This window comes from Polyodon spathula, chromosome 6 (assembly GCF_017654505.1).
Source record: "Polyodon spathula isolate WHYD16114869_AA chromosome 6, ASM1765450v1, whole genome shotgun sequence".
Taxonomy (NCBI): Eukaryota; Metazoa; Chordata; class Actinopteri; order Acipenseriformes; family Polyodontidae; genus Polyodon; species Polyodon spathula.
Window position 1 is genome coordinate 59,942,529 of NC_054539.1, and position 144,179 is coordinate 60,086,707.

At 37.8% G+C, this 144,179-nt stretch overlaps 3 protein-coding genes across 9 annotated transcripts in view; 2 read left to right on the forward strand and 1 right to left on the reverse strand.

Moving 5' to 3' along the window:
• The first annotated feature begins 1,172 nt into the window (after positions 1-1,172).
• Positions 1,173-21,168, forward strand: LOC121317408 (melanocortin-2 receptor accessory protein 2-like). The gene is made up of 4 exons (XM_041253309.1): positions 1,173-1,387; positions 1,636-1,793; positions 14,211-14,310; positions 20,138-21,168. The coding sequence occupies exons 2-4, from the start codon at positions 1,667-1,669 to the stop codon at positions 20,556-20,558; spliced, it is 648 nt and encodes a 215-aa protein (XP_041109243.1). The 5' UTR covers positions 1,173-1,387; positions 1,636-1,666; the 3' UTR covers positions 20,559-21,168.
• A 5,152-nt stretch (positions 21,169-26,320) lies between these two features.
• On the reverse strand, positions 26,321-89,505 carry cep162 (centrosomal protein 162). 6 transcript variants are annotated; one of them, XM_041253303.1, is made up of 27 exons: positions 89,422-89,505; positions 87,979-88,085; positions 87,267-87,420; positions 67,708-67,860; positions 63,918-64,101; positions 63,449-63,525; positions 60,698-60,810; positions 54,639-54,669; positions 52,250-52,318; positions 51,592-51,783; positions 49,866-49,938; positions 49,337-49,616; positions 48,351-48,633; positions 43,313-43,476; positions 42,186-42,455; positions 40,655-40,792; positions 39,721-39,833; positions 39,444-39,549; positions 37,818-37,944; positions 36,986-37,149; positions 35,904-36,008; positions 33,673-33,900; positions 28,974-29,650; positions 28,644-28,785; positions 28,099-28,197; positions 27,082-27,216; positions 26,321-26,714 (listed from the first exon to the last, which is right to left on the reverse strand). In XM_041253303.1, exons 2-27 carry the CDS (start codon positions 88,036-88,038, stop codon positions 26,526-26,528), a joined length of 4,326 nt encoding a protein of 1,441 aa, XP_041109237.1. In that variant the 5' UTR covers positions 88,039-88,085; positions 89,422-89,505; the 3' UTR covers positions 26,321-26,525. The 6 variants fall into 6 exon arrangements, with proteins under 6 accessions (XP_041109237.1, XP_041109240.1, XP_041109242.1 ...); XM_041253306.1 differs by having other exon boundaries at positions 49,343-49,616; positions 89,268-89,501; XM_041253308.1 differs by having other exon boundaries at positions 48,402-48,633; positions 89,268-89,501.
• Positions 89,506-98,695: 9,190 nt separating this feature from the next.
• The window catches only part of LOC121317409, a 72,215-nt gene continuing 26,731 nt past the window's right edge, over positions 98,696-144,179 (forward strand). The window contains exons 1-4 of one of the 2 annotated variants that reach the window (XM_041253310.1): positions 98,696-99,303; positions 121,235-121,349; positions 129,320-131,031; positions 141,430-144,179. The exon at positions 141,430-144,179 is cut by the window's right edge and continues 1,832 nt beyond it. In XM_041253310.1, the coding sequence (XP_041109244.1) occupies positions 99,044-99,303; positions 121,235-121,349; positions 129,320-131,031; positions 141,430-144,179 (4,837 nt within the window). In that variant the 5' untranslated portion in view covers positions 98,696-99,043. Of the gene's footprint in view, positions 99,304-121,234; positions 121,350-126,984; positions 127,025-129,319; positions 131,032-141,429 lie in introns of those variants that run through there. The other variant, XM_041253311.1, reaches the window with a different exon arrangement.

The following is a 144,179-nucleotide window of genomic DNA, read 5'->3' on the forward strand; positions in this document are numbered from 1 at the left end:
AGTTACTGTCATTTAAACTTTTTGATACTATGATGAATTTCCGTTTAATTCATGTATATATATCAATTATAGTCATATATATATATATATATATATATATATATATATATATATATATATATATATTTTTTTTTTTTTTTTTTTTTTAAAGCACACAGGACAACAGGACTAGAGGCAAAGCACTACCCCTCTTAAATATGGCCGCCTCTGGCCCTCATTGGACACTCTTACACACTCTCATTTGCATATTTGTTATTTTCCTAACCAATCCCATACAGCACACACATGTCACCACTAGCTCACTGACAGACAGGTATGGAGAGGGGCAAGAGGGAAGAGAAAGATAGAGAACAGAACACACACCCACATACACAAGCAGGCACACATTCAAACACTAGCTATTTACAGAATGTACATTCTCCAACCCATTTTCTCTTCCTCACCCAAACGACATGTGATACTACTTACTCTTTAAATACTAAACATCTGCTCCAGTTCAAAGTTTATAAAAACAAACTAGTAATGGTATAGGACCAGCAAGTATGTGTGCATATAAACTCTTAAATTATTATACTGGTGAACGTTTGTTTGGAGACCCAGAGCCAAGAGCTGAAAATAGTTTTAATGTATCTTTAAAAATGCTGCTTTTGTATTATGTGTAGGCTATACTGTTAAAATATTTTATTTAAATGGTCAGACTGGCAGTTGTATGTGTGACACGCTGTACAAATGTATTATGGGTTTTTTTTTTTTTTTTTTTTTTTTTTTTTCTGCTATGTGCTGTACAGTGCTTTGCGGTACTTTTGCATAAAAAGCGCTATATACATGGAATAAATAAATACATAAATAAATACATAAACAACTAAATAAATCAGTAAATAAATAAATAACGTGTTATCTTTAAAAAAAAAAAAAAACTAGCGTAGCGCATTTTAACAATGGTCTAAAACACTAGTCTTTTTATTTGTGTTACTTTCTCAAGTGGTATATTTAAAACCCCAGAGTGGAGACAACTTTACCACATCCTGCCTTAGTTACTATCGCATAGCAGTCGTTAGTACCTATGATGAAATGTACCAGGGACGTAATACACACTTCAGGCTGGAAATGAATACAGAGGCTGATAGACTACAGCATGCTTACTGTTGTGCAGGGAACAGAAGAGAAGCGACCAGAAGAGCTAGCATACAGTACTTTGCCAACGATCTCTTATCTGTTTCGTTTCTAATCCAGGCTCGAATGTATTGTGGAGTAAATTATATTATTTTATTTTATTTATTTTATATACGGGTGTATACTTACATGTGTGACCGTTAGCTGGGTTAAAAGTCTAGTGGGTTTGTGAGCTTGTGTTATACAGAAGAAGACTTTACTTGTAAAATAAGAGGTAAGGGCCACAAAGTTCCCAAGTAACAACATATATTTAGGTGGTTTTCCTTTGTGGAATTGGGGTTATTTAGGCTAACATAGGATTGGCTTTAGTCTGTAGGTAATTATGTATGCATGCGAACATTTCAGGGATAATCTATCCAATTGAGTCGCATGTTTTATGGCATGTCAAAAGACAGGGCTTTTTGTTTGTCTTTTAGTTACAGTAGGCTTTTAGTATGATGGAGTAATTTCTATTTTTTTTAGCTTTCCTGCGAGCTGCTAACAGAAACTGGAGATGTCTGAGAACAGCTCAATTTCCAATAAAATTTATCGACAAACAGTTTCACATCCGGATTACGTTTGGGAATATGAATATTACGACTATGAACCTGTTTCATTTGAAGGACTGAAAGCCCACAAATGTAAGTCATGATTTTTTTAATATGTTTAAATTGAATGAAAAATGAAATTTAAAATACTAATATCCGCAACTGTTGTTTTTTTGTTTTTTTTGTTTGTGTTTTTTTTTCCTCATTGGTTCTTGAGCCCCAGAGCACTCACGGAATCGCCGCCTGTTCACCCATTATAAGTGATTAAAACCTTGTTTTCAAACAAACGAATTATCGCTCACCAGTACCGTATTGGCATAAGCAAAGTGTGTTTTAAGAAAAGTAATTTCAGCTTCCAATCACTTAAAATATACTGACGATAATGTAAGCAACATCAAGCTACAGACAGCAGTCCCAAACTTTAAACGTGTTACTGTTGTTTATAGTTAAGAACTCTTTGTTATGAATTGTGTTATTATGTTTTAAGCAACATCTCATGATAGTGTTCATCATGGTAATTGTTTGTTTATTAGTTTTAAAATGTTTAGTAAAACGTGGCCTAATTTGATCTCGTTACAACAAGACCAATTGCTAATCACAGCATCACGTTTTTTTTTTGTTTTTTTTTTCATTTTGTGATGGGGGTATAAATCTCTACATTTTTGTGAAATGACTTTACACTTCAAATGCAACGTGTTTCAGTAAGTTCACCCAACGCACAGGGAGAACACAAACTTTAGTTCACCTACCATAAACCTGGTTCCCTGAAAGAGAAGATGGCCACCAAACACTATTATGGGATACACTCCTGCCTATTGGTAGGTGTCACTGAGCTCTTTATGTCAAAGCTGCCGATAGGCCCCCTTCCCCCAGTGACGTCCTCGGTCCCGCCTCCCGAGGGTACTTAACCATCATGCAGGGGAGGAACCACCCTCTTTTGCGATGAAACCGTGATGTCGACCGAAGAGACCCCGAGGTTGATGGGCATTGTCTCTTTCAGGGAACCAGGTTTACAGTAGGTAAACTAGCGTTCACTTTCAATTCGAAGATGGCCACCAAACATAGTTATGGGAAACGTGTACCTGAGCTGTCGCGAGGTAGAAAAGAACGGCAGCGTATGAGGGACGCTAAGTCCTGCCTGACCAAGGTCAGCGGCGTGAGCATGCAACCTCGAGGACCCTACTGCCCACAGAGGGCAACGAGGGATCTACCACATTCAGGCGGTAGAACCTGGCAAAGGTATGAGGGGTAGCACAGCTAGCCGCATCACAAATTTCAGCCATGGAGGCACCTCGGAAGAGGGCCAATGACGTAGCCACACCTCTCATGGAATGTGCGGTTATCCGCCCAGGTGGGGGTAAGCCAGCACTATTATACGCAGTCGAGACTGTGTCCGCAATCCAATGCAACAGCTGTTGCTTGGAGAGGGGCTGTCTCAGGGTCGGTGTTCCATGGCAGATGAAGAGCTGGTCAGACTGATGCAGCGCTCTTGTCCTATCCACATAACATCTCAATGCCCAACCTGGGCAGAGAAGGTTCAGCATTCTATCCTCGTCCGTTGCAAACAGAGGAAGATGGAAGGACTCCAGTTCCATGGACTGATTCATGTGGAAGGCTGTAACCACCTTGGGGAGAAAAACATGGTTTGCAAATGCAGTGACACTGCTACCATCAACCCAAAAATACACATACAGGAGCTATGCACAGATAGCGCCTGCAGCTCACTAACCCGCTTTGCAGAGGTGATAGCCAAGAGAAAGGCTGTCTTCATGGAGTATATAGGCTCAAACGGGGCCTGCGTGAGAGCCTCCAGTACAATCTCAAGGCTCCATTCGGGGAGAGTGGCCCTCCTAGGAGGTCGCAATCGCCGAGCGCCTCGGAGAAATTGGGTAGCCAAAAAATGTGAACACGGGGGCACAGAGTCAACAGGGGCTTGACATACAGAAATAGCTGCTAGGTAAACCTTCGGTGTGGAAGGTGATCTACCAGCCTCAAGGAGATCTTGCAGAAACTGCAAGATGGCGGGCATGGGACAGGAGATTGGATCATGACCGTTAGAAAAGCATCAATCTTGAAACCGTTTCCACTTATACAGTGACTAGGGGAATGCGCCCTAGCATTCTGCAGCGTACCAACGACCGCGTCTGATAGCTCAAAGGCTGACCAGTGGTCCCTTTCAGGGGCCAGACCCATAGCTGGAGCCTGCCCGGCTCCGGGTGCCAAAGTGTGCCTCTCACTGACTGAGAAGATCCCGGCGAAGCAGGATTTCCCAGGGCAGGCCGTTCAATAGCTGGCACAGGGATGAAAACCAGATTCTCCTGGGCCACCTGGGTTGCCACGGGGAGAACTGACGCTTTCTCCGACCGGACCTTCTCGAGGAAGGCCGGGAGCAATGGCAAAGGCGGGAATGCGTAAAGAAGCACTCGGGGCCATACGTGGGTTAGGGTGTCGACGCCGAGTGGACCGTTGCAGCGGTGGAGGCTGTACCATAGGGGGCAGTGTGTCATCTCCGCCGAGGCGAAGAGATCGACCTGCGCCTTCCCGAAACGTTCCCAAATGAGCTCCACCACCTGAGGGTGGAGCCGCCACTCCAAGGGGTGCGGGCCCTCCCTCGAGAGGAGGTCCGCCACTCGATTCTCCACGCCTGGGACATGCGTCTCCCGAAGGGACAGCAAGTTCTGTTGGGCCCAAATCAGCAGCCTGAAGGCTATTTGGTGCAACCCCGGGGGACCGAAGTCCACCCTGGTGGTTGACATACGTCACCACTGATGTATTGTGTGTGCGGATCAGCGCTAGGCGCTAGCCTATTTTAACTCAACAACGAGGGAAGCCTCGGTGAGGAGTATATGGCCGCCCAGGCGAAAGCAGCGCTCTACACGAGTACGGGGACGTGTTCAGCTACAATCAAAACAAGGCCCAACTGCGACCCGCAGGTGGCTGGTGGGCAAACATGCCAACGGGAACAAGGCAAGCCCGATCCTGTGGAGTAATAGTGCTCTTCGAAGTAAGAAGGGGTGAAAACACACACAATTCTTAACAATAATACTTACCATTGCTAAGACAGATGGACAGACAGAAAGAAGCAGCGGAACGCACAGGTGATGAAAGTCAGAAACAGAATAAAAATGCAACAATTTTTTTAAAACTACTGGTTCCAGGAAAGCAGCGATGCCAGCTTTCAGCACATGGGAACTAGCAGTAGCTTACGCTGCACTTTTTATAAGAAGACAGGGCTCAATGCAACACAGAGGTCTTACCCTACCAATGTGAGAAGTGAAAGAGGGTGGTTCTTCCCCTGCGTGACGGTTAAGTACCCTCAGGAGGTGGGACCGAAGACGTCACTGGGGGAAGGGGGCCTATTGGCAGCTTTGACATAGGAGTTCAGTGACACCTACCAATAGGCAGGAGTGTATCCCATAACGAAGTTTGGTGGCCATCTTTGAATTGAAAGGGAACGTAAACGTCATATTAAGTGGGGTTGGCATTGCAGGGGAGATAAAGGGGGGTTTCAGTTGCCAGTGGCTGTTTTGTAAGCATTATGAATGCTTATTCACCACTGCTACACCCCATTAATAAAACTGACTTTTCCAGCAAGACTTTTTTTGGCACCGCTCTCATCTCTGCTCCAACTACTACTCTCCCACACCCTACATGCGCCCCCTCTTTTATACTCCCGCCCCCTGCCAGTGTCCACCAACCATGGACAGGAAATAGCTAACCCCCAGCCATGTCCAGGATTGGTGGACCCAAACAGGCGGACATCAGGGCCTCCCAGAGGGCATCAAAGGCAATTGCTTCTCCGTCTAAGCTAAGGGTTCCCCCAACCACAGGAGCTGGTGTAGCAGAGCAGCGATGATGCACTGGTAAGAGGTGGCGAGGCCCAGCTTCACTTGTCTCCATACTTTCTCTGCAGCCTCCTGGCGTGCCAGTGGCAGGCACCAGGGACGCAACTGGATAGGTGTGGCCGCCTCTGTGTCGATGCAGTTTTGCACCAGGTGTGTCCGTCCAGCTCCCTCCTCCGTGGTGGTGAAGCTGTTTTTTCTACTCTAGCAGCAGATCCCACAGCTGGTCCTGCTGTTCTAGGCCAAGGCACTCACAGCTGCAGTACCAGACAGTGGTCACTGCTGCATCCCCTCGCTGGTTTGGCTGCTGGCTGACTGTAGGACTGGCTCGGGCTGGGCTGGTGGGGGTTCACTGGTAGGGGTGGGGTACCTTTTTCATTTTGCGTGAGGGGGCTGCGTTTCCTTGGGACAGCTGTATGGGGAGAGGGCCAAGTTCCCCTCGGACGGCTGTGTAGGCAGCGGCCTCTGTGCTGGGGGGCACTGATCCCAGGAGAGGGCGGATGTGTTCCCCCAGCTGGCAACAGCAGTGACAGCAGTGCTGGCAGGCTGTTGTGGCGCGGCCAGCTGCTTCTACTGTACTGTTGGGTTCCCCTGCCTGGTGGCGCAACTGGGTTGGTACAGGCGTTGGGGGCTCGGTGGGGGCCCATACCGTTTCCCGTAGGCTGATGTGGCTTGTTTCCATGTGTTGGAGCAGAGGTGGCTAGGTACTGCCGTTGCAAATGGCCTGGTAGATCACAGTTCCAACACTGATGTGCACGGTGCTGAGGTGTGTAGTGGGCCTGTGTTGGCAGGGAGCCAGGCAGGGAGAGGTTGGCTGGCCTTGCTCTCCACCTCACATGGCTGGACAAGGCACTTTGGGTTGGTGTCGTGCGGTCCCCGCCTTGGCCGTGACTTCTTCTCTTAACTCTTGGGCAAAACAGAGCACGGCTTGCAGGGTTATGGGCCGTTGTAGCTTCATGTGTTTCCGCATCTCTCTGGGGCCCAGCAATTCTACAAATTGTAGGCATGCTTGCTTTTCCTGTTCAGCAGGGGTGGAGGATGTGTAGGTCTGCCGTCTCTCCCTCCTGCGCTCTGAAGCCAAGCTGTCCAGACATTCTCCCTTCCGGCGCAGGCATCACCACAATTGCTGCTTCTGGCCCTCGGGATCTAATAAATTACCAAATTGGTAGTTGGAGGGAAGGTTCAGGAGGACAAGCTGCACATCACCCCGCAGTGCAGTCCAGCTGACCTTCTCACTGTCAGTCCAGCAATGCAGCTGTGCTAGTGTTGTGAGCTGCATGACAAAGGCCTTCCAGCTGCCCAAATCCCGGTATTTTCACGTCACTAGGCCATGCCTTTATTCCTGTCCTCCCTACACCCTCTTTACCTCCCCCTGGCTTTTTTACCCTCCGGCGATCAGCACGGGGCCCATCTCGGAGATTAACTACAGGTCCCTTCATAAAACAGCTTGTTAACAAGGCTGACAACACCACATAGTTCTGACATTGTTCTTGAGTAATTAAACGGAGGCAAGGCCTCTCCAGTTAAGCTGGAAACAAGATGTACTGCTTTCTCTAGTTCAGTCCATCCTTCAAGCAGTGCTATCAGTTCGAACTGCCTTAACAAATCTTGCCAATCGGTCTTACCATTATACTGGAGTGGGGGGTGTAGGACCTATTTTTGTTGTTTTTGTTTTTTTCACTGCTGCCGGCACCCTTTTCTGACATCACTTCCGCTGTTCTGGTTCCGCCGTCGCACTGTCCCGTGGTCTTCACCCTGACCTCCTTGTTGCCGCTGTCATTGTGGATGGCACACTGCCCTTCAGTGTGTGGGGCAGTGTACTTGCCTTTGCTCGCTGACGTCAATGCCTCTGGTCTCACTTTGTCCTCAGGACTTCTGTTTTGCCATCGCCTCATGCTGTCCCCAGTCCTCGTGGTGACCATATCCAGACCACTCATGACCCTCAGCTCAGTGACTAGCTCCTCCAGCAACTCGTCCCCTCTCAGCAGCGGTGGAACTGCCATCACTGTCCGCTCCTACTTCACTTTCTGAGGCATACGCTCCGTGATGCCGGTTCTGCCACCAATGTAGCGTTGCGGGAAAATAAAAGCAGGCTCAAACACAGGCAGTTTACTTGCCTCAAAACTACAGTTTATTAACACAGACCAGAATTGTATCCCCTTTTATATTCCCACCCCCTGCCAGCATCCACCAACTCTGGTCATGTAGTAGCTAATCCCAGCCCTGGCTAATGTCTCGGGGCTGGACACATGTCCAGGATTGGTGGACCCAGACAGGCAGACATCTGAACATATACCCTCCTCTGCTAGCTAGTAGTGTGTAACTGCGGAATAAGAGAAAACACTTGTACACAATAAAACAGTCAAACAAACAAATCTCAGACACTGTAATTCTCTACTGTTCCACAGTGTCGTAAGCTCCCGCTTCACCCCAAAAGTCGTCTCAGCTGCTAAAACCACCCCACTTTATAGCCCATTTGTATAAACTTGCAACAATTTAAACAATGCAACCAATCGTAACCCCTTCTAACACCATCCCAAGTCTCGTGCTGTACCAGCTGTTCCTCACATGTACCAAGCAGGCTGCAAAAATGGTGTCCCAAACATAATATTGAAGCAAAACAAACAATAACACAGAATAGTTTCATAGCATGTGACACAATAATTTTATACTCAGTTTAATATAGCATTTAAAAAGACCTCTTCAATAGTTCAATGATATAAACGTACATCCGGTAGTTCTAATGTTAAATGAACGGAGACTCATTTGCATGTTAGCTCCAGATTTAGGTTTAGATGTACTAGTTGCGGTTCAACCTTAGATGAACATGTAATTGTGGGCAGTTTTGCATAAATTCATAAAAAGCGGGTTACATCAGTAAGGTGTATGTGGAAGATTAGGTATTGTCACTCATTCACTGGAGCATTAGGCAATGATGAAGGAGAGAGGCACATAAGTTGACTTGACAAGGCTGCATTTCAGGCACCCAAACAGCCAGTAAATAAATTCTAAGCTGTGGTTCCTACAGAGGAAATTATACCTGCTGTCATTGTATGTACTGTGTATACTATAATGCACTGTGAGTGTAAATGAACTTGCAGCTTGTTGTGCTGGTTTCCGAGTAGGGTCAGTGAGCGCCCCAAGTAAGTTGAGAACCACAGAGTGTGACCATTGCCAATGCCTGAGGTGGCAGCATAGCAAGAAGGGGGCTGTGTGATCCTGGTAAAAAAAACAGACATGTAACCAGGAGTTTCCCTGTTCAAATCCTGGCTCAGCTACTGACTGATTGTGTGACCCTGAGCAAGTCGCTTAACCTCCTTGTGCTCCGTCTTTCAGGTGAGATGATGTTGTAAGCGACTCTACAGATGATCATGGTTTGACATTAACCATGGCCTGGAAGCACAGAGCAGGTAGAGATCGCAGTTTGGCCGGTAGTTATGAAGCACCACAGGCCCAACTGGGCCTGTAACGTTTTTAAAAGGTATATAGAAAAGTACACATGGCTTTCGTTTCATGAATGCAGGAAAGTGGGTCAATGTGCCAAAGAGCTGAAAAAAAAGTATTTAAAAAACATATTTTTCAAAACATATCCAACCCCCACCACACACACACAACCCGATAACAGTGTATTGAACTCGTCTGAACTTTCCCGCCACAAGTTGTATTTTTTGTACAATCGGCATCTGAGACTATGTACTGAAGCGTTGTTGCTATACCTTGTTACTTCGACATGGCAGTTTTTTACAATTTTTTTTTTTTTTTTTTTTTAACAACTAAGCAATTAACTGCACCAATAAGCCAAAAGTAAAGTGGAAAGTGGACCAGGTCCGATATTACAATGTTCGCTTTCCAGTCCGATGTTGGACCATGTCTGACATCATCAAAAAGACATCAAGCACAGATTTCTAGTAATTTTTCTTCTGGAAAAAGCAGAGAAAACCTTTCAATAGCCGAGTGTGACCAATAGGAGCAGAATGAAGCCGAAAAAAGGCAGTATCTGATAGCCCCATGCACCACAGAGACAACATGGACACAAACAATGGAGATAGCTGCTTCTGTATCGAGCTGTCAGAATATCACAGACATTTACAGAGCTTTTTGAAATGTTATAGTAATAAAATAATGACTTGGATCGCATTATTGAGGAGTTTGGTAAAATGAGTGATGAGGAGAGGATTTATTGGTATGCAAGTCTATAAAGAGGTATGTGAAAAATACAGCGAACAAGGGGTGGGGCTGGCTGGAGATGCAGTACTGGGTGTCTTTTTTTGATTCAGTGCCTTTTAAACCTGTTAAAAATAAACAGCTTGTGTGAAAATAAGTTGGACCTGACACGCCTGACAAGTGCTAAATAAATGGACTGCTAATGGTTAAATGAATAATGATAAAGAAAGAAATTATGGGGAAAAAAAATAAGATGAAAATGTAGAAAGTGGAAGAAAGACGTAATTTGGCTTCATGATGACAGTGAAACAGATGTCAGTCACCCAGACTTGCAGATACAACAGCAGCTTTTTGTTGGCAATTCAACATTTAGTTTTCCTCATATCCAGTCTCACAGTAATAGTTTGCAGGATAGCAGGTGTTTGTCTGCTGCTGTGACTGCAGTGTGAAAAGATGCACCGATGGATACCCAGGAGCGCACGTGGAAGCTGGACAGCGGGATCGAATTGTCTAACGTTTTGATTTGGGATACAATGTGTTCAGGTCAGAAATGCCATTCATAATCTTTGGACTCGTTGGTATCAGCAGTAAGATTGGTGCTGACTTGGGAGAAGCTACAAGCGGCAACGGTCTGAAAACAATTATTTTTATTATGATTATTGTTTGAATAGTGTTGATTTTTAGCATTAGGTTATTGGGTTATACTTTTAGCATTGCTGTTACCATGGTAACAGCTCAGTTGCGTGTTTGATGTAAAAAAGCAAATATCATTTGTATGCATACATTTTCAAATCTTGAGTGCAGTGTTTTCATTTTCTGACAAGCACTCCAATGTGTGCATGTTAAATGGCTGAAATAATACAACAGCATATATAAAGGCTTTGCTTAGCCGCTTTTTTTTATTTGAGATGTGGGTCTTTGGTTACCGTACGCATTACTAAACATACAGAAATTAAAAGAATATGCATGTGAGCTAAAGGGTTTTTTTTTTTGTGGGGGAGGGTGTTCCCCCTTTCTGTTTTGACCATTGATATGTTGCTGCAGGGGGAACTTGTAAAGTACTTTTTTTTCTGAGTGAATCACTCCTTTAGAACCTTCAGTGATATCCTGTAGTATCTAAAAAGAAAATAACCATTGACATTAGTGCTGCCTCCGTAAAAATATCTCAATGCTGTAATCTTTCTGCTAGCAGTGTACTACAGGCGCTTAGTTAGGGTAGTTTGCCATATTACTTGCCATATTCAAATGCCATATGCCATATTCAAAACACCATGTTTTATAGTGTGCAACATGTATGTAAAGTGAATCAGTAAAGACTATGACTTGTGTAAACCTTTGTATATTGTATAGTATTGCGCGTGGGTAAGCTGCACAGTAGTTTGCATGGGAAGCAATACAATAGGTATGACGTTTTCTTCCAACCTGTGTCTCTGTAACCTCAATCCCCATGTAACAGCTGCAACACTGCGATGCCAAAAACTACTGGCTGATGGAGATATTTTGTTGACACATTTGTCTTTTTGATTTGAAGAGACATTAGAACTTGAATGTGAACAGCATGTAGCCAGCAATGAATAATGCACACAGCAAGCTAAAAGCACATCCTGCAGAAGTGTGTGCTCCATGTCCACATGTTTATCATTTGGAATGAAAATATCACTGATATACTCATTACTGATGCATAGCGCCACACACACAAAGCTGTGTCTGCATTACAAACATACATCCTATCTGCATGTAAGAGTGAATACAAATATGCTTCAGCTCCAGGTTAGCTATTTCCAATGACATCAAATTAGTCATGCTGATTAATTAATTGACTATTGACTTTTATTGGTATAATATGGAAATTTTCGGCAATTAACATCTCTACCCACTTTGTGCTCAATTAGGCCGGAGCAGTGCAGGTCTATGAGCGATGGGCTCAGCTTGACTCTTGGCAAACCCTTGAAAGGCAAAAGTGCAAATATAGAAATGTAGATTTATTACTCACTGGTGATATTTACTCAAAGTAACAAACCTATTAAGAAAAAAAGACAACAGGGAAACATCTGCTTAAAGTAATTGCAGTACAGTTTAGTTGCATACTTTGCTTGATTAGTTGCTTAAGTCACTCATATGTACGTTAAGAACATACTGCTCCTCCAGATAATTTATTTCATGAAAAAACATTTGCTAAGGTGGTTAACATGAATTCAAGTATAAATTAGTTTGTATCAAGAAAACAGGTCTGCTTAATAATAAATGTAAAATCCCACAATTAGAAACAGTCCAAGTGAGAAGCTACCAGAAAGCCAAATTAAACTATTTTATGCACAAAAATGAATGCAATTTAAATAAATTACTTGTGGGTTTAAATCCATATAATATGATTAGCAATTAAGTAATAACTACATGAATAAATATAAGCAATATTCTACTGATCTGGCACCATTCAGACAACAACTGCCAACTCATGTACACAAGCCCTTACATCAAACTTATCCAGCTCAAGAAAAAAAAGAAACCAAACTAAAATGGGTTTATCATACACTTATCATATTAAAATGTAGAACCTAACCTTACCCTGATTAAAGCTAAGTAGCAGCCCTTCAGTAGTCTAGTAAGATGGTACTTTGCCAACTTGAATAATAGCAGCTGGTAGAAGGGCTAGACATCAGTGGCAGCAGTTTATCTGGCTGTCTAGTGTGCTTGTGCTACTTTTTAATGGTGCTGTGAAAAAGATCAGCTGCTGGATTGGCAGGTACACCAGGAAGGAGGTGGTTTGATGTACCAAGTTCCATACTACTGCTAAATACAAGAAAAACAAGCTGTAACTTCAGCTTTATGTGTCATCTCTAGTATAAGATCTAGTAATAATAATTATATTTTGCTTTGCTAATGCAAATGTACTACTATGTACTATGGCTACTGCAGTTGTTATTTTTAAAATTACCGTAATTAAATATTTTGTGACATACATAAAATGATTAGCTTAATTGATTCCTGAATTCGCAATTCTCTTATATTCAATAATTATATTCAAAGTTTAATTAAGTAAATATTGCAAAAAGCTAATCAATAATACAGGTATTTGTCTTATATAATATATACACACACACACACACACACACACACAGAGAGAAGTTACAGTAGTAACAGTGAAATTCAAATAAATGATACACAATTTAAAATTTCTAAAAACTGATGTCTAACACCAATAAATCCTCATTTTATAATTGCATCTGCTGTGTGAAGCTGTAATCTACTTTCTGCGCAGGTGGCAGCTCTGCTACTTGATTCAGAAAAGTGCATTTTAATTACTGATTACATCAATAAAAAGGGATTGTGTTTCTTGTAAAGACACCCCGGGCAAGATTTAAAATATTTTAAACATTGCCAAAAGCAGCTCAGTCCGACACCTCTGAATTGACTTTTAATAAAGCCACTTCTAGTCTGTATTTTATTCATACATACATCATGGGTCATTTATGAACTGGTCAGTACATTTCCCTGGGAGCCTTTGCCAGGAGAGTGTATCCAGATCATATTCCCTCTGTAGGATGTAGAGCTTAGATATACAGCCGAGGGTAGAAAATAAAATGCATGGTATGTGGAAATATGGATGAGTTAATTGTTTATGTACTTTGGGACATAACCAAACCACTAAGAGGAAACCTGTTAAGATAACAGGGATAAAGGATACTAATGATAGATTTATCACATTGACAGCATAACAACAGCTGTATTGGATCTAATTATAGAAAAACACGGTTTGGGCTAGTAATCAATTTATACACATAATGTATATCGGATTGGGCAGTTAAGTTGGTTACATAGAGGTATAGAAATGCAAGATATCCATCATGAGCGATTCAGGGAATGTAACTTGGAAAGAGGACCTTCAGCCCTGCCTTGAGAGAACGCTCCCGATGTACTGCTAGATCTGATCAGTCTAACACTGTTCTCTTATAACTAGCCTGACTAATATTTTTTGAATAAAGAAATGTTTGCAGTAACTGTCTATTTTCTATAATCGTAAGGTGATGGAACGAGTGTTATTAAACAGACTGTAACTCGATTTGATTTGCCTAAAGGAATTGTTATTGTTATTATTATACATAAAGGTATTTAATAATTCAGCTCACTTCCTACACCTGCAACTGCTGGTTTTCTGGTCCCACAATGCACCACTTATTTCAATCAGAGCACCAGCATTGTTGCAGGAGGGAGCTTGACTGGTTACACTGTGATGTTTACAAGACACATTCTCTTTCTCCTGCTGAACGTTATAGAGTAAAAGCTGAAAAAAAAAGTATTTAAAAAAAAGTAGTCGATTTAGCTATGATGAATAAAAATATTAAAACAATTGTGAAAAAAATGATGATATGGACAACACAGGATACAGCAAAGGTAAAGTGTGTGTTTCTTGTAATCACTGCAGGGGGTTCTGGAACACTTTAATACAGCAGGTAGAATAATAAATAACAAATGACCAGCAGATATCACTGTTTGTATTTTTCAGATTCCATTGTGATTGGATTCTGGGTTGGCCTGGCAGTCTTTGTTATTTTTATGTTTTTTGTATTGACCTTGCTGACGAAGACAGGCGCTCCACATCAAGAGTAAGTCCTTATTCTGTGTTTTAAACTTTTCAGACAATGTTTTACTAATATGAAAAAAAATGCCTCCACTTATTTGTATTGGGAAAGGAAATGATCTTTTGTTGATTTTTCAAAGAAATTGAGTTCTCTTTTACTTCCTATAGAATTTTAGGGTTACAAAAATCACGGATACTTTTGGTAAAAAAAACCCAAAAAACCCAAACAAGTAAAGGTATTTTTAAGGTCCTTATTCAAACAAATGGGACCATTTTACCCGTCAGTCCACCCGTCAGTCTGTCTGTCACACTTTACATGGAGAATCAAGGCTCCTGGATTGATTTTCTGCCAATATTCATCCAAATGTGTATTTTTTTATACACTCCTAGCCTCCTGTAGATGTTACGGATTGATATAACCATCTGATATAAGTAGGGGTTCACATAACTGGTACGCATGCAAACCATTAAAAGAAATGCAGACTTCCATTTTGTTCTTTAAGACACAAAGGTGTACCGTCAGTACATTTTTAACAGGAAAGAATTTTTCATAAAGGCAGCGAGGGTGCTCACGCTTGCAAGGTGAGCCATACCTGCCCAACCTCTGGATTTTTACCAGAGACTCAGGTTCTCTGGGCTCTGTCAACGATCTCGGAGAGGGAGGTGGAGCTAGACAGCGACTTGGTTGATGACCCCTAATTTTGGTGCACGCCAAACCATTTCTGCTGGTACTCTCAAAAGTTACGTGAATCCCTGGATAAAAGCCACCTGATTCAAACTAAATGGTACAAAATAATTCCAGGTGGTTGTATCGCATCGATATCAGGTATGCTATATATTAAAATTTAACACTTCAGATGTTTTGTTTGTGAAGAGTTGGATCAAATATTACCCAGATATTGCCTAACATGGCTTGTGAACCGTTTGTACAGCTATCATCTGAGAACAAATTCTACTCAAAATGCTTTTGGAAGCCAGATTCAAGTCTTGCTTACACAAGAGAAGTAAATACTGTCTGGGATATGAATGTAAATGTTATTGGCTGTGTCTTGATATGACCTGCTCTTCTCGTTATCCTCCACACAGCATCTATCAGAGCAACAGACAAATCCCAACGGCCACGTTTTTCTTGAAGTTACCTGACCGTTGCCTGTCAATACATTGGTGATCATGATTGCTGTAAAGAATAGAGGGAGTTAGAGAGGCCAATTGAAGGGTGGGAGTTCATAGACGCCTGATAATCTGTTGTTTCAGGTTGTTGAATCGTGCTTATTTAACTTTCACATAATAATTGCAACAAATAATTTGAGATGTTGGCATATAATGTAAACAGTTTGGAGTTAACCCACAGCACTTCGAGTTATTAATGTTCTAACTAGAGGGTCTGTTCTCTAGTAAAGAGTGAATTACATTGGTCATTTTTTGTATAATCGCTATAATCGCTTTTTTGCAAAAAATTAAACAAACAAAATACAAACTCTTTACACAAAATGGGCGAGGGGGGACCTTACAAGAAGTGTAAATTAATGGATAGAGGGTGTGGAAAAAGTCCCTGTCCTTGGGCCAGCATCACCTTGCACCCAGGCCGTTGTTCTGGTGGTACCAGAGCTACAGCAAAGCCTTTCTATAAGCAGTTAAAGCCATCAGCAAGATACTGCTATTGATTTAGACAAATGGAGCGGCACTCCATTATTTAAAAGAAACAAACTAGAGGTTGGTAGTAGTTCATAATAAACATTTTAGAACAATTAAAAAATAAATAAATAAATAAAAATCCCTGGAGAGATGAATTCTTGTGCTAATTTCATCAAGATGACAAGCGATGCAGGAAGGATCAGAGATTGTTTTCATCGGAAACCATGTTCATCTCTCTAATTAATGTCATAATGTTGTTACATGGAAAGATATGACAAAATGTTCTTTCTGTAATGAACAGCATGGGGCTATCAATAACTGCCTGATGCAATAAGATACTAAAGTAACGCTTTATTAGACAATAATGTTGCTTACGTCCACATCGTTAGTAGCCCCAGTATGTATTTGACATCAACATCAGAGCAAATTATAAATACTATAGGTGTTAAGAATTTGAATGGACATTATGTAAGCAATATAACAACAGCTGTTGGCACTTAGAAGTATTAGAACCAAATACTTTTGTATCTTAGTGCGCTCGTACTGTAACAAAGTCTCTCTAGGAGAGGACTGTTCTGATCAATATTTACAGACGTTAATTCACTTGCTTTCGTAATGTACACTTTTGCATATGACAAAAATAATAAACCATAACCTAACTCCCATTTGAGTCATTTACTAACCAAAGTGGGACAGCTATACCAACACCAAAACAAAGGAAACATAAAAATTTTAAAAAACCGCAATTAGTTTATATCGATTCACATACAACTGTTTTGCCAATTCCAGTCCCCTTTTGGTTGCATTCCACACACTTTTACTATTTTGCCACAATCAGCAGCAGGTGTGTTCTGTGTCTGTTTTAAACCGTATCCTGGCGGCCCCTACTGTACATTAAAAGTATTACCTCTTCAGAATGAGATAAGGAACAAAGCCTTCTCTATTCTGTACACAGAGATTATCTACAGCTGTGGTATAATAACTTACTCTCCATTCGTTTTTGGGCCGTGGTCCACATTGTGATGCAATATAAAGGCTGGCATGTCTATTAAGGAACTCAGGGCTCAAACTCAGGGCTCAAAGGACAATGGTCTATAACTGCATGTGTGTGTTCTTCTTGTTATTCAAGCACTTTGTCCTCCACCCGTCTTTGCTGGCAACCACCTGTCTAATAAATCTCTTATGAAAAATGAGTCCAAACACTTGATCTTCACTGCAGTCATCATTCCTGAAAGCTAGATTCAAAGCATGTCTGTGAGTGTAAAGAGAAGACAGACTGGGAAGGATTTATAAAAGCTTTTTTTTTTCCTCCAGTGTGCAATTTGCAGTTTTTGGAGAAAAAAAATAAATATGTAAAAGACTAGTAGGAATCCAGGGGACTTCAGTATTGTTAAACTAACCTTTATTTGTTGTCTTTGTCATTCCCATGTCCACCCACTGATCCATCAGCCTTTTTACTTGCATTTGGAATGCAAAGAAAAGACCAGCTGGCAGGCAAGTACATGTAAACCATGAAAGTTCAGAATGACAAAAGAGGCACATCTTTGGGATTGATCAATAATATAAACAAAAAGACTGTATATATGTAATGTGCCCCTTTCGGTGAGAGGACATTAAAAGCTCTACCACACATGCAGGGAAGCCTGCCTCTTGTATAGTGGTTAAGCTCTAGCTTGCGTTGCGCAAAGTCCTCGCATTCTGCCTCCACTCTGTTAAAGGAGGGAGTGTTATATGACGCACTGCTGTCACGGATTCTAACCCCTGTCACTGAGGTGAGCTCAAAAGCTCTATAACCGTACCTGCAGACCTGACACCTGCAGTACCATGCTTCACATTCTGGCTAAATGAAGAAACTGACTACTGGCTGTGTTGTTGTACAGCTGTGAGAAATGGACCTTGTGGTTAGGATATAAAAGTAAACCATGAAGTGGGTTCTGAGATCAGCAACGTCAGACATAAAGGCTAGAATATTGATCCAGCTATTTTTAATGACTCTGTTATTGATTAAGTTAACAACAAGGGAAACGAGAAGTATGTATGCTCCTAAAGGTGCAAGACTGCTCTAACTGTTTAGAACCCTCATAATACCAAAGTAAAACGCCATTAAAAAGCAGATTGTGTTTTCAGTGGGGGGGAAGTCTCACATCCCTGACACCTGCAGTACCATGCTTCACATTCTGGCTAAATGAAGAAACTGACTACTGGCTGTGTTGTTGTACAGCTGTGAGAAATGGACCTTGTGGTTAGGATATAAAAGTAAACCATGAAGTGGGTTCTGAGACCAGCAATGTCAGACATAAAGGCTAGAATATTGATCCAGCTATTTTTAATGACTCTGTTATTGATTAAGTTAACAACAAGGGAAACGAGAAGTATGTATGCTCCTAAAGGTGCAAGACTGCTCTAACTGTTTAGAACCCTCATAATACCAAAGTAAAACGCCATTAAAAAGCAGATTGTGTTTTCAGTGGGGGGGAAGTCTCATTTGGGCTTTTTTTTCCTTTTTTTGATTATGTACAGGTGTACAATGCTTCCAGTTGCTACTGTGAAAAAAGAAATTCAAGTAATAGAATGAATGCCAGACAGCCATTGCCATTTAGTAGCAAAGTGTCAAATGATTCCCTTTTATTTTTAGCTCCATGTTCATCTTTTCCTAAAACCCTGGAGAAAAAGTATTTATTAAAGGTCGTCATTATTGATCCTATCTTTCTGCCTGGTATGCTGTTGGGGAGAAAACCCATTTGTTTTTATAAACCTTTTAATGCCTGCAGTATGTTCTGTCTGCTGATCATTAAGCCTTCATACCATTTCGTATAAACACTTGTTTACTGTTTAAACTCGGATACGGGGGGAAACAAGTAGAGGTGTATGTCACCAAAACAGGGGTCTGTTATGGGAAAAATTACTGCTATCGATACGTAGTCAAGCATTTAAAAAGTACAGAAATAAACATAGATGCAGCTATTATATTAAATAAAGGGTATTTCTTATCTATATATATATATATATATATTATATATATATATAATATATATATATAGATATATATAGATATATATATTATACATACACTTATGTATGTGATACAAGTGTTCACAACCCGCAGTTGAGGGTGATCTCCATACGTTATTTAACATTCATGGTGTGTGACCCTCTGTTCTGATTGGATGAGGCACTGCATTAAATATATTAAATAAATATGTAAATCAAATTGGAAACTCTCAGCAATGAATGTTAGCAATATATTACACAGCTTGGGCAGTCTCTGCTGGGACTCGTGGGGTATCTGAAGAGTAATGATTACTGAAGAGCAGTCAGGGGAACAAAACCAAGCTGATTTCCCTCCCTAACCTACAGGACTGCCAAGGCCAATACAGCACTTACTTTAGGACTGGCAACTCGTCATAGCCAGATCCAAACTTGAAAGTAATGCCTTTACTCTAGCCATTGGGTACCCTACAAGCAGCAGTGTTTTGGATATTTTTTATAATCAAAAACAAGCAATAGAATGTGATAACATTCCTGTAGCACTGCAGGAATGGTAAGTTAAGGTGCCAATAAAGATACTGTATTTTTTTTTCCTTCACTAGCAGTGATGAAGAGAGAAAATAACTGATGAAACACACTGTATGACTGAGATTGAGATTGGAGTTGCAGGTTTCCACAGAGCTTATCTAGGTACATAGCAAAGCTGGAAAATGTACTTAATAAGCAGTGCATGTTTCTCCCCTCAAATAAACAGGAATCAGGTCAGACAGGTGACAAACTAATTTCCTATTCGAGTTTTGTTAAGAAACTATTTAATGTGGTATTCATCATATCTGAAATAATGATAACATAGATATTCAAGATAACTCAGGGATTTGTCCATTTAATATAATCATATTGGATAGAGTGGTGATTTATATTTAATAAATATTTTTAATTTATATAAAATATATATACTATATATATATATATATATATATATATAGATAGAGAGAGAGAGAGAGAGAGAGAGAGAGAGAGAGAGAGAGAGATAGATATATGAAACAAAAGCTGCACCAGCTAAACAATGTTTCAAGGGAGCATACACTTCATTCAAATGAAAGTCAATCCATATGAATTTGAATTCACTGTATCCAATACTTATGTTTTTCGATAGTAAAATAACATTTGCCTTTCTGCCACTTTGTTTAATTTTCTCTCACTTATTCTTTCTCTTCTTTTCAAAAAAGAAACCCTGAGCCTTCTGAAAAGCACAATCGTATCAACAGCTTTGCAGTCGATTTTCATCGCTCCCAGGAGTCAGACAAAGTCCTCTCTTGTCAGGTGGTGGAGGAGTCCTGCTCACTGTTCCACTGTTACATCAATGAGGTGGAGCATTTGGGCAGAGCCAAACTGAACAGCAAGGCTTCAGGCCTGAAACACAGTAACCTTCACATCCGAGAAACGCTGGGTGAAGACGAACTCGATGAAGAAATGAACTCCCTTGCCAAGTTCAACATCCCTAACTTTGTCAGTTCAGAGCAGAGTTCCACACTGGGTGATGATGACTTACTGCTCTGTGAGCAGCCTATCATTCTGAATAATAAAGCTGATGATTCATCCACAATAAATCCTCAGCTAAGAAGCCAGACCCCACATGGATTATTTTAAAGAAAATTATTTTACTGTGTAGGCCATTGACCACAACCCATATGGACAGGTGTAGTGTTTTGTGTGGCTGTGTAATGTGTTGCATGTACAAATATTGCAATATGTGTTTCACACAGCACTGCACTTGCATACATGCATGAAAGTGACACTTTAATATTAGAGTAAGGTCAATGTGACAAATATGCATATTACATACAATGTATGCAACATATATTGGTTTCCACTTGAGCAAACAATGAATTTGAGGTGCTGTGTAAGTGTTGTCTAAAGTATATGCCCTTTATTTCATTTTAACTTCTGTACAATATTTTGGGTGGGGGTTGGCCTTAAAGTTCTTGGGGACTCCCAGCCCAAGTTTATAGCGCTGGCATGTTATCAGGTTAGCTTTTCCATGTGCAAGTCATGCTTTTTTCATTTATGCAACTAATTCCTCTCATCAAAACCTGAATTTGTCCAAATGTCTATCTTTCTAAACCTATTTAACACATTTTATTATGTTGTGCTTTTTGAAGTATTCTTTCTTATTGTGTGCAGTAATACACAACTTTTAAAATAATTGTCTTTTATGCCAATGTTGAAACTGGAAAGAAAAACATTGTATGTTAACCTATATGTGGGGTTCAAGGGGCGGAGCTAGGCACCAACAACCTATCATCTCCTGTCATCAATTAAATCTACCTTATTTAAACATTAGGCACCTCTACCTAGCTGCCTTGTGTTTTTTCGTTTGGTATAAACCTAAGCAATTTCAAGACCCATCAACTTTCGTATACCTCAATAATGGAGTACTTACAGCAGTTGTCATCGGATTCAGAGGATTCCCAGGATTTTCCGCCATTACCAGATCATTCTCCTCCACTATGTTTTTTGAGCATTATAAAGCATTCTCTGCAAAAGCAGCAGTGATATTGGCAACAGATAATTACATCATCAATCAGGCACAACCTGACCCAGATCTATTTAACAGAATTTTTGGTGGTTTAAGAGCTAACGCGTGTGGGGTCTGCGCTTCAACAGCTCACTTAACATCCCTCTGCCCTAAAGCTGCAATTGCATCAACTTCTAAAGCACCCGGTTTCGCCGCTAATTCATACAGATCTTCAGTACCTAAACCTATACATTCTTCAGCTCCCCTCGATCAATTCACAAGGAAAGACAAATACGGGCGCAGTATTAGATTTTCAGGAGGAAGACAAATCTGCAACAATTTCAATACTGGCTTCTGTTCTAATAGGCAATGCAATCGTATCCACATGTGCAGCAATTGCGGAGACGCTCACTCTAATACAATCTGCCCTTTAAAACGCAAGTGACTTTCCCCGATGCTCACAGTCTTTACTCCTGTAAACATCCCAGCATTATCAAGTAAATTACAGAATCATCCCGACAGTAATTTAATTAATTACCTGATCAACGGATTAAAAAAAAAAAAGTTTTTCAACCGGTCTGACTCAAATTCCTTCTTCCTCGTTCAAAAGCAAAAATCTTTATTCAGCGACTCAAGAACCGTCTCAAGAAATTATAAAAGGATTGATAGTCGGTCCATTTTAGCTCCTCCTTTTCCAGTATATAGAATTAATCCTATCGCCATTGCCACGAGGAAAATGTCGGGAAAAAAGCTGCTCATTATTGATTTATCAGCACCACGGGGGTCAAGCACCAGCAGCATTAACTCATTAATTCCCCAAGATCAATTTTCCCAGCATTACATCGCTATTGCAGATGCAATACATTCAATTAAATTAGCAAGTCGTGGTTCCTGGTTAGCAAAAGCAGATATATCAGACGCATTTAAAGTAATGCCAATCCATCTGTCTCTCCGTCACCTGTTTGGTATATGCTGGCATGGGAAGTTTTATTTTTCCACCCAATGGACTTTCAGCTGCCGCAGCAGCCCGAAGATATTTGATACCCTGTCGGAAGCACTATGCTGGATTCTTCTTAATGTCTATCATGTCCCATTCTTGCTCCACTTGCTGGACGATTTTTTAAAGTAATTTCTCCTCCTTCAGATGCACCAGCAGAAGCGATTTCCAATCTTAAAAGCTTATTTTCTGAAGTTGGCGTTCCTCTTTCAGAAGAGAAATCAATCGGTCCCCTTCATTCTTTGGAATTCATTGGAATCATTCTGGATACAGAAACGTTTGAAGCTAGCCTGCCTGAGTCTAAACTTAACCATATTCGTTTGCTCATTGAGGATTTTCAGATCAGTAAAACAATTAAAAAAAAAAAAAAAAAAAAAAAAAACAGGCACTGCTTTCATTGCTGGGTTATTTTAACTTTGCAATACGTATCATTCCACAGGGGAGGACGTTTATATCTCGACTGCTAGCACTGGCATCAACAGCAAAAAATCTGGACTCCTATATAATATCTCCTCAGAAGCTAGGAAAGACATTAAAATGTGGTCTGCGCTTATTCAGCACTGGAACGGTCACTCTGTGTTTTATGATGATTTCATTTCAGCTCCACACTCTATGGCTTTATTTACCCAATAGTAGCAGCTGCCCAGCTATGGGGTCATCTCTGGTCAAAGAAATCAATACTATTTTACTGTGATAATTCAACTACAGTGCATATTATAAATAAATGGTGTTTCTCTTCCCCTCTTATCATGCAATTGCTGCGGCGGCTAGTATGGATTTCAGTCTAATAATTTCTTAATACAAGCTCGCCACCTACCGGACATTAATTAATAATAATTAATTAATAATGCAGCTGATGCTCTTTCTAGTTTACAAATTTCCAAATTCCACAGTTTGCTGCCCACAGCTTTGCAATATCCAGCAGCAATGCCACAGTTCAATCAGCTGATTTTCAACTAAATCCAACTATTAATAAACTTCTTAATTCAGCTCAAGATTAAATGGCATCAGCACTTGTCCCATCTACCAGATCCTCGTGCTCTACAGGTTGGGCATGTTATGTAACTTTTTGTTTACAAAGCAGGATTAATCTTCTCCATTCAACCAGGACTGGATCATGGCGTTCATAGTGCATGCAAAGGTCTCTCTACATCTGGCACTAGCTACAATCAGACTATATTTGTCAGGAATTCAGCATCAATTTCGCTTGATGTCCATCAATTCCCCAACTCTATTATCAATTCCAGCTGTTCGTCTCCTTTTACGAGGAATTTCCAAGTGCTGTCCGGCTCCTTCTTCTGCTCGCCTGCCTATTTCTATAGACTTTCTCAGTAACTTGATTTCAACTCTGCACCATGGCTGTTTTTCTCCATTTGATGATTTAACTATGGAAGTTATATGTCTATCTGCATTTTTGGGGTTTTTGAGATGTTCTGAATATACAGTACCTTCTATTGCCAGCTTTGCTACCCTCGGTATCCGCTGCAGTGACCTCAAGCTCATCCCAGATTCCCATTTCATCTTCTTTGCATTTCAAAAACAGATCAACTGCGGCAAGGACGATGTATTCAGCTTTCTAAGATCAACTCTCCTCTGTGTCCCTTCACTTCCATGTTGAAGTACATTGCAGAACGCAAGGCCATTTCATCCTCCGACCCTTTGTTTATCAATTCAAGCCGGTCCATTGTATCAAGGCATTGGTTTTCAACACACCTTTCCACCGTGGTGTCCAGAGCAGGTCTTCCTTCGCAATTCTACACTCCTCATTCATTTAGAATAGGGGCAGCTACTTCAGTTGCAAAAGCCAACATTAACCAGCATTTAATTAAAAATATGGGGCGCTGGACTTCATCAGTAGTCAAAACTTATATTCGTTCTTCATCATCTGAAATATCCTCCGCACATTAGTCCATTGCTAGTATGTCTGGAGTGGGGACGACCTTTCTGCCTGAGCCACCAAAGATTTCCCCCTAAGAAATAAAATTAAAAGGTTTTTTTTTTTCTTTCCACTGTGCAGAGGGTCTTCACATAGTCATTAGGGTACAGTATACTAACCCCTTTGTCACGTTAAGTGTTTGTTTTCTTTCGTCTAAATGTTTTCTCTTTTCTTCTTATGCATTGGCGGTTCTCTTTTTTCTTCTTCACGTTGCGTCAGCGGGGAGCCAGGGGTCCATCTTTTGGGGGGTTAGTGATTCCACTTTCTGCAACCCTTTGTTAAGCTCCGCTTCATTTACCTCATAGAGGAGGGTTCTCCATGAGTCAGAGGGGACCCCCGGCCAAACCCTTCTATCTGCATGTATGTTTCTTTTGGAATTCTTCTTTCAGGTCTGATGCCTCTATGTGAGGGTCCCCAAGAGGTGGCATCCCTTGTGTTTGTCGGGTCTCCTCAAAGACGATGGCCCCTCTCCTGTTTGTCGGGTCTCCTCAGCAACGGAACCCCCCTTCTATTATGTTGGGCTTTGAAGAGGCGGAACACCATGCATTATATGTTTTAACAAATACTAACTTTATGTTTTCTTTCCGGTTCGCGAGCCTCTTCGTATGTCGGGTAACCTCAGAGACGGTGCCTCTCTTGGTATGTTGGGTCACCTCAAAGACGGTGGCCCCCCTCCTGTTTGTCGGGTCTCCTCAGCGACGGAACCCCCCTACTGTATATGTTGGGTCAGGAAGAGCCGGAACCTCTTTTGTGTTAACAACACCAACTCATGTTTCTCTTTCCGGTTCACGAGCCTCTTCATATGTCGGGTAACCTCAGAGACGGTGGCCCCCCTCCTGTTTATCATGTCTATCGATCAAGTAAATGTTGGGCCTTGAAGAGGCGGAACCACTCTCTCCATGTGTATATGTTTACTAACTCTGTCAACAAACACTATCGGGCCATAGCTCCGCCCCGTGAATAATAAATTAATTAATGTTGTGAAATCTGTTTTTCAAAGCGATACAAAACAGGGATCTGTGTTTTGTTTAATTATGTAATTTAGAACAAATCTCCAAGGCTTGTGTCGGCAGAAGCTGTGTAAAATCTCTCCAACAAAAGGCATAATTGTTCATGTATGATATTCACAATTCAACTGAATACTGTTGTGTAACCAGTATCTCAAAGCATTTGGTCTGTTTAATCTGTAAACCTAAAATGACACACGTATTCATGAAATGTTATATGTTAAAGTAAAAGATACCAAGGAATTTCCTTAACATTAAAAATACGAAGTTGGAATCTAAAATGGTTTCAGAGAAACAAGCTACTTAAGTAGTCTTATAAAAACACGTACTGTAAGCTCCCTTATGAGTATGCGTAATAGCTTCATTGTGCATGTATTCCTGTGTTGTGTTAACCTTTTTGTCAAGGTTTTATAAGTTTGAGAAACATCTCTTTATTTTGGCTTAGAAAAATACATTAGAGATTTTCAGTAAAGGTTTGAAACCTTATAATGTTCCACAGTCTACTCTAGATTACTTTACCTTTTGAGGTCAAGGATACCCATTATATTCCACAAGGGTATTTATTATACTTGACATAGTTTAAATAAGCATAACAAAAAAACTTACTAACACAGATGACAGACATGGACAGAACACTATTGATTCCTAATACTCTTTCACAGGAGCTTAAATAAAGATGACACTTATCAGGCTAGAAATTGCAAAACGTGTGTGAATTGTACAGACAAAGGTAATCAAGCTTTCTGACAAAGTTTTTATTCAAAGCAAAAGCAGGTTTAGTGAAGAGAAACGTAGCATCTTGATTGTCTTCACAATTAATTATTTTGGTTAAGATTTTATTGCATCATTAAATAATATTACATATTTTTTTACATGCCTACAAAAAAAAAGCATTTAACAGTAGAATTATTTACAAACTCTAATAATATAGAACAGTTATTCATGTCCATTATTTTCTACATTTGAAATTAAACATATATATTGTTCCCTTAGGATATCTTTTTTTAAAAAAAAATTTCACATTTTCATAAAGACAAGATAAATATATGGAAAAAACAATCTGTATCAGTTTTCAATACACTTATTAATTACATTACATTGAATGATGATAATTTGTTACTTTTAATAGAGTATTTTGTTATGTTTTCCAAATGCGTTCTCAGAAGTTGGTTCCTACAGCGCTAGGAGCTGGAATGACAACTCCTTGTTTCTGCAGCTCGCGCAGAACATTCAGAATTGAATCTAACTCAACTCTAAAAGTCTCCAATTCCCGAGTCCTTAACTGGGCCAGCCCCTTCCACTTCTCAGCTTCTTGGAGTTTCTCTTCATCAACAATGTGACGTGTCTGCTAAATGATTTGATAAGATTTGGAGAAAAAAAAAAACGAAGCAGCAAATGTAGTTTAGAACAAGATATGTATTTTCAGTAGCTGTTTATTCCCCCCCCCCCCAAATTTCTCATCTAAGCTGTAGATAATGTAAGTCAATTTAAAGGGAGATGTTTATCAGTATAATCTTTTTGAACACCTCATATTCTTCCATTTTAAACACTAAATACTACTAGATTGAGAAATACTGAATACCTTTATTGACAAAAATTTCAATCAGAAGTCTTTCTCAATGTCTTCTTGTGATTTGAATTTATTTAGCTCAATATTCCATGAAATTGTTAACTATGAGTGTGGAGAAACAACTAACAAGCCTGGCAGGTGTTACCTGTTGGAGTTCTTGCTCTCTCTGTGCATGCCTCATCTCGATATTCTTTATTTTCCTATCCAGAGCTAGGAAGTGCTTTAGCTCAGGGGTGTGACTCTCCTTCGCTTCTTTTAGTTCTTCCAACTGTCTTAACATCTAGAAAAATAGGCATTATAAAAGTGTTTTATATCATGTTAAAGGGTTTAATATTACTTTATTGAACAGCATATGCTGTTATTACTCAAAGAATCAAAATGTGCTTAGAATTATTATACCAAAGCTCTTCCAGGCCCGCACAGAACCAGTCCACAGACAATGGTTGGCCCTCCCACAAGATTACTTCCGAAGTTGGGGTATATAGAGCTGCCACTTTAGGATGCCTTCGGGATCCTTTTGTCTTAACTGCCTCTACATGACACCTGGACTCTCTTTTTAGAGACTGCCTTCCCTTTGGCTTTAGATCCGAAGCAGATGAAAAGCTGTTCTGTCAATCTCCAGTTCTTTGTATGATCCACATAAAATGCCAGAGCCCTCACACTTACACGGCACAGACAATGACGCCCCCTGTGCTCACTGTCCAACTGCACTGAGGCTACAACACTCAGGAGCTGAGCCTGAAGCTCTGTGTGTCGGCTCCTCCTCTACCTGCTCTGAGGGAAAAAGGGTAAGATACAGGCGAAGCCACTCGAATTTCCCCATGGGGTCAAAGACACACAAAATCAGACACTTTTCTCTCAGAAAAATTCAAACGAGTGCAACGCAACTTTTCGAGAACTAGAGATAAGGATTCTGAAGGCCAGTCCCAAAACACTGGCGGGGGACAGGGGACGACGCACCATTTGATGGACTGGTTCTGGGCAGGCCCAGAAAAGCTTTAGGATAATAATTCTGTGAAAGGGCATGGTTGTCTGAAGGAGAACTAGTACCTGACTGGACATCCCAATAATTCTGAAGCTAATTAAGAAGCTAACTTATCAGAACATGAATACATTGTAGCCTGCAGTGCTTTTCTGATCAATACAATGCTTTTAGAGGCACCTGAGTTCGCAGTGTTTCTTCACGAACTTGTACAACAGCAAGTGCTTCTTTAGTCCTCTGAAGCTCACTGGCTTGATCACGAAGATGCTTAATCATTATCTATATTAGAAGAACATTTGATAAATATCAGGATGCAAGATCAGTTATCAAGGTGTATTAAGTATATTGCTTACTGAGTTACAGTAACCATATTTGATCTGGTGCCTCCAATGTGTGTAAATATTTATTTGCCAATTGCATTGTAAATGCCATTTTGGGAACAACATATACCACTGAATGATGACGCAGAGTGTATTACATTATTCAAGTAATTTATTTAAAAAAAAAAAAAATTAAATTCTGAAAGCAATTACATCAATTGAGACTTTATAAACAAGGCACCCAGAATTCAAGTAGTTTGGGAAAGATAAATATTGCATACAACTATGAGATGGTAAACTGTCAATACCTTAAAACCTGTGATTTTATGTCTCAGTCTGCCTGAACTGTGCTTTAATAATGGTGTACAACAATACACCTATAAACAGTATGTAAATCATTGTTACCTCTTGTGTAGAGATTTTACTTGTGAGTTCTGCCACTTTTGATGAAGAGTGCTCCAAAGCCTGGCGGGTAAGTATTCGTTCCAGCTTTTTCTGGTGTTCTCCTTTTAAAGCTGAAATATGTTCAGCTGCTTCTTCACGTGCCCTTCAAATTAAGTGATAATAACAATGTTAAATGTAGTTTACTAATTCTCACAAAAATGGTAAGAGCTGTCAAAATGTCTAGCTTGTACAAGTCAAATGTTTATGGTTTTGCAGATAATTTTGATTGCCTATTCCATATTTAACATGACACTGAACATAAGTCTTATTTAGGGTTATCCACTGACTTACCTTCTAGCTTCACATTCTGCCTGTGCAGCTGATGCCTGCAGTTTTAATATTTGCTGGTTCATTTCTAACTTCAGCTGTTCCATGTCTAATTTCAGCTTTTCATTTTCTTGTAGGACTTCAGATATATGAGAACCAGTAAAGGCAAGGGGCTGGTAACATTTCTCATCCAAAGAAGCAGGAAAGGGCTGAATGTCACCTACAACTTTTGTGTCAGGTACAGGAAGAGTGTCTTTTATGCTTCCTTTGGAAGACTTCAGTCTGCTCTCACGTGCTTTCTCAGCTGCAGTTTGGCCAGAAAGCAGAGTCCTTCTTTCCTTTTGAAGTCTGTCAATTGTTTTTAACAGTTCTTGTATCTCTTTATTTTTGGCGGCCAATTCATGATTGAGTTTCTCTATCCTGACTTTGTATTGTGTCCCCTCCACAAACTTTTCAGTTTTTTGGGGACTTTTCCAATATTCTTCTGAAGTTCTCTTTTTTTCTTCTGCAAGCTGTTTTCGAAGTGTGTCAATTTCACTCTTTAGAGTTGTTTCATTGGTTTTGTAAACCTCTTTTAGTAGGGTAATTTCCTCTTCTAATACCTTAGCTTTGGTAGCATACTGGTGAGGTTTATCATGTTCATTCATAAGTTTGGAGGACAACAGCTGCTCCAACTCTGAAATCCTTTGCTCATATTTGATCTGATAAAACAAAACAAAAAACAGAACTAGTAATGCACAAGAATATGAATGGTTACGAAAACGAAATCAAATATTGTGCATCAGATAATACAGTAGGGTGGTGTCACCCTTTTGTATTAAATAATAGTTACATAGACAATGAATGCTCTAATGGTGTTTCATTTGGTATCAGAAGAGCAGACAAGAACCATACAGTGCTGTGAAAAAGTATTTTCTGCATTTTTGACACTGAATGTTATCAGATCTTCAACCAAAATCTTATATTAGATAAAAGGGACACTGAGTGAACAAATAACACAACATTTTGATACTTCATTTATTTATTAAAGACAGTTATGCAACACCCAATGCCCTCGTGTGAAAAAGTAATCGCCCCCTTAGACTCAATAACTGGTTACGCCACCTGTAGCAGCAATAACTGCAACGAAACGCTTCCTGTAGTTATTGATCAGTCTCTTACAGCACCGTGGAGGAATTTTGGCCCACTCCTTCATGCAGAACTGCTTCAACTCAGTGACATTTGTGGGTTTTTGAACATGAACTGCTTGTTTCAGGTTCTACCACAATATCTCAAAGGGGTTTAGGTCTGGTCTGGACTAGGCCATTCCAAAATTAAAAATTTCTTGTTCTTCAACCATTCTGATGTAGCCTTGCTTGTGTGTTTCAGAGGATCATTGTCTTGCTGCATGACCCAGCTGCGCTTCAGCTTCAGCTCACGGACGGGTGGCCTGACATTCTCATGTAGAATTCTCTGATACAGAGCAGAATTCATAGTTTTTTCAATGATGGCAAGTTGTCCAGGTCAGACATACCGGGTCAATTTTGGTCAAAAAGTTCCACTTTTGACTCATATGTCCATAGAACATTGTTCCAGAACTCTTGATCATCCAGGTGCTTTTTGGCAAACTTGAGATGAGCATTCATGTTGTTCTTATTGAACAGTGGTTTCTGCCTTGCTACTCTGCCATGAGTCCCATTTTTCCCCAGTGTCTTTCTGATGGTGGAGTCACGAACACTGACCTTAGCCGAGGCGGTAGAGGCCTGCAGATCCCTGGATGTTGTTCTAGGGTTCTTTGAGACTTTCTGGACGATTTTACACCTTGCTCTTGGAGAGATTTTGGCAGGACGTCCACTCATGGGAAGATTCACTACTGACCCAAACTTTCTCCATTTGGACAATATGGCTCTGACTGTGGTTTAGTGGAGCCCCAGAGCTTTAGAAATGATTTTCTAACCCTTTCCAGACTGATAGGCATCAACAACTTTTTTCCGTAGGTCTTCAGGAATTTCTTTTCACTGTGGCATGATGTGCCTCTAGAACCTGTGTGCTGACAACTTCACTCTGATGGTAAGGGCCAAAGTTAGTCAGATTTATACTGGGCAGGGCTGGCCCAAATCAGGCGTGATTGTTAACCAACGTATTCAAACAGCTGACCCTAACTATCCCTTTAATTGGGTTGAGTTAACTAGGGGGGCAATAACTTTTTTACACCTGAAGATTGCATGTTTGATTATCTTGCACACCAAACAAATGAAAGAAGCACCAAACTTTGGTGTCATTTTTTCTGTCAGACTCCATCTATATACTACTACAACCCACAAAAAGATCTGACCAAATTCAATGTGAAAAATGTGCAAAAATGCAGAAAATCAGACAGGGCAAATACTTTTTAACGGCACTGTATATTCCAAGTGTTTGATGCTCTCACTATGGTGATTTAGTTCCGAACAATTTTACCCCCCTAACCCAATGCTCACTGTGGCATCCCCAGGAAAGATCAGGAACTTCGGACAGCAGAACACAAACCCGCACTCCCCTGACTGTGTGGCTTACCCTGCACACAGGCATTTGTGTCTTTACCAAGTCAATAATCTGTGCTAAAGAATGTTCTTAACATGTTTCTTATTTTATCATCTAGCACTTGAGTTTCAATGAGTTTCCCCCAGTTAGTTAATTGCCTTAATATGAGTATCTCTTGTTTTTTTCTGATCAAGGTTTTCAATATAGAGAACAACCATTACCAATTTTTTGCAAACTGAACTTGCCCTCTTTAAAGGTCCCAAACATCCCTTGAACACTAAGTTCCCAATGTTGACTGACTGGCTGAGCACCCACTCATACATGTCTTTTGTTTCTTTTTACATTAACAGTAAATTTCAACTTAACAAATACACATAAACAATTATGTATGTTCATACAGGTTACAAGCTTATATATTGGTCTTGGTGTGTGCGCAACTGTCTCTGGAAACTAATATTCTTACTGCATTATTGGTCTGTAAAGGGAATGAAAACAAAAGAAAATACTCACAATGGATACATAAAAAAATGCTACTTACATTTTACAAAGAATTAAAAAAGGTACCAAATGTATACAAACCAGTATTGTGGAATAACTAAAATATATACTTATCGAATATTTACAAGGCCATTACAATATAAAGATATTAGATATAGGGTATTTTTCATTTATAATGAAGACAATTACAAAATAAAAATAAACAAACAGCTGAATAACCCACAACAGATAATCATGTCAAGTAAGTCATAGCTTGCCTTAGTAAAATGTGTTGCTTTCCTGATTCGTAAAGCCTTAATTTACAGTACTATGTTCATGCCACACACAAATAAATACTTTAAAGCAAAAACTTCTGCCATTACATTGGAGACACTACATGGCATACATTTTAATAATTTTCTACTTAACAACCAAAAGTTTATTACAATATCACCCTGTGTACCAACTTCCACACTAGCTCAGTTGTATTGTATTGGTTTAACATTAACTCTTTCAGTACTACGTAACATTAGACAACCATAAGATAATTTAAGATAACCATAAGATAACTAATTGATACAGTGAAGATGCCTTTAATCGAATGGGGGGCAGGGGGGGTGTTACTACTGAGGGTACACATTAATTTATTCTGACAAATTTCTATTTCAGTATTTATATTATTAACATTTTGTTAGCGGCAAGTGGTGCAAATGCACCTCACATGTTCAAAATGAACTTCTCAAGCACCTCCTCTCACTATTCAGGAAACAGAAATAATTATTCTTCAAAGTGCACAATCCACCTTGTGACGGTTGCAAAAATATAGATTTTTCAAATACTACAATCACAGCTCCTGCTAACTGGTAAAATAGATTGTTGAGGGGAAAAAGAAGAAGATGTCTTTCATATACTCTATAGGCTATCATGCACAGCTACTGTTTACTCCTGACATGCAGGAGAGCTAGAATAGATAAAGAAAAGCGCTTCTAAAATGATTGATTTCAGACTTTATGATTGTTTTTTTTAAGCCCTTTCCATTATTGAAATATATGATTTTATTTAGTGAGTTGCAAAAGAGACATCTTTCATATACAACATAACCACAATTGTACAGCCCTTTGACTTGCATAATTGATGCCTAAGAGAGACGACGGTCAATTCACAGTAAATATGCCATTCCCCCATCTACAGGACTTTGAAACTTTGATAATTTCAATTGGCATTTCAATTGGCAGTCTTTCTATCTTGTTTTCAAGTATACCAGTTCTCTTTGTGCCCTGAAGAAAAAATGGACAACCAATAACCTAAAAAGGACAGAGATGGCGTCTGTAAATTATTATTATTTGTTTATTTAGCAGACACTTTTATCCATGGCGACTTACAGAGACTTGGGTGTGTGACTATGTATCAGCTGCAGAGTAACTTACAACATCTCACTCGAAAGACGGAGCACAAGGAGGATAAGTGACTTGCTTAGGGTAACATAATTAGTCAGTGAGTGAGCCGGGATTTGAACCAGGGACCTCCTGGTTACAAGTTATTTTCTTTAACCACTGGCCAACATAGCCTCCCATGCTATAACCTAAATACTAAGGAAAGACAGTATTAGACAGTTTTTCTTTTAGAATTTTTAAATGTAATATCATGGCTATGACAAGTTAAAGAAAAAGAAAGCAAGTAATAGAAAAAAAAGAAACTGCACAAATATTCACATTCACATGACCACCCCCAACCTCATTATTACCTTTATTTTCTGATACTGTTGCTCCATAGCTCGAAGACTCTTCTTGGCCTCCTCATCTTTACCTTCAAGATCAGCTTCCAGCCTGGTAATCCTCTTCTCCAGGAAACTCACTGTATCACCTTTGGAAGAAGCATCTCCTTCACCGGATGTGGCTGAAGCAGCAGCAAAGATCAAGGCAGGCAGGGAGTTTGGATGCCTTCTCCGAATAATGTCCTCCATTTCCTTTACCTATTAGAAAGTCAGATTGATGTGTACAAACCAACTAGCATAATCAATTAGGTGAGTGATCATGACTGGATTGTGAGTTCATTTGTTGTAAAAGGCTAAACACTTCAATTGGATGGAAAATAAAAATCCATCTACTTGCAAATGTAACAAGTCTATTTTATTTTAAAATAATAATATATTGTACAGATAATCATTTTATTTCTGTCATTATAAACATATTTGTCAATATTCATGTCTTAATAGGTTCACAAATCGATGGATTGTGCATGTCCAGTAAATAACTAATATCACTTCTGTTCAAATCTAGTAAAAAAAAAAAAAAAAAAAAATAATACATTTTTTTTTTTTAATATATCGTTTAAATAAAAAAAAAAAAAAAAAAAAGGTAAATGGCGAACTAGATTAGCAACACTTAAAATCGAAAAGGGAAAGTTTGTCTTGAAATGCTTCTAAACAGTAACCTTTTTTAAACATCCCAACAAGTACATGCTTGACCACAAAGTAGGCTGTGAAGTAATTAAAAAAATAAAATTGCGATTAAAAAAAATAATCTTAGTTAATCTTGGTTTTAATCGCATATTAAATTGATACAATTACTACATCCATCTAATTTACATTTGTTTTATTACTGATGCTATTATTATTATTATTATCCTTAACTGTAAATAAAAATATTTAAAATATTTATGTATGTATTTGAGACCGAACACGGTACCTAGGTACACTTACGATAACTGCACTCAGACACTCGATCCAATGTTGCCGCGGCTGGGATTGAAGTACAGTGTACAGAAAGGCTCAAGACACAGAAGTGAGACTAACATGCATTAAAATAATTAATCTCCAAAAAAATTAACGCGTTCCTATCTACCTTGTAAAGCGCTTTGTGATGGTGAGCCACTATGAATGGCGCTATATAAAATTGATTGATTGATTGATTTATTGATTGATTGATTTTAACTGCGATTACGTGTCAGCCCCATACATTGCACAAGATGATTGTTTTTAATCCGCTAGTACCTTAGTGACTATGGTGAGTTTGTTTTGTAACTTTACTAGACTGCTGCATTTAAATGTCAGGTTCATGTATTAAGAATGCAGTATTACTTATTTGCGACTTCACAAAAAACCTAAATGATATCTTAAGTTTAAAAGATCAGTAATTTCTGGGTTTCTTTGTAACCAATAGAATATCAGCTTTTTCCACAGTTAGCCAATCAGAAGTGACAGGGGTGGGATGTAAGCACTTTTAAAAATGTTTGTGTGTAGGTGCTCGACTTCCACAATTCAGTTTACAGAAATTTGCATGCTCTCTAGAAATATACCCGCTACAGAATTAACATAGGAAAAACAAATAAATAAAAACTATTTGTCCAACGGCCAAAGTATAACGGCAAAACTTGTTGTCCCGGGTGTCGGGCGATATGAATTGCACACCCCTGTGTGACATCAATACATTATCAATAAACTGCTAATAAATGTCATAACCAAGTTTCATCACAATTTGATATACCTTTCTCTAGAAATGTAAAACTTGGATACCTCCTCTCCATCCCTATTACTTATGGGGGATAAGAAAAAAAAAAAACACTTTGCACCCCAGGGGAGTGTTTAACTTCTCTATTAGTACATTAAAGCAATAAATCAGGATGTACTGATGCTACTCTGAAGTTCTGTCCTCCATTCTTTGTACTTTATTTTGTCTTTTTTTTTTCTTTCATGACATTAAGGAATACATGTACTAACAAAAACTTACAAAACTGATCAGGTTAAGAGCAAGAGCCATGGAAGAATTGCATTATACTGTCAATTAGAATGATATTGTACTGGATTAGCTGGAATTGAATTATTTCAAAGTGTAATTTGTTTGTCATTTTAGAGCAGTAAATTATCTGTAAATTATCCATGGGCAGTGTTTGGAAATAGGGGAGTGTCTTGTCCTTAACATCATGTATTTTTTTTCCTTAAATTTTTGCTTTTTATTGTTATTCATTGTAAAATACCTGTCTCTCAAGGTCCTGAATTCTTTTTGCATCACCTACTCTCTCCTTGAATTTTCTTTGTTGTTGCACATTTCGGTCTCCAACTTCTGTCTTGAGTTTTTCCACCTGTGCAAAATGTTGCAAGTTATATTTGAATTATTATTATTATTATTATTATTATTATTATTATTATTATTATTATGCTGTTTCCACATCTGTACCACTAAAGCAGAAGACACAACAATTTATTATAACAACAACAATTTGGAAACAGTAACCAGATAACAGTAGAAAATGTAGTTTATAGAAGGGGGTCAAAGCTGGTGAACTGTGTGGGTGGTGACTATACAATTCTTTGGTTTGTTAATAATACATTCATTTCAAACTATAAGTTGTCAATTACTGTACAAGGCTGCACAGAACTACCAGCAAACTGTTCTCCCATTTTAGATATATACAACCAATAGTGTATTTTTACAATCACAGGTTTTTAAATATCATGGCTAGACGTATTATAAAAGTCCATCAGAACTGTGTTTATCATGAAAATATGTATGTTGTTATTACTGCTTAGATCATTACTTACCAAGCTTGCTAACTATTCCAGGCAAAGACTCATTGAAGCTGAATTACTGAAGTGGTGAAGTTAAAAATGACCACTTAAGGTGTGCAACTGGAACAGATATTACAGAAAGTTCACTATGTCAATGGTCTGATTATTGTGTGGTGAATCACAACTGTGTTTAGAAAGAAATGGGAATGCTTGCAAGCCTAGAACTTTCTAGAGTGTTATACTAGAACAGTTGCAGTATCATTTTTTTTTTTAATCCACCCATATTGTTCTATTTTGTTTGCTTGTATTTTGTATTTTTGTTTATGACTGATTTGAGTGTTTTTGTCCTGTTAGAATGATTTGTCGTCAACTCCTATCGGGATCCTCTTGAAAATGAGATGTAAATCTTAAGGGTTCTACCCTTGTAGTAGTAATTGTAAAACTACTACTACTAATAAATAAATAAATAAATAAATGAAAACTCATGAATTGAATAGGGTCCAGAAAATGGTGAAAACATTCTGTAACTTTAGCAAGTAAATTATTTTACTTGATCTTTCAGTTTCCGTATCTCAGTGGACGCAGCTCCGAGTCTTTGTGCATCCTTATCCAGAAGGTCCTGGTTTTCAGCATACCACTGCAATCTCTTTTTCAAACCACAGATTTCTTGCTTATATTGGTCTTCCATGATCTTCATCTCAAAGGTTTTATCACCTGTCAATTGCATTCAAAACTTAAATATGAAAAGTTATAAATAAAAAAAAAGTGACCTGTAGCCAAGTAACATTATTAAAGTAGTTTACATAATATTCAAATGTTCAATGTTTTGAAGATGTGACTTTCTTTGACACAAAACAGATGTTTTTTTTTTCATTGTCTTTTTAAGAGAAATGTTTCATGTAGTTTACAAACAAGTATGTAATCTAAAAATCACCCTGCTTACGTAGGTCTGGATATAATATGTTCTCAGAACTTGCTCTACTTCTCTACCGTTAAATATTGAATGCAAATGTATGTATTATTTTAGAAAAAATGCACTTAACAATATTTATCTATCTATCAATCTATATATCATTACTTTTAACACAGACCTCTTGAAGGTTATCATTTACTCAAGGTCTCCCTAATTTATGTATGTCTCCCGAATTTGCCAAAAAAGAATGGAAGAGTTTTAAGTAATCTGTCAGAAAGCCAATTCTGCATCCCTGATTCCAGTAAAGCGCCATTTCACCTGCAAAATGTTACCTCTCATAAGACCTGTTTTTGTAAAATGGATTTATAAATACGGCAATATTTGATTTGTAGGGCAAGTTTTTTTATACTGTAGGTAATTACAAGAAGACGACTAGAAGGTGAAATGAAATAAGACATTGTGATTCTACCTGATGTATGAATGACTCGGGCTTTAGCAAGATCCCTTTCCTTTTTCATATGAACAAGATCCACCTCGAGAGACTGTTTGTCTTGCTTAAGTCTTCTTACTTCTTCCACTAGCTTTGCCTCCTCTTTCTGTGTTAAAAAATAAAACAGCTTTTAGATACAATACACTGTTTTTGTAAACAGACTGAGAGCAATTTAATGTTGTTAATGCACACGAAAATAAAGCACTTAAGCTTCAAGCTTTTATTGCTGAACACTAAGCTCTGGCAATACATTTTTGCAAAGATTTTTGCAAGTAGCCAGTTTGGATTTCTGCAGTTATCTTGACAGAAGTGTTTTCACACCTATTTGTAAGAACAAAACGAAACATCCCCAGTTGCATGTGAATACTGTGTCTCCATGCATGAGGAACAAAAATACATATGGCAGCTTTATTATGGAGGTCCTAGTCACTGGCAAATTTTGGCCAATATATTTATATAACCATATAAAATAACATCTGTTTTTTACATGGTGTGGCAGCATGGCAGAGTGAAACTGTAATGTGTCGGCCAGTGTGAAAGCAGTCACATTATTATTCACAATGCAACAGAAACCAAACCGTTACTTAAGCTACTAAGTTATTAAAAGAAAGTAGGCATAGCAGGAGAAAAATAAATTTAAAAAAAAGAACAGGAGTGAAAATGAAATGGAGAGAAAGCCAGCTGGAGCAGCAGCGCCGGTTGAGGGAGGGAGGGAGGGGCTCTAAAGTGCCTCGTCTACGGATGTGTGCCCATATGAGGACACCCTCTGGTGGGTGGTCTGTAGGCGGTGTGAGGTGAGCACAGTGGAGGAATGGCTCCTCTGGGGAGAAATCCGACCCCAGATGCCTGCCCATGGGTGTTAGTGGAGGTAGGGTTGTGCTGGTGAAGGCAGTACGGTTTGTTTTGTGTTATAAAATGTATGTAAATAAAATGAGCATGAGCGCTTAAACTACAGTGTTTCTGGTCTGAGTTTCCTTGCCAATGCACCCTATCACACATGGCTACTGACATGGGAGGTGGTTCAGTTTTACCGCAGTAAGATTGATTTGCTTTTCTAAAAAAAAAATTATATATATTATATATCCATCCAACCATACTCTGTGTACTATAGTGGCAGTCAGTTTTGCTTTTTTTTGACAATTCATTTTGAAAATTGTTTAATTGCTGGTATGCAAACTGCACAAGATTAATTGTAGATTGAAAGGGTTTTTAATATTAAGCTGTATTTCATCTCAGTGGCTTTCAAAACCTTAATGCATATAAGATTACATGCTGTATGGCTACAGTGATGTGGGTTTTGGTGGAAATGGTGGTAATAAAAAAATAATATTGCAAATTTGTATATTTTGCTGCTGGTGCTTCTGCCTTTTAAAACCTGAAAAATATCCAGCAATAAAAACCAAATCGACATTTTGCAATTACAAAGTGATACTAGCATATAAATTACAGTATTATCATGCAGGGGATAATTATGCATATTTATGCAGTAATGAAACAAGATTAGTGGTTCTGCTTTGACCGATTTTAGACAGATACAAAAAAAAAAAAACATGTACAAACAGAACACTGCATCCACTGCCTTAGCATTTATAACAATCTACTTACCTGAGCAGCTCTCAGCTGTACAAGTAATTCTGTAAAAGACTGGTTTCTGCTCATCTCACTGTCATGACCTACAGTTTGTTGAAGGTTACTCTTGGTCATCTGTTCCCTTATCAAAAATATTAAAAAACGTCAGCGCTTCCCAAAGTAATCTATGCAAACTAGTGTGAAAAACTGCCGTTCAATTATGCTATTTATTCCAGACAGCAGCGTATTAATACTTTTCTGTTAGAATTGTACAGTAACATTTATTGATGTATGTTAATTTTACCCAACTTACTTCAAGAAAGCCAGTTCAGTCATTAAACGGTGATTCTCCTTGAACATCAATTCCTCATTTTGTTTATTTAGAGCCTGGAGTTCCTTTGTCTGTCTGTACAGCTTTTCATTTTCCTTAAATGAAAATAAACAGTATTTACAGAAAATATGCTGCAATACATGGGGGTATGGGTTTAATGTTTGACACTGATAGAAAATTCTAAAATAAGTGTCAACAGTGCCTTACTGAAAGCCTTGGAAACTAACGGTCAGCAAGTCAGTCAGCTATAGCGTACACTACAAAAAAACTGCCGTTAAAATTTGTTTTTTACATTTTGTAAGCTCTGGCCACAAGCTAAATATGTTTTTACACCTGCTGAGTTTTAAAGCCATAATTTCGCCAGCTCTACAACAAATCATTTCAGTAAATTAAAATATATCTTTTAAAGTAACTGCCATGTGTTTCCATTACAAATCACACGGTGTTAGTCTATGGCTTTTGAATGAGTTAAAGTCCTTTGTTTCTATAATATTCCTGCCAATAAAATATTTTAGTACAGTGAAACCTGTACTATCCAGCATGGCTTTGGACCAGAACACTGGGCCAGATTAGACAGTGTGCTGGATTACAGTGTTACTGTAAAAAATGGAATCCTGTACCTAAAAAAGGTAAAATGACAAAACTTTCCAGCAATAGTTTGTTGTGCGGACATTTAGACATTTATTTGCTGTTCAACAATGTCTTGCTTGTATTTGCTTTTTTATACTAGTTTTAAACTTAGAAAATAAAAAGCACATTACCCTGTGGCCAGATTGCAGTCAGATTCACACTGATTTTATGCAGAAGAGATTTAACAATCATGCCACATTCCACAATAGACAGGTAACACATTGTAGAATCTGATCATCACTAATTATGTAGAATGACAGTTTGCAGAGGAGCTGTATTACCATACCTGATGGTAGCCTTGAATGAGTATCTCTTGTTCCTTAACCTCCTTTTCTATAAGCTTCAACTTCTGCTCTGTTATTGGGTCACCTGGGTCACCAAAAACCCATTTATTTTTCTTATTGGCTTCTTCTATGCTGTGGAGCTATGGGTGAAATCCATTGATTTGTTATGAATCTTGTATTAGGCAGGTTCGTATTTCTCTTTCACTGATTAGGAAATCTTTGGTTTTTATTCAGTTTCCAATTAGCAATGAGAGTGTTCATATAATAAAATACAAATAAGTCCAATAAACGGTTCATCCTGTTTTATATTACAAAACCAAGGTCTTGTAATTTTAAAATACATGGCAAGTAATATCACATAATGACAGAGAACTGCCATCGTATGTAATATGGTTATGTATTTGGATCAGTGTGCAACTAAAATGAAAGAAACAGAGCACACTGTTCCATAATAGTGCCTTTTAAAATACATTTTATCCAGTTTTCTGTTGACATACATTTCACCCCATGATTCAGTAAAACCAAAATTTTACAAAATGTTTTCTGCAAATGACTTTGACATGCAACTTCAAAACAATCTTAAAAGCTACAAACATATTACTTAGAATCTGAAGGTTGACTTCATCAATCCCATTTAGATCCCAGTCCCTAAGTGTATTTTTAACATTCTGGCACCCAGGGGCATCCTTGTTTGCTTGATAAAAAGATTGATTCATGCTGATTCAGGATACAGTTCTGGAAGCCCCCTAGCATAACAGCCATAAGGCTAATTTTGACAGAAGCAAGAAGATGAAACTAGATTATTGTGAAGATCACAGATGTGGCTAAAGTGAAAATATTACATGCCTATCTTTTCATGTCTATCTGTTCTATCACATCAACAAAGAGAGGCATCATTAGAAATATTCCATGTTCAACCTGCAAAATTGTAAAGGCAATTAAAAGTTTCTACAATAAGACTTCGAGAATGGAGACCTAATGAACACCCTTAATGAACAGCTGACATGGAGCAGAGTGCCAGAATTGTTCAATGTATTCATTATATTTGTAAAAGGGTTCTTTTTCTCCTGGCCTCCTATATTATATCATTGAAGTAAAGTTTTTAATTGAATCTAGTTTTCCTGCTGCTGATAAAGTAAATTTCTTGAGCGCACAAAAACAAAAAAAATGCATCACTTTACATTATCCTAAACCTGACATGTAACTGGAATACAAATTTCTTTATAACACAGATGTTTATTAAAACAGGATATCAGATTTTTATAACATTTAACACGTTTTTACCATTAGAAGCTGTAAATGTGAAATCTGATTTCTGTTTTTTGTCTGTATTTTCTAACATGACAAGGGAGTGGGAGAGTTAGAAAGAGAGGTCATAACAAGAACCTAAATTCCATTATTGTAATTATAAAATCAGGGACTAACTTAAGCCAAAAAAACCAAAAAAAACATTGACTGTTAAAAACAAACTTTAGGGGAATGACCCTTAAGATTTCTTATCGGTTAGCTCACATGAAACACTCCCTTTTTTACCTTAGTCTGTATAATGTAATTCTCCTGCTTCAGCTCAAACACTTCTTTCTCATGCCTGAGCCTCAGCTCTTCATCTCTGTGCTGAAGCTCCCTCTCCTTTTGCTGTAACTCAGCTTTGAGCTTCTCCACCAGGCTGTGTTCGGTGCTCAATCTTTCATGAGCTTCCTCTGCCCTTTGTAACAGGCTGATCTCTCTTTGGATGTTTCTTGCATGTTTTGGTGAATTGTGATGCATTGGAAGCTCTTCTATTGCATTTCCAGAAGATTCTATCTACAGAAAGACAATAACCACAGTACAAATTAGCATAATCATAAAGGGCGATGTAAATTGACAGCTAAAACAAAATATGGTCAGCCCATCCCTTAACCACTGGGTTTCTACTTTTTGTTTTACAAACTGGCAATGTTTTTCAGAAACATCTTATTCACCTACTGTACGTTTGCAAGTTCCAGAATTGGGGATTGAGTAGGCATATTTGTCGGCATCCATAGTACACCCACAAATAATAGTTATGCTAATAGAAAATTGTGTGGAGAGGGAATACAGCAGTAATTGGTTCACAGCCATGTGCAGCAGTCTCTGTAGTACTGGTAGTGGCATTTTATTGCTGTTGGTGGATTTGCCAGCTCTAAATGGCAGATGTTCAGGTTTTTGGACAGTATGGCCAGTTACAGAAGTTAAAGGAATGGTCCCTTATTCATAACTCAGTTACCTGAATAAGTCTATTTTTGTAGATACCAAAATATTTGACATGCATTTGTTAGTTTGTTGAACATAAAACTGCATTGTATTTAAATACAAATAAATATTCTATAAATAGCTCATGGAGTTAAAGCTTTTTAATAAGGACACGACATCACAAACAGGAAAATCAGTGTGGTAAAGACATAGTCATCAAGCTTTAAACACAAAGAAGGTAAGAAGAGCTTTTTACAAACCCCCACATGTAACAATGGGGAATTACCTGTCATTTTAACGTCAGTATAAAATGTGTGACTTAAACCTCTTCCCAACACTAATAATCCAACAGTAACAGATCAGTAGCGTTTAATCATTTTTACTCCACTTTTCCTTTGTGTCATGAAACCTTAACAAGACAGTTACTACATATTGTTAAGTCTACTTACCATATGATCTTGTATTCGCCCGGGGCCTTTTACACTTATACTCCTGTCGATCTGCTGCTGCAGATAATCAGCAAACGAATGCACTGAAGCAAAAAGTCCATTATCCATCTTTAGCCCACATTTTGTCATTGTGGAATTAAATGTCTGCATCTGCGACATTCCTCCTTTACATGAGAAAAGAAAAAAAAAGAAAAAAAAAAACAATAAGCACACAAAAATTAACGGTCACATTATAAATTTCCAAACCATACTGAAAATTTGTCAGTATTTTTGTTTTGCTCCTCCAAACTTCGAGAAGGTCAAGATAAAATTAGTCATTAATCACAAACTCAAATTCAAATAGGCTCCTAGAAAAAAAAAATAACTTGTTTTCTTGCAGTTTAAATATGGCCAGGTAACCTGTCATGGTGCTGGGTAATTTTATAGGACTTCATAGGACAGAGCGGTAGATGTACTAAAGTCAGGAGTCTTGGGTGAAATGTACTAAACAAGCGCAATGCTCTTAGCGACTTTTTAGGTAATGCGGTTTTCTTTGCGGTTCAACATCAGATGAATATGTAATTACATGCGTTACTGCATAAATTCAGAAAAATGGGGTGGAGATACTGCAAATCAGGGTTCTCAAATATTATAATGAGATGTACAAAATCTGCCAGCAATTGCGACACTTACAAATGCATCAATTTGTTAAAAAATTTTGAAAGCACTTTTAAACAGTCGTAAGTGTTGCTGGCATATTCCAGTCCACTTTTTCTCGTGCGCTGCCAGTTGTGCTCAATGCAGGGGAACACCCAAGTATCTAATTTTTAGTAAAGTCACAGGTGTCAACTTCTAAAAGGAGAAAATATCTAGTTCCAAGTTCTGGCAAGCAAGACCGTTCGTTTACTGGCTGTTCAAGTTAGATAGTAAAACATTTTGCACACTGCATTTAGATATTTAACCCCCCCCCCCCCCCCCCCCCCCCCCAAAAATACTTCAACACTGATTGTTTGATTTTTTTTTTTTTTAATTTGGAATTCTACTTATTCTGGATTAAATACAGTGCATTCCATTTATGAGAATCACATCCGTCCTGGATGACTTGATTCTTATAAGTGGTTGATTCTTAAAAGTGGACCGATATGATTACTGTGGTGCAGAATCAGTATGTTAGTATGAGCATGGAAAGAGCTAGTTCCCTGCAGTGTAATGAGTTGACCATAGATGTCACGATTTCCCACATGTATGCATGCCCACGAAAAATCCACAATTGCTTTTCCTTAACAAATTAACCCTTTGCAGTCCTATGTCGGACCTGGTCCGACATTACAATTTCCCCTTTCCTTTCCAACATCATCAAAAAGACGTAAAGCACAGGTCTCTAGTCGTCTTTTTTTTTTTTTTTCGGAAAAAGCTGAGAAAACCTTTCAATGGCCGAATGAAACCGAAAAAAAGAAAAATATAAAATATTTGAACAAAAATAAACACTTGCTCGCAGAGCAGAAATAAAACAATTAAACAAAATAACTCACGAACACAAAAATAAACGCTAAGGTCAGGCTGAGCAACTGTCTTCACTGATCCTTATTTTCTTTTTTAAATCTCTCTCTCGCCTCTCGCTCTCCCATTCTCCACTTCTGAACACACACCCCCGAACATGGAGAGCTGCAGGCTTTTTATACAGGTGACCATTAATCACTTAATTAATTCGGGAGATGGCCACCTTCTGCACGGGTTTTAATAAGGTGGATGGGGCTTCCCATCCACACTGCAAAACAAAACACACGGCAGTTCGCCGTCATTTATAAACAGACATTTTTAAAACAATAACACAAAAATGCACAGCTGCACCGTCATACAAAACAATAAACAAAACACCGGGCGGATCGCCGTCATCTATAAACAAACATTAAACAATAAACAAATACAAAATAACACAGGGGAGGAGGGGAAGACCCCGTTCTAAAATAAACACTGTGCAGGGCTGCTCGCCCTGTTAAGTAGCCCCTGCACCACAGAGATAACATGGATACAAACAAAAGAGATAGCTGCTTCCGCATCCAGTGCTCAAAGAATATCACAGACATTTGCAGAGCTTTTTGAGATGTTACAGTTTAAAACTGTAAATCAAGACTCCAGCCTGATAATTTACACTGTCCTCGGCCACCCTGTCGCATTCAAATTAGCAAAAGCATGCCATCAGAAGTTTAAATACAGTATACAGATGTCAACGGTGACAATCACTGATGACAATACATCAAAACAAGTTCTCGTGGGTTATTATGATCACGATTATGTTTACTCAAGGCTGCAAATCCTATTTTACTACAGTATGCTTGAGAAGCGATTGTCTCGTCGGGGTGCCTAGTTTAACTGCACTGCAGTGTTACGCGTAATAACCTTTGAATTAAAATGACATTACAGTACAGTATTTTACAGTCAGGACTACCACTGCATATAACCCTTTTTGGTCCTATGTCGGACCAGGTCCAACATTACAATTTTCCCTTTCCAGTCAGATGTCGGATCCTGTCTGACATCATCAAAAAGAAGTCAAGCACTGGTCTCTAGTTGTTTTTTCTCTCCAGAAAAAGCCGAGAAAATCTTTCAATTGCCGAGTGAGACCTATAGGAGCTCAAAAAGGGGCGTATCTGAGCAATCCGTTAAACTATAAAGTTCTCTCCACTTTTTAAACTATCTCCTAAGTGTTGCTGTGCTTTTTACCTAAACTAGATGGAGGAGCATGCAATTTTTTGTTTAATTTGTGATTCCTATTTTAATACCTGATAAGTAAAGCTGGGATTTTGTCATGGAAATCTGTACTAAAAATCACAGAGCAGTCATGGTAAACTCGTCAAAAATCACCTAGGAAGGGGGAAATGGTGCATGAAATAACGGGGATGAAAATTCAACTGTTTTATTTATTTTATTTTTTTTTAAATATAGTATAAAAGTACCTACATAAAGATAAAATTACTCTGTCTATAGAAGTAGGAAAAAAGGAATATCAATCTAAATATTTTGATTATTTATTATGGTTTTCACAACATCGGGCTCTTTATTTTAATCCTATAAAAGTCGGTAAACTACACAGCATATACAACTATAATAAAAAAATGTTTGTTCTACTGGACAGCAAACCAAAACTGTAGGTTTTTCATACTTTTAAAAAAATAATGTTTCAAGTTCAAAATCTCTTTGTGTGCATCTGTTGCTTCTGCTGTGATACAGTTTGCAGTTATTTTACATTTTGTTTTGTTTGTTAACATATTACATTTGATGCCTTTCTGGAGCGCAGGTCATCCCAAAGTACATTTGTTATGCAGAAAATGATTACAGCAAGAGTTGGGAATCTTGTTTCCATGTTTTTCCAGAACTGGTAAACATTGCATTTAATTTCACTGACTATTTGGTAGTAAGCACAGTATTCATGCTGTGCTACACAGTTGTCTTCAAACGCTAGAATGGCCTTAAACACTTCTTTCTCAGCTATGCTGAGTACTTTGCTTGATTTGGGTCAAAGACCAGACAGGCATTGAAAAGTGCAGCTGCAGGTTGTCAAAATCGGGCAGCACAGTTGCACTGCATGTATGTTTCAATTTTGTCAGGGCTGAATTGATTTAAAGTGTCAATGGCTACATTGCAAAGTAAGGCAACTAAGCTAGTTCAACACCATTAGCTAAACTGTGACAAAAAGTGTTTAATAAAAAAAAAATAATAATAATAACCCTGCTAAATTCATTTAGTTTCAATTTAAAATAATCGTTTATTTGCATTGCACACCAAAGTGTACAATGCAGCAGCATAATTTAATTTGTGTTACCGGTAGCCTACAGGTGAAAGTACAGCTAAAGTGTGCTAGGTATTGATTTGATTTTACTACTGTATACTGTATAGGCCTACCGTAAAGATTAATATTTTTACATAATGTAATGTGTAACCTACCCAAAACACTTTATAGTGTTATTTCAGTGCAATGACTTACATTTAAAATGCATTGAGCACTACAAATGTATGTGTGTGAGATTTTATTGTATTGTTTTTAAACCCGACACCTCCTTATGTCGGACAAACATATTCGGTTTAGTGAAGGGCTACTGTAGGATTATGAAAAGCTAATAAAAATGTACCATACATAATAGCTTTTCAGAATGCTTGTTTCAGTAAAGGTAAATGCATCATACACACCAGCTATATCTAGTTCCCTGGAAATGGACTGCCAGATGTTCTCCTTCATTGCTGTTTATCATTTTTGTGTTCTTCATTGCACAGCTCTGGGTATTTTGATACTGCAAAAATGATCTTTTCTCCTGTTATTGTTTACTGAAGGAACCCAAGGGAAGCTGTTCCTTATTGGTCAGTTCCCTAGCTGCCGCGTGACAAAATCACACCAATCCTATTTTTTTTGCATCGTTTCAATGTTGCCCATCGCATCGCAGGCAGTGTGAAAGATTCATATCAAAAATACGTGTTTTATTTTTTCTGTCGTGGTGCAGTGTGTCGTACTACATTCGCTTGTTGTCTGGTGTGTAGAGGCCTTTACTCAGCAATGTAACCACGGCGTCACTGTAAAACAACGTGTGTCTGGTAAAAGATGTACGACTCAACTCCAAATCAATTAATTTTCAAAGAAAGTCTATAACTACTGCAATTAATACCAGTTATTTTGTATTAAAATACTTTCCAACAGTGAGATCCGATTCTATGATCTTAAAGACGCCAAAGACGCTATGCCTGCAAACAGCTGTCCATCTGTATGGTATACTTACATTTTTGCACGCATCTGGAGACAAGCTTATCCAATTGTCATGAAAGTTGGTATTAAGATTATTGAATTATTGAGAGTATCGGATTCTTGGGCTCTATGGGAGGGGTCTGGCTGTCTGTTCATCCATTTGTCTGTATGTCACACTAACATTTTTGAATATATCTGGAGAATCGCTTTTCAAATTGTGACTAAACATTTAATTGCTAAATTGTACTCTATACTACACTAATAGTAGTAACGTATTTCATATATTATAGATTTATCAGTAAGACCATTGCAATATAGATGTACCTATATTTTCACCTTTTAGCTTGCTTGTTGCTTTCTCTGCTGGTAATCTACCTTTTGGACCCATCTTTTGAGGATGTTTGTTCACTGTCTTCTTATCACTCACAGGTAAAAGTTGCTTTGTTGAGAGACCACCTTTGCCATATCCAGAACTCTTGACAGCTGCAGAGGTGTCACCAAAAGTTTTTTTCATTCTAAATTGTGGGCTTTTGGTTTTCTTGGATGGGGTTTTTCGACCAGGATCCGCAGTTTCACCTCCACTTAACATAGAAGATAGTTCTGAATCCTAAACAAAGAATACACTTTATTAGAGCATTATAGTTTAAATCTATTTTATGCAAACATATTTCTCAAAAGGCATACAAAAGCTATTTTGTTAGCTTTTTGAGTTGGCCAGATTAACCTACATACATATTTCCCAGGGCAAGAATAAACAATTATTTATTAAATTATTTATTTATTTATTTATTATTCTTTTTCTTTTTTTATTGGGAATAGGTAATAAAGCATGGCAAATAATGATCTAAACTGAAAAACAGAAAACTAGCAATGAAAAATTTAATGAACAAAAACAAAGCATCCCTTGGGGCATAATCTATGGGAATATCATATCATATCGAAGTTTGTGAAAAAAATCTGTATCACTTGTCCAATAAAATGTTGCAATGAAACATTTAATGTTCTGTGGCCATCATCTATGGAGCTACGTCAAAGTCAATGTCACGGTGACAAATTTTACATGCAGCATTTACATAATAAAAATGTAAAATTATTTTCTGCTAATAGTTTATGAGATATGGGGCTCTGCAAAACACTGCCTGGTCCAAAATGGTAATTTTTCTTGTACAATATAGATGATCAAACTTAGTTCTTCTGGGACCATAGGACATAAACATAATCTTTTCATCCACCTTAAATTCCACAATGACATACAGTCTCATTGCGATAAAAGAAAAGGAGAGGAAGAAATAACAAATGTAAAATCAGACATTTGCCTTGTGTATTTTTCCATCAGTATCCACCGGTGAAGAATGTCTTGGAACAATCTTGGCCTTTGAGACATATTGCATTAGGTTATCCACTTCAATTCTTCTGTCTCTGTCATCAACAGCTTCTCCACAAGCCTTTGGGAAACCATGTCTCTTTTCACAATTCTGACCCTCTGAAAAATAATTTAAAGCAGGCTTCTCTTCAGAAACCTTGCGCTGCTCTTCCAAGGAATTCTTACTGGCTATATCATCCAGTCTGCCAAATCGCTGCCCAATGTCACTGTAAAGAGTGGCAAGTCAAGTTGTAAATTTTTTTAAATAAAAATAGGAAGAGCAATAATAATATGGATCCCCAACAAAACCCCTTCATCCCACACATCCGCATACATATGCAAGAATGCCATCATTGTGCAGAACAGCAAATGCGAATGTTGCTGCTTGCAGTAGTCTTTACTGTGTTTCTCAATTAATTACTGATCAACAAGCTTTGCTGAAGTCTTTTACAAAGTATTGCTTCCTGGAAACATACCTTACTGGTTGCAATTCGAATCCACGGGCTTCTCTTCCAATTGGTTTCATCAGTTCTTCTACTGTAGGTATATCTAAGATATTTAAGTATTATTATATATTATACTTCAATGGAATGATTCCCTGCATTTTGATTGGCTGATCTAGAGGAATATAGTCCCTTAGAATGTTTGTACCTACTACTACAAGCAGGGTGGTCAAATGTATTTTTAGATTTAAACAGAAAAAATATTAAAATTGTATTAATCAGTTTTAACCTAGCATAGAAATATTTGAACCAAAAACATATTTTTTTAAGTTTTTTAAACTATTAAAAAAGTATTTAAATATATAAAATAGCAAAACGCTGACTTGGTTGTATAATACGTGCTTCTAACAACACCATCTCTCACTGTAAACTGCACGTCAAAAGTAGAAAGCACCAACTGAGCAGCTGCTCCAGTGCACTATGTCCGTACTCCACTAAAACACATATGAGTCACTTCAAAGGGTAATGTTTTATTTACAACATATCAAAATATGATCATTAAATATATGAGTGCCCCAGCGATCCAAACTGCCCCATCAAGTCACTAGAGAAATACTTAATGAAATGTCACTAGAATCTTCCAGCCTTCTATCTTTATCCATGAACTGGACTTATGTGGAAAGATACATTAAAAAACTAAATAAAATGTATAATTAATAATTATAATTAATTGTGCTGTAACACTGACGTATAAAAGCAGTAAGACCCTGCACAATGGTCCATAGCGCCTGGTAATGCCCTGTGAGAGGTCTTATGGCTTATATCATCATTCCAAGTGCTTTGAATTACCAAGACCCTAATTTGTAAGGGTGATATATAAGCAGTTTCCAGAATGTAATGAATTGATTTGTAAAACACATGTGTTAACATTAAACTCATATGAATAATATTCCTATATACAAAACACACAAGATTTAAGAAACAAAGTTACTGATTGTAGCTAACAAAATAATTCCATGAATCTTCAAGGTCATACACATTCATTCACTTTGAAGGGCTCATGTGTAGTAGTTATGAAAATAATCAATATTTTAGAAAACAGGTATTTTAATTTTAAAACACCTGGAACTACACTAGGTTAAAAATAACCTGTCTGAAGGCATTGCTGTCTGATAATCTTGCCATTTCATATGGATTGAGAAACTGCCCCACCCTTTCAAGGCTGCCTTTCCTTTTAATAACCAACCAGCTGCTTCCCGAATGACTGACATGCTTTAAAGCCAGGAAGATTCTTAACCCTGAAGACACTGCTGAGGTCAAATTAACAAGGAGGTTCTAGTGTAACAGATTTCCTGGAAGGGGATGCAATCAAGTTAAGAACCTTAGTTTATCCAGTGTAGTACCTGACAGCATGTTTTAAAATGAAAATATATGTTTGCAATGTTTTATTTAAAAACTGAACAGTTTAGACATATATAGTCAATGGGTGACAGGTTTGTTTGCTACAACCAATTTAGCTTGGGGAATGAATTCACTCTATACCTTCACCTGTATAGTTCATCCATACCGATCCAGGGCAATTCAATTAAAACATCACTGATGAGTCTTCTACATCAGACTACTAGCAAGCATATGATTATTGTGAGGGGTCTATCATAACACACAGGGTTTGGAAAACTAACAGGGGAAGGGGGTGCCTTTAGACTATGCAAACATAATCAATGTTAATACAATTCAAAAAGCTGGTTTATTGCTTTACCTGATTCGGTAGTAATATTTTGTGTTGTATCTCTGGTATTTTCAAGAGTGTGCAGAAATGAACTTTTGTTCTTTCCGCTTTCACCCATTAACGGTTTCTGCTCAACATCAGTGTCTCCCAAAGAATGATTAATCTTGCGATAGGCCTCTTGTAGTGCTTCAATCTCACTGGCACTTTGCCCATATGAAACCACTACAGGGCAAAAAATAAACAGAATGTTATCCAACTCAAAATGCAAGCCCACATAATTATTATTTTTTTCAAATAGGGACAGAAGAGATATATATTAAAGGAGCTAGATGAGAAAACCACTGGGGGCAAGGTGGTGTGGGGGTGTTAAGAACAGGAACAGCCTAGCTTACAGTCTGCCAGAAAGAAGCATGTGCCTCAGTAAATCTAATTAAACTAGCATGTGTTCCAGCTTTATTTGAAGATATATGTAAACAAAGATAACATTCAATAATGATTTGTTCCTGCAGAGCCTAATTTATTTTCCCATTTAAATCCAGAAGTATCTACAAAGACTGAAAGGTCACTTATGGTGAAACTCAAAACACTTATATTAAATATATAAAAAATCATGTTTATAGACAAATACATTTATTCTTAAAGGCCCCTGTAATTTCAGAATCTGTTCGATGTAGATGTTTCTCATTACCTTTCATTATTCCATCATCCTTTTCACTCCCTGTACTGTGTTTTGACTCTTGCGAATCAAGCAGTGACACTGTGAAGCAAAAAATACAACAAATAGCAGGAACCATTTTTCACACAGTATTTGAAAACAAATACCATTCTCTCATAGTTACACCACTTGAACATTTTCACAAAACCCAAACTGAATGGTTTCACAAATACCAAGTCTTATTTAATTAAAGAGCCAGTACAAGTTCATATACGTTACAACAATACATGCAGGATGTACTGACCTTGATGTGCTGTTTCCTACCATCAAAATGTCATTTTTTTATTTTCATAAAATGAAATACAGAGACTGCTCTGGTTGTGAGCATGAGGTCAGAACCATAGTGTCTGGTTGTTGTCCAGTACCGTTTCTGTCAATCCAGCATTTTGCCAAGGCTATTTATTCACTGTTCATGTCCTCAAGTCTCTAATAAGACCAGCATATTGTAACTATCAACCATTTTAAAAACCAGCCTCTGAAAACTTGGATGCAACATGATGAAGGGTTTTTAAAATAAGACAGCGACTGGCGCAATCAATCATCCACAATGGCTAATTTTATTAAAAAATATTAAGATTATTTTCGGGTATTATCGTAAGGCGATATATCGTACATAACAGCTGGACATATGTACCAAAAAAAAAAACGTGTTCCTTTTGCTGGGATATCAGCTTTGCCCTTGTCAGCTAACGGCAGGAGACATATGGGAGAGGGAGATCTGAGGAGGAGGAGGAGGAGGAGGAGGAGGAAGAAGAGAGTTTGGGGAGACAGCGTGCCAAATGTACAATGCTACCAAATGTAACATTTGTTCAAGCTTATCTTTGTTATGAAAAGTTACTGTATTGAGGTTAATGTTTTTGTTTTTTTTAATTTTTAATATTTGTTACGTCATACACACAAACATAAATTAATAATTTTTACTTTAAGTATATTTAAATTATACGACTTTTCCGCAGTTTGTGTTAAAAATGTATGTATATATGTTCATTAATACTGTAATCAAGTATGTTTCGACAATCGCCAAAGTTTTAATTTTTAAAAAAAAAATTTAATATAGGCTTGATGCAAGAATCTGTTTAACAGCATATTCCACACTGGTGTCCAACATTTCACAAAAAAATAAATAAATAAATAAATTATAATATTGCTTTTGATTTATTATTACAAAAGACAAGATACCTTTGACACTAATCAGTACAGGAGTCGGGATAGGGTTCTCAATTTTTATTTGAAGCGAATCCCAACATTTACATTATTATATTACTGTGGTTTTTGTTTTACTATTTCCTTATTGTTTTACTGTTAGCAATACTGAAGCATGTTCAGTTACTTGCTGTCTTTATACAGAATACATCTTGTTTAGTTTTTTTCATTCTGTTCATAATAGCCTAAACCTTAATTCCTGTATGTTATTGTGTTATCCAAATATTATTGTCTATGTATTTAAATATCTTGAGTTATGCGCCTCGATGACATGCATGCCCCCTACCTAGCAAGTGCCACAGCCTTCAAAACTAATTGAAAACCCTGATGATGTAACTCATATATATGATCTAGAAACCAAGCTAAACATAAAAACTGACCAAAACAGTAAATAAGAATAGTCTGCATAAAAGAAAACAAAAATAACCACACCAAGAAAATCATTTAATTCCATTGTGTTAATTAGTTAAATACAGTAAATATTACTAAATATTAGATATTGCCAACAGCCGATAAGCAGCTTGGTTTGAATATTGCTTTGGCTATTTTAAACAAACGGCCGGTAAGCATTGCGTTTATGAAGCTTGCTTTGTTTAATTCAAATGCATTTAAAAGCTACAACAACACACTGCCACTATCTTCAAGTGTGCGCTTCATCATATAAACACACTGCACAAAAAAAAAAAGCTTTTTCGATTGGTACATTGAAACTTCACTGCTACAAGCAGCCGATTGACACACGCACACAGCCCGTTTCTCAAAGGGGAACGCACCAAAAGGCTGATTGCTATAATGCTTTCTTTCTGTTTCCATTGCAGAATCTGCATTTGCTGCCAATGCCATTACTCTCGCAACCTACTTTTAATATTTATTTAATTAGCGAGGCAGTTAATTGATCAGGCGGTTCTGTGATGGTTGGATATGCAACGAGTATAGAGAACACAGGACACAGCAAAGGTAAAGTCATGTGTTTTCTGTAAATACTGCAGAGGGTTCTGTAACAATTTGATTCTATGTAACTTAAGTAGTAATGTTTTTCATTATACATGCATGTTCATTTTTTCTTGTGATTTTTCTTGTGATCTCACATAAATCACAAAACACTGCACCCACATCAGATTTTTTTTTTTCTGAAGTAACAGTCCCGTAAGAGTCTTACCTTTAGCTAGCATTCCAATTTTCTTTGATCCCTAAAATACAATTAAAAAGAAATTAAAGTTTTTTTTTTCAATTGTGAACAAAAACAAAGCAAGCCCGGGGCATCATGTACAGGGAACAGTATCTGTAACCAACTGAAGGGTGTGATCTGTATTATTAATATGGTCAAAAGTAAAACAGTTTATTTTTTACTGGACTGTTCCTCATGAGTAATCACTTGTCCTCCATAAAATTTCACCAGATCTGCTTTCTTGCCCATTGAGACTGAAATATACTATAAACAGGGAGATGCAGCTTTTATATTTTACAGAGAATATGTTTCCCATACCAAATTTACACTAAACTGTTGACTCTCTTAAACCCAGTAGCTTGCACTATAACTATGGTAGAAACCGTTTAAAATCAATTCAGGTAACTGACACTTTGTTAAAACAGCTTGTGTGTTCTAGTATCATAAAAACTTTTTTTTTTTTTTTTTTTAATTTGTGGGTATATTGGTCCTGAGCTCTTTAGCATAGTCTATTAGCAACATAATGTTCATACAGCACACACAAATAGCTTTTTGTTAAACAAACAAAACTTTAGGTTATTATCATAATCCTGATTCCCTAACACAGATATGTAACCATTACCATATGGGTACTTACCTCCTAAAGACCTGAAACCTGAATAAGATATATAAAACTTTCTTGATGAGCCTGTGACGCAGTCATGGCCCACCCCCGAGGACATAAAAACACTGCAGTCACAGACCTCAAAGTAATTTTTCCTTCAAGGCTGCTACAATCATGGATGCAGTGACTCTGAAGCGTAATGGTTACATTTCTATGTCAATGACCCTATTAGAAAGCCCCAGACAGCTCAAATGCAGCTGTTCGGGACCAGACTCTATGGTCATAAGGTCACCCGTGGCTGACTGCGCAGGTCATGGTGCTTGGGCAGTCTGGTCACTGGGGAGCTGCATCAGGGTTGAAAACCATTGATCTGGGACAATAAGGGGCTACTAGAAGCACCTTGGCCCGGTCTGCCTAATGTTTGTACAGGCACAGTGGAAGCAGGGTGAACGGTGTGATGGCATTAGGGATGTCATGGTATCAAATTTTGACGGTACAATAACTGTCAGGAAATACACCACGGTTATCGTCGTACCGCGGTATTATGTCATTTTTTGTAATCCGTTTAAATGGCTATTTTAAAGAAATACTCAAGTAATTTTTTAACAAGAAAAATAACGAATTTAAAGTTTGAAAAAAAATACAACACACTGATACTACAGTTCTAGCACCACTACCTAACTGGAAGTAGTGTTCACTCCAGCTCACACAGGCTCAGCAAAATAATGCTGCTTTTTTATTTCAAATTACTGTGGAGCAACACCAACATATCAACATTTTCTAGGCTCAGTCTTGACCGAAGTAAGGATGTGACCACTGCAACTGAATACCCTCTTCATCTTTATTAGTTTGGACAGTATCCTATTAGTTAAGATAGGGTTTTTTTAACCGGGGGTATGCGTACCCATGGTGGTACTTCTAAGGGTCATAGGGGATATGCAGGACAACTCAGAAATGCACAAATAAAAATGAAAGTAAGAGAAAATAATGATCTTGAATTTTTTTTAACGGTATTATATATATTCTCTAAACCATGATGTACACTTACTTTCGTCTTTGTTTAGCAGCTCAAAGTGAACGGCTAATGAAAAAAAAAACACACACGTCCACATTCTCCAGCTGTACGCATGCACGGTTTTGATTACGTGGATTTCCACTCTGATATATAGGCGAACCAGGTGTCTGGCGATTGTGCCTAAAGAGCGGTCTGTGCTGCTCATAATCTTTGCTGTTTTCAACTTGTCGTATCAGAGAAGCACAGTGTTTCTGCATTTTTTAGAAGCATAAATGCTCTGGTAAACATAAATAATCATCATACTTTGACGGTTTTTGTTCATTACCGCGGCGGAGCTTCATTTTATTAACAGCAGCTGGTTGAATATGTGTTCAGTGTTTGATACATTTCTTATTTGCAAAAGAAAAACAAAGGAAAACACAAGAGTCAGAAAGTGCAAAGTAACAAAGTTATAGAGTCCCTTTGGATCATTTTTAGTTAGTAATTAATCATAGTTTTATCTTGAGGTTAATGTTTTTGATATTATAAACATTATAAATGGCACACAATTACACTGAGGTGGGAAGTTAATAGTAACGTGATAAACATTTACAGTGCAGACTATGTTGTATTATTTATAATGACTTTTCCCAATAGAAAGCGAAAGATTCCTTAATACTACCTTTTAATTCTTTGCATCCAAGTTTTAAGAATGAAGCCTGTCTCAGCAATTTGTCCCAGACTGTTGTATAAAATTATATATTAAATAAACGTGAGAAAAAAGAAATGTGTTAACCAGATTATTCTGCCTTTTATTGCAACTGTGGTACCATTCATTGAGTGAAAACTGTAAAGGGTACTTTAGCTGAAACCTCCCAACAAAAGGGGTACAGTTTCAAAAAGGGGTTGAAAACTCCTGAGTTAAGTAAGAGAAGCAAATTGTTACCGAGCAATAGCCAAATCGAGTGTGTTTTAAGACATGCAGTGCCCGCCAACTGATCTCTCAGCAGAGTGCAAAACTTAATGATGAGAAGACAATGCCTGCAAATTGTTTTTTGGGGTTTTTTTTGGACGGCATGTCAACAGCAACGAACACAAAGGAAACATGAAAAGTTAAGGTGGGTGTGACACAGTTGCAAAGTTAAGCGGCATCTAGGAAACTTCATTTATTTATTTATTTATTTTTAAATGGGAATAAAGTTGTATTCATTTTTGAATACATAAAACCAAAATCCCTACAACACTATCAATGCGAGGAGATGGCAACATCTTTACATCACCGTTTAAAATTAAAATAAAAAATAATACAAATGCCTAGCATCTTAGTCTTGGTTATATAGTAGTGAATACTTTGATTATCTGCATTGGTGTGTGCTGTGTTTATCTTGACTGATACAACAGATATTAGCTACTACTACTTCTTTGGTTTGGTAAATTAATAGGAAGGCAGTGATGAAGAGTTACAGTGCCTTGTTCTTGCTGATATTTTCGTGTATTTGTGTTTCATTTAGTGACAATCACGTTTGCTAACGATCATTGTTTAATAGGGTGGTTTATATTAAATATGACGTCACTTATTTAATACCCTACTTGGATAATCTCATGCATGGCAGTTTTCAGAACTTGAGATGTCAGTCTTGAACACAGTGGCTCACCGATGGACAAACAGTGAAAAAAAATATGTGAACTCGGTAATAACAGTATAGAAAAATGGTTGCGGTTTCAAAACCATGGCAGATTATCCTGCAGTTAGTTTACCGTTAAATCGGTATCATCCCTAGAAGGCATCTATTATGAAGAACCAGGGGGGCAGTGGGTCGAATCCCGGGATACAAAGAGATCTATCTCTGCTCTCTCAAACCTCTATAAATTAGGCTCACCACCTTGTGGTGAAGCCTCCACTCTGAGGCACTGGGGACTTTCCTTGAGAGGATGTCCGTAGGCCAGTTTGTCACCCCCGGTAGATGTACTGCCCAGAGTGAGAGGAGGTTCTTGTGTGCTCAGGGAAAAAGCTTGCAGGCCATGCGATGGAGACTGGGCGACCTGAGGCCACCCTGGTTGTTGATGTATGCCACCACTATTGTGTTGCCTATACAGACAAGCACGTCTCCCTCGAACCTCCTGCAAAAACTTTTGCAGGGCTGGGTAAACTGCCTGCAACTATAAAACACTGGCGTGAAGACCCTGCCAAAGGGGGTTCCACACATCTTGTGCACCTCTGCCATGGTGACACTGCCCAGCGCTACGCCAAGGCATAGATGGGCATGCTGTTTCCACCAAGAGAGCACCTTTAGACGTTGATGTCACTGCAGGCAGGCAGAGGAGACAATCCAAGGGCCTGGGAACCTGCTAACATCAAACCCCGAAGTCTCTGGAACATCACTACCACGAGCGCACTGTTGAGCTGAAAGAGCTCTAAACAGGCGGCTATTCTCTGCACTCCGTCGTTCGAAAGAGCGGACAGCATGGACTTGGAATTCAAGCACACACCTAGATAGGAGGCTGTCTGAGAAGGTATGAGATGGTTCTTCGTATGATTCACCATAAGGTCCAACCATTGAAGTATGCCGGTGACAAGTTCTGTGTGGGCCTCTACCTGTGCTTGAGACTGGGTGCAAATAAGCCAGTTGTCCAGATAATTGAGCACTCTGATGCTTTTGAGTGTCAGTGGAGCCAGTATAGCTTCCGTGCACTTCGAGAAGGTACAGTGAGCTAGGGAGAGGCCAAATGGCAAGGCATGGAACTTGTATGCTGTTCCCTGATAAGCGATCTGCAGGTACTGTGGAAATAGGTGACTTTGAGGTCCACTGTGGTGAACCAGTTGCCTGGCCTGATTGACTGCAACAGCTGTTGCATCGTCAACATTTTGAACCTCCTTCAACTCAGATACAGTTTGACCTGTCTGAGGTCGAAGATCAGTCTGAGGCTACCATCCCACTTGGGCACTAGGAAGTACCTGGAGTAGAACCCTGCCTCCAACTGGAGAGGGTGCATCATGCGAACAGCCAGTTTTTGCAGAACAGCTGCTACGTCCTGAGACACCACCACAGCATCCTTTGGGTCAGTGACTGATGTTACATTCATGCCCCGAAAGGGAGGGGGACTGTGCTTGAACTGCAGTGAGTAGCTGGTCTGAAGGGTAGTAAGAACTTGGGCCTGTGGGAGCAAAACCCTTGGGCTGCTGCAAGGCTTGTGGCTTAGCCTGAGGTTTGTGTCTCTGCGCCGGGAGGTGGAACCAATTAAAGCCTCCGCAGCAAGCAGCCACGGGTCAGTTCTGAACACCTCTGGAAGCAGGCACAGCCGGCAGTGCCGGTCTTTGAGGCTGCTGGGGCCTAGGGTGCCAGTTTGCCGCTGCCAAACGTATGTCCTGGTGCAAAAGGGGCATCCAAAAGTGGTGCTTTGTCCCCATCAGGCACACGTGCCTGGGAAAGCCAAAGCTGCCTACATACAGAGTTTTTTCATCAGCTCTGACTCCACCAATCGTTTGAAACGGCGACTCTTTTCCTCGGGGAAGAAGGAGAATACAGTTTCCTGCATGGGCTACTTTCATCATCCTAATTCCCTTGGCACAGAGCCACGGGGTGAGGACGCAGCCACCACTCTAAACATAGAGTGATGGGGAAGAGCCCTGTGCAAGAGAAAGGGACGCAGAGCGTTCTGTAGAGCTTCAGGAGAGACGTTTCGCAAAGCATGCACTTAGAGAAATGTACACAAAACCTGCAGAAACTTTGGTTCACCAGTGCCTCCTTGACATGCTCTGGCCCCAGGCAGGATGAACATCTGCCGTGCTTGTCCTCAACATGCAGACTGGCCTTGCATGTGTCTGTACAGGTTCAGTGACTTTAGCATTGGATCGGTACGGTACAGCACTGCAAAAAGGAGGGCACAAACTCAGTCAACTTACATTGCTTGACCCAAGAGCGACTCAACCCACTGGCTTCAAATGGGGCACAAGGATGCAGTGAAATGTAACAAACAACAGGCTGTAGTGCATAAATATGCATAATTAGTAAAACTAATACAGCAGTTATTTTTAAAATCATATATAAATTGTGTAAAAAAACAGTAAAAGTGAAATATGAAATAATAGAAAAAGTAATAAGTACTTATCTGAAACAGCTCTCCTGTCAGGTCAGAAAAAATGGCACTAAGGTCTGTGACTGCAGTGTTTTTATGCCCTTTGGTTAGGCCCATGACCACGTCACAGGCTTGTCGAGCAGCTTGGTTATGTCTTATTCAGGTTTCGAGTCTTTAGGAGATAAATACCCATACGGTAATGGTTACATTTTGTACTTGAAAGGGAAACATAATGTTTTTATATGGGTTGTCAAAAGGCGAAATATAAGTTATTCAGGTTGGATGACCATGAATGCAAGTCAGACCCCTTTCTCCTACACACAAGACCATACCAACCCTATTTCAATGTCTGTGCACAACTCTATAGTGTTCTACCTGGTCAAGCTTCTCTTTCTCACAATGATCACTACTGCCAGGACGAAGTAATATTTCTTGGTCTTCCCTGCCATCCACATCCTCCTCGAAATCTTCACTGTAATCAGGAGAAACTAAAGAAGAGAAAACAACATCACGGAAGAGAAAAAGTTTCATTATCTATTTTCAACATTCAAAATATTTTTTGGTCTTCAATAGCTTTTATTCTGCCATAATCTGGCAACCTGTGGCAATGTGCCCCACCCGTGTGTATTTGTGTGTTACATGTTGCGAGTGGTGTGTTAATGTTGGTGTATAGGTATTGGTGCAAGGGATATAAATGGGTCTGTGTAGCACAAGTGATATAAAATATATAGTTGTATTTAGGCACAGGGATTGCACTTCACGTGCATTTAAAGTATGTAATAGTATGTGAGCATGGGATTGCACAAATGAGTTCATGTGCTGGGATTCAAATGAATAAGGAATTAGTAATTGAATCTCAGCACAACAGTATACATAGATGCACGTTTTACTCACTCGGGGTTGTGTGTTCGGTGAGAGGAAAACGGGTTTGGAGAGGAGGTAAAAACTATTTAAAAGAAACAAAAATAACAATTGCTACTACGTGCTGGAGAACCACCACGGTACTTGTTTTGTGTCTGTGTTTTTTTGTTTAAATCTTTTATTTGCTTCACTCAATAAATGCACTGAGCGTCACAACATTTCAGTTTCAATCCCAGTACTGCTTGTCTCTGTATACTCCTTTCTGACCTGGGATCACCCTACACCCCTGCTCACACACCCCTATGGAGCGGACAGCTCTAATTTTAGTACCTAATTATTGATGATGCTATCTTTCTTCCAGGATGTCTCACGACAATAATAAGCCATCTGTCAATCAAATCAGTCTTTGTCATTGACAGGCTAGGCACTAGGAACAAAACAAATTGTATCCCTAGATGCCAGTTTTGATTATACATGTCAAAAAAATGCATACACAGGAAACGGAAGAGGACAAGATGGAGAGGAGGCCTGTACTTGACAGTACTTGCACCATACTAGCGATGAGCGTTTGGTACATTTTCATGACTGTTTAAATGCTATGCGGCTGTCAGCGTTTAAACCACATCTACAAGCACACACGCACTCTTTATATTATATTATGGTGTATACTGACAGCCCTGGTTAGCATTTTCTAAGCAAAGAAATCCTAAATAAGCAAATAACGTTTTAACTTCGTAAAGACTTAACCACAAAGTAAAAAAAAACAAAAAAAAAAAACACGTATACATCAAGGTATATATTGAAATTAGGGCTGTCATTTGATTCCAATTTTTGATTGGTTAATTTATGGGCATTAGTTGATTAACTGGTAGATTAACCGGTAGATTCATCCATGCACATTTTTAATAAAGGTTTTTAAAGCAGCGATCTTATAGCGGCTGTCCTGCATGTAATACTAAAACATATATAGAATCTTAAAAAAATAAAAAAATAAAATAAAAGCCCAATGGGAATTTGGTACAAAAAGCATTTGTATGATTATTTTTATCTTTAGTAAATGCCTCTCGGGGCTCCCGCATGGCGCATCCAGTAAAGGTGCTCCGCATGAAGTGCAGGATGCGCCCTATAGCCTGGAGATCGCAGGTTATAATCCAAGCTATGTCACTGCTGGCCGTGACCAGGGTTTCCTAGGGTAGGGAGGGCTCAGGTCGGCAGAGGAATCCACGGTTCACCGTGCACCAACGACCCCTATGGTCGATAGGGCGCATGCGGTTCTGCAGTGGAGATAGCACATCTGTGTTGTCCTCCGGCACTATAGGTCTGGTGGCCCCGCTGCTGATCCACAGTGCGATAAATAACGGATTGGCAGGAGCATGTTTCAGAGGACGCGTGTTCCAGTCTCCGTTATTCACAGGGATGTAAGAGCTAAAAAAAATGTCGCCACTTGAAGCGTTCTGTTTATTAGGGATGTTTGCGTTTTACTGCCACCAGTAACTCAATCCACAGTATTTTCTGAATCTTTTCATTTTAAATGGTGAAGCATTGAACATGTTTTTTGTGGTGTGGCAATTTTGTTTGACATAACGGCAGAAGCCATTTTACTAAAAATATGTAACTTCAGTAAAAACGCTCATCATTAACTTTATTACACCAATGAAGCGCCAGATTGCCCCAGTGTCAATCTTTTGGTTGCACCAATCAGAAAAGCTACTTGGAGGCAATTGCCAAACTTCTGTTTTATAACATCTGCCCTTACTCTGGCTCCACAGCAGTGGAATAAATGGCGGACTGACTGTATGATAATAAATTACTAAAACTAATACATTAAAAAAATATGCGTTTCGTGAAATTTGTCACGTGACCGAACTACAAGCGCTAAAACACAGAGTGGTCATATTCATGCTCATATATGGTCCTTCAGCTTAGGTGTCAAAGGATTAAAAAAGGATGGATTATTCCTTTTTTTTTTTTTATCATAAGTCAGTTGACCTTTATATATATCGTTACAACGAGATAATTTAGAATTATTCACACCACCCAACACTATTCCCATTCACTCTCTTCATTTTGCTTTAAAATTGGTTGTATCATTATATTTAATGATAAACCAGTACAAAGTATTTATTGTACAGGTAAGACACTCAACCTCCAATATTTACAATGGCATATTTTATGCCAAAAATATAATTGCCAAACCAGGAAACCATACTTTATTTAGGTTTTGTTTGAAAATGCTGCTAGCAGTGTGCAGCGAGTGGCTCTTACTATGTGTACTTTTAGGCAGAGAGTCCTCTTTTTCCTCTTTGTTCTCCTCTTTTTCCAATGCTGGCTTTTCATTGTTTCTAGAAAATAACAAAGGCTTTATTTATTACTTCTTTACACAAGCAGATTATATTTCTTTCAACCTAATAATAACTAAGCTTGCAGTGTAATCTTCTAAATAATGTATTTATTATTTCAACCATGAACATGTTCTTCATTTTTAGATTTTGTAACATCTTACCTATTGAATGTTCTATTTTATGTCACTATCACTCTCTATTGCTGTTTTTGCTTCAATCATTATTTTCATTTTGTTTAGCTTTTTACACAAGCACACGTAAAAAAAGGGAAGCACACGTAACAATTCCACAATAATTGAGGAGGAACATAAATTGAACTAAGGCTGATGAAAACATTTTTTTAATTAGGATATGTAGCTTTTCCTTACAACAGACAGAAACAGTGGCAGTACCTCAAAGTTGCCATGACAGTGGAGCCTGTCGAGTCCAGCTCTTTGTTTAATTTTGAATAATCAATAGTGGACGACGCTCCCCTTTCAAGGTTAGCAAAAAAACGTTCCTTTTCTTCCTCTTCATCTAAAGTGTCCATTCCGACCCCCACAGCACTTGGCCCAGGTCCTGAAGCCATCACAAAGTCTAAACGATAAAAGGCATTATTCACGTTATGTGTTGTGGAACTGCCGCATATTGTAACATCAGTCTATCAATTCAAGGCATGGTTATGGCTGCATTATATTTAGAAGATTTCAGTGACCCCCTGAGGATTTGTATAATTAATTATATATATATATATATATATATATATATATATATATATATATGTCGGTCAATAACTTTCCACTATAACCCTTCTCTCAAGTTTTTTGGTTTACAGCTCTCCATTTTCGCTTGCTGACTGCTGCATAATCCAGTTTATATCCCGACCATCATATCTGCGAGATGAATTAGTGTGAATTTCAGAAAGTCAAAGAACGGTAACAATGACATTTAAAATAACCATTTTTGTGTCTGGAGCATCTTTCTTTTGTAATTATTTTTCTGTTAAGTCAATTAATCGCTATTCAGCAGTTTTTTCACATCTCTGCACTCCTCACAACAAGAGAAAATGGCATTCCTTTGAAAAGGGGCAGATATGAGTTCTGGTCAATGGTTTGTAGCTATTTGGTCACGTCGATAGTCGTTACGTTTGCAGAAAGTCAGGTGAGGTGTACAAAGAAAAGCACACCATACCTACTGTCAAGCATGGAGGTGGTAATATCCTTCCATGGGGCTGTTTTTCCTCTAGGAAATTTAGTTCCAGTACATAGTAAAAATGGATTCCATAGCATACCGAAAAATATTGGCCAAGCATCTGAAACCCTCCGCTACAAATATTAAATTAAAGTGCAACTAGGCATTCCAACACAACTAAGATCCAAAGCACACATCAAAATCTACTTCAGAATGGTAAAGAAGAATAAAATTAAGGTTCTGGAATGGCCTATTCAAAGTCCCGATCTAAATCTGATTGAGAATCTTTGGTATGAGTTGAAGGCGGCTGTGCACAAGAGAAATCCTCGGAATTTGGATGAGCTGGAACAATTCTGTGTTGAAGAATGGTCAAAAATCACTAAATAATCATGCCCAAAGCTCCTTGACAAATATCCTAATTGTTTAAAAGAGTTTATTATTGCTAAAGGTGCCTCAACTAGCTATTACTTTAATTTTTCTTATCAGGGTATTAATATTTTTGAATTAGCATTTTTGGATTTTGCAAAACAACTGCTGAGATAAAGAACTGTAGACATCTATTTCTTGTAACTTTTTTCATTTTTTGCTACAAAAGATTTTTCCTATAATTATTTGTTTTCGAGAAATTAGAAATTTCCATTGGGGTATGTAAACTTTTGACTACAACTGAGTTTGTGTGTGTGTGTATATGCTACAATTTTTTGATTTGTTCAATTTATGGGCATCAATTGATTAATCTGTAGATTAATCTGTGCACATTTTTAATAAAGGTAACAATATTATGGCGGCTGTCCTGCACAGTAATACTAAAGAATCAACAGAAGCTAAAAAAATAAAATAAAATAAAAGCTATAGGAATTAGGTCTTTTTAAAAGCATTTTTATTATTATTTTTATTTTACTTAATGCAACACATTTTCACAGAACAGTCGTTCTTTTGGGCCACTGTCAGTAATATACCTGAAAACACAAGACAGCTGAGCTGCAGTTCCAACACCGCTTGTTTAATCTACCATTATAGCTATGTAGTTTGGCTTCCTGTACTTCTGCATCTAGCAGAACCTGAGGCACCAAAGAGATTAAGCCATTCTGAATCTTGTTAGAGGTACCCGAGAATACTGTGGCTATTGACAAGTGATTACTTAACATGCTGTCGTAGTCTGAAATCCGAGAAAGTAATTCTACATAATTACCTCTATTTGAGGAATTGGTGCCTTCATCGCGCCCTCTGAATGCCAATTCTTGCTTGCCAAGTTAAACAACAGAATCAAATAAGCGTTTAAGAATCGCACAGTTTTTTCTTACTTGCTCATTGTGATGTATTGTATCCCTACGCTTTTGCTCAGAGTTGAACATCAATCCAGGTTTGTCCAAAAGTTTTGAGTGTAACAGTGGCTCGCAAGTGACTCATGTTTTTGTGCTGACTTCGACAGACAGCCTAGATTGCTGTAGCCAGTGCTATTCCATATCGCCTTTTCTGTGCTGAACAAAATACAGTTCCAGCAGTATATTTGTTTTAGTTGACAGCTACCGGTAAGCCACGGATACTTTTTATAATTTCAATTTTGGAAGTGTCGAGTATATCCCTTCTCTCTGAGAGTTCAGGTACTTAGGTGTATACATCCCTTTTTTCTGAGGAAGTTCTTGAAATATTACTTCAAAATTCAATACACTTCTCAATAAGTCTCTATAATAAGCACCACTGCGTGAAATTCAGCTATTCTTATACCCTACCTTAGCATATTTATGTCCCACCTCTGCTCACTAACGATTGGACAGCTGTAAAATCAGGGCAGATCTTTGACTTTCCCATTGGTTAAACTCCCAACTATGTCCCGCCTCTGCTAACTCGTGATTGGACACCTTAATAACAAGGGGCAGATCTTTCACTCTCCCATTGGTTAAGCCTACTAAAGGCCGTCAACTGTTTATGTCTCACCTCTGCTCACTTACGATTGGACTGGCGCAGAGATGATGATGATGGCGCAAATGCAGATCTTCTATTGGTAAAATAGCAATGACAGTGACAGCACTAATATAGCCAAAGGAAATATAAGACCAGAATTACAAAGAAGAATTCTGAGGTTTTTGTTGTTTTTAAGTTATATGAATTATAGGGTGACATTGTTGTGCAAGAATCCCGCCTTTTCTGAGGGTGTGCGCTTTATTTAAAATACAAATGAAAATAATATTGCTTACTGATAGGGTTGCCACCTGGCCTCACAATTCCGGGAAACTTTGAGACAGAACAGGATTTCAAAAAGACTACTTAACTGGGAGAAAAGAACGTTTTAATTAGCTCCTATACCTTCGATCAAATTAACGATGGTGCTTAATTACCATGCACGGCAAACAATAATTATAATAATAGTGAATACAATATAGTTTCATGTATTTCATTCTTATTAATAATTATAATAATTAATATTTCATTTATTTATTTGCAAACACTTATATGTAAAAGTCACTTACTTTCTGTCTGTTAATAATAAATCGCTAAAATGTACAATTACTCTCCCAGTCAGTAACACTGCTCAGCTGTTCGGAGGCAGTATGTTGAACGGATTGGAATGACTTGTTTGTTGCACACAGTAATTCAGCAAATACTTTTTTTTTTTTTTCACTAAGCAATTTAACTTTTTCCTCTGATTGAAGAGACACTTAACATATATTCAGTTCTATAAAAAGATTTTAGAGTGCCGGGATAATGGAAAGTGCAGAATAGTTTCAATGATGAAAAATTAACATTCATATATAAGCTTTATAACGGCTTTCAGGACAAATCTGTAAAATAAAAAGCTATGCTCAAAACATACCCTGTCAGTCTCTGCGGCTGTTTTCTCTTGCTTTACTTTTTAGTGAAGTATGTGAACTGTTTTCTTACATTTTACATCATTTAGATGATGTGTGATGAATTATACAACAAACCTAAATTTTTCGGTACTTTGCGATAGGTTAACTCATGCAGAAGTGGCTCATTTGAAACCAGTGGCCCTGTTTATAGACTTCTTACCTTCAGGTTCCAAACTGTCTCTGCTGATAGACACAGCTATATTGTCATTCGGCTGACCCGGTGACTTCTCTTTCTGCTCCTCTTCATCTACTTCTTCAATAGTCTCCGAGCTCCTTTGGGATTTGAGAAAGCTCCTGCCTGTTGCCAGTATTCCTATACAATACAAATTGCTTTATTTAAACATACACCATGTGTAATTACGTTAATGGCTACCTTATTATCTATTTTTTATAATTACTATGTACCAGGTATGTATCACTTATATTCTGCTGGTTTCAACTAGTAGGACACACACAGAATGCTTTTTGAGGTATTCACTCATGCTGAAGTCACAACTAAATACGTATACTAAACTATAAAATAAATATTATACAAATATATACAAAACACATGACAAAAGTTAAATAAACAGGTCACGATCCTCAGTTACATTTCTCGATGGGCCACTTTTTGAACAAGACATGGGGTGGAGCTATTTGCATATGCAGTCAGGTATAACTGATTTAGAGGAATTAATAAAAAATAAAAAAAAACCATTTCTATGCAAGACATTTGGTAATTGAAACATATCCCAAAATTAATTTCAACAATTTTAAAAGCACAACAATCCTGTAAAGAACTCAGCAATGTATTGCTCATTCAATCTTTCTGTCCACAGCACAGGGAACAAACATACGGAAAACCAATAATCAAAATTGGAGAATTATACTGAACATGTTCTGCAGAACTGTTTTTTACAGTATCTGACTCTGTTTAGAACTAAAACTATATTATTATTATTATTATTATTATTATTATTATTATTATTATTATTATTATTATTAATTATTATTGTCCAAAGAATATGCTTTATAAATTAAAATAGCATATCATTGTATTGCATTGAATAAACTATGAAAATGTGTATGTCTATAAAAATTACTTATGCATCATCTTATTCATGTTCCTAATGTTCTATTTGAATTATTCAGCAAGTCCTTTTAATAATGTCCAGGGAGAATCAAGTATTTTCCTTTCTTGATAATAACGGTTTCTTCAGTTAGGTAGGTCTAGGAGATATTTCCAAATGTAAATAAACCCTGCAGTAGGCTCTCGGTTGGCAGGTAATCCCTATCCTAAGTAATTAACAGTACCCTATGAATCCCTTTTTTAGCATATTTGTCTCTGACGCATTATTTTATAGCGCTTCAAGACTTCCTATTTTCTTTCCACATATGCCCTATGAACTCTCTCTTTCTGCATTCCATTACAGGTCATTCAGCAATCCACTCTGAAGTAACACTGCAGTATTTGCAGCAAATCTGGATACTAAAGTCTCATCATACCATACACAACTATTTTTTTAATGCGTGGGGTACCTTTCTGTTAACAAATAATCATTATCAAACTCAGGACTTAAAGGTAAAGCCGAGGGAAAATGAGCCAAGTAGACAAACGTTTCCACTAGTGCCATTTTAAACTCATGACTTGGTTTTGATTAGCTCATTCAATTAGGTATTAGGAAAGTTTATTCAGAACAATAGAACACTAGTATGCATACAGATAATTCATGGGGAACATTCCCAGTGAAATGTAGTTATTCCAAGAAAAAACGATATGCTTCCCAAGTAAGTTGTTTACAGCCACCTTCATCTGTGAAAAAAACATAGTACTGGTAATTTCATGTAGTATTATGATCACAAGACGAATTCATACAAAATACATTATTTAAAAGCCTGATTTAATCAGCTGAATTGAAGGAACTTCTGTCCAGCTTTGCATCTGCTTAGCAACGCAACTTCCCTGTGATTTGCACATTCTTTCTGTTTGATTTAAAAAATAATAATAACTCCAAAATGAGTATATATAAATAATAACAAAATGAGACCTAAAAATTCCAAACGTTTTTTTTGGTCATTGCAGCAAGGGTTTAGGAAATTTTGTTAAAATCTTAAGGGAGTAATGATGACACATAAAAGATTAGGGTCTATTCTACTGATCTAAATGGCATTAAAATAGGGAACGTTGTATAAAAAGGTTTATAGTGCATTCGATTGACTTCAATAAAATTCTGTCTGTAAATATTATGTAAAAATGTCATAGGTCATATTTTAATGATCCAAACTATGACAGTATTTAGGATCTGCTGCTGTTTAGATCCATTGAATGTTACCATCAGCACTGCCTTGGGAATCACTGTCACTGCTTTCCCCTTCTGCATTCAAGTGCACTTCTTTCTTAGCCTGATGGAACTGCTCCAGCTTCTTCAATTTATCCAGTGCCCTGCTGCAAGGTTTAGGGTTAGGTTTTAAAGGGACTACATGGAAAGCACACATTAGGAATGAAACAGTACAGTGGATGAGAATAAGAAAAGCAAAATTAAAAATACGAAGGAAAGAAAACAGCAGAAATAACAGATCATGTATTTATAGAGGACAGTGGTTGTTAGCTAAATTACTGAAATTTCTCATAAAAGCACTTGGGAGCTGCAGGAGAAACGATAAGCTTTAATGAGACACAGAGAATATTTTATGGAGAATATAATTCTAGAACAGACATTACTTGTATCAATGCTAAATTTTTCCAATTTACTATACATTACTTTAGCTGTCATGCAAGTGAAAGCTTAACTAATCCTAGCCTGCTCAGGCCCTGGGTGCATTCAACCACCCAGGAAGTGCGGTAAGAATTGTCTTGTTGCACATCTTGGAGTGGGTTATTTCGATGATAGAATTGCCACTTTTTTTTTTTTTTAATAATTACACAAACTATTTTTTAAGGAAAAAAAATAAGAAATATATCATATTCTTCCACTGATAAAAAAAAAAAAAAATAGTCCCTGAAGACTGTTTGATTGTAACATATATTGTACTTTTTTTTATTTGCCATAAACATAACATTGAACATTACTGTTTATAGTAAAATTTTCGAGATTAAATGACATTTGTGAACTGAAAGCAGACTGATTTCCCACATCTGAGGAAGGATTCACGGAACAGCCATACAATGCACTGCACTGCACTGGCACTCGTAAGAAATTATCCTATTCAGGCTTTGCAGTCTTCCAAGAGAAGCTGACCAATAATTTCTGAGGCTTTCACTAGATTGTAAACCAGCATTAGATGATATGTGGACTAAACGACTTCCGTGTCAGTTTGTACAGTGCTGCAGTCCTTCCCGTCCGTGGCGAGCACGACAGAATTCATTCCGAACCCGACCTTGTTTAAAAGCCCAATGGTTGTGTCAGCAGAGAGCAGGAGAGATTTCAATGTTGTTTTAAATATGTTTCTGAAATAGGACGGTAGTGGTGAGATGTATCTGTTGTGTCGAGTTTAAATATTGCATACTCATTAGTCAGTTTCATAAGGTGCTATTTATTTTAATAAGTAGATGCCGCTGCTGCATATACAGTATATTACATGTTGCATGAGACTTGCATGGTCATTTCTCAGATGGCTTTTGATTAGTGTTACTGCTACTGGTTGCCTCAGAGTTGTCTTTGTTCTGTTCTGACTAAATACATAGCACAGTATACGTGCCAATTATTCTGTAACTCTTAGTGACAGAGATGAAAAACAGATTGTTGAGTGATTTAAATGGTGTTGCAGTTGTATGTTCACATTTTTACGTACAGAAACACTGTTTAGATAACTTACTATTAAGGTGTAGTAATATTAATAGAGCAGGTAAGTAAGTTGGTCTATGATGTCATTGCTGTGCGGCAAGACAATTATTACCGCACGGTCATGTGATCTTGTTCAGCCAATCACAGCACTTAATTTATCCAAGCCATTTTATAAATATCAAATTTAAACCTTGTAAAACTATGTGCTTTTTTATTTTGTATGGTAAACTATTTGTACAGTTGCTGACACTGAATACCAAACTCATAGAAATGATTTTTGGAAGTATTAATGATTAATAATACAGTTTACTAAAATAAAATATAAACAAACTCTAACACCATTATTAGGGGTCTACTTAAATCGCGATAAATTTATGTATTTTTCACGGGTAGGTTGCGGAATAAAATTAGGATTTCGCGAACCTGTTTAAACATTAAACAAACCTAAATAGACAGTATTTCAAAACGCTATAAAGCCTAAAAATAGTGTTACTTGCTTCCTTACAAAAACAGAGTGCTGTCATTTGTTAAAGGCAAGCATGCAGCATCCCCCTGCAGTTGACTTACCCATACATTGAGACTGCATGTCTGCATCCACTGAATTTGGAAGTGTAAAGCAAAGCTTTGCCAAGTTATACAGATGTGGAACTCTATTAGAAACAGCCTTCCACTGAGAAGGGCATCTGGCATACTTTAATAAAGGCAATGTATGCAGCACCTTATTTGTCGTGTTACTTGTCCCATCCAATAATTTATTTTATTAGTACCGAGTCAAAACAAAGAAAACGCGGCTATTCGGGTCTAAAATTCCAACTGCGGGAAAAAGCAAGCAGCAGATTGAAGCGAGGTGGCTGTGATAGATCGTTTTAGTACTGATTTAACTTGCAGACAGGGATACTTTTTGTCTGGGCTTACTTTCCAGTTTGGTTTCTGAAAAGTGTTTATTTTACATTCTGTTCAGCAGCCTCTAGTAGCCTTTTGTTGTGATTCTGAAGCTAAATAGTGATCGATCATATTTTCTCCTGACACATTAAGATATGCAAAACAATTACCTCAATCTGCATGTACAGTGTCTTTGGGAAATATCTTGAAACGATCATTAGCCGAAATATACTTTGCTTTTTCTGTCGTCCATTTCTACTGTTTTACCCCCAATGCTGAAAACTAGATTTTAGCATCCTAAATGAAAACTATTAAGCACCAACTTTTGTCCCACCCCCTACTGCACTGATAGGCCGATTAAAACTTCGTTCTCAATAGTAAACAACACCGTTAACCGCTTGTTGTAAATGTTATTTGTGGATATGTTTTGTTTCTTTTTTTGCTTAAGTGCAATATACACAGGGAGGGGCGAAGAAATAAAAAAGGGCTATCTACAGAAGGAAGATACGTAGATGGCGTCTCTTGCATTGTGTAGTCGTTCATTTAAACAAGGTTTCTCTCCGTACTTGTCCATATGCATTGGCCCCTAAAAGATGTGAATTTCGCAGTGAACCCTCAATTTCACGACTTCCGCAAAATCGTGATTTAGGTAGACCCCTAACCATTATCGTCCGTTTACCACCCCCCAGAGCACATCAAATCAGTTAACCCAGTTTTCTCTTCAAGAACTCTCTCCAAGATAGAAGGATGAGTAAACTTGAAGCCTCTACAATCTACTGATGTACAGCAAAATATCAAATACCGCAAGGCGAGTGCTCAGAACATTTGTTCTCCTCGTGATCTCCAGCCGAGGTAACAGCTTCAATTTGAGGAACATCACGCCCTTTTTTCAGTTTTGTAAATCTTCTTTTTTTTCTTTGTATATATATATATATATATATATATATATATATATATATATATATATATATATATATATATATATAAGAACCACAAAAAAGAAGACAAACAGAGAAACAGAGAAAGAGAAAAAGAAAGCATAAAACACCAACATTATAGCCAAGAAGGACAAGATGAAATCATTGCCAAACACAGCACATACTAGGATTAACCAAAAAGAAGCGAGAAAGCATGTGATTTATCAAATAGTTACATGTAGATTAAAGTAGACAGTGTAGCGCTGGCCATTTTAAATCACTTGGCAGGGTCTGAATTTCATTTCTGTGTGCTTGGAAGATTTCCCCCCTATGCTGCAGCCAATGATATATATCTTACTGCATCATCATTCACTGATGTTGCTTTAAAATAAGCTGCTTTCAGGAGACCTAATAGCTGTTCATCACTGTGAGACAGAGCACTTTCCATTGCTCTTGCGATTGCCTGATGAAGTTTTTGAAAAAGGTGCTTTTCTTTTAAACCAGCGCTCCATTCATTTTTTTTAACTCTTTACACTCAGCCCTATTTCCGCCTGTTTTTCACTGTTTTCATTTATGTATGTTTAAGTATTGGATAGTTTGTACTGCAGGTAACATATCAAATGAAAGGCCACAAAATTTCCTTTCATATTATATCACGCGTACTACATGTCGTAGAGATATATGTTTATAAAAAAAAAAAAAAACTTTTTCCAAAAATCATGTTTGGTCAATGTTTTATATTTATATATATAGCTGGTAAAACTGAGCTTCTAAGCTTCCCAACAAAACCGCCCCTTTCAGTCTAATCCTACAATGACCGAGAAACAGACTCAAAATGAAACCTAAACTATGAACTCTGTCACAAGACGAGAGGCTTAACTTCAGGTGATCGTAGTTTTGGTTAGGCGTAGCACATACACACACTGAGCATGTCTTTAGAAAGCCCCGAGTCTGTACCTTTAAACAAGCCATGATATTGGTGGCTTTTATGGTGCCTGAGTAATATGTGCATAACCTTTGGTGCGCTGGCGCCCCAAAATGGATGTTAAAGCGAAAGTCACCGCTTGCAAAATAATAACTAGATAGACTTAATATCATCTTTTTTTTCCATACTGTTTACTTACTGCAGTGTACAGAGTTTCTATAATCCTTAAAGACAGCGGCCGACAATCACTTACGAGATAATAAAGTCTCGAGGCACTTCAAATATGCAGCACTACTTTTACTTATTTATTTTAACCAGAAATACACAGAAATAATGCGGTTCATAGTGCTTATGTAACTGACACCCACTTCCTTATAGATAGTTTAAGTGTTTCAAGCATTCAAAACTGGGAGAAAAATACAGTATCTTGGTGTCTTAAAATATCTGTGCAGGATTTTCCCGTAGTGAAAGTTGCAGGTATGCGGGAGCAACTTGGAAAATGCGTGATTCACGCAATCCCACGCTGAAATTCAAGCCCTGACTTGGTATGACAAATCACATGCCAGATTCCAAAAACAATTTAAAATAAAATATACAGTTTTACCTATTGCTACATGTTTTTTTTCTGATGGATAATATTTCATTCCAAAAGGCTGCATAGTCTTTGTAGTCAAGGTTGGGTTACTGAATAGATGCATATTCACCAAGAAAACAATAACACACTAGAGGGCATGGGTTATACTTTCAACCACCTGAAAAGTATATCTGTATACATCACCTATTCCCTTTTTCCAACAGCCTGACACCCTTGTTCATTCCATATGAATGTCTGTCATTAATCAAATTGCTGGACATCCCTTTCAGTTTGCATCATGGTAGTTTCAGCATCAGATAAGCAAGTTTCCTTTTTCTGAGGCCTTTTTGTCATTTGTCATTCTGTATTTTAAACAGTCATGGAGGTTGCAGCAGTTATTCATCTGCAAGATCTGCTGTATATCAGGGAAGCAAAATCAGAGCTGATATTTTCTACATGGAAGATCCTACCATGTAACCGCCTTTACGCAAGCAAATATTTTTTCATCACAATACAGCTGTAACTATGTTCTGTTTTTTTCATTATTGGTCAATGTGGGATTTAATATATTTACCTTAAGTAACTGCTCTTGAGACATGCGACTCATTAAATTTACAAAGCGTGCCTCCCTACCAATTGCATCACCAGTATCTAAAATGCCTATTTTCGGAAGGTATATGCACTTAGACCAAGTGCACTCAGAAAGCACAGTGAACAAAAGTGGATGGAATAATAACAATTGCAAGAGTTATGAAAAAATGAATGTCAATAAGAAGGATGCTGCTGACAAAAACCATGAATTAATCACCAAAGCTTTTTCAGATGACTGCGCTAGCTCAGCATGCAATATAACACTTAACACTGTGCTTAGTGGGCTGTAATAGTGTAGTGGCATTAACTGTATGGACATCAACTAAGAATTTGGTTTTACATAGTTTACATAGTATAGTTCTTGAGTTGTTTTGTTTTGTTTTTATTTATAAAAGAAAACTACAATCCATTTAAAACATACTTTGAAAACGTGAGATTACATTAAGTTACAAATCACTGTGCAGCCACATTCCCTGTAAAGGCCTATAAAATAAGACAGTACCAGAGCGTTATGTGCCGCTTCCTATTGAACAACCTGCACACAGAGAGAGCTTTGTAAAGTTAGCTAACATTCTGAGGAGCTTATTCGGTGGGCGTTTCAAAATGGCAGAGGTACAATACCAATGCAGTGACTGTAATGTAATTTCCCCACATATTGGACTTTTTGACCAACATATCTGTATGTATTCTTTTTCGTGAACAAAATATGATTTAAAATTAATAACATCATTACCTGACTATTTTTCCTTTTAAACAAAGTGAATCTGCAGCATCACATGCAACATTCAAAATGCTCAGCTTGTTACTGTTTGTTCGGTCAGCCTTACATTAAAGAATATTTTCTTAACTTCATTTAAAAAGAAAAATGACGGACGAATAGCAAAGTGTTAAATGTGAACTATATGTAACTTTTTTCTTTTTTATATATATAGTTTTGCTGTTTCTCCGAGATTAGGATTCACAGTGTAACTCGGCTGAGAAAGCACAGCAGTATAGGCTACACTGAAAACTTTAAACCCTTTTTTTTATAGCAGAAAGGGGATGTTAGAATAAGAGAACTTTACGAAAATTGGGTACTTTTGCAATGTTACATTTCTATCTAGCCTACAGGACATAATAAACAAAACTATATATGTACTATAAGACTTACAAAGCATATTGGAGAGAAAAATAATAATCAAACAGTAGTACTTCAATTGTATGACTTTGCAAAGGAACAGAAAGGGCAGATGCAGGAGCTCATGGAAACGCAGAAGATTGCAAAACAAAGAAACTAACCGCTAAAGTCATTCACAGATGTATTCCAAGAATTGTTGAAGAAATAATTTATTTGGAAAGTTTTTATTTATATTTGCTTATAAAAATGTTACTGGGTTGAATAACTGTTGAAAAAATAAATTCTATTTTCGAAAAGTTTTAAATTTTTTATTTTTATTTTGCTGTACAATAAATACTTACATATAAGAGAAACATCTTAATTACAAGAGTAAACTGTACTGTAGCCACCTGTTTATAAAACATGCAATATGCAACAATCACAGTACTGAGGAACAATGCTCTCAACACAGTTTTTAATCCGTACAGGACTCTTGCATGTGTTTGAATTCACTGCCGCTAAAGCCATGGTGCTGGCTCTCGATGCAAGTGCAATAGAGACATTAAACAGCAGATTTACTGCACAATCTTCCATAAATTCAATTAAAAACAGTGCTAGTGCTGTGTGCTCCAAGCACTCCACAAATGTGGCCTGTATGGTAGGATGGCAAGAAGGAAGCCATTACTCAAGAAAGCCCACCTTTAATTCCATTTGAAGTATGCAAAAAAACACTGAGGTGATTCTGTAGCCACGTGGCAAAAAGTTTTGTCATCTGACAAAACTAAAATGGAACTTTTTGGCTTAAAAATGCAAAGCGTTATGTTTGTTGCAAACCCAACACAGCGCATCACCCAAAGAACACCATCCCTACTATGAAGCATGGTGGTGGCAGCATCATGTTATGGGGATGTTTCTCATCGGCAGGGACTGGGGCACTTGTCAGGATAGAGGGAAAATTAATGGAGCAAAGTACAGAGAAGTCCTTGAGGAAAACCTGCTGCCCTCTGCAAGAAAGCTGAAACTGGGACAGAAGTTCACCTTTCAGCAGGACAACAACCCAAAGCACACAGCCAAAGCTACACTGGAGTGGCTAAGGAACATAAAGGTAAATGTCCTTGAGTGGCCCAGACAGAGCCCCAACCTAAATCCAATTGAAAAATTGTGGCATGACTTGAAGATTGCTGTCCATCAACGCTCCCCACGGAATTTGACAGAACTTGAAGAGTTTTGTAAAGATGAATGGTCAAACAGTGCCAAATCTAGGTGTGCAAAGTTGGTAGTGACCTATCCCAACAGATTCACAGCTGTAATTGCTGCCAAAGGTGCTTCCACCAAGTATTAACTCAGGGGGTGGAGACTTACCCAATTAGGATCTTTCAGTTTCACAAAATATGAAAAAAGTTCAAGGAGGTGTAGACTTTCTATAGGCACTGTATACAGTGGGATCTTAACCCTGTGCCACAGATTACAGCATGCAGTCTGTCATGACTGTCACATGGCAGGAATTCTGAATTTACTGAATAACTTTGAATTAGCAGCACTTCAGTCTTCCTGACACCAAGTGGCATAAGTAAAAAAAAAAAAAAAAAACAAAAAAAAAAAAATTAAAATAACAGCAGTGGCTTCTGTGGACTTCCATTGAATGCTGTCAAAGAAAAAAAAAAAAACTAAACATGGGTATAACTACAAAACTTAGACATGAAGTCAACCAAAGCTTAACTGAACATTAGTTATTTTTGGCTTCTGTCCGGTCACATCACAACATAACATTAAACTGTTATGTTGTCCGTGGCCATGTAATAATAATGAATGGGAAGCAATTATTTTCATATACTGTATTATATTTATAAATGCTATTGTTTTTTTTCATTCTGTATTATTTGCATTCAAAGGGGTATTATTTAAATGTGGCCTTCGTTAATATTGGGAGGGTCTGATCCGTATGATTACATGTCTAACAAAAATGTGCAGTTCTAAATAGGTTATATGCTCAAGGCTGTGCATAAAAATGTATCATTTGACTGCTGTCAATAGGGGTGAGTTGTTATTATGGTATACAGTTAAAGCTACGTTAGTGTTCCTACTGTATGAACAAAGTGAAAGAAAAGGCCATTTTCATATGAACACCTTTTCATCATGTCTTGTACAAAACAATTCTCAGTCCTACTCAGAGTTCTCACCTAACCTAACACTTGAACATTCCATTCACTTCTACCTTACTGTCAGTTACCATCATGGCTACCATTTTGCCTTTGCATTTTTCTACTGCAAACATCAACATTTTTCTACTGTAAAAATGCTTCTAAACTAAATGATGATACTTGCAGCCTTAGCAAAGTGTCTGAAGAAGATCTTTTTGTGAAATGATAATACTGTATTTTGATAATGGTTTTGAAGGAAACTGTCAATGACACAGAATACAAGTTTCCATGCCTCAATAGCATGCCTCATCCACAGAATCCACCCATGGCACCGTAGCTCCATTAGGGGCCGTTTCTTCAAAACTTTTAATCTGGATAACAGCGATCCAAATTTTGTAATCCTATATTTTGTGATCAAGATTACATTTATCTGGATCATTCTGATCAGGTTAAGAAAATGTCACTGCTGGATTACATTTATCCAGATTACAAGTAATTTCGATCACAAAATATAGGATTATAAAATCTGGATCACTCTTACCCAGATTAAAAGTATGCTGAGACAGACCACATGATGAAGGACAGATGTAGCTCTCTCGGGTGGGAAAATAAGGTGCTGACCAACATCTACTTGCATTCTCCAATCTCTAGCCTCCAATAGTCCCAGGCAAATCTTAGATCTAATAACCTTCCTTGTTGGTTGCTCTCCTGGATGGAGGAAGGTCATTCTCTGGGTGCCAGCTATCGCTGATACTGGCTGCAAACTGTTGATCTAATTATGGCATTCTTCCAATGCCAAGCATCGCAGCACCTGGTCATGACACGAAATGCGGAGACCCCAGCTCAGAGCCACACATTCTGTAAGAATGTGCTTCAGTGTAGCCGGTGATCAACACAAAGCACATGCAGGGTTCTCCCCTACCCACACATTCAGGTTCTGTGGTGATTGAAGAACATGTTGACCTGATTAGGAAGCTAATCTTTAGAGCTCCGTGTTTTTCGCAAATACGAAATAACATGAAATGTAACATTCAAAACGAAATAAAATGACATGCTAATGTTGTGATTTTTCCCAATGTGATTTTAGGTCACCGAGTGCCCAAACTTTCGCATACAACTGTATGCATGCTCCCGTTTTTATTTGCATTCAAAAACATGTATTATTTAAATGTAGCCTATATTAATGTTGTGTGTGGGGGTCCATATGATTATATCAAATGAAAATGTGTAGCTCAAACTACAAAACCACTTCAGTATAAATGGAAATGTATGATTTGGTTGCCGTCAGATTATACTCAAAGCAGTGTATCCATTACTCTGTTAGTGAGTGTATCTGACTCTGAATACATAAATAATAAAGTTATACTATTCTGTGACATAAATAAATGATGACTGATTGACTTTGAATACTATTAGAATGAACCACTAACAGAAGGATCTAGACTTATTTAATATATGCTACAGGTACAGCCTAATCATGAGGACAATAGTCACAAACTGATAACAAGAAAATGACTAAGGCCACAATAAAAAAAAAAAGGTTTAAAAGTACTGTTGTCTGTATGTGCACAAGAACAACACATATTAAAATAATTACAGTCTGTAGTCTGTTTAATAACTAAATGTTTCAATATGCAAAAAGTTCCATCCAAACTGCAATTAATAATATGGGGAATTCCGAGAATAAAATATACTTCCCTTTGATCTTTTGATATGAATCTTCTAACTAAAAGTGGCTAAGGGGAGTGCAGGACAGGTATATTGTTGATTACCAAATCCACAGTTTGTGCTATGGCTCCACAGAAAACTGTGGATTCATCAACTAATCCACAGAAAATTGTTGATTTGTCAACTAAACCACAGGTCAGAACAATTCAACAAAAAGTGAATACCATTTTATTAGGAATTATTTCAAAAATTAGATAATTAGTATAACACATTTCAAACGTAACACTTAGATAAAGGACTTGCCATTTCAGTTTAGCATTTCATATTGTTAAAAGAAAAGTAATACAATTATACATTAATGTAAAATAAAAGTTTTCATAATTGCAAATTGTGACAAAGTTTCTTTATTTACAGTATAACTTTGAACACAGTTCTAAGATCCTAATGCTGTCTTTGGTGGAAAAAGCACTCTCGACAACAAAGGATGGATCGAAACAAAGAATCTTTTTGTTTATTTGTTTCTGCGGCCCCTTTTCCAGTGGAAACAAGGCTTCTTTTAACAAACAATACAAAACTAAGCCGAAATAAAATCTCCTGCTTTGGAGTGCTAACTAAACTTAGCAGGATCGTTAACTTTCAGTCAGACCGCTAATCTGGTTCACTGACTTAAATATATTATTCACAAATCAGTAATATACTTTGTTTTAACGTACACCATATTCAGGTCTGTTCATTCCTCATTTAAACAGCAAGAACTACATTTATTTTTTTCCACCCACATTTATTAATGCCTACCTTACATTCCAGGGTAAAGACTGTGTACTATTCGGGGTACTATGTATCTCCCTTCTACAATTTTACCCCATATTCTACTACATAATTAAATTCCACGTAATCACCCCCTTCTGATTTTTATTTCACATGTCTTCTGGACAGGTTCAAGAACAACAGCAATTTCATCATCACTTTGTAAATCTCCATCAATTATACGGACAGTAGATTTAAACTCAGCTTTTGCATTTAAACACTGTTCAAACAAACTTAAAGCCCACTTACTTACCTCTCAAAAACTGATCGCTGGCAATGTTATTTAGATCTTCCTCTGTTTTAGTTTTGGCAAAACTACCAATTAGGGTTGGGCAATATTCAAGTATTTTTAAATGACAACAAAAATACAGTTGCAAATAAATGACATTGTTTCATCTTGTGCATGATGCAAACGGAAAGTATTAAGTTTTGGACGGATACGCTTAAGCGACAGAAAGGTCAATTGGTAGTACAAACTAATATTTGTACAAAAGTATATGATTTCAATGTTTAATTCCAGAACTCATTATTTTACTGAATGTCACCCATTTAATCAATCAGGCATTATGTTAAACTTTTAAAAAGGCTAAATTTTAATTATTTTCGATTTACTCCAGTGTTTTGGACACAGGCTTAACCTTGCTATCAGTAGACATTTACCTTATTTTCGTAACAAAGTGAATGTACCCATCTTTGCCTTATTTGCGTTGTTTATCTAGTGTTGCTATCTCGTTGTAGCAAAGCAGTCTACAGACCAAGTGCCTTGTGTTGTTTTTTTGTCACTTGCCCTAGGGAGCACCGCATTACACTAGCTATATTAAAATTATTTACTTTTAATATTAAAAATTAAACTATATTTACTTGCCAAGCGTTTCTGTTCTTTTATGTTAACAAATGTACTTTGTATCTACACATACAATCCATGGCAAAAGAGTATGTAACTTCCTATGATAAAATATATGTATTTTTTCTCTCAGTGATGAAGCAAGGAAAGCATGTTATATAAATAATTTAAATATACAGTATTAGGAGCATTTTGGGCCTGTAGTATTACATAAAATCAGGTTTTAAAAGTACTTCTGGTTTTATATTTTAACGTACAATTGCAACTATAGCAGGGGGAGATCTGTGCTGACTCTGCTGGCGTATTTACAGTGCTGCAGGAGGAGGGCAGCGGTCGTCCAACAACCGCCTGAGAGTCATGGCAGTGACACGGGGAGGTGGGAAAGTGGGTGTGTGGACTTTCCCTCTCTCTGAATGGCTGGGAGGCGGGTCTTGGGGAGATTGTTAGCCCTGTAAGACAATGCTCTACTGTCTCCTCAGGTCTGCCCTTTTAGACGCGCTGTGTGTGCGGAAGCGCTGGTCAAGGACCGAGAAACCAGCTGGGAGAAAGACAGCAACTAACAAGCCAGAGAGTGACAGCGGGGAACCCTTCGGCAGACCCCCGAAGTATTGTTTAGAGCAGGCAGGGAGCCGCCACAGTAGGTCGGTGATCCGGGTCGTGCGGGTTGTGGCTATGGGGATAACGCTGCCGAGTGCAGCACCTTTTATTTGTAGTTTTAATACTGTTTTATTTTTCCTTGTTCTTTTCGCGTTCTGTTTTCATTATAATTTTATGAGCACCTGCGAGTACGCGCGCAGTTAATTCTCTTACCAGCTTTGGTATTTCCGTGGTGCTGTCTATCATCGTTGATAGGCAGCCCATGGACAACAGTGCCCTCTGCGGGTGAAAAGTGAAAAGTCCTGAAAATAAAACTGGGCACCTGTGTGGTGTTCCAAGTACACCTGTTCTGTCTTCCGTGTCAGTGAATTACCCACCACCCTTCCACAGGCAATATATATATATATATATATATATATATATATATATATATATATATATATATATATATATATATATATATATATATATAGACACACACACACACACAGTACCAGTCAAAAGTTTGAGTACACTTGCTGGAAACTAGGTTTTTTTCATAATTGACAATGTTTTACGTCGTATACGTTTCTGTAAATACTTGAAAATGAAAACACATGTTACAATATACAAAACAAAACATAAGGAGTATCAAAGCAATGTTCAAGAAAATTGAAAATTGTCTCTAAATCTTGGATTCCTCAAAATAGCCACCCTTTGCCTTAATAACAGCCTCACAAACACGAGGCATTCGGTTAACAAGTTTCAGCAGGAAATCACCCGACATGTCTTCCCAGCTCTTCTGCAGCAATTCCCAGAGATGTAGGGCACTTGTGGGTAGCTTTGCTTTGACTCTTCTGTCCAGTTCGTCCCATACAAGTTCTATGGGATTGAGGTCTGGAGACTGGGCAGGCCAGGTCATTAGATTGAGTTGTCCTTCACTTTCCTTCTTCGCCAGATAGTTCTTACACAACTTTGAGGTGTGTTTCAGGTCATTATCTTGCTGAAGAATGACGGACTGCCCAATTAGCCATAATCCTGATAGAATGACATGCCTCTGAAGTATGCTTTGATAGCCATACTGTTTGAGCTTGCCATGGACTTGGTAAAGATCACCAACTCTGTCACCAGCAAAGCAACCCCAGACCATGACACTGCCTCCTCCATGCTTGACAGTGGGAACCACACATGCAGAACTCATGCGCTCACCCTCTCTGCGTTTTACAAATACTCGGCGGTTGGATCCAAGTATTTCAAATTTTGACTCATCGGTCCATAAGACCGACTTCCACTCCTCAAACGTCCAGTATCTGTGTTTTTTGGCCCAGGCAAGTCTCTTCCTCTTATTCTGCACTCTTAACAATGGTTTCTTTGCAGCAATTCTTCCAGTTAGGCCAGCTTCACCAAATCTCCTCTGAACAGTTTATGTTGAAACATCTGTACTTCTAGTAGCATTTAGCTGAGCTTGTATTTCAGGGGCAGTTAATCGCCGGTTTCGCAGACTTGTGACTCGAATGAACTTGTTCTCTGATTCTGAGGTCACACTTGGTCTGCCTGACCTTGTTCGGTCCTCATGAGTGCCAGTTTCTTCAAATCGTTTGATGGTCTTGGTCACAGCAGTTACAGACACTTGCAAAGTTCTTGTGATTTGTCTTAAAGATTGACCCTCATTTCTTAAAGTAATTATACTATTACTATACTAGTATTTACAGTATAATCGTAAATCTCGAAAAACTACTCACTTCTAAATCTTTTGTAGTCATTTTTGTATTACTTTAGTATAAATACATGTTAATTTGGATTCATATGTTGTTTTTTTCTGACTATGTGAACGAAAAGACACACATTTGCCCGTTTTCCCACTGGAAATAGTGATATTTTGAAATATCACTGTCCTGGTCACAAAAGCAAAGTTTGTGAGGAATAATAGCCATTTTCTACACTTTTGAGGCATAAGCAATTAGGAAATAACACTTACTACCCAGGAACAAAAAAAAATAAAAATTTGTTACACGGTGTAATCATGAAAAACCTGGTTTCAAGCAGGTGTACTCAAACTTTTGACTGGTACTATATATATATATATATATATATATATATATATATATATATATATATATATATATATATATATATAAATCGTCTTGAACATCTAAAATAGCATGATATATGTTTTTTTAGGTCTATTGCCCACCCCTACTATCCATAACTTCACTCTATGTTCCGTGTTCACATGCCTTTGTTTTTTGTATTTATATTTTTGTAATGCCTCTTTCATGTTCTACATCTAAAACGTAGTCTTTCTATCAATACTATCTTTCATACTCAGAGGCACTCATGACAACATTCCCACAATCTGAGACAAACATTTTAACTGTTTGAACTAGCATAACAAAGGAGTGAAATCCAAATCCAATTAACAACCATTTGAATCTTGTTATCAAACAAGTATTAGTTAGGAAGAAATATTTTAAGTGGCATAAACAACAATAACTGTTGAATCTGTAAGAAAATAATCCAGTTTCTTGTGCCTAATGTCATAGAAACAGTGATTTACTTCTACTGATTCAACCCTTATTGTTGTTTATCCCATACCCAAAACCTATACATTTACAGACCTTATAAAAATACTGGGTTTTTTTTTGTTTGTTTGGGGTTTTTTTGCATTTTGGATTTAAATATTACAAGGGAAGGCTTATTAGTCTTAAAGAGGTATCAAAACTGAACCAAAATGTAAAAAAAAAAAATAAAATATGAAAATGCTTTGACAGAAATACATTACATGAAAGATTATTAAGATCCACCATAATGACTTTTTTTTTTCATTTTAATATTAATACTACACCATACAAGAAAATATTACAGAACTGTCCAAAATCACTGTAGCCTGCTCTGGCATGTACTGTCAGCGTCGCCTAATTGGGATACTGATAGGATTGCTGCTTAAATGGGATACAACTCTGGGAGGTGTTACTTTCCAATGCTATTTATGTTGTTTAATTGGGACATCACTTCATTTAATTGGGATACAGTATTTTCAAATGATGAACAGAGATAGCGTTTCAGAGCAAGACAGGTTGTGTAGCACAGTGCAGTGAGTACATGATTACACTATGACTTGTGTAAATTCCTTAAACCGCGTTGAACTCTTGAAGAAGGAGTCTCCTGTGGTTTCTCAGGCTGCTGTTGGTGTTGCAAAGAAACTTTGCCTGTCAACATCGCCGATGCGATACATTTTGTTTAGGAATAAAAAAGAACACTGACTCGTATTTTAAATTATGCATTTAACATTTAGTCATAATGTGATGTGATTTCATTCTTTTCATTAAGAATAAAAAACTGCCTCGTTTAATTCAGAAAGCCGCTTATTTGGCATATTTTTCCTTTTCCTTGCTAAAGTGGCGCCGACTGTGAACAGACATTCACAGTCGTTATAAATCTTGACATTTCAGTTTATAGCACCCTCTCCCGTGCAAAACACATAATGGCTGGTTAACAAATGGCATGTCACACCAACTTCAATTGTGCTGCCAATTCTGCCGGAGGATTCTGAATCACTGTGGATCCCACTGTAAGTTGCGCTTAAAAACAGATGCACAGATTGTACAAGAGGCACTATATAAAGACCTATGTGGAAACATAGCAGCGGTGACATTATTACAATAACTATAGATGCATGATTTTAGTACAGTATGATTGTAAAAACAATTCTACCTCTTTAATCTTATTGTTATGTCCTAAAATATTTGAAATGTAGCTACTCAAACTTTCATAAATGTGGAATGACAGCTATTATAACAAATTATTTTCAGTTTAATAATTACAGTCAGCTTCACTGTTAACACATGCAACTTGTAGGAATATATTCCACAGCCTTGATGCACAATTGTTGTTCTTGGATCTTGTGTGACCCCCTGTGGTCAAAAGGTACAACTACAAACTGGGCACCTAAAAACTGATATTCGTGAAAAATCTTTCTTCATCTTAAGCCAATACTTCTGTATGCATGTTTAACAAAATGTACCACACAAACTGGTCCCCCACTGCCTCTATTGCAGAATTTACAATTGTAATCCGACTGCATAGTACCAATTCTAATCCAAATTAAGTGATTCACAGCATGCCAGTGCCAGCCAACTGGGTTACATTTGTGCAATTACTCTGTTGCTACAGTTTTCCATTCTGATACCTTGAGGGATAACACAAGTGGGGTTTGTTAACCCCTAGCATCTTTTCTGAAGACAATTTAGTAGTCCACAATAAATATTCAGCACTTTAGAACTTATTTACCATGTGAGTGTTGTCTGAAATAACAATAATGAAGTATTAGTCAACACTGATCATCACAGAAAATGTGTTAGATTTAGGTTATATATTCCTATGCTCATATTATATATTTTGTGAAACAGCATGAACCAGTTTTAAAATCAAAAGCACAAGCACAGATTTGTCAAAATTCAAGTACGTATTATTCTGTGTACAAGTGTCACCTCATGCACAGCATATGCAGCATTATTATTAATATTAATTAGTCATTTTTAGCAGACGCTTTTATCCAAAGCAATTTACAGACTAGGGGGTGAACTATGCATCAACAACTGCTGCACAGTCACTTACAATAGGAACTCGGTTTAACATCTCATCCGTTGCAGATTTCAAGTTAGCTATAACATTTTATGTGTAACTTGAACTTTTTTAGGAGCTGAGAACAATTAAAATGTCTAATTAAGCAAATTAGTAGTTCAACTAAGAGCTCAGTTAATTAACTGAGAGCTCAGTTGGAATGAAAATCAGAAGACATGTGCGGTCCCCAGGTCCAGGATTGGGAAGCCCTGCATTAAGGGAGTTTGGCATTTAACATCGATTCTGATTCTGCACCAGCTGCACTTCCACTGTTTTCATGGTGACTCGGCCCTCAATTGGCATTAACTTACCTTTTACAGAGGAATCACCATCGTCATGATCATCACTGTTCCACCATGGTTTGGAGTCTTTCTTCTTGATTTGTTTCTTTTCGGCATCTCCCAATGTATCCAAGACGCTGGACCTTGCTGCATTTCCAAAGTCGATGGAATCATCAGAGACAGACTGAAACATTAAAAAAAAAGTTGTTGTTGCTGTTTTTAAACGTAAACCAACAAATGATGTGATTAAATCAACTGAATTTATGTGATTAAAATCAACTGAATTATGGCGCCATTACTTCATGGAGTAAAATGATGCTCGAACTAATTACCAGTTTTACATATACGATTGTTCGATTTAATCACAGTGTCATAGTAACAGTATCAGGTGTGTTCCTTTGTTACACTCGTTAGTAAAACATACAAATGGATCAAACTGCTATGCAATGGGAGTCTTACAGTATTTCCACACATATATATATATATATGTATATATATATATATATATGTTTGTACAATATATTTATACATTGGAAAAAGGTTGGAAACTGCCACATTCGTTAAAGTTGTGTCCTACAACGTACTCCTATTAGCTTGAACGTTTCTTAAGTCAACTATGACTTTTTTACTCAATTATTATTTTTTATTCAATATTTATTGTAATTAAATATTCAGTTACTAGTACAAACAGCTGCATAATGATGCCCTAAAGCAGGAGCTCCAACCAAACATTACAGTTTACCTCCTTTAGGAATTGCTCAAATTGTTCATCTAACTCTTCTCTTGTGAGCCGACGAGACATATTTCCAGGACGGTTACAGCCTTAAGAATCTTTCTTGCGCAAAAAGTCTTAAATCACATGGGAAGGAAAAAAGTTGAATTACAAATTTTTGGAACATTAAAAAAAAAAAAAAAAAAAAGGGTCATCTACTGTGAAGTAAACTTGCCATGTCATTATACAGTATATTATACTGTATAACTACCACGTCTTTATAAAAGCTTACCAATGTATACCTATTATTTTGCATCAAAACTAAATGTAATTTATTACACAACACTTTATCTTATATATATAGGTTTAACAGTCCAACAAAATATGCACCTAAAAGTGATTTAAATAGACTGCCATAAACATCTATACATACTACTAGCCTGACAGACAGCCTCAATTGAGAATACTTCTGTGTGTGCATTTATTGAAAGGATCATTCAACAGTGCACAAGGTATATAACTTAAAATAAAATGTGTATTTAAAGCTTGGGACTTATGAACCATAGGAAGAATTTAAAATCACAATGTGCACCTGTACAAGTTGATGTTACAAAATGTGTAAAAGGCTTCACTGGTGTGTTGTAAGCCTAAATACTTGAATGGCTGGTCGTGTGCTTTATTTTCCTTTTACTTAGTGCTGAATTTTTTTTTTTTTTTTTTTTTTTTTGTAAAGACCTTGATAAAAGTATTAATTGCAATCATGATCGGTGATTCCCCTTAGCACCCAAATTGACAATGACTAGCACAGTACATCATAATGTTAAATTGCCGTTAGTTTGTTGACCACTACTATTATAAGTAAACTTTAACGTGCAATGCTAATATCTTGATAATTATGACTTTTTTTTAAAATGCTCTGTATGTAGTGGACCCCTGTACTCACTGTACCTGTCTGCGGTGTGAATGAGTTTGTAAAATGAAAACAGTACACATTTTGCGGTACTCAAGACAGTACAGTAGTACTTTGGATTTGCACTGTACTTTTTATTTACACGACACTTTCTGGCCGTTTGTTGGATGCGCAAGATTCCACTTTAACAAACCGTAACATCCTAACTGCCTTAGCCTACCGGTCTGTAATATCTCTCCCCCTCCCAAAGACGTATACAAACTTTGACTTTATGAGAAGGGCAACTTTAGTTACATCCCCGATTAACCCAGAATCGTATCCAAATCCCTAAAAACATAAACAAAACAACAACAACAAAAAAAAAGCTTAACACAAGAGTTTAAAAAAATCACTCCCTAGTCTCACTCACTAATGAAGCTGCCAATGCAGTTCTCGCCCAGTCTTCCGTTCCTGTTGTGTTAGTTAATATTATTATCACCTAAAATAAATCCATTGTTAACCGACGACTAAAAAAACAAAACACACACTTGTAAATACAGTACTAAGACTACAGGCAGTTCTACCTCTGTAAACATATTTCCTTCCCGCGGTGTAAACCGGCAATTTGATATAGGCCAAACAGCCCACTGTCTCTACATACAAAAATAACGAATTGATAGAAAGACAAAACAACCAACCACGGTTCTAGTCAGCCAACAGAAAAACTATTCTTGGCCTATCAGGTCCACACATGGGCAGAACATCATAAACAACAGTATTCCGCAAGTATCGCGAGATTTTACATGATGGTACCATACAACGATAAAACTTTTTAAATCTGAATAAGCATTTTATAGTTTCATTCCAGATATGTCAAGTCTTAGGCATTGTGCGTGAGACTCATACATTAACATGCTATCTCACGCTCACATGCATTCCTAAGATTATCTCACGCATTTTTTGAGTAAATCTTAGTGTGTCAATTAATTGCAGTTAAACCCGCGATTAACAAAAACGCTGAATAACACGTTAATGTTTGTAACACGGGTCTATGTCATATCTGATTTGCCTGTCTATGGTAACCGTAGCCAATTTTGAGTAAATATATAAAGATTTAAAATATTTTCTCTAAGGGGCTGCAAGAGACAACAGCACATCATGGACCTCAGGCACGGGACTAGCATGGAAAGCCGACCCGCTTTCAAAGCTTGTGTACTGTGGTAACCATGGAGACCGTACAGTTGTTCTATACGCCCATAAGAGAAGAGAGGAGGCTACGTATCTGTATTTGTTTTTGTTTTTTTATTTTTTTTGTGAACACTTGACTGTCAAAAAAAGTATGAGTTTGTACTGTAAAGTGTTTTTATTTTGTTTTTGTTTTTTTAAAACGATGATCACTATGACAAGGTGATATGCAAAATAAACATATTGTTATCTTGATAAAACTGTTTTCTTTTTTGTTAGGTTTATATAGGTTATTAACTCTGGTCCTCAGGGATCTCCAGTCATTCAGTTTTTTGTTATAATAATTGTTTTCATTAATATCCACTGGTTTGTATTGCAGAATTCTCACATGCCCTAGACGTATGAATTAGAACATTTAAGTGTTTCATGAAATAATAATAATAATAATAATAATAATAATAATAATAATAATAATAATAATAATAATAATAATATTTTTTATTTTTATATAGCTCCTTTCATAGTGGACCACCATCAAAAATAGCTTTACAAGCTACGGTACTGGGGTGTGTGAACCTCTTCCAATATTATGCAATATTAAGCAGTGTACATTTTAAAACAAACTATTAAGTGCTCGTTGGATTAAAAACCTGAACTACTGGAAGTCGCCAAGGACCAAAGATGAGAGTCCCTGTCTTAAGCAATGAGCAACACCACACCTGGAAAGTCTCACTCTCTGACCTTGAATCTCACTCTTTGGGGCTGTAAATCTCACTCTTAAGGAAAGCCAACCCTTGGCATCTCTATCACTCATCTTCCATATTGCTTCATTCACTTTTGAGTTTAAACTAAATTGCAGATAAAGCCACACATTCAGTAAGTACAGTTCCGTTTACTGCCACAGGGTTCATTCTCTACAGCTACAGCTGAACATTTGTTAAGATCTGCGCTTTTGGTTGGCTAGCAGTGTAGTGCTGCAGGGTCAACAGGGACTCAGCGCCGACCCCTCACTTCTTGGGCAGGGACAGCACCTCTTCTGTACTTCACATACACAACATTTAACTGTTTTGCTCCTATTAATATATGGAGATAGATATACATGTGTATAACCCATACAAATAAGCAAAGGATGCAATAACCATAAGAAACCCTAAATAATGTAAACTTTTCAATATGGCATGCCTCTGGTCTGGAACAACAGGGCCCAGATATTCGAAGCAATGTGCAATCCCTTCACAAAGTGTGTGCCTCGCAAAAAACAGTGGTTTTGCACAGCATTTTTTTTTATTTTCCAACACGGCACAAAGCAGTTGCGCGAAGTTGGAAATTAGCAGTTTTTTTGCTCAATTCACAAATGTGTTTGTGCCTCGCAAAACCACCTGCACATTCAATACCAATATAGCAGAAATGCACAAGAGCTACATGTGAATGCGCAGAATTGGAATAGTACACGACAATGTAATGGAATGGAAACATTCTGTGCATTGCAAACCTATCACACTTCTCATTCAATCGTCATTCAAATTTGGCCTTCGGAGAAATTCAATATATTTTTGTGAATAAAGCATATGAAATTTCCGCACATGCAGACATTTGAATCTATTGTTTATCATTATCACTGGCTAATAAGCTAAATATTTAAAGGGGCATCACGGCTTCCACGGAATTCAAACAGATATATCTATGCTGTGCTGTTTGCTGGGAAGTGAGTTTATGATTTCTCTACATCTGCCTCCATAATTTTGACAGGTGTCACACAAATATGAGTACATGTTACCTATTCTTATTAATTTACATTTCTTGACTTTCTTGTTTTCTGTTACAGTACCATCCTTTTTTTTCCCTTTCTCAGTATTAGCTGTAATCCAGCTTATCAAACAAGCTGGAGAGAGGGGCAGGGCAAGTGCGCCGAAGTGAACCTTTTAGATGGTTCTATGGATCCCTGGGATGGGGAATTTCCCCATAGCTGCCAGCCTGACCTTCCAGCCTGGGACTTTCCAGCCTGGGACTTTCCAGCCTGGGACTTTCCAGCCAGCTGAGGTATCTAGCTCAGGATTGACTGGAGTGGGCACTGTACATTTTCAAAATTGGTGCATGGCCAGAGGCCATGATTCCATTTATTGCCCTATAACAATTATTTTACCGTTTCTGCAAGATCTGCTAGAAGCGGGTAAATCCCCCTCTACTTTGAAAGTGTACTTAGCAGCCATATCTGCTTGCCATGTCCCCACTGACTCAGCGTCCTGGGCCCCTCATATACTGGTGACCCGTTTCCTAAAGGGTGCTTGGTGGTTAAATCCTCCTAGAAAGAACGTCCTCCCCGAATGGAGTCTAGACATGGTAGTGGAGGCTCTCACTAAGGCCCCATACATTCCATAGAGCTGAAGTATCTTTCTATGTAGACAGACTTTCTATAAGCTATCACCTCTGCTAAGTGGGTCAGTGAGCTACAGGCACTGTCAGTACAGTTGCGGTATGCGTAATTGGGACAATGGAAACAGGGTATCATTATGAACGAACCCTGCTTTCCTCACTAAGGTGATTACAGCTTTTCACTTGAATCAGTCATTGAAGCTAGAGGCTTTCCATCCCCCTCCCTTTGTGGAGGAGACGGATCAGAGATTGAATTCCCTCTGCCCGGTTCAGGCATTGAGAGGTTATGGGGAAAAAACGAGAGCGCTGCGTCAGTCTGACTAGCTCTTCACCTGTCATGGTGAAAGGACCCTGGGTCAAGCCCTCTCGAAGCAACGACTCTCCCACTGGATTGTGGACACAGTTTCGACTGCTTATACTAATGCTGGCCTACCCCCACCTGCGAGGGTACCCACGCAACCAGAGGTGTGGCTATGTCATGGGCCCTCTTACAGGTGCCTCGTTGACAGATATTTGTGCTGCGGCTAGCTGGGCTACTCCGCATACATCTACCAGGTTCTACTGAATTAATGTCGTAGATCCCTATGCCTTCAATAGGCACTAGAGTCTTTGAGGTTGCACACTCACTCAGCCAACACTAGATGGAGGTAGCGAGGTGTCCCTCATATAGTGTCTGCTCATTGTCTCTTGTGACAGCTTTGGTATACTTTCAATGCAAAAGAGACTGAAGTCTCTGTGCAGTGACTATTTATTATCTCGGGAAGCAGGTCGAGGATGTCACTCCACGGAGGGGCCTATCGGCAGCTTTGATATAAAATGTTCAGTGAATACCTGACAAGCAGGCATATTGTATTGTTTTGGCGGTCATCTTCTCTTTCATTTTCACTAAACTAAACAAAAATATATGTTTGCAGTGCAGTGAAACTTGTCAAATCTCCCTATTGTCATTTCTCTTTTCCTGTTTGCATCCTGTTCCCTTAGTCCCACTTCTTCTCACTGTCTGTCAGCTCTTCATAAAGCCGAAAAAAGAAAAGACTACAAAAAACATTTTTTTTTTAGTGTGTGTTCTGTATTGGCATCTTCTGGAAAAAAATATAAATAGCAGCTGAAACATAGAAATCTATTACATCGTCGTAAGTGGCAGTGCAGACGAACTGATGTACTGCTTGGTTGTGAAACCAATTAACATGTTTTGGTTTACTAAGTAGTTTGAAGGGTTCTCTACATCTACATCCATCATTGCAGAAGATGCAAGGGATTCTGGTTTTATTAACCTGCTGAGCAATTTCTTAAAGAATTCAGAGAGCTGGAATTACTTTTTGCATAATGCTCTGTTCTTGCTGAAAGAATGTGTTCAGTTGCATGGTTTAAGGTACAGTTTACAATCAAAAAATACAACTCAGTGTTTGGATCACTATCATCTTTATTCTCTGCAACTGTGGCTCTTTTCTTTTGTCTTGCGACACTGCATATGATTTGAGAGTTGACAGCTGATCCAAAATCTTTCTCATTACCTTCTCCAGTGACACCAAGGAGTAGCACCGTGTTTGAGAATGTTTCTTTTTCAATTTCACAAACTGCACAAAAATCCTTTAGTTGTGCCATCCCCTTTGAGCTTTTTGAAAAGTATTTGAAAATAACAGACACAACATAACCAGGATCTACAGACAATGCAGATAATCTTTTCTCAGCATACAGGTGAATCGAGAGGCATAGGCAACCCTGTGCATACACATTCTGTTTTTTATCAGAATTTTTTTTTTTCAGACTAATTCTTTCCATATGCACACTGGCATTACCCAGGGCTAATCCAACACAATTATCTCATAGGATCTCTTTCTTCAAGAAGATGTTGTTGACCAGGTTAAAAATATCATTTGCAGCAGAATCATCATTGCTAACCAGAATCTCTGGCATTCCACATCTAATAGTGCGCCTGCATGATCTGCTGCTACTAAAGGCAGGTTGTGGTCAATTAAAAAACAAGTAAAGTGTTTGTGCTTCAATTGTCTTCTGGCAAAGATCACGTTTGAAAGTACCAACATTCAATGGTGTTTGCAATTACTCATCTACCACAGCAGCCTGCACGTTCTACGTGGGATTTACAGTCACCAGCACCTTTGTGCCTAATGGAAATATCTGTGCAGAAAACTGAACAAAATAAGGGACCACTAATATACTATTTTGTGTGCATAAGCTATACCTTGCTGAGTGCAGCAGACATCTGGTGTTCTCAGGGGATAAGACAGAGACAATCACCATATTTTCCTAATGACAACTATGCAAAACTGGTGTGCTTTAACACTCAGGCTACTTTAACATAAATAAATTATTTATTGCATCCAATTGTATTCTCTTACTGTCTGGAACATTTCACCCACACAGCAAATTGACCAAATCAGCTCTGCAGAAGTCAAATCTAACACTTTTCTAGTGTACCTATAGCTCCATACTCCACAGTATAAAAGTTACACTTCTGAAAAAGTTTTAAAAAAAAATATAACACATTCATAGTCTAAAACATTTAACACTATGTGAGTCTCTTTCAGTGTATAACTAACACCCCTTTTTTGTAAAATTAACTACCTAAGTGTTCGGAAATAACACTGGGACACTGCTGTAGTGACAATTTAACTCATATGAGTACACAATTGTACTCTCTGTATATAAACTATGCACACTTAACAAGTGTAAACTAATATCTTCATAATTTGTCAAATATTGTTTCATTGCCTCGAAAGTAAATGAAAATATTGTAGCGAGCACAGGAATGATTGGGAAGACACACACCAAGGCTCACAGAAAAGACATGGTTTATTCAGGGCCGGATTCACCCATAGGCTAATAAGGCTATAGCCTTAGGCCCTCATATTTTGTAGGCCCTCTTTAGGTCCTCCATTCCATATTGAAGTAACAGCTGAGCGACTGTAGTCAACTCCCCCTTTTTTCTGACCCCGCCGATGCGGTGCATCATGGGAATCCAAAGAGATCCGGTGGCTACTTTTATCCAATCTCTACAATGTAAAGTCTGCTTCAATTCCTATTGATAGCTTTCTCTTTTGAAAATTGCATTTTTTTGGCAAGATTTACTTGGATTTGTTTAGAGACACCCCTCCTTAACACATACATGTTGTTATTTCTGCGACCGATGTATTCACTTGGCTTGACAAGAGCTCTTTATCGTTGAAGTGCTGTCCGAAATTGCCGACTTTATGGGGTTGTGATATAAAAAAAAAAAATCAACACGTATCAAATTGCCGGAAAATGCTATGAACAAAAGTTGTAGATCTTGTAAAGTTTAATATTTCACAATATTTACAATTTCTGTGTAGGACTAACCGTTTTCAAGAAAATCGTGATTGAAATGTTCATAGCTGTGTGCTTACTGTATCGCCTTTTACATAAAATTGGATTATTAAAACTTATTCTGCTTACAGAATTTAAAATCTATTGCTAGCAATACCTGCTATCATTAAAAAGAGATAGCGTCCCTTTTTAATAAACTGCAGATTGAGTATTAACTGAGATCATTTAAGTTTTCAGTACATGATGAGGAAGTACAGTGGAGCATGGGACCACACACACACACATATACTAAATATATGTGTGTGTGTGTGTGTGTGTGTGTGTGTGTGTGTGTGTGTGTGTGTGTGTGTCACAATATATATCTTAATATACTGTATTAGCTTATGATCACTAACTGTAGAAGAGAATGGACAGATGCGGCGCCATTACAGAAACCGCCGAATAATATCCTGGATGTTGATATTATTACTCTGGATTAGTATACTTTACTTGGCCTGAGCTTAAACTTCCAGGGGTCAGGAAGCTCAGCACAATGAGAGGTCTCTAATGTTCACAAAACATAAAACATGACCAGTGGGCTCAATCTCTGATAATTGTCACAACACACATTATGGAATGTCCCTGGCCAGAACCCAAATAGCTTGTAATTTGTCCTTGTGGCAAGGAAAGAATGAATCTGAACTATAAATCTCCTTCCCGACCAAACAAGCCGCTGTGTAAGGGGAACAATACGCTCTTCACAGGATATGCTGAACTTCAATCCCGGAGCGAACCGGATGTCGGACATTTTGGTGAATCCCATCTTTGCAATCAGAACTGTTGTATTCACTGATTGGGTAGAAAGTGGCGACGTGTGGGCAGGATTTAATAGTATATTAGGGGTGCAGCGACGGCAATTCTGCCTTTTTATATTGGGACCTCTTTGGTGCAAGAAAACACCATGTTTTTGTTTGTTTCAGGATACTAACGCTGCAAGACAAACAGAGGAGTGGAGCGGAGACTTCAACTCAGCACTTTCACCAGCACCTTTGCCACCATGCTACAAACCTGCACAGCATATCACAGTGGAACACAGAGCACTACCATTTGAATTGCACTTTCGTCACAACTGTTATTGAACTGCATTTTATGCTTTTATCACCATATTAAACCATTGTTGATTAAACTGGAAAATACCTGTGTGTGATGTCACTTCCCCATTACTACTCCCCATCCGTGACAGGCCTATGCAATGTTCATATTTAATACAAGTTGATCCATTGTGAACCCTTTATGTTTAAAAAAATGTTTTTGAGTAAGTGACACAGATAAAAATGGCCTAGGTTAAGACAATGATTAGGCAACGTGTACTGTATGTTTTAGATGTACTGTGACTGAAACAAGACGAGCAGGAATACCTTGTTATTTCAGCACCTTGGCGGTGCCTGTTCTATGATCGTGAGGGTTGCCAAACTCAGAGGCAAGAGGTGTTCTGCAAGACAATGAGTATGCAAATAGGGATTAAATGTATAAATGAATGTGAAGTACACAATTGTTAGGCTTTCTTGTTAGCAGGTGGCATTAAAGCCCATCTGAGATGCATGACTTAAACTGAACTTGCCAACAGGAAGCAAGTTTTTATGATCAAGGTACAAGGTCTGTTTATGTCTCCAAGGGATTATTGTAGATATTGGAGTAATGTCTTCTTAGTAAAGGCCCTTATTAGTGGTAATTTCCTTGTGCTACACAATACGTGTATTTCAGAGAAGGGCGGTTTTCCGATGTGCTTTTTTTTTATTTATCTTTACTAGGAACAAATCCTTTAAAATAAGATTTAAAATAAATCAGCTGATTTTTAACTGTGACAAATGTTTCAAACTAGCATTGCATCGAAAAAAATATGTACTTAAAATACAAACTAGCCTATACAAGCAAAGGTACAATATTTTATGAATGTTTAGTTTTCACTATTAAACTTTTTAAAACTGCTACAGAAGTTGAATGGGATAATTACATTAAAGCTGGTAATGGCAGCACTGATATTTGGCAGTGACTTATTAAATCTAGCATGAGAAACATTTCATAATAGGATGCAGATAACGTGTTTGTTGGGGTGCTGTGCTAGCCACTGGCTAAGAGTCTGGTTGTGTAGGAATGAGTGAATAGCTGCAGAATTCTTTACCCTCAGACCACAACCTCTGCACCAGCCAACAACCTCTGCACCAGTTATGAACACATTCAATCTCTTAACTTTCATATTATCTCAATCATAGTATCTAGCAGTAAAATGTATATATATATATATATATATATATATATATATATATATATATATATATATATATAATTATATATATATATTAAAATGAAAAATGTTCCAGTATTTTTTTTATATTTTACTTCTTAACAAGAAGGGCAAAAAAATAACATGTACGAGAGGTATATAATATCAATGGGCAACTTCTTAACTGCTTCTTTGTCTCACAAATAAAAATAACAATATTGTGTCCATACCGAAGATTTTTCACAAAAGATTACAGCACATACTTTCCACTCTTTACAAAGTTGTAAGTCCTTTGCTCTTTATTAATATCTCTTCCCTTTACTATTAAAATAAATCAAATTAAAGTAATTTAAAATGCATGGGGTTCAACAATTCACACCCAATGTGCATTCCCAGTCTCCATACACAAGCAAGATACATTTCAAGCAGGCCAACCTTTATCTGATTGCTACACTATTTGTAATGCTCACCTTATAAAATGTTTAGTTTTTTTTTTCTTTCTTTTCTTAAGATTGTTTTCCATGCAATATTAGATTAATTGGGCAGGTATCTGTAATACTGTACATACAACCATCATACCCATAGTAAATATGCTGTATAATTATTTCAATCTGAACCTGCTGTAAGGATCAGTGCTGTTTACCCGGGAGGCAGCTCTCCGCTCTTTGTGATAAACTTTTGTGTAGAGTAGCTTGCCTACAGGGAGAGTCGAATTACAGCTGCGCCAGTGCGCTGTAGAAGTCGGGTGGCACTGCAAACAAACTGTCAAATGGACCCGGAAGGCTTAGGTGTATATATTTGAAATTATATAAGCATTGTTTTAGGATGCTTACTCTTTCTCGTGCTTTCCATTTTCACACGGCTAAGAGCGCTGTGCACGTGCCGTACCTGCACATTTTTCTCAACTTCAGGCGCAGGTTTTGGCAGTAGCTTCCAGACTTACCAGCTTCTCTAGTTTGTAGATGACTTGACCAGTAGGGTATTGCTGCAAACTGGAGTTGACGTGGTCTACTCTTTTATTGTATTGTTGTTGTCTGTTTTATTGTGGTTGATTCTTCCTTCTTTGGACTCTGACTACAATGAATAAGCAAGGAGGCTCCAAGTTTAAGAAATTTTTCCACAAGAGCAAATCATCAGAAAACCAACCGGACAGTGAGGGTAAACTTATTAAAAAGCAACCAAGTCGTCCTGGTGATGCAGAACCCAAGAGTCCAAATGCTGCGAAAAAGAAAACATTTGGTTCATGGCGCAAGAAGAAACATCCAAACGAACCCTCCTCACCTGTAGGTGCAGGACCGGGTTTTACAGATGAGACGGAGGACCTGGACAGCAGAAACATGTAATTATTACTTTCTTTAGGTTACCTTTGCGTATCGCATGTATCGTATTGCCCATTGGTGCACCCATTTGTTTAATGCTTCTGGTTGTCGATGTTTTAGGTTTTTCGATAATTTTGGTACCGGCAGTTATTATTAGCCTATGTATAATAATAATAATCATAATAAACGTCTAATAAGCAAAAAAAAAAAAAAAAAGACTTAGTAAACACACTTGAATTTTTTAAAACTGCAGGGAAGGTTAATGTTACTAAATAGTTGGACATTTTAAGTGTATTTTATATAAACAGTTTTTAAGCATTGTTTGTATAAGTGTAACTCTTGAATACGAAACTTAAGTTAAAGTAGCGTATTATCTCTAGTTAATGTGGTGAAGTTACTTAAGAATAATGCTTTCTACATATTGACTGTTATAGAAGCAAAAAACAAACAGACTTTAATGAACATTTAGTGTTTATGAAATAAATTGTCAAGTCATTTTGGTCATATTTATACATGAGTTTATTTTATTTATTTATGTTTTATATACATGTATTACAATAGTAATACACACACTTGCAAGGGAGACCTACAGTAGCTGGAAATAAAGCCATTTTGTCCTGTTGGCTATCCTGATTGATGTGATCTAATGTCATTCTTGTCCAGGCTTGTTATTTAAATTCTGAACACTATGAAAGATGTTTAAGATACATATAGTTGAGAATTTGAAATTTGAAGATACCAGAATCATTCCTTTTTAATGACAATAGGGTCTAAACATTGGATCCAAATTTTGCACCTGTTTAGATTATTAACATACGGCCATTTGTGCATTACTGCAAATCAAACAACAGTGCATGTACCTGGTTGTAAAAAAATATATAGATTGCCAGGAAGCATCCTACTTGAATTACATAAACATTGGAATTTCGATCATTACTGCTTAGATCAGTTGAGTAGACTCCAGTGTGTTTAGTTTAAAAATAAATGTTGTTAGAGTATTATGATTGGTCACCCATCCATAAGTTGTTCAACTCCATGATATAGCAAGTTATGTCTCTATAGAAATCTACTACAAATAATGAACACTATCAAATGCAGCCAGCTACATCGGCTTGGTTACATAATGACAAATTAGACTCATTGCAATTGGTATTATTCCCCACAGGGAAGGAATATCCAAATCAATAGGGATTTAGTTGTGGTACCCTGCTGTTTTTAGCTAGAGCAACTGTCAAGTCCTGTCCACACGGTAGTGATGAAACTTGGAATGGGATGGTGTGAATTTTGAACTCTCAGCTGCTGATTGACCAGCCAATCTGATTGCAACCCATTAAATAGAGCATACTCAATAAATATCATCCTTTAGGTAGGCCAGTAGGGACCTCTTGTAGTACATATTTGAATAGGCAGTAGTTGTTGTCAATGATTCATTCAGTAGGCTGGTAACATTGGCACTGACGTCTGATTGGACTGTTGGAGGCTGTATCTTGAAAACTGCTTGCCTGATTCTCTAATGAGAAACTTTAATTGTTTTGTAATTGTAGTTTATTATTATTTCGATTTTTCGGTAAAACTAAGTCTATTAGACAGATGCACATGGATGTATGTGTGTGTGTGTTTGGTGGCTGGTGGCCATCTTGGCTCAGATAGAACAGACTGATGCCAAGATGGCCACCATTTGCACACCCACCCACTAAAATGTCTTAATTGTAAATTAGGAACGTGTGGAATGTGGCCAGGTATTCATTGCATTGTGATGCACCCTGACTACATATTATAAAAAGAAGACAAAGGAATGTTTGTAGAGAGAGTGTGCAGAAGAGAGTGCAAAGTATGTTGAGTGAAGGTGCTGACAATGTTAAGACAAAATGTGGCAGAATTCAGTATCTCTTGCTCATGCACATGCGCAGAGCTATCTTTTTCCAGTATCTACACATGCTCTGCTGATTTTGTCAGAACAGGTTTGGGTCGATTCAGTTGCTCCTGTGGTAACGCACAGCGAACATTCACACATTTTAAAGAACGCACCAAAAATACACAACGTAAAATTGAAAGGGCAAGTTGAAAAGCACGGAAATTAAAGTAGTGGCATTAAATCAACAAGGAACCAATGCACATTTTTATTATTATTACAGAAACATTTAAACTTTTAAATTGTAATATCAGCAGTCCTATAAAACACATGCTTATAGAAATACGTGCTCTTTCATGATGGGGACACATATCTTTGTAAATTTGCCATGACACTGCTTGCAATGATTGGAATCAGTTATATTTGTATGCCATGGCAAAACATTTTGTCAAAGAGAAACATGTTTATGTATATGTATTCCCAGCAGGCATTTATAAACACTGCTTGTTAATGTGACTCTTGTATTAAGAAACAAAGAGGAAACCATTAGTCGTGGCAGGATGTGCTAGCTATGCAGTATTTATAAATGTTTGCTGGAACTTCAGGAGTGGACAGTGTGCATTTTACATTTCCAAGTGCCCTAGAAGAGGCACTTCTTAGGGGGAACCACTTTCCGCAGCTGCAATATACAGCACATCCAGCAGTGAGAAATGGTTTCCACTTGGTTTCTTAATACAAGAGTCACATTATACACTATGCAGTGTTTATAAATGGCTGCTGGATATACATATAAAACTGAAAAGAAAAGTGCAACCATCATGATGTAAAAGACACTATTTTATTAATTGTTAAAAAATAAAGAGAGTACTCTGATGTTTTGGCCTGCTTCTGAAGAAAAAAATACCCTAAATACAAATAATTCAAACATCAAGCAAGTGTTTTATAGGGTTACCAACTCTGGGCGTTTATTTAGAAAGTGCAGACATTACAATAATAATAATAATAATAATAATAATAATAATAATAATAATAATAATAATAATAATAATTTGCATTACTGCCTTGTCGATTTAATGCTATAACATTTCAACTTACTCTTTCAATGTTAGGTTTTGATGCATTATTAAAAATATGCGTAGTTCACTGAGTGTTTATTTTAGGAGCCGCTGATCAATGGCAGCCGCTGCGCGTTAATACAGTAGCTGCTGAATCGCCGTGAACCCGCTTTGACAAAATCAACAGTGCACATGTAGTGGCTGAGGCAAGATAGCTCTGCACATGTGCACAATGAGCAAGAGGCACTGAATTGTACGGTTGTGCTTGGGTGCTGTGTTTATCTAGAACTCTTTTAGATTGCTTTTATTTTTTGTTTGTTCCTGTGTTACTGGGTCAATAAATCTTCTTGAGGGGAGATTCATTTTTTTCTAGCAGTGCAGAATAACTTGGAGTGAGGTCATTTGCCATAATAATGCCTTTGAAAAAATGCCAATTATTTTTTATTCAAAGGGTCATTGTTGATTTTTGATTAAATATAAATATCAAAAACATAAAACAGTGACTGGACATGACATTTTCAGTACAGAAACATTATTGTTCTGAATATGATCCCCAGTAATGTTGTTGAAGCTGACACCCTGGAATCCATCAGAAGCTGCTTGATGAGATTCTGGGATCAATAAGCTACTAACAACCAAACGAGCAAGATGGGCCGAATGGCCTCCTCTCGTTTGTAAACTTTCTTATGTTCTTATGTTCTTATGTTTCACTCCCTGCTGATTTCCTTGATTCTTCTGATAAGATGGACAGCCACATTTTTTTTATCAAAAATCTTAGATAGCATTGTTATAAAAAACAAAGTGATCAGTTTCTAACTCTTGTATTAACTAAACAGGATCTGTTTTTTGAAATACAGGATATAGGGTAGGTGAGAAAGAGAAAGCGTTGCTTTTGTTACACAGGTTTGCAGGTTTGACCAGGCTTTTGCCTTTAGGGTGTTACACATCATTGGACTCATTTTCATAATCTTTTAAAAGCAGCATATAGTGTGTTTACAAAGTCCCGTCCCCCATCCCCCCGAACTTTATTTACCATATACTAACAATGCTTCACGGTTCTATCAGGGATACAATTTAAAAAAAAAAGTTTTTTAAATCAGAAGATTTACTTCTAGGGGTGAATACAGTCCTTTGTTTAAAAGTAAAGTGCTTTTGGACATGGAGTTAATGCTTATTCACATCTAGGATTACCAGATTTTCAGAGTGAAAAACTGAGACTTTTTTTTCTTCAATTCGCTGACGCCATAGCAACTCCCAATCCATTAAAATAACAGTAAATAATAATAATAATAATAATAATAATAATAATAATAATAATAATTTAAAATAAACATTTGTGTGTATTTATTGCAGATCATAACAATTCGTTGTTTTCTTTTTTATTGTCATTTAATCAAAACATATTAAATTTACAAAAAGTGAGATTAGAAAAAAAAACAGATCAGCTATTACCATTAACATGTGTAATACAGATAATCAGAATTATTAAACACATAATGCGTAAGATTGTTTATTTTATTTTGAATGGCACAGACACATTCTAATAAATGACTCTGTTGTTAATTACTGAGCACTCTGATACTGTTTTATAATTTAAAAAATATATATTAATACAATAGTAAAACCGGGGACAATTTAACAAATTTACTGTTTCTGACCTGGACAGAAAAAGAAGGCTGAAAACTGGGACAATCCCAGTTTTTGTAGGATGTCTGATAACCCTTTTCATATCATGGCACTTATGATGATACACATTTAAATTGGTTAAACTTTCACAAGTCTGTAGCTGTATTTTTCCAATTGTATAATTGGTAATGTCATGATGCATAATTATACAAGCGCTGTGCACAGATCTAAAAGCATGTTACTTTTAAACAAAGGACTGTATCTGTCCATGAGTGAAACCTTTCATTTTAGATAGAGTTACCCACAAAACGGAACATTTCCTAATATTGATAGGTATCAAAATACAATCACAGGTTACATTTCGAGATGTGTGTGAAAAATAATATTTCTGACAATAAAGAGTTCCGTGACAACTAGGCTTGTTTCACATTCATCCCACGTGAATTATTAAATTTCTTTTCACATTATAGCACAAATATAAAAGTTGTTGTTTGTATTTTGGAGTCCACTGCCCCTGTCAAAGATATTTTATATGCCTGTTTGACGGTGAAAATAGAGGTGTTGGCTACAAGTGTATTTGGCAAACTTGAGCCATTTCAGGAACCGCTGAGTTCACAATAGACCAAAAAACAGACCAAAGCTGTTGCAGAGCCCCCCTCTGGAGCAGGCCACCTTTCGGCTGGACCTGGGCTGGACATGGGACGTCTGTGTACGCTACAAAAAAAATACCTAAACCGCCTCACGTACGAGAGTATCATGTAGCAAATTTAATGATTGTAATTTGGGAGCTCCTTGAAAAAAGTATGGGACATCCTCTGGGCAGTTCATAGAGTAGACTGTATGCAGACTCTTATTGTCTAGTTTTGTATTTGTTTCTTGACTTTTAGAACTAGAATAGGCCCCATAATGGTCTTTGCGATGTGCACCACACTTGTCACCTGTACACTCTGACATTCCGATCAACAGCGTCACATGAACCAGTCATTGGGACTGACATTGTGTCCTGTGTCTATTCTGTAGGCATGTACCACAGACCTGTGTCTGACAGTGCTCTCCTGAGTGTCAGCGCCTTGACACAGGTCAGCATGAAAGCAGACGAAACAGAGAAACGTCTAAAATAATAACAGGTTGCTAAAAGATTTGTATGTGTGTCGTATCCTGGCTGACCTCTGCACTATCTGTCACTAACTCCTCAGCCATCTCCATGGCAGCAGAAGATATTTCACCTTGTTCATTTTTACCAGCCAGCTACTCTTCAAACTTCTATTGTAACATTAGGTTGCAGCTGCCCTTCCTCTGTCAGTACCTGTTGACGTTCAACTGCCAGTGCCCCAGGCAGCTGTTTGAAAGCAAACAATCAAAGGAGTATATTTGATATTTTCCATTTCAGGTTGCAGATTTACAACCCTATGTCTGTGTATTTAAAAAAAAAGTGTTGGTAAAATGAGTCATGAGGTTGCAGTTCTTCATTTCATTGGTGTTACAGAACAACAAGAACAGATCTGCTGTTTCTAAAGTTTAGCAATACAGTTGAACTGGTTAATGAAACTATCTGAATAATTTGGGGGGCATTTTGTATACGCTCAAATAACTCTTATGTGTAGAAAGCCATTTGGGTAAAAAACTGCAAGGAATGGAATGGCCTATTTTTAAAAGAGGTTTGCCTTTCAAGCACAACTTGTCACCTGTTACCAGTTTTACAGAACAAAACCTGTTTCAACATGTTTGGGCCCCCAGCTCTAAAATTGATTTCACAGGTAGTTATTTTCCCAGGATTTCAATACAAAGACACAGTGAAGTTATTTCAGCTCATTATTTAAGGCATATGTAGGAATGATGAATCAAGTGCCCTGCGGAAAAACATCTTATGCTATTATTTGTAGACATTTTAAATATTCTGGGGTCTTGCCCTGTCCTAGTATGACAGCTGTTGTAGTCTCCTTGGACTCAAGAATGCAAAGCAGTTTAGAATTGCTATACTCCACTACAACCTGTTGACTATTTCAAGTTCTTTACCTTTTAGATGGTCCCAAGTGAAGTTAATCTCTATCAGAACTACAGATGCACTCGTACTTTGTAATTCATTTAATTATTTTATAATCATATATACATACATATATGTATGTACAGAATTTAAATATATGAATATTCTTGGTAGTTATCAGTATTTTCACACAATAGATTGGGCCAAATTTCAAATTTAAGTCAGTTAAAAAAAAAAAAAAAAAATTCTCAGGGGCGTAAAGGGAGGTTGTTATTGAATGGTTGAATCAAAACTGGAAACCTAACTATCACTGTTCAAGTTGCTGTTTTTATTTTATTACTCCTGGCTTGCTCCCTGTTACCTGACTGGATCATTTGACATTGTTTGAACCAAATCATAAAGTGGAACAGAACCTGTTGAATAATATACATTACCATATTAATTTACATACCGCATTGTAGTTTTCCATATAAAAATCAAAAAATGTGGCATTTTTAAATTTAACATAAAATACTGTACTACTATTATGGCTTCCGGTAGACTTTTGCAATATAATTTTGTAGTTTCTTTGATTGTTAATTAAAATATCTAAATATTTTCATATATATATATATATATATATATATATATATATATATATATATATATATATATATATATATATATATATATAATTTATTAATTGTTTTAACATTATGTCTCAATCCTAAAATTATATGTGATGCAAAACCTTTGGCCACAGCTGGGTGCTATAAGATTTTAAAAAACATAATTTTTTAATAAAGTGAAACCAAATTAGTTTAGAGTGACTGATCTCAGGGCCGAATTAAAGGACGTGGAGGCCCTATGCTAGCCAATATTTTGGGGGCCCTGTGCATATTATGGCGAATGGTATTATTGGCATATCGGTTAATCTGGCACTGGAGCGGGGGAGAAGAACAGAGTGCGAAGAGCAGCCCGCTCTTTCACAGGTTTTATTTTTCTGAAATACATGTTTGGCCATGGAGTTTGCACAAAGAAAGGAGTGCAGCCACTGCACAGTATTTTCTATCATGCCTGTGTGTGGTATCCATTCAATTTCCAGTTTTTAAACGAAAATTAGGCACTTATGTTTTGCAGACTTGAAAATTGCAATAAAAATATATATTCTCCTGATTGTGGAGCTGCCATATAAAAATGTGAGATACATTAGTGTATCCATCTGTCTACGGTTATTACATAGCCTATATTGTTTTTATACATTTATGCGGATATGCACCAATACAGCACTGTGAACATGGGTTATATTTTATGTACTCTTAAGGATAGTTCATACACTATAGGGTGGTTCATCAGCCAAGTTGAGACTTGTGTTCGTGGGTTACTTTGAGATGCCTATCAGATAGTCAGATACAAACAAGCACAGTATAAAGCTAATTTGATATGAAGCATATGCAAAGTTTGAAATAGGTGAGTACACCGTACACGACATTGTAGGAGCCTGTTAATTGTAAGAAGATGTTTCCAAACTTTTACTTTATTTTCAATTTATGTGTTTTTTCAGTACCAAACAATGAGGAAGTGTCTTTGAATTGAATTAGGTGACTTATCTGAACACTGTAGTTTTTTTTTTTTTTTTTTTTTTTTTTAGCTGGGCATGAGGCTTGTTAATCTATCTATGCCTTTATTGCCTTGTACCATACTACATAAATCACATGAGAGTAATAATAATTCAATGTCACTACTGTTAATGATCGTTTTAATTAACATTCAATCATCTGTGGGAACATAAAACACAAAATGATGCAATATGGATCACAGACACAACAAAAGAAAACTTCAGTCCCAGGCAGTAAAGTACAAAAGCATTAGCAAGTGCATAATATAACATCCACTGGGGTTAATGGGTCAGTGGTTTTGTTAGTGTACCAGAAAGTCCAGCAGCTACATATATATAGCCAAACAAAAAAAAATGATTTTTTTCTTCCAAACCTGTTCATAGATTCCTTCTACGGACCAGTAGTAGCATTGCATTCAATAGAACAATGTAGTTTTTTGTCCTTTACTTCTTTTTGAGTTTTCTTTTGTAGCGAGAGAAACAAACAGTAAGGACTTAAACCATTCTTGCCAGCTGCAGACATCCACATTTGCATGTCCTTCAGCTTTGTACATGTTTATCTTTACCTGCCTTTTTTTCCAAAAATTTCAACCCCCCAAATGAAAAAGGAAAATGTCTAAAATTTAAAGATTTTCTTGGAAGTCTATGAATAGAATGATTGATTGCCCAAATCCATTTGAACGTATGTGATGTAATCAAAGGCTGTCAGTTGAACCTCAGTATTTCTTTCACCTTTCCTGACTTTGACATGAGCAGGATTTTGGAGGCATGTGGCAGTTGAGACAATGTGCAGTACCCAGTACCCAGTCGTGACATTTCATTCTCGCTATGTAAGTCTCACATGGGCAGCTTTGAAACAACCACTTGTTAAAACAAACACATATTTTTCATTCTCTCAGTAGGTTTCAGATGGTCAGTTTTGTAAATGAACATGTTCCAGATCATACTCATTTAACGCTATTTTTTTCTGCTTTAATAAATATTATGTTTAATCGTGAAATAAGCCATTGTTTTTCTTACTTTAGGTTTTAACAGATAAAGTACAAAACTCAAAAAGAACATAAAGTGGTGTTTGTCTAAAAATCCCTAAAATATGCCTCAACCCGTCAGGACACCTCAAGATATCAAAACTATACAGTATATTCTTTACCTTACCTCTCTGGGCTTTACAGTGCCTACCTGTGCTTAACCATGTATTTACTATGCTTTACCACACTTTGCCCTAAACTTAATATACAGGGTAATTAGAAAGTAAGTAATCGGTGGTTGCTTGTGCATAAAACATTCATAAATAGGGTTAAATTAATCTGATACTACCACTGTCGACTGTCTGTGACGGCTACAGAACCTAATCTATGCAAGTTGCAGTTGTAATTTTCTTTCAAAGCAATATGAATCTACAGCATTATAAACACAAGTTCTGCAAGACGTATACAATTGTGTGTGTATATATGTGTGTGTGTGTGTGTATATATATATATATATATATATATATATATATATATATATATATATATATATTGCAATCTGTCATGCTTTCACTGTATGATTCCATCTATTGTCTTTATCACTGAAGCCGACATTTTGTTTTATCAAGTGATCACAACATAGACACGTCATAATGTGGGGTGCATAAAGTTTTAGTTTTACGCCAAGCATTTATGTCAGTCTTAAAAAAAAAATTGTTTGACCTTGTCGAGCCTATTAGTAATCTTTAACTCCTGAGTTGTTTAGTCCTCCATCTGCCATCCTAATCAAATGTTAGTCTGATTGTGATTCTGAGAGGTGAATGATAAAGGCACTAACACATGATAAACTGTATTCATTAGATCAGCTGGTAGGCAGAAAGTTAAATCTGTTTTGATTAATTAAATACAGTTTGACATCCATTTCTACTTATGAGCAGGTCTTGTTGCTTCTTGGGGCTGTGCTCAGTTGTCTTTCTTCCAAGGTATGATGGACTGGAGTAAAGTGGCATAATCTCTTGACAGTGTCTTTCATTGATTGCATCCTGGTATCACAACCCACCAACATGAATGCAGTGCTGATGATATCCTGTTTACAGTCAGTCATCTGCCAGCAGCTATATGTAAATTACTTTAAACTGCTTCCAAATATTCACAACATTTTTTAATACTGCTATATAATTGACTTTAGACGTTATTCCTTTTACTTTTGCTCATAGGTTTCAACCTACCTAAATACTGGTCACATCTGGTGGTTCATTGGTTTCTAGCTGGTTCAGGAGACTTGGTTCGGGTTTAGTAGCTAATTGGGGTGGAACAACAAAAAAAACAGGTCGATTAAAAATCTGCGAGCGTGCAGCGCCCAGGCGGGGGGACCGTGAGTGTCCAGCACCCAGGCGGGGGCACCGAGGGAATCCAAAGCCCGGGAGGCAGCTGTTCCCATATCCACCAGCAGAGGAAGAATGCCTGCTGGTTTCACCTCCACAGCCCAAGAGGGAGGAGTCACTGCATCCACAGCCCACAGAGGGGGAGTCGGAGCGTCCACAGCCCACCAGCAGAGGGTGAATGCCTGCTGGTTTCACTTCCCCCACCTTCACCACCTGGAGGAGAGGAGCAGGAGCTGCCTCTGCCTCCATTGCCTACCCCTGCAAGTGAGGGAGAGCCACAGCAGTCCCCTGCAAAATGAGGGAGAGCCGTACCAGTCCCCTGCTGCAAGTGCAGAGCCGCACCAGTCCCCTGCCGCACCAGTCCCCTGCAAGTGAGGGAGAGCCGCACCAGTCCCCTGCAAGTGAGGGAGAGCCGCACCAGTCCCCTGCAAGTGAGGGAGAGCCGCACCAGTCCCCTGCAAGTGAGGGAGAGCCGCACCAGTCCCCTGCAAGTGAGGGAGAGCCGCACCAGTCCCCTGCAAGTGAGGGAGAGCCGCACCAGTCCCCTGCAAGTGAGGGAGAGCCACACCAGTCCCCTGCAAGTGAGGGAGAGCCACACCAGTTACCTGCAAGTGAGGGAGAGCCGCACCAGTCACCTGCAAGTGAGGGAGAGCCACACCAGTCCCCTACAAGTGAGGGAGAGCCGCACCAGTCCCCTGTAAGTGAGGGAGAGCCGACCAGCCCCTGTAACAGGGGTAGACTACACGCAACTCCCACCTTCGTCGCCAGGAGACTACGTGCTGCGCCCACCGGGTCAAGGGATTTTTTTCATAAATACTAGCGCTATATCAGTGGTTTTACAATAGTACAGGAGTAGCCAATAAACACTGCTGGCAATTTATTTCAGCACTGAAGTGCTGTTCCGGGTTTGTGCTGGCCTCTGGCGACAGCTACGGAACGTGTTAGTCGTCGAGTGATTACACTCAACAATAGACAGTACAAACAAACACTTACTATTTATTTCACCAACGGTGCAGGTCCTTCCAGGTCAACAACACAACAAAAAACGAAGGAACAGCTAACATTGCTTCGACCCCTATTTATACCATCACTCATGACCCCTTGGTAAACCCTGCTACATCATTTGGGTTAATGAGTTAGTGTACCGAAGCTCTGTCTCTTTTCTACATGAACGACTTCCTTTTAACCCTCAGAAAGAAGTGTCAGGCCAAGTAGCCCAGAGTACTGTGTTCCCGTTACTTAGCACCCTCACAGGTTAAGAGAGAGATTTAACACCAAAAATCATTGTCTTTCTGTGACAGTGTGTGGCAAAGTGGTTTGTAGTGCTCCGGTGTATAGGTGATTTGAGGTGCTCCAACAAAGGACAAACACAAAGTTTACCGGTCAGGTTTCTTTAATGCCCTTAAAACCGGGTTTCAAATAATAAAGCTGGCTCTACCCAGCAATGGGTATTGCCAGCGAAAACTGGACTTAAATAATAAAGCTGGCTCTACCCAGCAATGGGTATTACCAGCTACAAAACAAAGGGGTTGCAGTCCCGAAATAATAAACACAAAACACGTCTCCAGACTGGGTGCTCTGGTGCAGGTGCGGTGCTCTGAGTGCTGGTGCTCGTGCGCGTTCAGGTCCGGGCTTCTCGCTGCAGCTCCAGCTTCGTGTCAGCCGTCTGGCAAAACAAACACAACACTTCTCAATGAACCCACACGTCATTCAAGGTTCCGTCCTTGTCTCCTCCCATTAACCACAACAAAGGAGCCGATTACGGCGTCACGTCCCCCTAAAGTACCCTAAGCCCCGCCCCCTCCGATAGCTAGTTCAATCACGTCTCCTCCAATTCATGACTGAAACTTCGCTCACTGTACTAGGGTGATGACTCCAGGTACCGTAACGCCGCCCTCTTCCTGAATGGCCGGCTCCCGACTGTCCCTGGGATGAACTGCCCAATCATTCAGTAGGAAGCCCGCAGCTCCTGTTGTACAGTGCCCTCACCGGTCGAGAGGGAGATTGTTGATTCGGATTCATTCGCTCTCCATCACACAGTGCCACAGATACAAAGGAGGATTCATTTAACTGAAGCACCTGTTTAATTAATATTAATTTAACTGCCCCTACAATATTTGTGGGCACTTACATAAACAGTGTTTCCATAGGATATTCCTAGCAGTTTATAAAGAACAGTACACAGACACTGAGCATCTATCAGCAGGGGGGCAGATCAATTATATAAAAGTTGTGCACCTTTGGTGCGCAGATGTCATGCAAAAATTTTGTAAATGAAGACGAAGGGAGGACAAATCACCACTGTGATGTCCTTAGTGTGCAATATATGTTTGTAGAGGAACACAAAATAGCATGTAGTTCTGTGACATTCCTCATAGTGCTTGGTTTCAAAATCTTCTGATGATCAAAAGTATAATAAAAAAGCAAACAGTTACAGTACTGTGCTTACATCCTACCTGTGGATGGTTCCGCCTTGTTTTGTAGACTGTTTACTTACCTGGGTGTGCTGGAAGCATTTGGCAAATTATTTTTTTTTTTATGGATTCCTCCATTTCTAGTGCAGTTAGTTTACAATAACATTAATTACCACCATTTACATTTTGAGCTCTTTCTTTTCTTGACAGGTTTAAAACACATTTTTTGTATATTGATTGCATCAAACCAGGCTTAACAAGCTGTAGCGGTGAGAACTCTAAGCTTAGTTGACATGTACTTGTAATGCACACTGAACTTTGTGATTGTGCCAATCCTCAGGTGTCAACACATTAGTAGTTTGGAATGTGTAAGTCCTGATAATCAAGGTTTTACTGTAGTGGTGGTTTTACAATAGTATAGGAATAACCAATAAACTGATGGAAGTAACAATGACATTATTGTTCCAAGTAGCTTCTTTACTATAGTATTTAAATGACTTGCTTCAAGAGCAGAAATAAACAGCTCAGGTTGTTAAAGGTGAAGTACCTTTTTATCTTGCCCTGAAGCGAGCTAAACAAGCCACGTTGTATTGGTATGTACTAGTCGTGCCTGACACAGGGAATTTACCACACACGATCCATAAAAACTTCCTGAACTTTGATTTAAATTTGATTTTTATATCAGGCAGGCTGGATAAATAAATGGGGGCACACATAATGCATGAGTGAAGCTGGCACTGGTGAACTCTTTCTCTGTTGCAACTGGTATTCTGAGGAGGAACGTGGCAGCAGTACAGGCAAGGAGAATTGCAAGTTGTTAAGATCAAGTTATTAAATCATTTTTGTAGTTCAGGCATGCCTAACAGGACAGAGGCAAGGCCCAAACCGGTGACTATGAACAGTGCAAGTAAGCAGCCTAACCACTATACAAAAGGCTTGTTTGCATAAGCACTTATCAGTCATTTTTCTGGCAGGGATACAAATTCAACAGCTGTGCTGCATATAACACTGACAGTTACACATGGTAACATTACATTTTTCAAACAGGCAAATGATTAACCACATCAGAAACGGTAGGGATTTTTAATGAGTTAAAGTTTTGTGAGTATGGTCCACTCTGAATGAAAATTTATGTCAATTTTTCAAAGAAACTAATTACATGGAGAGAATAAATGCAACTCTCAAACATTAGTAATTTCCCTTATCTGCAGAATTGGAAAGGTGTATTTATTTATGGTGTGTATTTAAAGGTTTAACTTAGAAGTATCAGTTTAGGCCTGCTTGATGGCACTTTTCAGGAAAGGCTTTGAAAGGGTTCATCATTCAAAAGAACCTGAAGGAAATGGAGAGGATGTCCAGTAAGAGCCTTGCAGAATGTTGTTTATTTAACCTTTACTTTTGCTTCACCTCATCCTATAAGATAAAGCCTGAACCACACAGTCATCATTTCAGACTTAGTAACAGTATGAAGTAGTTTTTAAGTAGTTGCAGCTTATGGAAAGTGGTGTGGTGTTTTGTTTTACAAATCTAATGTAAACTAATAGTGTCCTTAGCTGGGCTCTAATACAGTAGCAATTATTGTTTTGGTGTCACATTTTAAAAGTGTGTTATTGTGACCAACTCCCTCTAATGAGTAATGAAATATGTATTTCTTTAAGCAATTGGTAGCAGTAATATACTGTCATGAATACACAAGTAGCCTTGGGAGGCAATGTTCTAATCTTTTGAAATCTTTTTAGTTTGCAAGTTGTCCTAAGTACAATGGGCATATTCTTTGAGGTTATCCTGGTTTCCTAAACACATGTCTGTGCGTGTGAAAATGCTGAACAAATATTTCAACATTGCACAGTGAAATTAATAAGATTGATCTCTTTGCCAAAAACAGTTGCTTAGATATGGTATGAGTGCAGAAGGGATTACTGAATGTTACATTGCTGTAACAGCTACGCGTCCCTATGTAATAAACAGTACTTTTACATTATTGTACTTTTTTGAGCACATTTGTGTGACATCAACGCTTTTATTGTAGAAAGTAGCCATCAACGCTTTTATCGTAATATATATATATAGACACACACAATTGCACACTATTATATATATATATATAATATATATATATATATATATTATATATCATATATATATATATATATATCGACACACACACACACACACACACATGTTTGCTTTCCTATATTTGTGGAGACATCTCATTGACTCTCACTATATTTTTATTTACACTTTCTAACTCTGGTCAGACAGTTTATTTCAGATCAGTCCAAAGTATTTTTACTGGATTAAGATCTGGCGATTGCGAAGGCCATTCCAGAACTTTTATTTTACTTTATTTTCTTCAAGAATGCCAGAGTTGACTTAGCCACAAATGTAACGTTTGTTCCTGCTTGATGGTGTGACAGATGGACAGATTGTACGGACACTCCCATATATCCCCAAATCTGACATTCCCCAAAAAATTATGCTAAAGAATGTTTAAACCATGTTTCGTAATAACTGGATAATTTTTTTCCAGATATATAGAAAAATGTGAAGTGTAATTGATCTGCATACATAGGTACGGACTGCCAACTCCACTGTACTGCATGACCTTCGAATGGGATTCTTTCTCCAGCGCGGAATAATAAGTAGAGGACAATATGATAGCTAAGCATGCAGGACCCCCTGGTAGTCAAATGCTGCGACTGTGTTAAAAGGAATGGCAAGAACTGCTTACATTTTGTTCTAAATAAATACCAGTTTGTCAATAGTTTGGGAAATGGAAATTCACACAAATATGCAGTGCAGTCTATTATAATCTCCTGTCCTTTGCTCCAACAAATTATCAATTTATGCACTTTGGATAAAGTGACAGGGTGTTATCTTTGTGGATCCTGGTTCAATACATCAGTATAAATACTAAAACTAAGTGCCTGTAATTCTTACAGTGGCAACCAGCCGGTTTCTTTCACTGTTTCATGCACACAGCTGTTTCCATGTCACCATCTTTACAGCCGTATATGAGGGAGAGGTGCACATACAGGGTTAAAGTGAAAGTTTGCATATATCTGTAGATTACGTAAGCCTGTACCTTGTGAACTTTTGCACAGTGACGACATGTGATGTGTGTTGTTGTTGTGTACAAGGACTTGAAGCACTATGGCGTGTGACTTTCTCCATCTAGTGGCAGATACGTGTATAAACCGATCAAAGTGCTCTTTAATAGTGTACAATTGTACTACAGTAAATAACTATTGTGAGAGAAAAGTTATATGATTTGATTGAAGACTCACAGACCTCTGCTTCCCAGTTCTTATCCAAGTCTAAACGAAAATGTACTGAAATTATATTGTTGTGAAGCTAAAAATCCTGCAGTCCGGTTATTTTTTGTTTGAAGAGTGAGATTATTATACTAGGAGTCCTTAGATAAAAGGCCTCCAATAATCTTAATCTTCACAATACAATATAAGTGTATACATTATTTGTAGGGTACATATTATTCTATACCATTGTACTGGAATTTTAAGACATCTTTAACAGTAATTCTTATACAATTACTGTAATTACTGTAGCTGTTCACCAAGTACAAGACCTTAGGGACAGTCCAGAGTCTGTATCTTTAATAGTAGTCATTTCAGTGTAGAACAAGCTCCCTCCCTTCTACGAATGCTGCTTGCTACATTATTACTGTCAGTGATTTAATAGGCATACTTATGTTTGCTACTACCACGTTCAGAAAGATTTGTTGTGAATCACATACTCAAGTTCAAGAACCAAAACCAAATGTATGGTTTTTCCCCTAAAATGTTCTTTCAGGTGTGATGTTTTCATGTATCGTCTCTGGGCCGTGCAGCTGTGCAGGCCATGAGTCTGAACACACTTCTCAAATCCTCTCAGGTGCAATAATACATCCCTCATTGTGCCGCCTGTGCTTAGCCTCATGGTTAGTATTGTTTGTTGAGAAAACCCACAAAGTTATCCTTTTAGAATAACAGGTTGATAGGAACCAAATAGAAACCAAATAGGTATCAATATAATAGGTATAACCAAATAGGTGTTTTTACTTGTTTATGTGGACAACAAAAGCCATATAACACAAGGCAATTGTAAGAACTAGTTTTTTTGCAGTGTGCAAAGCACCAAAGCAAAATCAAAACAGTTGCTATATGAGCAACTTGATGAAAATGGTGGTTTTCTCTCAGGTTTATTGACCTAATTAAAACAATATCAATACCATAAAAAGTTAAACCACTAAGCATGTCACTGCTTTAAATGCTGGTAGATTCTGGACACCGTGTTTGGTATACTAACAAATGGCCCAAATAATATTGAACTAAGAGTTAAAAAACAGAAGGAAACTGTCTCCAAAGTGGCACATCACTAGATGGTGCTGGCTATTACTTCTATAAAGACACCTGGGCTGTTACAACTGAAGTGCAGGTCCTGAACGCAGGTAAAAGCACCATAACACAGACCTATCATAATGACTCTAATAAAAATACTGGTCAGTGGTCTTTGAAAACGCTTTGTAAAAGATTAGAACAGTGGTACTCATGATATGTGGCAATTCGGATCCATTCCAGTCCCACCTTGTTCCAACCATGTCCTTAGTTATTGAACTGAGCAGTCCTGTGCCTGGTTACAACCAGGCCTAGGTGTTTATTAAAGTAATCAAGGAACTGGTTCGGAATGAACTGAACGAGCCCCAAGTGAGTACAGCTGGTACAATATGTACCCTTGGTGTGTCAGTATTTGTGAGAAAATGCTGTGGAGTTTGTGACAGGACGGTCATGCTATGAATAGGAAAAAATATAAATAAAGAATTAGTACACATGTTTACATTGGAATAGATTATCTAAACAATTGTCATGGTAGCAAATTATAACTGGTCATGCTTGTAATTTGAAAGTGTCCTGTTTCAGGGAATTAAAGTACCACCCTAACCATTGCTTTGGCAGTGGGAACAGAGGTTGCCAGTTGTCATTAAATATATATGTAAAAAAAAAACACTGATATAAAATAAGTTATAAAATTCAGTAATTTACTCCAAACTTAGTAAAAAATAATAAACCAGTAATGGTAACAGTAACCAACTGTTCAATATATAAAATGCCTAATTAGCTGAAACAATAATTCATCTCAGTAATACCCTTAATTGTGGTTTAGTCAGGTTTAGGGTATCAGTAATACAATTGATAGCAATTAAATTTTTTTTTTTTAAAAAGTAGTGTGGGTTGATTATTTCAGACCATTCCAAAGCAGGACCTTGTTCAGCAAGTATTTGATTCCCCATTTAACACAGGGGTTCAATTAAACAATTCATATCTAGCTGGAACAAGGCTTTGGTCTTCAGATCAGTAATTCAGGACATGTTTATTAACAAGGTTTTGGACTGAAATGAATTAAGAGAGCCACAAGAGAGTACCAGCAGTACTTTGTAAGCCAACCTGATTTCCTTAAATGTGTTTTTAGAAGGTTAAAAAAAAATGGTACAAAATTGATTGAAAAAAGAGCATGACCGTAGTCACTGTGTTAGCTACCTTGTGCATAACTACCCCTTGACTTGAGAGTAACGTGCTTGGACTTGTAGCTGATTATTTCCCGACAAATACAGTACCTTGGCGTCAGTCTGTACTGTTTGGCCTTTAGCCACCCCTTATGGAAATTGCTGGGTCTACAATACCACTGCATGGTTAATGCATATCAGCACCTGGTACTAGCCTGAGGGAAGGGAAGTCAAGGGTTGAAACATGGTTGTTCTCCAGCAGACGGAACCATTAAAATACAAAACATTGAAAACTGTTTACAATGGAACAGGTTCATAACAGAACCCTGGTTCATTCAGTTTAGACAACAACTGTTCTGTTGAAAATAAAATGTGTTGGATAAAGAAAGAATCATTCTGTTCATTCATTTTATTTGCTATTGATATCTTGAAAGGAACAATGGAATTGAAAGTTTTATAGAAAAAGACAACTAGAAAAGATCAGCTTGGGGGCTCCCGAGTGGCGCATCTGGTAAAGGCGCTCCATGTGGAGTGCAGGATGCGCCCTATAGCCTGGACCTCGCCTGTTCTATTACCGACCGTAGACTGGAGCTCCCAGGGGGTGGCTCAAAATTGGCTGAGCGCTGCTTAGGTTGGCCAGGGTGTCCTCGGCTCACCGCACACCAGCGACCCCTGTACTCTGGCCAGGCACCTGCAGGCTTGCCTGTAAGCTGCCCAGAGCTGTGTTGTCCTCCAACACTGTAGCTCTGCAGTGGCGAGTCTGCAGTGTGAAAAAAGCAGTCAGCTGACAGCACACGATTCCAAGGACAGTGTGTGTTTACCTTTGCTGCTCCCAAGTCAGCACGGGGGTGGTAGCTATGAGCTGAGCCTAAAAGTAATTGGATATGCCAAATTGAGAGAAAATAATAAAATAATTGGCAATTACTAAATTTATAAAAATAAAAAAAAGAAAGAAAACAAAAGATCAGCTTGATGAAGAAGAATTGGTCCACATCCCCACACCAATGGTAGGCTTCCTTTATTGAACACAATGGGCAAATCATTGAAAATGACCTTTTACCAAGTTAACATTCCCCCAATCCACTGTCTGGATCTGCTAAATGTTCACATAGAAAAATAACAGGGTTGATACACAAGCCACATACCCACCAGTGTTTGATGTACATTTGAGAAACTTCATATGTGGGTTAGTCTACTTCAATATGTGTGTGCTGCTAATTATGAATCATCTTATGTACAGTTGTCCCGCGTAATGCATCCCCCCTTTATAACGCCACCCTCACATACCACCTGCTATTTTCTCTGAACAAATGTCACCAATATAAAAAACAGTTCTATTTGTACCCGTTACATCGCCACCCCGTCGTCCGCCACACGCCAGCTTCCCAAGCCAAGCAAACGTAAATATAAGCATTGTAGTTTCCCTCATTGTAGCACCAGCAAAATAGCAGTTTAAATGCAGTTAACCTTTGACTCGCTTTCCTAATTCATTGTTAACTGAACGTTCATACCAATGTCATCAACACTCCCGCTCCCAAAGCAAAACAGAAAGTACAACATGGCAGGTCAACCCTACATTTAACACCAGAGCAAAAGAAAAAGGTCTGCGTGTATGCATCTGAAAGCAAGTCAGCAAGACATTGCAAATGTTTTCTCCCCTAAGTGAGGCATGTACTCTAAATCGAAGGACAATTGGAGACATCCTAACAGATAAAAACAAATGACTTAACTTGATGGAACGGGTCGATTTGTTTAACCTGAAAAAGGCTTAACGTAGGCTAAAATAAGAGACTTTTATAAACCACAGTAAATGTTTAAAAAAAAAAAAAAAAGTCAGTCAGAGGTTTGTTTGTTTACGTGCAAGCATCAGTTTTGTAAGTGTTTGCCTTTACATATTCAAAGTTTTTTTTTAACTGCTTAAAAAAGAATGCTGTTGAGCTTAAATTGTTTTGTGAAATGAATAGATGGCATCGTTCAATGGGGGAGAATATTCAGCAGGCTTACAGGCTGCCACAAACAGTAAAGTTGAAATGACAGTACTGGAGATAATGTTATTGTATAACTAAAAAATTAAAAAGTTTGAATTTATTATAAACATAGAAGGTTGCGTGTGTGTGTATTTTTTTTGACCCTCACTATAACGCCACCCTCACTTATTGCCTGTTTTTACCCTACCTTTTGACCACTAGGCCTACATATTTTAATTAAACACCTACTATTCTAGTCATTAATTGGAAAAAAAAAACAAGCACCCCCTGCACCAATAATAGTTTTAATTTATTCTAGAAAATATTTAACCATTACCCATATCCCTGCTTGAGTATTCACATACCCCAAGATTAGTTTCCTGGTGTTGAGAGAATTTATTTATCCTTGGCTGCCATAGATACAGTGTTTTGAGAGCTTTTTTTTTCTTCCTAGGCCTCTTTACTGGACAGCAGTGCTGACAGATTAAGTACTGTTGACCTGAAAAGTCTACTCATAATTGTGGCAGGATAGCGCTGTGGCCCAAGCTGTTACCAGCAGGAAGGAAACACAGAGGCTGGAAAGCTGCAGTTTAAGCGCTGGCTAGGCACATTTATTAATGAAACACAAATAAAACACAGGGCATGAAGGCCAAAATAAAGAGTTTAAACACTAAACAAAACAATAAGGACTATAGATACAAAATGTAGACAGCTTTTCTCATTATACCACCACCATACAAAGTGGCCATTCCCCAGTTAGTACTCAATTACATAATTGGGGAATGGCCACATGTCACCTGTGATTGCTGGCAGGGAGGTATTTAACCCCATTAATGCCAAACTTACATTCTCACATAACTATTTAAACTGTCAGGACTTCCACCCTGCCACAATAATCTATCATTTTGCACAGTCTTACTGCGAGTTTTTTTTTTAAGTTGCATAGCAACGGCTTGGAAGTTGGGCAAGAGCTTTCTTTGTGTCACATTAAAGGCCTCCACCAATTTAGTAATGACTAATGACTCTTGTTCTTTTCAAAAGCACCTCTGGGTGTGTCCTTCTCAGTTTTATCAGTGGGGAGTGGAACCTGTAACTCTACTCATACAGTAGGTTGTCTCTATACATGTTTTAGGATACATATTCAGATACAGTAAACATGCTGTGTCCCTGTGCGCTCCCAATACATAATTCGTTGGAGGGTAATGCACATGGACTGCTTATTATTATCAGTGCTATTGGATGACTCTTCTACAGTAAGGGGAGTGGCACAGCATTTAAGCTTTTGTCTTGTCGCTTCTGTGCGAGTGCTCAGAATAGAACTTGTAAGATATTTTCAAGGGAGTGGACTGAGCTTTCTAGGTGATGAGAAGACCTATTTACACAGTTGGTGCTTGAAAGCCTCAAATGAATCAAACAGATGACATTAACAATACAATTCAATGGCAAAATATACAATACTGCCTGGATAGGAAACCGGTAAGTTTACAGACAAGAACTCTTGGATAACCTGACTTGGAGGTTGAAAAATAAAAATAAAAGTAATAATACATATTTTAAAAAGCTTAACAAACTTGTGTTTGTTTCTTTATTTTTTCCTGTACAGATCCTTTGATGCAATAAGTATAAGAACAGAAAACAATTTAACATTACCCAAAAGTCCATCAGACTGGGAAATGGATTCTCACACAACTACACCCTCTGCAACTAAATCTAGAAAGGTAGGTCTGTGCGCTGTAATCTCTAGTAGATTATAATGTTATTGATCAGATTCAGGGTTTTATATGCAGATTTGCATGGTTACAATTGTCAGCCTTGATCGTGGCATGTAAATTGTATGTTAGAGAGCCTTTATATAAATTGCATGTTGAGACAATGTGACAATTATGTGGAGTTCTGGCTGGCAAGTAAGACATTTTTTTCAACCTTCATTTTATAAAATATAAAAACAGATAGTGACAGTCTTTAAACTATCAACGCAATTCATATCATGTCAAGAATTCAGTGCAATTCAAGTGTTAATCATATCATTCCAATCACCAAACTACACTACAGTTAAATGCTTTAAAATCCAAAAGCATTTGTTGAAGAAGAGTTAGTTTGGTAATTTTGTTATGGTAAAAGTGTTTTATCTATAGCATTATTTCACTGATATAGAGCATTTAACATTTATCAGGTACTGTCAAACAATTTAGTCACACTTTTCATGTTAAAGGGTCAACATTATCCAAAGTAGTTAGTTGCTTTATATCTAAAAACACAATTTTAAATTTGCATCGTTCATTTGATAAACTTATACCTTGTGGTGGATAAGGTGAGGTTTCTAGTCTGCATTAATCACACAAGTCAAGCCTTTTTTCTGCACAGTTGGAAAACAGACACTCAGGTGAGGAGAAAGGAATGGCATCCCTTTGAGTTTTTGTAAGCGCACAGCACTGCATTTCCTTCAAAATGGGCACCAATTCTAAACCGGTCATGTTCAGTCACTATTTGAAACTAAAGTTGGCTATGCGGAAACAGTAAGTGCTGGAAGTGTGGGAACTCATACAATGCAAAGTAAAAATAACATTTAGACAATTTCCACTGCACTGCAGTTGAACACAAGTTGTTGCTGGTCTTTTAAATCTGGCCATTTTGTGTATGCCTAAAAACAACCATGACATAGATGTTAACCCTTATTCACCTTATCAATGTTCAAAGGGAAAGTGAGATAAAAGTGTGAACATGCTATTCTTCAGCAATACTGAAGAATGGCAGACAGATTAGCGAAGAGTCCACAAAGACAAGTTATATTTAACAACCCATCTCTGTCTAGCAACACTTCATGCTGAAAGGCTTTAAGTGCACAACAAATCTGATGTAATGTTTGATTTAGTGTCTCTCATTGTATAACAACTTGTGCAGAGATAACAACTGTGCAAAATAATGTCTCTTATAATAAGAGAACCTACACACAATGTGTTAACATATTATAAATCTCAAAAACTGATATTGCAGCCTAAGAACTACTATTAAACATAAACAAGTGTTCTACACATGGGCTGCCATGTGTCCACAGGACAAGATGTACTGGAATCGTGGTTAATAAAATGTAGCATTGCAAATTTTAATTGCTATGTCCCCTTTGCAACAACCTGGTTCAGTCTGGAAATATTTTCAGATATGCTATAAAGCAGAAGTTTCACAGTCTAGTTCCTATATGGCCCAGCAAAAATGACAGTGGAAACATTATGCAAAATAGCTTGTGTCAGTGGAAAATGGGTATAGAAGTGTTTGTACAGTATGTGTGGGTGTGGATGGGGCAAGAATGATTCCTGGGTGGTATAAGCATTAATAACAAATGCCAGTTAGTGTTAACATAAAGAGCTTACTTTTTTCTATTGTTCAACCATGGTTTTAACTGTGTTTTTATAAATAGGTCAGCTAGATTATTTACCTGTTGTGTTGAAATGCCCCTTCATGAAAGTTAAATATTGTAGTACTGTATAAGCATGAAAAGTATGAAAACTATTAAGATTTAAGACATGTAAGATTAAAGTATGATTGTAGGAAAGCACAGCTTTGAACTTATGGAGCCATTCTGCCTGATTTACTTTAGAATTAATTAACATTGGGAGGGATGGTGTAGGGCGGGACGTTATAAGAGCAATAAATCACACTAGGATTTGTATATACACCACCCACTCGATATATCGAGGGTGTTGGGGTCCAATATAAATCTGCTATATATTGAGGGCTGCAATATAGTGAGACACCCATAGAAAAATAAATAGACTAACAAATACTGTACACCTGCTCCCTTGTTTTATTGGGATCCAGTATAAATCCTCTATGCAACCTGCTTTTTCTCATTTTTCATATAAAAAGCAGCACACCGTTTCAAATCTTACATCGCAGGGTAATTGCTTCTTATCAGCTTCAGTCTCCAATTAATTTCATGAGTCTTCCTCTCCTTTCTCAAATGCACCAAGCCGCTGCATTGAAAGACTCCATTCCCAACATTGGAGGTTTGTTGCTAGGGAGCTGGCATCACTGCCTTGTGACTTTTGCTAGTGCATTGCTGCCACATGTGAACACCTCATTGACTAAAATAAAAACCACTTCAGCAAGTAGATGTTTAATTTGCTTTGTCTTATTGTGCAATACGTTTGTATATGATAACAGTGCGATATTAATGCTTTGTTTTTTAATTGTGTTGTATATTGTTATTGCGATGTGCAGTACAAAATAAAACGAACAGTAATTCTAAGTGCATATGCGTATTGCAGCTAAGGCATACGCAAGACAGTAAAAATGGGGAGCCAACTCCAGGACCGAGATATATCCAAATCGAATTATCAAGTGTAGCGAGGGGCGATGTAATGAGCGGTAGGTGTATATATATTGTGATGGAGTGGACTGTTATTGAGAACTTGGAGACTTTAGGACCGTGGGGATTAGGAGAGGACACTCCATATTGGTAAAACTGAAGTTACCAGGAGGCCATCTTGCTAAAGGTCTCCTATATTGGTTGATTTATTAATTAAGGATAATGAGAAAATACTAATCAGCTGTGACTGATTAAGTTCTTTAATAAAAATACCACAGGCTGAATGTTCTGGTGGTTGGGGGTGGGAGACAGAGTTTATGTGTTTACTGGGAATAATGGGGAAAAAGGTAAGATGTTAAAGTTACACTTGTGTAAAAGTGTTTGTGACTGGTAAGCTGCTGAGCTGTCCAGTCTGGTAGTGAGGGATTGTGGCTAGTTTAGTTAGCACTCCAAACTGGAGTTTTATTTTGTTTTGTTTGGTTTATTTTGTTTGTGTGAAAATAAATTAATATATAGGCACTGTCCTATTTAAAACTTGGGGAGTACTGTTCTTTCACAAAAAGACAAAGGAAGATGGTTCTGCATGTTGTCACAATATATATGAATCATTGGTTGGAATTTCTGTTATGTGAGTGGTTCACATCACTTTCAGTCCTGCCCCTTTTCAAAGGAACATCTTTTATCTAAACTCCTCACAACAAGAGAAAGTAGCTGCACAACGATTCTGAGATGTAACATAAAATGAATTACAAAACCTACTACAAAAGAAAGAAGCTCCAAACACTAAAATGGTGATTAAAATGTCACTGTCACTGTTCAACTCAAACAAATATGACGGGTGAGATATAAATATGATTATGCAGCAGTCAGCAAACCAGACTTCTGTGCATTGTTTGTCAGGAGGCTTTGTCAAACAAAACTCTTAATCCTGCAAAATTGAGACGCCAAATTCCTATGTGCAAAATGACAACATTCCTTGTAGCAAACATTCAAGCCCAGGAATGTCATTACGTTAGGTATGTTATATAAATACTTTACTTCTACATGTACTTATACATGTACACTATAAATTAGTTTCAAAATGCTGTTGTAAAGAAGTGTGTGGCAAGAGGTCCATGGGAAAAATCCAAACACTGAGGTGGTCCCTACATTGAAAAAGGTTGGGAACCACTGACCTAGCACAGTAACCCAGTAGACTCTTGATGGCATGTGTATAAAAAAACAGGACTGCTAAGGTGTTGACATCTCAGTCTCAAAGCAGTTGGTGAGCCTTAGGCTCGGGACAATTAACGACACAAGACGGGCCTTGCCAGGCAATAAAGCCCTCTTCTTCTGATTCTATTAGTTAATTCTGTGTAATGTTTTCAAGGATCTAGAGGGGTGAGTAGCCGTACTGACCTACTCTCTTCCCTTTGGCAAGCTAAAGACTGCCACAAAATATAGCGTGCATGAAAAAGCTTGAATTAATTAGTTGCCACTGAGTAAATGCGTGGATGGAGAGGGTGTTAGCAGTAATCAGTGGAGAATTATAGACCCAATCCCCTAGTGTTGATTTTAATTAGTTTGCATTTTAATTACAATTTCTTTAAGTTTAAAATGTACAGTGTATTAAATACTGTATGTATTTTTTAAAAATCTAAATCATCCTTTAATACTTTGTATTTACTACCCACTCATGAGATGAATTGTTTTTAAAATATGGTGGAGAGTTTAAATAATGGACAGTATACTTAATTCAAATTTAGCCTGTATCATTTAAAGTGTGATACTTTGAGCAACATGTACCTCAGACCTGTCAACTCTCCCATATTTGCCAGGACTTTCATGTTTTTTGGACACTTCTGGACAACTCCCCCAATTTTGCGTTCATTGCACGTTTGGGGAGTTAATTTTTACTTACAGAAACATTTTTTATAAATTGTTACTAAACTGTCACGCGATTACAAAATATATTGCGATTAATTTTGAGATTTAAAACAATTAATCTCAGTTAATCTTGTCTTTAATTGATACAGTTACTTCATCCGTCTCATTTAAATTTGTTTTATTACTGATGCTATTGTAATGCTGGAATGTTTTTTCGATTGTTTTGGCCAAGTTACAGTATTTGCATTGTTCAGATTATTTTCTAAATGTTATTAGTGTAGAATTAATACAGCAAAAATGATTCGTTAGAACTGTGTTTTGCACTTTGCAGCTAATGAATGCAGCTGTAGCTTTGACTAGGAACTGTGTCGTGGCTACTCAGCTGTGGGGAGTGTGGTGATGTCTTTGGACGAGGGGGAGCGAGCGTTACCATGGGGTACTTTGAGCAAGTTTCACTGATCTCTGTTTTGTGATGCTGTTATTAAAAGCAACAAACCTGTGCGAAAGAAATAATGAGTACGATAAAGGATAAATGTTTGCAACCTAAATATGTGGTGAATCACACCATAAAAACTGTTTTGCTTCAGAAATGTTGGAGACGTGTTGCAATATATCAATACGCTTGCAATACAAAATATGTATTGTTAGTGGAATTTGATATTCCTGTCAAAGATGTTTGCTTTCTTTTCATACATTCATAATAAAATGACCACACATATGTATGGTTTTACAGTATTGATAAGGGACAAGACAGGGAATTAATCTCCCCCAAAATTAATGTCAATCGCAGAAGTTAACTGCGATTGATTGACTAATTGACAGCCCTAATTATTACCTATCTTCAAAAAATCTCCAACCTCCCCCCAAAACGAAATCCAGGCGATTCAGCATGCCCACTACACAGTTTTAACTTCTATAGACCAAGCACTTAAATAGTTGTCCTTTATTTGACTGTAGTTAGTTTGTCCTCATCACAAAAAAAAAAAGTATTTGCCTCAAAATGATTGCTTGCAAAACCTGTACCTATAGAGTGTGCAATGCTGTAGTTAGAACAGACATAGTTTAGTGTTGTGCACTAAGGGTTTACTGTGTCTTAAGAAAGGGGAGGGGTTTATTCGTTGACAAAACTTCCTATAGACGCTACTGCACCTCTTCAGTTTGACCTGTTTTTTTTTTTTTGTGTGTGTGCATGAAAGGTGAAATTGGAGTTACTTAAAAATGGTAAGCCACGTTATTTTTTTAGAATTTGGGTAAACTTTACGTGATACTGTTTCTCTTATATTTTGTATTGAACATCAGTGTGTTTAAGAAGTCACGCCAGAACCTGTAAAAATAATGCATGATAATGACAGATCAAAAAAGAAAGTGTGACGGGAGCGGCACAGTAATGGTTTTCTAGTTTGACATTTATTTTATTTATTTTTATGTCGAATCGACGCTGGTCGCTGTAGGCTACAGATCTACAATTTAAGGATGGTTTAGCAGTTGCTAATTACTATGCAAAATGTAGACTACATTTCCACAACGCGTTTTCTGATTAGCTTTTTGCTTTATACTTTTCAATTTTGTTTGACTTTCTTACCAGTATTCCATTTAGCATCCTAATAAAATGTTTTAACGGCCGTTTGAACTGACCGGTATTTTCTTTAAATTATTTATTTATTCATATGTATTTCACCATTACGCGTTTTAATCAAACAATATTTGTTTATTTGCATTCGTTTATTGTACTATTGTTTTACCTGTTAAGGTCTTCTTTCTAAGTATTTTGTATATTGCAGTGGTATTATTATGTACAAAAGGTGTCGTGGTATAAACATCTATACTGTTCACAGGGTTATCGTGTTCGTCTTTCAGTTCAGCTACTAAGTTAGCAACTCACGTTGCATCTAAAGTTTGCAATTGTTTTAGTGTAATTTGACCTCAGTTGACGGTCGGGTTTCTTTCCATTCACATCTCGAAACAGTGCTGCATGTCATGTTCTTGTACTATACCAGCCCAACCTGCTGGAGTCTCGCTCTAGACGTTGTTTTTTTTTTGTTTGTTTGTTTGTTTGTTTGTTTGTTTGTTTGTTTGTTTTTTAATTTAACTTTATTCTGATTCGGGAATTCCAGACATTCTCAAATACCACCTGTAACCTTACCGCGTTTTTGCAGGCTTTACGGGGCAACAGTTTCAAAGGTTGTTTGATAACTATACCACGCTTACAATTAATACTTTATGATTTGGAGGGACTTGCATTGTTGCGGTTTCCCTGGATTGTATTTGGATTTAAAGATCAGCTAAGTGGAAGACCGAACTATAAATAGCCAGCTGCAGGTCGGTCGTCTTTTGGTTATTGGAAACTGTTACAGGCTACATGAGATTGTTTTAGTTGATTGTTTTTTAATGTAACATTGACAGTAAGTACTGGTACCTGTTGTTTTCTGATATGAGTAAAATGGCCGTAAAGTACTCCAAACGCATAATTGCTTTAATTCCACAAATGTCTTATTTGGAAAAGTGTACAGAACGATGTGTACTACGTAATCTATACGGAGTAGGCAGCGATACTTAACAATTGCATTCAAGTGCTAGTATTCTCTGTAAATTAGTATTTACCTTGGCCATTTACGTAAGTTACAATCCACGCGCGCACGCCAGGTGTGTGTATGTATATGTGTGTGTGTGTGTGTGTGTGTGTGTATATATATATATATATATATATATCCACCCCTACGCGGCCAAATATATATATATATATATATATAAATATATATACATATTTTAGCGTTTACTATAATTTCTAAATATAATTTCTAGCTGTTCTGTGAAAACGGAGTGTCGCCCTGTTGACTTTACCAAGGAAGAAGTTACGACTATTATATTCATTTTAGCAGTTGATTTTATGTGTGCAGTTTATGCTTAGTAAATCAGTAATATATAGTAATATTTTTTTTTTCTGACGTTCTTTTTTTACATAGATATTTCAGGGGGAAAAAATAATTGCAGAACAATTGTGTGCATTATGTCTCTGTGTGTGTCATTGAAAAATGGTTTTACTTTAAGTGATGGGTTATAGTAAAATAAAGAATAAATACCACACATTCACTGTACAGAGAGAATGGAGAAGAAATGCATTGTATTGGTACTGTAGCCTATATTTATATCTGACTGGTTTTGCAGCATTCAGCTAAATTAACCTACACACTGAATTAAAATAGTTTGCATTGTTCACTCTTTACCAGCTCACATAGCTACCAGTGGTCTACAGCTTTTTCCTGTATCACATTTAAATGATTTGGCTGATTTTTTAATTTTTTTTTAAAAAATAAGCTTTTTAATTTGCTTGTGTACCATTTACACAAGCACTGCTATAAAACATGTGACTGTTTATTGTTTATATTCATTCATACTCATTATCATATATGCTGATGTCAACCTGCTTTAGTTACATAAGTTGTGAACGTCATACTGTTATATGTTGTAAGAACAGCACAGCATTATTGAATGTCACACTTTTACGTTTTGTTTCAGAATCGCTCTCCAGCAGATGATAAAAACAGAGTTTTTGACCGACTTGGGACATTTTTCAGTTCCGGCAGGAGAAGAAAAAGCAAAGGGTCATCTGAAGTTTCAGAGGCTGCAACTGAAGAACCTGCTCCATTTGCGGAATACACAGCCTCCCCCAGGCAGGATGAGAGAGAGGGGATCCAGAGAACAGAAGATTTGCCTGAGTCTCGGGCTTACGCAGTGACAGCTTCTGGGGACCAACTCGAAAACAAAGACAAATCTGCACATACTGTAGAAGTAGGGTCTGTAAAGCAGGCCATTAAACACAGAGAGGTCACCACACACAGTAGTAAACTACAGAGTTTTGAAAAGGTCATTGACTTTTCACAGCATTCTAAATCAGTTCGCCAGGGTTCATCCCTGAACAGCTCAAAGAGCCTTGTGATTAACGTGGGTACTTCAACAAAGCTTCAGACAGGAGGAGAACAGAGGGTCGAAAGGAATGTGAAACATTTGAAAACCTTGCCTTCCAGGAAGGGGTCTGCTTCAGATTCTGCTTTGGAAAAGACAGGAAGCCCAGGCAAGGACCTTCATGTGTATTTGGAAGAAATAAGTGTGAGTAGTGCCACCAAAGGTTTACCAGGCCAATCTGTAGGAAAAGAATTCACAAGGAAGTCTGATATTGTTTCAAAAGTTGGCTCAAGATGCCAAGAAATTACACAGACAAAGGAGTTCGGATTTCAAGAGCCCTCCAGCATGAAGACATCCAAGGATAACCAGGACTTGCCTCCACCTGAGCTCGCTAGGGAGAGTCTGCTGGCACCCATAGAAGTATCCACTGCATATCATGCAGTAAGTCAACGCAGTTTATGTAATGCTGAAACACCTTTAGCAAGAAATGAACCAGAATCACAAAGACTTAGAGATTCTTCAGAAGTCAAACCACAGAAAGAAACAAGGGCTCTCACTGCTGAAGTATTCCTACAGCCTGGTGGAGACTGTAGCCCTGGCCGCTCAGCTGGAGAATATCCTTTTGCGGAAGCTGAAGAAATGATAAGAAAGAATAGACACAGTGGGGATGGAAGGTCACTGAAATCACCTGACAGTCAGCAGCCTGTTGATGAGGAACCAGTATGCAGCACAGATAATACCTTCTGTGATGTCTCAGAAACGAAGATCAGTGCTATCATGGGAAATAATGTTGAGGTTTCTGAGGAAGCACTTGAAGCAAGAAGCACAGTCTTGCTTAATCAAGAGGGAAGGGTGGAAAGTAATGTAATCAAATCACCAGAAATGATTAAGCAGCAACTCCCAAGCCTTGAGCTTCCCAGGAAAAATAGAATGGCTCAACACTCACCTCTGTCAGTGTTTGCTTTACCTGCTTCAAAGAATACTCGGAGCAAAGAGTGTGCATCAACAGGCATCACAGTGCAGGCTGGACTTCAAAGCAACATGCCAGCTGTATCTACAACAAAAAACACACAGGTGGGAAATGCAAACGAGGCTGGACACCGGGAAGACAGTCGGGTTGCAGTCAGTGTTGTGAATGCTAAAAGTAAGCCCTCAGAGGGAGAAGCAACAACACTTTCATTGGAATCCACCAACACACCTTCTGAAGCACTTCACGCAGAGAAGGCTTTATCCAGAAAATCTAGTTTGCAATTTAAAGTCACTCAGGGTGAAGCTGAATACAATAGAAAGGATGTGAAAGAGGTGATGAAATCTGAAATCAAAATGTAAGTATGCTTTTTTCACTCAAAAGTGTTCAAAGCAGTGTTTTTTTGACCAACTGGACTATAAGAAGTAGGCTTTTTTATAAATTTATCCCGAAAAATATATTTAAATAAACTGTCTTCTAATAATATATATATATATATATATATATATATATATATATATATATATATATATATATATATATATATATATATATCAATAATAGTATATTAGCATGTATACAATCGTACATACATTTAGCATGTATAATGAGGGGTTTCTTTCTAGTTTTGAAGAACGGGCCCTATTCTCAAAGCTTTAATGATTTTGTGAAAATCAATGCAAATGTTTTAGTGCTGGGATGAATATTTTTATTTAACAAATTATATTCCTTCATTTTAAAGCCTGCATCTGGGATATTTTTATTTATTGCACTAGAATGCCATTTAAACTTTTTTTTGAGAAACAAACACACCAGTAATATTTTAAAACTAAGCAGAATTCAGTGTTCTTGCCTAGTTTCACATCATTGCTAGATTTATAGTGAAAGTGTTGAAACCAATGCTTTACTTAATTGGACTGCTGTACATAGCAACAGTACTGGAAGGGTGTTCATGTGTTTTACTAGATAGTCTTGTTGGTGTTACAAATAATATATTGATTTAAGTCAAATGAGAATCCCTATGTACTTTGTATAAATGGGTAGACTGAGAGAATGTACCTTCAGATCTTTATTGTTTATTATGGTATAGCTTTGGGATTTATCTTAAATAACTCTTCCGTTTTACTAGTTGCTGATATCACTTTTTGATCTTTAACATGTCATATCATTTTTTGGTAGACTGTCACCTCCAGTAGAATATTCTATTTGTTTAAGCAACTCTAGATTCCTGCAAATAAAATATTTGGCACGTCAGTCATGGGGCATACATACACAATTTTAAATGGCCTGACAGTTACATCATTATGAAATACAAGTATATAATACAATAAAACATGATCATATTGATATACACTTACTAGAGCAATTGCAGTGACTTGTATAGTTGTCAATATTAACTTTTCTTCTATAATTGAATAAATTTGGGCTTTTTCAAATATTACATAGACCCAAACTTATTTGATATTAAATTCTTAACTACAAAACCTGTGAATTACACACAGTATTTGGGGTCTTGTTAGCACAGTCAACTGTATCCCTTGCAATTCTCTGTTAAAAAACAAACAAAAACTTGCTTCTTTGACTGTTTTTTGTATGCTTAAAGTCAAGACATTCATGTAAAATTGAGTTCCTATTACTTCCTGGCATATAATAAATTTGTAAGTAGTAGATCAGTTCCACTCCAATGGTCTAGCTAAAATCAGACCATTTGACCTAGAAGAAATATGGCACCAAAGAGTATGCCAGAAAAAATCTGTTTAAACAAAGATGGCTTTTTAGAACAAGAAAGGGGAACCAGTGATCCACTGTTTGTGTCTATATAGTTTAAAGAGTTCAGGTATATGGTTATCATCCATAAATCCGTAAAACCCCACTGAGGAATGCATCTCAGTTGTCTCGTGCTGGTGTGGATTTCAAACCACAAAAGACACTTGCAGACTGCTGACATGCTGCAGCAACCCTTATTCTACACAGCAGATGTGAGTCATCTTCCTGCTCCTGCTGCAGAAACTTGTTTAGTAGTATGTTTTGGTACTTTGACTTCTAAACCAGTTTAGTCATAGATAACTGAATATTTAATTATGTCATGAAACAGAACAAAACCAGCTAACATGTCTTTAGGTATCAATGTAATATTTTAGATCTGTAAATCTATAACCACGTAACACGTTACGTAACCCTTGCTATACATTGCATGGGATCACTATCCCCTAAACTAACGTAATGCAGAGCTGGTATTCAGTCAACGACACCTGCTGCTTCATACAGCCTTGGCTGAGCAGCCTTCACAAGCACCACTTAGTTTCAGGGTTGCGTAGCTGTCATTCCTGCAGAGCGGACTCTCTCCTCCCAAATACACGCAGCTTCCCCCCTGTAGCATGGCGTCGCCTCGAGCCATATCCTGCAGATGTTTTTAAACTGACGGGCACCCACCTCACTTGCTGCCCTTCCCCTCAACCAAGCCTAGCAGGCAGCAAGGCTCTATCCAGCGCCCGTCTGTAAACAATCACACAAATTAACTCCAAAACGATACACAATAAACCCATTTCCATATGTAAGTTATACGAACATTAATTTCCCATTATGCAGGGCAATAACCCTACCACAGGCCCCAATGGGACCACCACAGAAAGCTATGAAGGGATTCACATCTCTCTGGTTTTCTCCTGCATTACAGCACCTATTTTTTCTGACATGGATACCATTTTGTGGGTAAGAAATTGATTTCAGTCCACATGCTGTAGCTTGGCAAAGATCATCCAGTTCCACTTTCATTTTGTCTGGCTAATTAGATCAAATTGGGTAGAAATGTTCAAGCAAGTTCTTGACAAAGAGGCTAAATTTCAGTACTGCCTGTAGCTGAACGCATTGTGCTTTTTGACACGCATAAATCGGACGGCTTGGTTTATCTCTTAGAGAGTCTGGACAAGGTAGCAAAAAAGATTTATTACATAACTACAGGTATTTTTAAGTGGATTCTTGAGTCTCTTTGGTTATTGTTAGGTAGCTTTGTAATGATACAGTTATAATACAGGATTGATTTTCAAGATATAGTAAACAAATGACTAATTATTTAATACATGTCAAAGATGGCTATAGGTGTAAGTCAACTACTGCTGTCTCTTTTTTTAAATGGACCTTCTTATACATATACATAGGCAACGTGAGAAGATCGGACAAGGTCACTGACTGGCTATTTGTAAAACAAAGAGTGGGTATAGTTCTACAAGCTCTTAATTGGTTTTGCTTCTATTTGTATCCCTTGCCCACTGACTCTATATACCCAAGACAGGCTGGTTAAAGGAAAGTTGAGACACTCCCGAGGTGACCTGGAACTCCCTCCCAAAGTCAGTCGTAGACATGAAGTCTGATGGAATTTGGAAAGACTAGATTGAAAACATTCTTGTTCATTTTCTGGTATTTAATTAGTCTACTAACCCTAGTCCCTGTTTAGTTTTCTGTACTGTTTTAAAGAACATAAGAAAATAAGAAATTCTAGAACAAGAAAAGGCCATTTGACCCACCTGTGCTTGCTCGCTTTGATGCAAGGGTGGTCTATTGCACTCAGGAGAGGAAATCCCTAACCCAAGTTAATAGGGGAAATGAAACCTCTGAGAATCCATGGCTAAATGGACCACCCTTCTTCCAGGTGGCGAGCTAAAGGTCTTGTTATGGTCACAGAGAGGGTTATACTGTATTGTTCATGACAACATTGTCTATTCTTGAAGGATCCGATAGTCTGTGCTTCAACAACTCTGTTCAGCAGCCTGTTCCAATAATTCGCCACCCTTTCCATGAAATATGCCCTTCAGCTTCCACCCGTGGCCTCTGGTTCTGTTCTCTGTGACCTGTGAAAAATAATTCTCAGCAGTTACTTTGTTAAACCACTTGACAATTGTAAATACCTATATTGTCACCACTGGCTCTCCTTCCTTCTAGGCTGTACAGATTCAGCTTGCAGTGTATCTTTATATTCAATCCTGGAATTTATGGTGTTGCTGTCCTCTGTATTCTCTCCAATGCCTCAATGACTTTTTATGATATGGGGACCAGAACTGTAAACAGTATTCTAGATGTGGTAGTTATCACTGCATTGTATAGTTAATTTAACTTCTCTAGATTGTAATTCAACTGTCTTGGCTATATAATAACCTAGCATTCTGTTTGCCTTTTTTTTAAATAGCTTGTCCGCACTACTATCCCCAAATCTTTTTCATACATAGCCGCCTCTATTTTGTTACTATTTATGCTGCACTTGCCTCTAATGTGCAAGGCTTTGCATTTATTCACATTAAATTTCATTTGCCGTGTGTCAGCCCAAGCTTGAATCTTGTCTAAATCTCTTTGTATTATTATAGTTGCTGATTGGGAGTTAGCTACCCCTTCCAGTTTTGTGTCATCTGCAAATTTGCATAGGCTACTGATTATGTCTTAGTCCAAATCATTTTATATAGATTAAGAATTTTTGTTCCCAGCGCCCAGCCCAGCCGCAAGTCTGGATTCAGACATCCCAGGGGCTCTTCATTCTCAGCCTCCAGGGGCTTTGGATCTAGCAGATATCTGGATGGCCGCTTTAGGTCTGAACACTCCCTCAACTACAGTCACTCTGTCTCCCGACAGAAGGGCTACGATAAGGAGGCTCTCAGCTAGATTTCTGAAGCTCAGCTCGCTCCGGCAGGTCACATTGTGTCAGACATTCTCTTGGTACAGAATGCCCGCCTGCACATGAGGGGTCTCCAGCACTGTCTTCATCAGTGGTCTCCTCTACAGTCACCCACACACCAGGTGAAAATATCCACCAGAGCAAAGCAAGGTGGAAACTGGTGGGTCCTGGGATCTCTACCAGTGCTCCCAACACATAAACTTCTTGGAACTCTTAGCTGTGTTTCTGGCACTTCAACATTTCTGTCCCATACTCGGTCAGGTCTGTCCTGGTATATCTAGACCACGCTGTGGCAGTACACTACATAAACCACCGGGGGGGGGGGACGACACACAAAATCCTGGTCACTATGCTCTCTAGCACTGAAGCTTGGAAGTTGGTGCAGGAATGAAGACATCAAACTTTACGCCGTCTACCTACCAGGGAAGCAAAACATGCTGGCAGATTGGCTCAGCAGGTTGCCCTCAAGTGGATCTATTCGCATCCCGCGAAAATACCAAAGCTCTTTTATATGGACAAGATGGTCAGCTCTGCAGATTTAACATTGGAACTTCCGTCCATGGCTAAGCGGTACATCATGGGAATCCAAACAGTTCCACTAGCGACTTCTCCCCTATCTATAGAATGTAAAATCTGCCTCATTTCCTGTTCCAAGCCTTCTCTATTTAAAACGATTGCATTTTTAAACACAATTCACCTGGATTTATTTAGAGACTCCCCCCCTTAACACATACATGTTATTATTTCTACGATCAGTGTTTTCACCTGGCCTGACAAGAGCTCTTTATCGACAAAGGGCAGACAGAAATTGCCACTGTCTTGCATATTCATGAGCAGTCAAGATTGGGGCGTGGTTTGGTAGGGGGTAGATTAGGACTGTTATTATTATTATTATTATTATTATTGTTGTTGTTGTTGCAATCACTACTACAGTTCGTACTAATGCCTTGGAGGTGTTCTGCATTTAATTGTGGCAACATAATAAAAAAATAAAAGTAATATCTCTCAGTTTTCCACAGGATGATCTTTTGTAAGTTTACAACTTCTCAATTCAGCTTTTTTCTTACTCTTTTATTATATATTACTGTCACAAAGACGGCTGGAGTGGGGGACTTCAGACCAGAAACAGGAACCAGGAAATAAACAACAGAGAGGTGGAGTTGGGTGGAGCTGAGCGATTGGTGTCGCTCAGCATTTAATGAGTGAACAGAACAGTAAATAAAAAGGTTGTAACAATAACAGCACATATAGCCAAAATAAACAGACAAACAAAATGGACTAACACTTAAACAAATAGTCCACTAACAGACAAACACAGTGAGTGAAAACAACAGTTATATATATTAATTTGTTTAGTTTTCTCGTTTTTAATTGTCTCCTCTCCACACCCGTTCTCCACTCACCTATCACACAACCTCGAGTGAGTGAAAACATGCAGCTTTTATGCAGCTGTACCGAGACTCGATTGTTAATCAATCATTCAGTTGGAGTCGTGGTACAACTGCACGTGAATTAATAAAGTGCAATTCCCCGTGCTCACATATTATTACTTTTTACTTGCACGTGAAGTGCTGTGCAATCCTCGTGCCTAAATACAAATATACATTTTAAACACTCGTGTTACACAGACCCATTTATATCCTGTGTACCAATGACTATACACCGACATTAACACACAACATATAACACAAAATACACACAGGGGTGGGCACTTTGTCACAGTTACCCATTCGTTAATAGCATGGAATATCAGGGGAGATCTAGTTCCCTTATTTGCATGATTAATACATAATGCACAATAGAAGTGAAAAACAAAATAGAGCAATACATAAAATAAAAGTGAACATGGATACAAAGCTGCAAGTATGCCTTATTATTAAATAGGGGCCAGTTATTGTCTGTATTAAGTAATAGCAACTGCTTCATTTAAAAAGCAGTATTTCTTAAAGAAGCTTGTCATAAATTCTCCTATATGTATGATCCATTGTTTATGCATTATTAAAAAGTTTATTAAAAAGACAATGTTTATTATTGGAAATAGTGTCTATTAAAAATGCTTTGTATATTTATGTATTATTAATTAAGCAACTGCTTCATTTAAAAAAATGTAAATTTACATCTCTTTTTTTTTAAATGATCAGCTTTTATATTCTTAACTCACTTCTCAGTTACGGTTGCAATTCATGACGGAGCAGTTTTGAATACTCTAGCAATAGTAGTTCTTAATGTATGCTTTACTTATATCCTCTTAAACTTTATATTTGATTTACAGATATCAAAAGTTCATTCTGCGGAGAAATGAGATATTACTTTTTTTTTCAATATTGCCACAACCTCCGAGGCATTATACTGTAGTACTAGTTGTTGTCTATCCTTGACAACCAAACCACGACCCAGTTCTTGATTGCTCATGAATATGCATGACAGTGGCAATTTCTGACAGCACGATAAAGTGCTCTTGTCAGGCCAGGTGAAAACATAGATCGTAGAAATAATAGCACGTATGTGTTAAGGAGGGGTGTCTAAATAAATCTAGATGAAGCATGTTTTAAAAATGTAATCATTGTAAAAACAGAAGGCTTGGAATAGGAAATGAGGCAGATTAACTACCAGAACTCTTTGGATTCCCATGATGCACCGCTTCGACAGGGACGGAAGAAAAGGCGGAGTTGACTATCTTGTCTATATAGAAGATCTTTGAAAATACCCACCTTCCGCTATTCTGCAGCGTCTTCCCTCATCAGGGTGCCCTAGCATCAAACACATTCTCCATTCCCGGGGGGAGGGGCTTCTGTATGCTTTCCCAACCTACCCATCATTCCAAAGGTGTTATAGGAAGTGGACAGAGACCAGGTGGAGGTGATACTGGTAGCACCATTCTGGACCAAGAGCTTTTGGTTTCCCGCTGTCCTACACATGGCACAACGGGGACCAGTTCATCTACCCATCAGGAGAGACTTACTGTCTCTGGATCGGGGGGTGCTCCTTGGAAATCCCCGGTACTTCTGGTTAGCACCATGGTTACTAAAAGACACAAATTCTCAAGCATAGCCGAAACAGTGACTAAGGTTCTGCTGTCAGCAAAGAAAAAATCTGCCGACGAATGCTATTCTACAAAATGGTCAGAATTTGTGACCCTTTTAGTGCAGTTCTAAGGCCGTTGATCCTGTTTCTATATTGCTGCCCTGAATTCCTGAGACACCTGATGGATAGAGGTCACGCTGTTTCATCTATTAAGATCTATTCATCTGAAATCTCTAGCTCTGCCAGGATGGGCAGGTGTATCGGTGGGTTCTTTAAGGGGCTTCTACACCTGAGACCTCTCACACGTCACATCATATCCCAGTGGAGTTTTTCTCTTGTATTGATGGGTCTCCGGCATCCTCCATTTGAGCCTGTGCCATCAGCCAATATGAAGCACCTCACTTTGAAAACGGCTTTCCTGAGTGGGATTATGTCCGCTAGCCGTGAACCATACTTGCAGTATTTTAATGACAGGATCGTCTGTAGACCTTCTTTTCTTCCTAAGGTTGTCTCAGAGTTTCACCTATCACAAGCGATAATCATACCAGAATTTCATCCTCCACCTCATCAGTCAGACAAAGACAGGGAATTGCATCTGCTGGATGTCAGACGGGCGCTACTGATCTACATATCCAGGACCAAATCCCTTCAGAATAGTGGTCAACTGTTCATCTCATTTGCCCCTCTCCTTAACGGCAGACCAGTGACAAAACAGATGATAGCAGCATGACTTAAGGACTGTATCAAGCTCTGTTACGAACTTGAAGGAAGACTGCTGGTGAAGTATGTCAAGGCTCATTCTCTCAGGGGTGTGGCTACTTCCTGGGCAAATATTAGAAATGTTCCTACTGCTGATATTTGTTTGGCAGCAACTTGGTCTTCCTTTCACACTTTCATGAAAAACAATAACTTGGATATTTCCACCTCTCACCAGTTTGCCCAGACAGTTTTATCCATTGTAGAGGATAAGTCTTAAACAGCATTCACATTTCTCCTTTTCACCTCCCTTTCTCTTTTATTCTTTGGTATACAGGGATTCCAATGTTGTGTGGAGTCCACGAAGAACGGGTAAGAAGACGGAATTTACCTGGAAATGGGTTTCTTCCAGTTCGGAGTGGACTCCACAGCTGTCTTCCTAATCACCTTCCCCCCACGGTTTTTGGTATATAGATAAAATACAGGACACCTGGCCCTTCTGCGTTAATTTCCCTACTATACTATCAGGTGGGAATAGTGTTACGACACAGTATATAAACAACGTTCTTTTTGGAGAAGAGGGTGGTTTGTCTGTGTTTTTTTTTTACTAGCCCAACAGAGGAAAGGTTCTAATGTTGTGTGGAGTCCACTCTAAACTGGAAGAATCCCATTTACAGGTAAATTCCGTCATGTCACACACACACACACACACACACACACACACATATATATATATGGTTGCTGATTAAGTCCAGGTGGTGGCATGTGATTACTGTCTGTAAACCACCTGTTTCTCAGAGCCTCTTTCCTTTACCTGCAGAGACTACTCCAGCCCAGTGCTCAACACAAGCATATTGAAATAGTTTTCAGTGGGAGGAATTACAAATACACACCCGTTTGCATTATACACAGCAGCATTTTGTTTTCAAAACAATTAACAATCAAAGTACTCATTCCTCCAAGAAAACATATTTCAGCTGTCATTGCTCCCACTGGTCAGTATTGTCTTCGCATTGGTGTCAGTAAACATTCAGGATTGGGCATCCGTAACCCCGTTATGCTGTAATGTTTTTTTTTTTGTTATTATTTGACTAAATCTATACTCAGGAGGGTTATTTTTTTGCATTTTAGACTGATTTACTAAACTTATTTTTAATGGTTTCCTCAGAGAAGTGAAAAAATGGACTAAAAGGGACTTAATTGTGTCTTTTGATTAAAGTTCTACATTGTCTCACATGACTTGAATTTTTTTTTTTTTTGCGTTTTTGTGTAGTTTATCTAGGTGGCAATATGCTTTTTCTATTCACACGTGCCAAGTATGCTATGTAACGAGCAAGAGTGAAGCCTTAAGTGTTTTTTAATTACTTTAGTGTAGACACCCGCTACAGGGTGTGAGCTAACTTTTTTAAGGCTGGGACAATGTATAATTTTTTTACCTTCGATGCATTGATGTCCTTAAAAAAATAAGTCGGCAAAAATGTAACAGTTTTTTTAACAGGATGCTAATGTGCATAGTGAAAATGTGTAGGAAGTAATGTCACAAGAAACGCACACAAAAAAAAAAAAAACACAACAGTGCACATGCTTGACCATCGATGGTAATTAAACAATACAATAGATCGATCCATCATCCCAGCCTTAATATGTTGAATAATTTTGACCCGGTAGTTTGTGGTACCACCAGATTAGCCCCACTTAAATTAACAATATAACTGTATAATCCTTAATATGCAAAATTTAATTGATCTTGAGAGGTGACAGTACGCATATCAAGGCAATCAGGGTTATGATCAGAGCTTTCTTATTGTTCTGTGTTCGGTTTCCAATTAGATTTTTCTTTTTTGGTAATGTACTTTGGTTTGGTATCCAAAGCTTGCACAGTTGTTAAAGGTGGGATTAATAATGAAATTACTCTCCCTCTCTTAACTTTTAGTCTCATGTTGATGTTTGCATCATCACTATTTGAGGAACAAACTCTATTGCATCTTTATAATTGCCTTTTAGTAGAGAAAATATTGCTGTAAAATATAATGAGCTTAAAGTTTCTAAAAATAAGTTTCAAGGATATAGTGAAAAATGGAAACAAAACAAGAATTGGAAACCAAATAAAATGAATGATACAAAGGTGAAAGAATTATTAGATGTTGTACACCCAGTTTATTTTACCATGTGCATGTGCATACACTGCATATACGTCATGGTGATCTATTTTTTCATGTTACTGATGAAATTTTAATTTACAGCTGTAGACGTGGATGAATTTTACTGACATTCATGTTGTTAATGGAACTGTTATGGGTTGGAGTTACAGAGCCAATCTAGCAAGGCATATTAATTAAACCTGTATGTTGTTTTTTTTTTCCTTTCTCACAGACCATCTAATCTCAAAAAAGTCAATGTAGAAGTTAAATCAACAGAGTCTAAATTATCAGAGCCTGGCAAGCTTAAAGGCCGGATCAGCATGTTTGAAAATAAAGCAACAAGTTTCAAGGAAAAAGAATTTTGTGTCACAAAAAACATTGCATTCTATCCAAAATTCTCTAAAAAATTTACTGAAAGAACAAAACTGAAAATTAATCAGCCATCTGAATGCAAGCTAATGGAAGGGGGAAAAAAGATTGATGGTCTGAATAAAAGTAATGAAGTGGAGGTATGGAGAAATAATCAAGAGGATCTGCAGACAGCAGCAGAGCAGCCAGACTACACTGAGAACACTGTCCAGTCTAATACATTTAATATGAATCAGGCATCCACTGAGAAGGCTTCTGTTGACTCTACTTCCCTGGGAGCTTCAGCGAATGTCAAGACCACTACTGTGACATCAAAGAGTTCTTCAGAAACAGAGGTTATAGAAACTAAAGCACCCATTGTCATGAAAGAAGAACTTCTTTCTACAGTTAATCCAGAAGCCATTGTCTTTTTTATTTCAAACAGATCAGCACCTGGGACTTCATCCAAATGTCAATCATCAGAAGTAGTGACAGTGGCTAGTGGGGCGTTGTCCTCTGTTGATGAAGGTAAAACAAAGGCACCAGCTAAAGAAGAAAAAATGTTAGCTGGAGATAGCATAGCTATGCAGCAAACTACAGTAATTACCCAAAGTCAAGAACAGGTTACACAGGTAAAAAATAAAGCTGCAACTGAAAATACTTTCATTGTGCAGGAAAGTACTGAACAACTCCTACCTGATGCCAAACAGCAAAGATTTACTGGAATTGATACCTGTAGACAGCAACTTGGCAGAAGTACGGCACAAAACCTTAATAACTCGCCCAGTTCTGCACAGCCAACTGCAAAACAACAATTAGATTTGAATAATGTACCAAGAGAAGAGGACACCTCTGCAGTTTCACAGCTAAATAAAATAATTCAAGAAAAAACTGATACAAAAAACAAACGTCTTATATCTGTACTTGATTTAAACACCGTTAAGCAACAGTCTAATGATCTTGTTGATGCAAAAATTGAATTTTCTGCCTCAGAAAAGCACACCACAGCTAAGCAAAAAACTTCCAGTACTGTAGTGAAGACAGTAAGTGAATTGCCTACATCCGGACAGAAGAGTCCAATTAAGGAACAATCTGATATTAGTTTGCAGACGGGAAGCAAACTGCCAAAACCTGTTAAAAAAAGTACCTCTAAGCAGCTGTCTATCAATGATACTGTGGAACAAGGAGCCAGTGATTCTGGTCAGCAAATGGCTACTGAGCAACAACCTGAGAGGAACTTTTTAAAAGTGGAAAAAGATCCCCATACTTCCTTACAGCAAAACACCACCAAGCCACAACCAGACAATATTATAAAGACAGTAAGTGAACTGTCTACGTCGGAACAGAAGAGTCCTGTTAAGGACAAATCTGGTAATGTTTTACAAACTGGAAGCAAACTGCCTAGACCTGTTGAGAAAGGCCCCTCCAAGCAGCTGTCTAATTATGATACTGTTAATGCAGCAAGTGAATCGGTGAAATTGGTTCAGCAAGATAGCACTGAGCAGCAGTCCAACAGTAACATTTTACAAACAGTGAAGAAACTGATTACCAGTACACAATATGATAATGTTATAAAAGCAGAAAGTGAATTGGCTATGCCTGGGCAGAAAAGAGCATCAGTGAAAAATTCTGAAAGTAGTACTTTGCAAATGGAAAAGGAGTTTAGTGCACCTGTACAGCAATCTGCAGAAAGCACTGTTGTAAAAACAGCAGGTGCATTGCCAACAACTGGAGAGAAGAGCTTTATTGAGATACAGTCTGAAGTTAGCATTGTACGGGCAGAAGAATACTTACCAAAATCTGAGCTGAAGAGGTCTGAGACTCTTGCAGAAATAACAAGTGAATTGACCATATCTGGACAGAAAAGTTATGTTGCACAACATGAGAAAGAGTTGAATATATCTGTACAGGAAACTGCAATCAAAGTACAGTCTGAGACTGCTACAAAGAAACTGTCTAAAAGTAGTATTGTACAAGAAGAAAAGGTATCTAAATTTGTGCCGGACAGCACCACAAAGGTACAATCTGACACCAGCGTTGTAAAAATAACAGAAGAATTGACTACAAAAGGACAGGAGAGTCCTGCAAAGAAACAGTCTGAAAGTAACACTGTACAAGCAGGAAAAGACTTGTCTAAATCTTTGCTGAATAGCACTATCAAATTACAGTCTGAGAACGTTGTAGAAGCAACTAGTGAATTGACTACATCTGGACAAAAAAGTTCTGTTAAGATACAGTCTGAGGCTGGCATTGCACAAAAGGAATTAACCAGGACTGAACTGGAAAGTTCTGCTAAGAAACAATCTGAAAGAAATATTGTACAATTGGGAAAAGACTTGCCTATGTCTGTCCAGAATGTTGTTGAAGCAACAAGTGAATTGACTATACCTGGACAAAAAACTAAGAAGCCATCTGAGTATAGTGTTCAGCAAAAGGAAGAAGAGTTGAGTACATCTGAACAGCAAACTAAAATCATCAAAGTACAATCTGACGGTGAGGTTGTAAAACAAATTGGTGAATTGTCTGGGACTGGACAGGAGAGCTCTAAGAATCTGTCTGAAAGTATTATGCAAACACAAAAAGTCTTGCCTAGATCTGAGCAGAATGCTGTAGAAGCAACAAACAGTTTGACTT

What these genes read in the sequence shown, in the direction of transcription:
- cep162 (XM_041253303.1), bottom strand. Translation starts at nt 88,038, where the DNA reads ATGTCTCGTCGGCTCACAAGAGAAGAGTTAGATGAACAATTTGAGCAA. An exon ending in ATTACATTATACAGACTAAG is followed by an intron (nt 40,793 to 42,185) that starts GTAAAAAAGGGA and finishes TTTCACCCATAG; the next exon opens with CTCCACAGCATAGAAGAAGC. An exon ending in GTAAAATCTCTACACAAGAG is followed by an intron (nt 28,198 to 28,643) that starts GTAACAATGATT and finishes CTTCTAATATAG; the next exon opens with ATAATGATTAAGCATCTTCG.
- LOC121317408 (XM_041253309.1), top strand. Translation starts at nt 1,667, where the DNA reads ATGTCTGAGAACAGCTCAATTTCCAATAAAATTTATCGACAAACAGTT. An exon ending in AGGACTGAAAGCCCACAAAT is followed by an intron (nt 1,794 to 14,210) that starts GTAAGTCATGAT and finishes TGTATTTTTCAG; the next exon opens with ATTCCATTGTGATTGGATTC. An exon ending in ACAGGCGCTCCACATCAAGA is followed by an intron (nt 14,311 to 20,137) that starts GTAAGTCCTTAT and finishes TTTTCAAAAAAG; the next exon opens with AAACCCTGAGCCTTCTGAAA.